At 33.7% G+C, this 140107-nt stretch overlaps 26 protein-coding genes, 1 non-coding gene and 1 pseudogene across 28 annotated transcripts in view; 18 read left to right on the top strand and 10 right to left on the bottom strand.

The window, feature by feature from the left end:
* LOC128392164 (F-box/LRR-repeat protein 7-like) overlaps window positions 1–1353 on the top strand; it is a 3468-nt gene extending 2115 nt beyond the window's left edge. The window contains exons 3-5 of the mRNA XM_053352143.1: window positions 1–402; window positions 475–844; window positions 933–1353. The exon at window positions 1–402 is cut by the window's left edge and continues 132 nt beyond it. Of these exons, the coding sequence (XP_053208118.1) occupies window positions 1–402; window positions 475–844; window positions 933–1284 (1124 nt within the window). The 3' untranslated portion in view covers window positions 1285–1353. The remainder of the gene's footprint in view (window positions 403–474; window positions 845–932) is intronic.
* A 1013-nt stretch (window positions 1354–2366) lies between these two features.
* On the bottom strand, window positions 2367–20611 carry LOC128392193 (chromodomain-helicase-DNA-binding protein 7-like). Its single transcript, XM_053352177.1, is given in 16 exon segments — window positions 2367–3259; window positions 3261–4361; window positions 4443–4568; window positions 4654–4848; window positions 4937–5768; window positions 5770–5929; window positions 5962–8367; window positions 8370–11332; window positions 11434–12625; window positions 12628–12902; window positions 12904–13509; window positions 13511–15824; window positions 16273–18450; window positions 18743–18904; window positions 19005–19333; window positions 20444–20611. Coding segments are annotated over 15 exon segments (14877 nt in total). The 5' UTR covers window positions 19045–19333; window positions 20444–20611; the 3' UTR covers window positions 2367–2932.
* A 161-nt stretch (window positions 20612–20772) lies between these two features.
* Window positions 20773–24035, top strand: LOC128392179 (HUWE1-associated protein modifying stress responses-like). The gene is made up of 3 exons (XM_053352159.1): window positions 20773–21459; window positions 22340–22849; window positions 23124–24035. Exons 1-3 carry the CDS (start codon window positions 21243–21245, stop codon window positions 23405–23407), a joined length of 1011 nt encoding a protein of 336 aa, XP_053208134.1. The 5' UTR covers window positions 20773–21242; the 3' UTR covers window positions 23408–24035.
* Window positions 24036–24638: 603 nt separating this feature from the next.
* LOC128392175 (uncharacterized) lies at window positions 24639–26317 on the top strand. The gene has a single exon (XM_053352156.1). The coding sequence runs from the start codon at window positions 25053–25055 to the stop codon at window positions 26076–26078; it is 1026 nt and encodes a 341-aa protein (XP_053208131.1). The 5' UTR covers window positions 24639–25052; the 3' UTR covers window positions 26079–26317.
* A 1112-nt stretch (window positions 26318–27429) lies between these two features.
* Window positions 27430–28580, bottom strand: LOC128392183 (uncharacterized). The gene has a single exon (XM_053352167.1). It carries the CDS (start codon window positions 28445–28447, stop codon window positions 27668–27670), a length of 780 nt encoding a protein of 259 aa, XP_053208142.1. The 5' UTR covers window positions 28448–28580; the 3' UTR covers window positions 27430–27667.
* A 29-nt stretch (window positions 28581–28609) lies between these two features.
* LOC128392173 (glycosylated lysosomal membrane protein B-like) lies at window positions 28610–30366 on the top strand. The gene is made up of 2 exons (XM_053352154.1): window positions 28610–29561; window positions 29714–30366. The coding sequence occupies exons 1-2, from the start codon at window positions 28731–28733 to the stop codon at window positions 30179–30181; spliced, it is 1299 nt and encodes a 432-aa protein (XP_053208129.1). The 5' UTR covers window positions 28610–28730; the 3' UTR covers window positions 30182–30366.
* A 125-nt stretch (window positions 30367–30491) lies between these two features.
* Window positions 30492–32905, top strand: LOC128392167 (cyclin-L2-like). Of its 2 annotated transcripts, XM_053352145.1 has the most exons (3): window positions 30492–30632; window positions 30847–31624; window positions 31865–32905. In XM_053352145.1, the coding sequence occupies exons 2-3, from the start codon at window positions 30905–30907 to the stop codon at window positions 32564–32566; spliced, it is 1422 nt and encodes a 473-aa protein (XP_053208120.1). In that variant the 5' UTR covers window positions 30492–30632; window positions 30847–30904; the 3' UTR covers window positions 32567–32905. The 2 variants fall into 2 exon arrangements, with proteins under 2 accessions (XP_053208120.1, XP_053208121.1); XM_053352146.1 differs by lacking the exon at window positions 30492–30632 and having other exon boundaries at window positions 30732–31624.
* On the top strand, window positions 32570–34531 carry LOC128392189 (uncharacterized). The gene is made up of 2 exons (XM_053352173.1): window positions 32570–32707; window positions 33518–34531. Exon 2 carries the CDS (start codon window positions 33602–33604, stop codon window positions 34208–34210), a length of 609 nt encoding a protein of 202 aa, XP_053208148.1. The 5' UTR covers window positions 32570–32707; window positions 33518–33601; the 3' UTR covers window positions 34211–34531.
* A 34-nt stretch (window positions 34532–34565) lies between these two features.
* On the top strand, window positions 34566–37263 carry LOC128392163 (nuclear pore complex protein DDB_G0274915-like). The gene is made up of 3 exons (XM_053352142.1): window positions 34566–34809; window positions 34984–35183; window positions 35458–37263. The coding sequence occupies exons 1-3, from the start codon at window positions 34711–34713 to the stop codon at window positions 37037–37039; spliced, it is 1881 nt and encodes a 626-aa protein (XP_053208117.1). The 5' UTR covers window positions 34566–34710; the 3' UTR covers window positions 37040–37263.
* Window positions 37264–38826: 1563 nt separating this feature from the next.
* On the top strand, window positions 38827–42266 carry LOC128392194 (tyrosine-protein kinase Abl-like). The gene is made up of 2 exons (XM_053352178.1): window positions 38827–41344; window positions 41434–42266. Exons 1-2 carry the CDS (start codon window positions 39562–39564, stop codon window positions 41991–41993), a joined length of 2343 nt encoding a protein of 780 aa, XP_053208153.1. The 5' UTR covers window positions 38827–39561; the 3' UTR covers window positions 41994–42266.
* A 1285-nt stretch (window positions 42267–43551) lies between these two features.
* LOC128392170 (hyccin 2-like) lies at window positions 43552–45363 on the top strand. The gene is given in 5 exon segments (XM_053352151.1): window positions 43552–43881; window positions 43961–44463; window positions 44544–44621; window positions 44623–44824; window positions 44907–45363. Coding segments are annotated over 5 exon segments (1311 nt in total). The 5' UTR covers window positions 43552–43653; the 3' UTR covers window positions 45207–45363.
* A 492-nt stretch (window positions 45364–45855) lies between these two features.
* On the top strand, window positions 45856–48018 carry LOC128392195 (deoxynucleotidyltransferase terminal-interacting protein 1-like; annotated as a pseudogene).
* Window positions 48019–49590: 1572 nt separating this feature from the next.
* On the top strand, window positions 49591–68918 carry LOC128392159 (chromodomain-helicase-DNA-binding protein 7-like). Its single transcript, XM_053352139.1, is given in 10 exon segments — window positions 49591–49745; window positions 50884–51209; window positions 51322–51483; window positions 51783–53957; window positions 54423–58815; window positions 58921–61205; window positions 61208–65316; window positions 65405–65617; window positions 65684–65809; window positions 65890–68918. Coding segments are annotated over 9 exon segments (14937 nt in total). The 5' UTR covers window positions 49591–49745; window positions 50884–51169; the 3' UTR covers window positions 67324–68918.
* Window positions 68919–69018: 100 nt separating this feature from the next.
* LOC128392160 (E3 ubiquitin-protein ligase CBL-B-like) lies at window positions 69019–81772 on the bottom strand. Its single transcript, XM_053352140.1, has 11 exons — window positions 80808–81772; window positions 80077–80398; window positions 77227–77373; window positions 77021–77152; window positions 76232–76369; window positions 75509–75728; window positions 74721–74876; window positions 71502–71576; window positions 69873–71322; window positions 69650–69803; window positions 69019–69575 (listed from the first exon to the last, which is right to left on the bottom strand). Exons 1-11 carry the CDS (start codon window positions 81625–81627, stop codon window positions 69353–69355), a joined length of 3837 nt encoding a protein of 1278 aa, XP_053208115.1. The 5' UTR covers window positions 81628–81772; the 3' UTR covers window positions 69019–69352.
* Window positions 81773–81774: 2 nt separating this feature from the next.
* Window positions 81775–83591, top strand: LOC128392165 (CDP-diacylglycerol--glycerol-3-phosphate 3-phosphatidyltransferase, mitochondrial-like). The gene is made up of 2 exons (XM_053352144.1): window positions 81775–82074; window positions 82146–83591. The coding sequence occupies exons 1-2, from the start codon at window positions 81859–81861 to the stop codon at window positions 83403–83405; spliced, it is 1476 nt and encodes a 491-aa protein (XP_053208119.1). The 5' UTR covers window positions 81775–81858; the 3' UTR covers window positions 83406–83591.
* A 999-nt stretch (window positions 83592–84590) lies between these two features.
* Window positions 84591–85984, top strand: LOC128392186 (protein CNPPD1-like). Its single transcript, XM_053352169.1, has 2 exons — window positions 84591–85088; window positions 85480–85984. The coding sequence occupies exons 1-2, from the start codon at window positions 84822–84824 to the stop codon at window positions 85876–85878; spliced, it is 666 nt and encodes a 221-aa protein (XP_053208144.1). The 5' UTR covers window positions 84591–84821; the 3' UTR covers window positions 85879–85984.
* Window positions 85985–96215: 10231 nt separating this feature from the next.
* LOC128392188 (max-interacting protein 1-like) lies at window positions 96216–97907 on the top strand. The gene is made up of 2 exons (XM_053352171.1): window positions 96216–96924; window positions 97192–97907. The coding sequence occupies exons 1-2, from the start codon at window positions 96864–96866 to the stop codon at window positions 97758–97760; spliced, it is 630 nt and encodes a 209-aa protein (XP_053208146.1). The 5' UTR covers window positions 96216–96863; the 3' UTR covers window positions 97761–97907.
* A 1045-nt stretch (window positions 97908–98952) lies between these two features.
* LOC128392172 (RNA-binding protein NOB1-like) lies at window positions 98953–100437 on the bottom strand. Its single transcript, XM_053352153.1, has one exon. The coding sequence runs from the start codon at window positions 100307–100309 to the stop codon at window positions 99005–99007; it is 1305 nt and encodes a 434-aa protein (XP_053208128.1). The 5' UTR covers window positions 100310–100437; the 3' UTR covers window positions 98953–99004.
* A 150-nt stretch (window positions 100438–100587) lies between these two features.
* LOC128392180 (electrogenic aspartate/glutamate antiporter SLC25A13, mitochondrial-like) lies at window positions 100588–102637 on the top strand. The gene is made up of 4 exons (XM_053352161.1): window positions 100588–101333; window positions 101505–101645; window positions 101706–101841; window positions 101939–102637. The coding sequence occupies exons 1-4, from the start codon at window positions 100908–100910 to the stop codon at window positions 102193–102195; spliced, it is 960 nt and encodes a 319-aa protein (XP_053208136.1). The 5' UTR covers window positions 100588–100907; the 3' UTR covers window positions 102196–102637.
* Window positions 102476–103513, bottom strand: LOC128392190 (p53 and DNA damage-regulated protein 1-like). Its single transcript, XM_053352174.1, has 4 exons — window positions 103360–103513; window positions 103114–103270; window positions 102915–103012; window positions 102476–102840 (listed from the first exon to the last, which is right to left on the bottom strand). Exons 2-4 carry the CDS (start codon window positions 103260–103262, stop codon window positions 102668–102670), a joined length of 420 nt encoding a protein of 139 aa, XP_053208149.1. The 5' UTR covers window positions 103263–103270; window positions 103360–103513; the 3' UTR covers window positions 102476–102667.
* A 22-nt stretch (window positions 103514–103535) lies between these two features.
* LOC128392171 (RNA-binding protein NOB1-like) lies at window positions 103536–105030 on the top strand. The gene is given in 2 exon segments (XM_053352152.1): window positions 103536–104319; window positions 104321–105030. Coding segments are annotated over 2 exon segments (1308 nt in total). The 5' UTR covers window positions 103536–103669; the 3' UTR covers window positions 104979–105030.
* Window positions 105031–105198: 168 nt separating this feature from the next.
* On the bottom strand, window positions 105199–106972 carry LOC128392182 (palmitoyltransferase ZDHHC3-like). The gene is given in 4 exon segments (XM_053352166.1): window positions 105199–105649; window positions 105652–105825; window positions 105959–106213; window positions 106586–106972. Coding segments are annotated over 4 exon segments (846 nt in total). The 5' UTR covers window positions 106869–106972; the 3' UTR covers window positions 105199–105515.
* Window positions 106968–108021, top strand: LOC128392191 (p53 and DNA damage-regulated protein 1-like). The gene is made up of 4 exons (XM_053352175.1): window positions 106968–107191; window positions 107281–107437; window positions 107575–107672; window positions 107745–108021. The coding sequence occupies exons 2-4, from the start codon at window positions 107289–107291 to the stop codon at window positions 107915–107917; spliced, it is 420 nt and encodes a 139-aa protein (XP_053208150.1). The 5' UTR covers window positions 106968–107191; window positions 107281–107288; the 3' UTR covers window positions 107918–108021.
* On the bottom strand, window positions 107948–109185 carry LOC128392187 (28 kDa heat- and acid-stable phosphoprotein-like). The gene is made up of 2 exons (XM_053352170.1): window positions 109038–109185; window positions 107948–108800 (listed from the first exon to the last, which is right to left on the bottom strand). The coding sequence occupies exons 1-2, from the start codon at window positions 109039–109041 to the stop codon at window positions 108166–108168; spliced, it is 639 nt and encodes a 212-aa protein (XP_053208145.1). The 5' UTR covers window positions 109042–109185; the 3' UTR covers window positions 107948–108165.
* Window positions 109186–109286: 101 nt separating this feature from the next.
* On the bottom strand, window positions 109287–109405 carry LOC128392758 (5S ribosomal RNA). The gene has a single exon (XR_008326034.1). It is a non-coding gene; the product is annotated as a 5S ribosomal RNA (ribosomal RNA).
* Window positions 109406–127933: 18528 nt separating this feature from the next.
* On the bottom strand, window positions 127934–128569 carry LOC128392192 (40S ribosomal protein S21-like). The gene is made up of 2 exons (XM_053352176.1): window positions 128398–128569; window positions 127934–128264 (listed from the first exon to the last, which is right to left on the bottom strand). Exons 1-2 carry the CDS (start codon window positions 128445–128447, stop codon window positions 128063–128065), a joined length of 252 nt encoding a protein of 83 aa, XP_053208151.1. The 5' UTR covers window positions 128448–128569; the 3' UTR covers window positions 127934–128062.
* Window positions 128570–129048: 479 nt separating this feature from the next.
* Window positions 129049–136335, bottom strand: LOC128392515 (nuclear pore glycoprotein p62-like). The gene is made up of 5 exons (XM_053352541.1): window positions 136213–136335; window positions 134516–134809; window positions 131871–132205; window positions 130268–130299; window positions 129049–130127 (listed from the first exon to the last, which is right to left on the bottom strand). The coding sequence occupies exons 1-5, from the start codon at window positions 136286–136288 to the stop codon at window positions 129293–129295; spliced, it is 1572 nt and encodes a 523-aa protein (XP_053208516.1). The 5' UTR covers window positions 136289–136335; the 3' UTR covers window positions 129049–129292.
* On the top strand, window positions 131426–132687 carry LOC128392184 (zinc finger CCCH domain-containing protein 18-like). Its single transcript, XM_053352168.1, has 2 exons — window positions 131426–131704; window positions 131866–132687. Exons 1-2 carry the CDS (start codon window positions 131699–131701, stop codon window positions 132616–132618), a joined length of 759 nt encoding a protein of 252 aa, XP_053208143.1. The 5' UTR covers window positions 131426–131698; the 3' UTR covers window positions 132619–132687.
* Window positions 136336–140107: the final 3772 nt, after the last annotated feature.

The following is a 140107-nucleotide window of genomic DNA, read 5'->3' as shown; positions in this document are numbered from 1 at the left end:
TCAATGATCTTCACTCATTTCCAACTAAATTGAAGACAATGTGTATCTGTTTGTCGGAGGTCATTTTCATGGAGGGTTTTATGAGAAAGATTTACAATTTCATCAATGGACTTGAAGTGTTACACTTGATTGGTACTTACGAGAAGGCAGTTGAAGAGGAGGAAGAGGAAATTTACGAAGTGATCAACATCCACAAATTGAAAAGCGCTGTACCCAATTTACGAATTGTCAATTTGTATGGAATCAATTTCGTTGATGATTCTCACGTTGAAGCTTTCAGTTCCAATTGTATTCAATTGGAGTGTCTTTCTCTTAATTTTTGTACCAAATTTACCGGATCAGTTTTGAAGCTTTTACTTCAACGATGTAAAAGGTTACAATGTCTTCTGATGCAACACACAGGTAAATCAATCTAAGAGAGTACTGATCATAATGAGAGTTAATTGTTTGGCTAAATTGTCAATTTGATATTAGGTTTGAAAAATGAACACGTTAAAGCCGTTGAATGGGAAAAAACAAATCTCCAAGAATTGGATATAACTGCTTGTGAATTATCAACTGATTGTTTGATTGATGTGTTGTCCAGAATTCAGGGTCTTCGCTATTTGGGCGCTGGACAACAAGATGGTTTCAATGACCTTGTTTTAGGTCAAATGATGGAAAGAGGAACAACTAAAAATTTGATCGCATTCGATGTTGATGGAAATACCAATTTATCGGAAGAGATATTACTTCAGTTCCTTAAGATTCAAGGTCAATATTTACGTGGACTCCAATTATCTGGGATTCCTCATCTAACTGAACAGTTCTGGACAACGGTCACTCCTTTAATCAAGAACATAAAGTATTAATTTATTGTTGAAATTTTCTTTTAATTTTTCGTTCAGCTGATGATTTACTTTGCTACCTTTTTTCTGTTTCGTTTTCTCCAGGATTCTGGTCATGGGAATGCCCGAAGGTTGTTGTCAAAAAGTACAATCAAAGGTCCACATTGATTCACTGATCGACGGGATCGCTAACAACTGTCCTAATCTGGAAAGGTACGAGGCCCGTTGGGACGCGGAGACGCTTAGGTTTTCAGATCGATCAAGCAAAGCGGTTGATGCGATTCGTTTGAAATGTCCTCGACTTCGGTGTTTGGTTCTAAGTGATGGAACTTATTTTGAACTAGTCAAGTCTAATTTTGAACGAGCCGATAGACCGACGGTTGTCCGATCGACTGTTAATTGTCGAGTTACTTGTGTTTATCTTCTTAATTATTATAAACAAATTATCTTCAATTGATTTACATGTACCCGAGATTGTAATTGTTAAGACAAAAATGGAGACATTAAATTTAAACACTAAGTGCAAGTTTTATTTTCAGTTTATAGTCACGGGATTTACAAGGGGATTAAGGGGATGAGAAAATTTGACAGTGGGTGTGGTAGTTGATTAAAGATGATGATTGGAGATTGTGACAGTTTCTTTTTCTTTTTTCATGTCTTCTTATTGTTGTTGCGTCATTTTTGTTTTCTTTTAGTTGTTGTTATGAAATACATTAGGCCCAATGGAACATTGTTTTTCTTGGTAGAAGTGGTCAAGAGATTTGTATTTATACATCAATTGCTGGTGGATTGGGACGGGGACAGTTGGACAAATTATCATTGATTCTTGGGATGGACAAGGATTATTGCCGATCATTTGCCGCATCTTTTTGTTTGCGTCAGTTGAACGCAGACAAAGGGATGGAAATAAAAGAAAGAAGAAAAAAACAAGCAATATTATATATCAATCAGAGATAATTAATTAAACACGGCAATAGAAAAGGTTCGAGGTGAGGGAAGAAATAAAAATGTCCAGCAAATGGTAAATTGGGGCTTTTCAATTGTTGCTTTTTGGGTTCTAAAGATGTTGATGTTGTTGTCGATGAAAATGATGATGAAGATGAGGATGAGGATGATGATGATGATGATGGTGGTGGTGGTGGTGATACTGGATAAAATGAGAAATGACAGATGATTATGCAAATGAGAATATTTTTCCATGATAATGAGGATGATAAATATGAGGATGAAGATGCTGATCGAGACATAATGTTAGTTAACAATTGGATTAGTTGACGATTGGTCCTTATCTTCAATCTAACAATTGATCAACACATCATTAATGTCCGATGTTCATTAAATTTGATATTGGATGGTCAGAATATAATAATAATGGTGTCATGCTTTTGGAGAGTAATAAGAAGAGGGCAGAGAGAAAGAGGAAATGATGAGGATGATTATGATTATGATCATGTGGTGAGAGAGCGATTTACAACAGCAGCGATGATCGAAATGGAGATAATGTTACAACTTAAAAAAGGTCGAGTTAAGAACTTTCAGTAGAATTGAATTTAACATAATTAGGCAAAAAGGTTTGAAAGAATCAATTTTTCATCTTTTCTTAGCAAAAAGACTGTACAAATGAAACATTATCTATCTTTCGTTTCTTTTGCTTCAGATTATTTCGCAAATGTCCAATATAACAGATGATTTAAATATGAATGAGATTACAGGTTGGGATGTGTTATGGTTAAGAGATGCAATCAAATGGTCGATCCTGAAACACTAAGATAAAAATTGTTATGAACAAGAGGAAAGGGCAAAGATAAACGATGATTAAGTTGATTTTGGTTTTTGAGCAGCTCTGGTTGTTTACCCAAGTAATAATAATAATATTCGAGTTCACTAGCAATTAGTTAATTGTTAAACAAGTTAAAGTTGTCGAGAGGAGATTAAGATATTGTCCAGCCTTTTAAATGCTGAATTCGCCTTCAATGGTAATCATGATGATCAGAGAGTCGATAAAAAAAGCATTTGTTGCTCACAATGAAAATTATCACAGATTTTTGTTTACAAATTATCACCTCCGTTTGTTAATCTAATCAAATATCTGGAAGCTTTTGCTTTCACTTTTTCCCTTTATTCACAGTCGGTGGTGATTTCATGCTCGACGCCGAAGATGTTGACCGCCGTTGTTTCCCTCTTCTATTGGCACCATCGTGATCTGCTCCCGAGTCCATGTCGGTGTCAGTGTCAAGGTTTTCATGCATATCTTCAAGTTCCCCGTTCAAATCATCTTCATCGTCTTCTTGTCCCATCAGAGATTTCAGACTTTCGTCATCAGAGTCTCCGAGACCCGAGACTCCGCTCATGGAGGGAGCCATTGACGATCCGCCGGTGGGCACATTAGGTGTTGATATGCTGGATGATGAAGTGGATGCAGTGGGTAAAGGGAGGAGGTGGACTCTTCATGGACAACGAGGGTGATGCAGAAGCTTTTGAGTGTTTGGATGACGACGATGAAGGTGCTTTTACATTGGCTGATGAGTTTGAACTGTTTTTAGATCTGGAGTGGCCGGAAGAAGAGGATGTCCCGCTTTTGGAAGCATGTGATGAAGAGGTTGAAGCAGATGTTGTTGTTGAGGTAGATGCGGTTGTGCCTAATCCTGGCATGTTACCTAATCCGTTCATAAGTCCTGATTGCGCCGCTAAAGATGCGAAATGAGGGGAACTCATTGGGATGTTCCCGAGTCCGAGGGAATTGTAATATGGAAAGAGGTAGGGAAATGATCGATACGCATTGGATAAATCATTCAAATTCAAACTCGGATTTAGTCCCAAGTTTGCATTCGGATTTTGGCTCTGACTTTGGTTCTGATTCTGATTTTTGGAACTTGAGCTTTTACTACTTTTATGACTGCTACTTGATTTCTCGGAGCCACCGCCACTTTTACCCTTCTCTTGACTGCTCGATCCTCGGTCCGACTTTTTACCTTCATTTCCCCCAAAGTCACCAATGGACATCGGATTGAAACCAGATCCCAAACCAGGGAAATTGAGACCGGAAAGACCAAGTAATGAACTCGTTAGTCCCATGTTTGAAAGTCCAGGGTATGGGAAAAGCATTTGCGATGCATTGGCAGCTGAACTGGTGGAAGATGTTGCGGTCGATGAAGTTGAGACACTGTTATTATTACGGGAACTTGAGGAAGATTGACTCGGATTAGTTGCCGCTGCGGCTGCCGACATGTAACTATTTGGATCCATCAACAACTTTTGGAAAGCATAGCTGTTTAGTAAATTAGGGTTGATATTAAATGGAGCTAATGATGAAGGCGGGAATCCAAAACTAGAACTAGTTGATGGTGTATTTGTTGATGATGCAGATGCAGAACTTGATGCTGCTTGATTGGCCAATAGAGAGGCGGCTGTTGCTCTTCGTGGACTAACACCCGAATCACTGTGTTTAGATCTACTACTTTCTCCAGCCTTTCGGTCACTTGTTCGTGTTCGAATTGTTGGAGGAGGTGGATCTCTAGGTGCTTGTTGTGAAGACTGAAAGATAATTCAAATTGCACATGAAAATTTAGTAAAATTGAGATAAATCAACAAAAGGGATGAGTAAAAGTGACTTACCATTGCTTTGAGAGCTGGAAGGTTTTCTCTGAGTAGAGCGGCCCATTTAGGGTCCATTTCGTACATTGGATTCTTTTTTAGGAAAACAGGTAATTCTTTTAGTGTTGGAGCTTTTGATCCAGTGAGCTGAAGAAAAATAAACGATATTTGTTAGATACAAAGTCAATGATAAAAGATAAAAATACGAAAATAAAATCGAAAAATATCTTACCTTCTTTCCGTTTAATTTATTTATCAATGGTATATGTTCATCTCCAGTTAAGTTTTGTAAGTTTGGTAAGGATGAAGAATGAGATGATGGAGGTGGTGGTTGTGGAAGAGATTGTACTTTGGGTTGAGAAGGAGCTTCGGTCTTGGAGCGACGAGAGCTTCGTTTTTTACTATCGGGTAACTCTAATAATTGAGTCTATGGAAAAATAAAGTCAAATGATAATTAGTTAGTGCGAATAAAATATTAAAATGAGAAAGATTTAAAGCAATAGAAATTGACTTACATTTGCTGATAATGGTGAAGGTCCAACTAAATCTAAAAGTGCTGCTGCAGGAGCAAATGCTGGATTGGACATTAATTCAGGATGATCAACAAGGAATTTCTTCAATTGCTGAGTTGTATCATTATTGAAACTTTTATCCATTTTGGATGACATTCCCTTTCCTAAATTACCAGCGATATCAGCTGATACTGATTGTTGGTGGTGATGTTGACGAGAAGATGAAGAGGAAGATGAAGACGATTCTCTATGTCCAGAACGAGGGGGATTGACTTTCGGTGGTGGGAAGTTTGTCTTTTCTGGAGGTTTCATTGATAAGTCTCGAGTAAGAGATGCAGATAAAGCTGATGATGATCGAGATGAGGAATGAGCGGCGGGTGGAGTTCGAGTTCGATCTTTTGGTGTAGATGATCGAGTTTCTACTTTATCCAATTCAGATCTTGCCCTCATGTCCCGAGGTGATGGTGTTGTTGGTTTACTCTCAGGCACAGGATCATCTTGTTTCTCTTGCATCATTTTCTTTCTTTGTAATAAATTATTAGCAAGATCATCAATTCGTCTTCCAGTACGTTTACCTGTTTGTCCCTTTTTACCGAAAGTGGGTGATGTTAAACATGGATCATCATCTTTACAATCTTTCTTTACTGGACCACTAAGGTCAAGTACCGATGAAAGAGACACTGGTGTTGATGATCGTTTAACAACCTTATCAGGAGCTGCTAAAGGTTTAGATCCTGGACTCATGTGTTGCATTCCAGGAACAGGCTTAGTGAATCGCAGGTCAACGGTGTCCAGATTTGGTATTCGTTTGGTGTTGGAAACTGAGTGAGCAGGGAGGAGCTCCCAAAGATTTGCTCGAAGACGATTTATTTGGAAGATCGGAAATGGGTGGTGCAAGAGGTGTTTTAATCGATGATGATGAAGCGAATGGATGAACTACAGTTGGAAGATGATGGTGAGAATGTGAGTGAGAGTGAGAGTGAGAATGAGATTTACTTCGACCCTCTGAACCATGAGATCGATTCATCAAAGAGATGAACCTTTATCCTCATTAACAAGTTCATTTCGGAAGTTTTGAAGTGACATTGAAAACAATGGTGGCAACAGAGGAGGAGTATTGATCATGGAGCTCATATTGGGAGTCATGTTTTTCTTTGAGGATTGAATATTATTGTCCGATTGTTGTAGTAAATTTCTTAGTTTAGCTCTTTCCGGATGTTCCATTTCATAGCGACCTCTTCGTCGTCTACCTCGAGATCGAAGTCGCCCTCCGGCATCAATCATACCAGAAGCATTAGCGACATCAAACATAAATGGATCAGGTGAAGGTGAAACTGACTCATGTCGAGGTGTATTGTCGGGTGTTTGTTGTGGAGTTGCCTCTCTACTCATACTGGAAATGCTCACAGGAGATGCCGCTCTCGGTGAACTATCGGCAGTCGCAATACTTGGTGTTGAAGGTACAGTTGCAAGAGCTGTGAATAGAGCTTGTTTAGCGAAAGGCCAATCGTTTTTATCGACGCAGTGACAAATTTGTTCCAATCGAACAATTAACACTCGTTCTTTTGGCCATCGAATGAAACCTCGACTTGCGAAATTGTCAGTCGATTGGTTGAAGAAAGAAGCATCGTTTTCTAAAATGCTGCCTGAATTGACCAATGGAGCCTTCGAGTCCATTTGCGACACTTCCTTCTTGATAATCGTGATCTCCATTTGGGTGTTTCGAGCTACAACTCTTTCTGATTTTCTTTTACCTTCTTCTTTTGATGGAGATTCTTCGGCAATCTTTTCTTTCAATTCTTCGACCACTTTAACGATCTCATTCGATCTTTCGATGGATTTTTCATCATCTTCTTCGATCTTACTTTCTCTTATTTCCTCTTCTTCTTCTTCTTTCTTGGATTCTTGTTGTTCTTGTTTTTCTTCCTCGGATTCACCAGTTGATTGTTTTCCATTTTCTTCATCATCCTTGTTTTCTTTTTCAGTCTTTTCTTCTTCTTCTTCTACTTGTTCTTGTTCTTTTTCTTCAATTTGATCCATTTTTTCAACTTCACTTGGAGACTTTTCTTTGTCCTTTTCTTGTTCAACAGTTTCATCAGTTTCTTTGATTTCATCAACTGATTTCTCTGTTTCCATAGGTACTTCGTCTTCTTTAGTTTTATCTTCAGAAGATTCTTTATCAGCTGTTGACTCCTCACTTATTTTATCGATGATCTTTGAAGATTCATCTTCAGTTTCTTCAACTGACTTTTCTTCTTCGGGTAGAACAGTTTCTTCGTTGGTTTCATCCTTAGTTTTCTTTTCTTTGTCTTCTTCTTCTTCAGCTACGACTTTTTCTTCTTCGTTGTTTTCATCAGTTGTTTTATCAACTGTTTCTGACTCTTGCTCAACTTTTTCTTCGACTGAGGTTTCGTCTTTATCTTCGGTACTTGGTGTTTCTTTAGGATCTTTTTCTTCATTCTCTGACGCTGAAGTTTCTTTTTCTTCCTTTTCAGGATCTTTTACACTTTCGTCTTTATCTAAGCTCATATCAGTCACTTCTTTTTCTTCTTCGTTGACTTTTTCTTCCTTTTCGTCATCAATTTCTTTGGTAGGTGTTTTGTCATTTGGCTCTTCAATCTTATCAACTTCCATCGATTCAACTTCGGTTGACTCTTTTTCTTTAGTTTCAGAGTCTTTAGATTCTTCCACCAAGTCATTGGTTGTTTCTCTTTCTTTGTTGTCAACTTCTCCTTCTTCTTCTTTCACTTCAGCTGCGGTGATTTTCTCATCTGATGCTGTTTCTTCAACAACAGACTTTTCGGTGGTTAAATTGATCTCTGTTTCCTTCTCGATCTCTTCGATTTTCAGTTGTTCCTCTTGCTTTTCAACCTTGGTTTCTTTAACCTTTGGCTTCGCTTCAATCTTGTTGATTTCAAGTGTTGTATCTCTTCTGGATTCAACTTTAGTCTTTGCCTCTGCTTCATCATTACGGAAGATTTTCATAAATGATAACTCAGGATCGTTCATCAAATTGATATCCAAACGATTGAGACCATATTTAGCAGCACCAACAAGAAGGTCTTTATCATGTCGACCACAAATCCACCAATCAGGAAGATCAATTGACATTTGACACAAGTTAAGTCTCTCATCGAGTTCGGGATGAGGTAAAATCTCTTCGCGAATTTTACAAAGAAGCTCAATTCGAGCAAGAGCTCGACTTGCCTTATCCTCTGAAATTGGATCAACGAGGTAGTTGTAGTTTTCCTCTTCGTCTGTAAGAGGACGACCGGTGACCTTTTTACACATGGCAAAGAAAGACTTGTAATACTCGGTAAGAGATTCATCTGATTTCTTGTCCAATTTGGACATGAGTCGAAAACGAGACCAATCATATTGACCAGTCTCTTTGTTGTAATCGACACCATAGGAGATGATAGTTCGATAAAATCAGAGTCATCTTTCTTGGACCATCTTCTCTGAGCCACTTCTCGTCTCTTCTCTTGCAAAACAGCAGCACTGCGTTCGAGTCGCTCTTGCTTCTTCACGTTACGTTGATAGGCCGAGATGAGATTTCGGAATCTCTTGTTAAGGTCAGAAGACGATGGGAAAGGATTGACCATTTCTCCAGAAATACTCGACTCTTTCGCTTTAAGCTCTTCATTCACTCCCGACTCATTGACAGAAACACCTTCAGGAGCTTCTGTTTCATCTTCTTCCTCTTTGTTGATATCGTCCGATGTTAATTCAGCCATCAAAGCAGTTCCATCGGGTGGGCCACATCGACTCAAGAAACACAAGGCGGGATCTAGTCTCATTCGATTGTAACGATCGTAACCATGTTTAAATACTCCCATCAGAAGGGATTTATCAGCATCTTCATCCCACCAACCAGGTAATCCAGGGTAACCATCCCTACTTGGCGGAGAGAAAGGAGCTTCTCTACAAGAGATTCCCTTGCTGATTGGTTCACAAAGATCACCAAATATCTCGGTTTTCAAGTACCACAACAGTTTGAAACGAAGCAGAATTTTGTTACAAATTTTACTGATGTGACTTCGATAGTCTTCCGGCAACAAAAGATCGGGATTGAAAAAATCTTCTTTGGCCCATTCATAGACTGAAAAGGGATCCGAAGAGTCAATTGGTTGCACAATTTGCTGAACTACAGGAGGTGATTGTTGTTGTTGATTCTTTGATTTCTTTGATCTTCTTTTAGACCCACTTGGAGATGGTTCTTGATTCTCGTCTTCGGCCATTGTCGTTGACTTGTTACCTTTACCTTCTTCCATCTTGTAATCAGTTGGAGCGATTATTTCCCAATAAAAAGATGTTTCTTTCCTCTTATCATCTCCTCGCACATTTTGAAGACATTGTAACATTATCACTCTCGCGACATGTTCAACATCCTGTAAGGTGATGTGTCTCTTGAATATTCCCGTTTCAAGGTACTTGTCCCATCGACCCCAACCATAACAAAGTAAACCCTTTTCGACTTGGTAACATTCAGCTTTAGTCCAATTACCTGGAGCAAAGTCTTCCATGAATTCGTCGTCTCGTTCTCGTCCTCGTTTACCTTTCTTGAGTTTGAATTTGGTTCTTCCTCCACGAGTCCGATTCGAAACATTTTCTTCGTCTTCGTCACTCGAATCAGCATCAGAAATTTCCAACATTTGCTCATCTTGACCAAACCTTTTCGTTTGTGTTCTTCGTCTTGGTTCTTGGACAATTAAATCATTTTTACCGGTAATTTCTTCGACATCAAGCTGCGCTTTTTTGGCCCATTTTTCCCAAAAGTTTGGATCATCGATTTCGATATCCGATCGATTTTCAGAGGCAGCAAAAGTCGCTTTAGAGAAGGTACTTCCTTTCTCTTCGCTTTCCAATGTGATGATTTGCGTTCGTCGTTGTAAAATCTGGTCGATGTCTTCTTCGCAAAATTTATCTCCGGCATTGTCATCATCCATTATCGCTCCATAAGCTCCTTTTCGGAGTAAATCTTCAACGTCACTTTTGGATAGTCCATTTTCACTCACCGTTGCATTACTGTTCATTGATTGTAAAACAGCTCGATCCAAGCCGAGTTTTAATGAGGCCTTGTCAAACATTTCTCTCTCGTAAGTGTTGCGACAAATTAGTCGATACACTTTAACCATTTTCGATTGACCGATTCGATGACAACGAGCTTGAGCCTGCAAATCGTTTTGTGGATTCCAATCAGAGTCAAAGATTATCACAGTATCAGCAGCGGTCAAGTTGATACCCAAACCACCAGCTCGAGTACAAAGCAGGAAAACAAATCGATCAGAACCTGGTTTCGAGAATCTGTCGATTGCTGCTTGTCTCATGTTACCTCGAACTCGTCCATCGATCCGTTCAAATGGATACTTGTTCTGAACCAAATAGTCTTCCAAAATGTCCAGACAACGGACCATTTGGGAGAAGATGAGAACTCGATGTCCATCAGCTTTCAGACGAGGCAACAGTTTGTCAATAAGCACAAGTTTACCTGAGGCATGAACAAGAGCATCGAGTAAAAGTGACGATGAGTCCGGTTTACTTTGTCTGTATTCAGAAATTATTGATTCTTCTGCTCCATTGATGAGATAAGGATGAATACAACACTTTCTCAATTCCATCATGGTGTTCATTAGATTGGGAATATTTTGTTTGCTGTTTCCTTTGGTCAAGAATTGGAAATTTCTTTCCAAAATAGCTCGATAGTATTTCTTTTGGACATTGGTCAGTTCCACTTCGATGATGGTCTCTTCTTTGGGAGCCAAACTCTTCTCTACGTCTTCTTTCAATCGACGTAACATCATCGGTTTAAGAAGAGCTTTCAGTTTATCGACTTGATCTTCCGTCTTGAGATCACCAAATTCAGCGATAAACAATTCCGAAGATGCAAATTGACTTGGTTCCAAGAAGTTCAGTAGACTGAATAGTTCTTCAACGTTGTTCTGTAAGGGAGTTCCAGTTAAGAGAACTCGATGTTCCATATTTAAGAGTCGCAAACCTTCAAGAAGTTTACAGTTTCGGTTCTTGAGACGATGAGCTTCGTCGATGATACAAGCTCTCCAATGAATTTCTCGAAGTTCCAAACAATCAGTTAGAACCACTTCGAAGGTTGTGATCATCACTTGGAATTTGAAGAAACCTTCATATCTTTCACCGTTTTCCTTTTTGTAGTACATTTCATATTCTTGTAACATGTTTCGACTCGCAGAACTGCCATGATAAGTGATCACATTAAGATCGGTCCAGGTTTCAAATTCTCGTTGCCAATTACCAATCGTTGAAAGAGGCACGATTATTAAGAAAGGTCCAGTTATCCCGAATCGGAACATTTCGGACACAAAAGATATCGACTGAATGGTTTTACCAAGACCCATTTCATCAGCGAGAATACAATTACGTCTAAGCAAAGAGAAACAAACATGACAAACATTAATTAGAAATGAAAGTAAACATTAGCAATTACTCAGTATCATCATTATGATTGTGAAATTATGACTTACCCATTATGCCAACAAAACATCAACCAATTGACTCCTTCTAATTGATATTCTCGTAAAGTGTTGCCTGATTTGTAGACAGGAGAAGAATCTAATTTCTTCCATTCATTGGCCTTTGGTCTCTTCTTTGGTTTCCATTTATCTTTTGGTGGTGGACTTTTGAACTTCCAGAAATGAGCGATTTTCAATGGATCCAAATCATCCTCTAGTTCCCAAGTACTTTCTTCATAAGGTAACGCTCTCCATTTAACTAAATAATGACGAACTATTCTTTTCTTCAGAACTTTCTTTGTGCGTTTAACAATCACAGGCTTCGATTCCACTTCAGAAGAAGCTTCAGTCTTTTCTTCGTCTTTCACTTCTTCGTTTGATTTATTTTCGTCTGATTCCAATTTAGACTCTTCAGTGACATCTTTCTTTTCGTCATTTTCTCCATCGACCGAATCCATTTTGTTCTTTCCATTTCCATTTTCATCATCTTTGACATCTTTACTATCTTTCGATGGCTCTTCGAGATTCTCGAGTATTTCTGATTCGTCCTTTTCTTTGATTGAACTTTCACCATCTTTATCTTTGCAATCTTTCATTTCGATGTCTTCGTCTTTCTCCTCAACAGAAGTTGCATCAACTTTAGTCTCTGATTCTGATGATTGTTTCTCACTCTCATCAGTTTCAGAATTCACTTCAGTCTTTTGATCTTCATCTGACTTATTATCACCGTCGATTTTAGATGATAATTCATCAGCTTCTGGCATAATTTCTACAGGAGCGATCGTCACTTCGGTGTCAATGGTTGTTTCAGATTTATGAACTTTGTTCGCATCTTCACCTTCTTTCAATTGATCACCTTCACTCTTTTCACTCATTAAAACTGGAACAATTTCCACTTTGGTATCATCTCGGGAATCTTCATCATCTTCACCGATTTCAACCTCTTCTTCGATGGTTTCTTCGATCTCTTGTACATCCAGGATTCGATCAACTTCAGTATAATCAGGATTAAATGGTTCATCGTCCAAAAAGTTTATGTCGATTTCACTTTCTTTCTTTTGTTTCCATCGCTTAATCTTCTGGTTCACTCTTTTATCTCCCATTTCCAGTTCTTCTTCAGTTCTCCATTCACAATGGAGATAAGATAAATTCTTGTATTTGACATAATACTCTTCGATTTTGATCTTTGTCCTTCGGCAATTTGTTCTTCTCCATCTTCTGCCTCGATTTCCCGCTCGCCCATTCGCGAGGCCATGATCTTATCCACGACCATCGTATCTTCGGCGATTTTGGTCACTTGAACATGAGAATCTAAAACTTTCTTCTCGCCACTTGCCCCTTCGCCTTTTTCAGCGCTGTTTGAATCTTCCTCTGACAGATCAAGATCAATATCATCCGTGTACTTTTGTCGCTTAGTATTACGAGCTGATCGGCGTTTGAGTGAGTCGGCCAAAGGATCTTCGATTGGAGATGGTGGTGAGTCTTTCAATGTCCGAAGCATCAGATGACCCCAGTCGCTTTCGCTTCTTTGATTTACCAAATTTAAGCGCAAGTTTCGGTAACTTTTTCTTACTCTTACCAGATCCATCTTTCAGTTTGGGCTTCGCTCTGCTGGGTCGCTTTTTCTTGCCTTTTGATTTACTTGCTGAACCATCGGTGGTATTTAAAGTTGTATCACCGTCGATCGTTGTATCTTCAGGTAGTCCCTCACCTCCTTCTCCGATCATTTCCGAGGGAAGAGTCGTATCTTCGGCTGGGTATTCCAGGGGAATTTCCTCTTCGACCACTTTCTTCTTGACTCTCTTTTTCTTCTTCTTTTTCGTCTTCTCTGGCTCCCCTTCTCCTCCTTCTCCACCTCCCTCACCTACTTCGCCCATTTCTCCACCTTCTACAGCTGTATCTTCACTTTTAACTACGTTTTCATCTTTCTTTTTTCTCTTGCGTTTCTTTTTCTTGTTTTCTTGACCATCTTCCGAGAAAAAAGTCTGATGTCCACCCTCACTCATGAATGGACCCTCGTCAAAAGGAACCGTGTCTTTCAGCTCTTTGGCTTTGCGTTTCTTTGCCTTTCTTTTGACGGGAGTACTTGGGAGTCTGTTCTTCATTAAACTCCATCTTACTGATAACTACACCATCGTCACATGTATTGTCAGATAGTGTGGTGGGTAATTCTGGAGGAGGTGGAAGAAGTTGAGGCACTTCAACTGGCGGAGGAGGAGTTGAAGTTTGATTTGGAAAATTTTGCCCCAATGATGATACAACTTCATTGGATAAAAAATCCTCTGATTGAGTTGATTGTTGTGCTTGTGATAGTAACTGTGGTGTCGCTCCTTGAAGAGGGGGAGGCGGAAGCGGTGGTAGTGGTTGAAAAGAAGACTCAACTTGCGAGTGTTCAATTCCATGTCCATCCAACGCTTGTGCTTCGGGTTGTACCTCAGTTTGATTAATGTTTCCAGGTTGAGTAAGAGAATTGTCATCTCCTGTTATACCATAAAAGTTATCACTTGTTAAACTAGGATCACGAAAAATATTTAAATTGTCATTTGTCTCTCCCGTCTGACCATCGTTACTTGTTGTGCTTGCAATTGTCTCCGATGAAGATGATTGATTAATGTTTTCATCGTGAACACTTTTGGTGAAACTGTTTTCGGGCTGAATTTCTGAGGACAAACCACCAAGTTGGTCCGTTTGCTCTTCACTTGACTCTAAACTTGCATCTTCTTGTTTTTGTTGTTGTTGTTGCTCACGCGGTTGGTGTTGTTGTTGTTGAGGAGGAGGGAGAAGATGTGATTGCTGTTGCATCGAGTCAGTGTGTTCACTTATTGGTTGTGATGGTAACGATGATTGAGGAGGTGGAGGTGGTGGTGGTGGTGGATGAGAGGGATGAGAAGGATGAACAGGTTGTTGTTGATTAAGTTGAGAGTCATAAGGAATTGAACTTTCTGGTGGCATCGGCTTATAAGCCGACGGATCGTTTCCCGGAATCCTTGAAGGATCATGAGATGGCGGTGGTGGATACATCATTTCACTTGGAATATCTGGACGAGACTGAAAATCGGGGGGAGGCAATTGACCAAGACTATCCATTTGTCCATACATATCAGATCCTTGAGGACCCAAACCATGCGAGGGATGAGGTGGTAATGATGATGGCGGTGGTGGAGGTGGATAAGACATTGGTCCTCCTCCTCCTCCACCCATATTACTTGGGTCAATTGGCATTTGACCACCAGGACCTTGTGTTGGATATGAATACATGTCACCTGGATTACTTCCCATTGAATAAGATCCATCATAATTTGGTGTCATTGGACCGGACATCATTGAAGGTGATGCTCCCATACGAGATTCAGGAGAGCTTCTTGCTCCCCTTCCTCTGCCCCTTGAACCCGCTCCTTTCGGTGCTCGAGGAGCTCGAGGTTTCTTTTCTTTCTTCGGCTCAGCTGGATCTTTCCTTGGACGACCTTTTCCTTTCTTTTTGGCTATTGGTGGCTCTTGGTCAAATGTATCTCCATAAGGATCATAAGGTTGAGATTGATTCATATCACTGTTACCTCCATATTCATTTTGATTCATTTGATTAGACATCATCGGTCCCATTCCTGGACCTTGATTATAATTTTGATTATACATCATTGAATCAGGACCCATGTAAGGCTGATTCATACTCGAGTCACTTGTCATATTCATATCATAACTTTGATTATATCCACTACCATAATCCCAATTTCCTTGTGATTGATTACCTCCAGGTTGATTAGAGTACATATTAGAACCATCAGACTGTTGTTGTTGTTGTTGCTGTTGTGAATGCTGATGTTGAGGTTGATGTTGAGACTGTTGTTGACTCATATTGTAACTCGATTCACTAGGACCTCCTGACATGTAGTTTGAATGATATTGTCCAGGATCCATTGACTGGACAGTCGACTGACCAGGACCAGGACCAGGAGCACTTAGATCATCTCGTGATGATCTCGATGTCAGTTCACTTGATGATGTATTCGTCTTGTCACTTCTATTATCACCACCAGCGTTGGCGGGACTTGTTAACACACTATAAATATTATTTGAATTAGATCCATCACTTTGTGCTTTTCCATTATCACTTTTACTTTCAGATCCACTGTCATCCTTGGTGATTTGTGGAGATCCATAAGACGAAGTCTTATTTGCATCAATGTTTCTAAAGTTAAATGGTGACATTGGTTGAGATTGCTGATTGGATCCTGGTGTTCGAGGAGACATGACATTCTTATTAACAAGATCTTGTTTTGGATTTGATTGACTTTGATAATTTGAATTATCAATGGAAGATGAATTTGATGAATATGCTTGATTATCGAACATTGAATATTGCTGTCCAGTCATTGAGCTTGAATTATTACTTGACGTTGTTGATGCTAAGGAGAGAAGAGAGAAGAAACAAAAAGAAAAGAAAGATAATGATAATGATAATAAGAAATAGAAATAGAAACAAATAAAATAAAGAAAGAGGGAGAGAGAAAGAGAAAATAAGGGTCTAATTATCAATAAAATGAACAAGACAAACTGAAGAATCGATTAAAAGTTATAACTTATTACGTAAATATCATCAATTATAATTTCCAGACTAATCAATAATTACTATTGTATTATTTAAACTCAAAGGTTGAATATTTTCACCTCACTTATCGACCAATTATAATAATTATTTTACAATGACGACATTTTGTTTATTAATCCCTGAATCTGGAAATGTTGAAATCTTGAAATCTAATTGATTAAATGTCATCACAAACCATGAATAACTAATTGACTAATAGAGCGCGAGTAGAAACAATTAAATCAATTGTCAAACAAGTGACTTACTTAATGATCGTGATAAACCAGGAGATGGAACCTCTTTACTTTGAGATGATTGTTGTTGTTGTTGTTGTTGATCAATTTGAGATGCTGGTGAATAAGGGACAGAAGAAGCCATTGGAGATTGAGTATTGGACATGGAGTTTGACCCTGGGCCAGTTGATGGTTGACCCGGAGTGGGTGGTGGTCTCCATGATGATGAATTACTCTGAGGGTATCCCGAGTTCCCTCCATAATAACCTCCTGGACCAGAAGAGGCTGAAGATGGGGATGGAAATCGAGGATACAAATTCGATGGTTGTTGTTGATCTGCTTTCTGTGAACCATGAATATTATTGTTGCTGCTTCCTGACATATAATAAGGATTGGAAGCGCTGTTGTTGGATGATGATGACGATGGTGTCGATGAGATTATTGAAGATATTGAGTTGATTTTATTACTGCTGTTTGCTGCTGTTGAAGATGATGAGGAGGATGAAGAAGAAGAGTTAAGGTGAGGCATGACCATTTGTTCCAATTGTTGAAGACTATTAATTGGTGTTGATTGATGTGAAGATAAGGGACCATGAGATGTGGATGAAGATGCAGATGATTGGGACTGTGGGACTTGTGAAGATGAAGATGATGATGATGACGATGCATTATGAGACGAAGATGAACCTGGTGGACCAGCTAATCCACTGGATTTTGAACTGTTACCAGGCGAAAGTCCTGGACCACTAGGACTTGTTAATGAACCCGAACTTGGATAACTGCTTGTTGGACCTGACGTTGAAATCGTAGTTGACCCTCGATCTGGTGTCCGTGATGTTGGCGGCATCGGTGACCCTGCAGGCGGTGTTGGTGTTGGTCGACGAGGTGACATACTAGTTAGAGATGCTGCACTGAACGGCGCTCGATACCCTGGACTATTGGGTCCAGTGTTGGGACCTCCTGTCGACCCAGAGCTCATTGTATAAGGTGAAAGCCGACTTGAAGTCTCACTATACCCCTGACTAACACTGTATCCTTGATATTGCTGTCCTGGGTAATTAACTGACCCTGGAGGGACACTACTACTACTAGAACCTGATGAACCAATCATTCCTCCACTTGTTGACCCGCTGCCACCACCACCACTTCCCGTTGGACCAGAACCAGGACCAGGACCAGGACCAGGGTAACCTAAAGATGTGTAATGAGAAGGTGGTCCTGGTTGAGATTGAGGTTGTCGAGGGCCACCATTGTTACCACTGGATGATGAGGATGATGTTGAGTTTCCTTGTGATGCACTTATATTTTGACTATAAGAAGATGTTAAATATGGTGATGGAGGTTCGGATGGAATGAAACTAGTCAATGAGGAACTTTGTGCTCCCACTCTTCCACTGCTAGTACTGTAATATGGTCTCGTGGGTTGAGCTTGTGACTGTGATTGTTGTTGTTGTTGTTGTTGCTGCTGCTGTTGTGATGACTGTTGTTGCTGTTGTTGTTGTTGTGTTGGAGGCTGATGAGGTTGCTTAGTTGGTTGCTGTGAATGCAATGAGCCATAATCACTGGCACCAGGCCCGAAAGGAGATGGAGGTGGTCCTTGCCCACTACGAGAACTACTTGTTTGTCCTGGAGGTCCGAGTGAAGATGGAGGTGGTGGACCCACTCCACTAGTGTTATAACCATAAGGAGGTCGCTGTTGCAAATGACTCATTCCTTGATTGTGCCATAATCTTGTACCAGGTCCTCCTGTTGGTATTGGTCCGTATGATGAAGGATAAGGTCCTGGATATGGACTCCCAGAACCTGGTCCTAGAATCGGTGACAACATCCTTTGATCATTATAACCACTCATTAGACCACGAGTTTGATAACTACTGGAACCAGGTAACGATGTTAAACTGGACTGAGGCACACCGATCCCTCCATTATGTTGGGACATTGGTCCAAGAGATGATGGACCACCAGGACCACTTCCCATTGGAACACCTGGATAACCACTACTAGGATGACCATAACGAGAATCATGCTGAGGATAGTGACCACTTCTCATGGCCGATTGTGAACTTGCTCCAGGAAAACCACTACTTGCATACTGATCATGAACTTTCATCGCATCACCGAGACCACCCAAAGGTACTGAACCTGGAGGCATAGGTAAAGGTGCACCAAAAGGGGGCAAAGATCTTTGAGGTAGCCCATGACCACGAGCACCTGAGAGAATAAAGGGAAAAGTGAAAAGTGAAAAGGAGAAAGTAAAAAATAAAAAATGAATTAAAAATCCCTCGCAAAGTTGACAGAAAACATTTCATTGGATATTTGTTTCTATTTCTATTCTTTGATCCATCAAATGAATGACAGTTGAATATAAATTGAAACCAATTAAATGGATAATAAGCTTTTGTTCTATAGTACAAAAATTCCATTGTAATCCATTCATTTCGTCTAATAGACAAACTCAATAGTCACTCAAATGGTGACATTTAAGAAACAGAAAGAAACTCACCATGTGGAGGAATCATTCCATAACCAGGACTACCTCCGATGGCACTTGACGACATCATTGCGGCCATTGCCGCGTTATTTGGTCCAGGGGGTTGCTCCATGTTCGGGCCTCCGGGATTATTATTTGATGGGTTACCAGTTGGCGCATAACCTGGATGGTATCCTAGAGAATGCAACACATTATTAGATTGTTTTAATCATCATCATAATCATCATCATTATGATATAACAATTGATTGCAACCAATCAGATAATCTACTTACCAAAACCATCACCAAGTAATTGGTAATCGCCCATTGACATAGGGAAATCAATACCTTCAGTTTGATAAACAACTCAACCAGCATACAAACATTTTACACAATAAGACCGGCAATGTAAACATTAGATATTTCACCTTAAATTATCAACTGTTTTTCTTTAAGAACCATGTATCCAATTAAATTATGATAATTAAATTGACAATTTACAATTTACCACAATTTACATTTGATTTGATACCATAAATAATAATAATAATAATAGTAATGATGGTTGAGAATGTAGTGATGTATTAAAAATTGGTAATGCAATAATAACTTGTTCCTTAAGCCTGTAGACAGAAAAACAGAAAGATGGAGAGTGTGTGAGAGAGAGAAACAAAAATTTAGAAAGAGAATGAAGAAAGAGATGCAGAAAGATAGGAAAAGAAAGGAAAAAGAAGAGAGAGAGAGAGAGAAGTGAGAGTAATGAGAAGAGACAAAAACTAAACAATTAATGGGGTTGCCATTCAGTAATATTAATGGAAGATAATGAAGTGAGAATAAGATAGCGAAAAGAGAATTTAAAGAAAATTAGAAAGGAAAAAAGAAAGAGAGATCACAGGAAAGGGAAAGATCAGTGATCCTAAAAATCATTAGCTCCTCCTGTCTAACCACATCTTTCAAATGGACAGAAAGAATTGTAAGCTTAATAATCTAATATGAAAATTTGATTTCTCATAAAATGATAAATTTATTTGCAACAATCATCGATTTGGTTAGCCATCAATTAACTAATTCTTAATGGAAAATAGTTACAAAAAAAGCAACAGAATTTTGCTTCATCTCATTTTGTTCAACTATTCCTTTCCAATTTTACTTACGAAAAACTATAAAAACTATAAAATGGCTTCTAATTATCTCACCGTTGGAAGAGAGAGAGAGAGATGGATAAATGATATGAATATAGAAACTATTCCAGCTCAAAGAGAAAAGAATAAAAACAAATTCTAATAGTAAAAATTAACTGAAAGGTAAGAAGAAGAAAAAAGAACCAACACATTCAGTGTGTGTGTTTAAGTGAAAACATACAAGAGGAGAGAGAAAAAAAAAGAGAATTGCAAACAAAGTTGCCGGTAGATATAATTGAGAGAAGAAAACCTTCATTGATTTTAACCAAAGAAATAGAATTTAACCATATTTAAAATAGAAAAAGAAAATTATTCGGATTAGAAATTGACAAATTCTAATCATATCTTCATCATAATTTTCTCATCTTTTTTCTTATTCCTCTTATTCTTCACCTCTCACTCTCTCCCCTTTACACAACATACACACTTTCAACTCCTCCTCAAGCAAAAAGAGAAAAAGAGAGAGAAAGAGAGAGAGAAAGCAGACAGATGAAGAGAAAAAGGAGAGAAGAAAAAAAAAGAGGAATCATAGAGAAGGAAAACAAAACTTACCTTTTTAAATGTTAACCGAGTAATTGGATTAATCCGATATAAATAATATCAAGTTGTTTACACAATAGAAACACAATGAGATACAATTAAACAATATAATTAATTTAAATTAATTGTCAAAGTAAAATTATCTACAAATTAATAATCTACCAAAGATAAATAATCATGAAAAGGATCAAATCAATCTGAACCTTTTTCCCTCTATCGGTGTAAAGACTAACCAATGGCCATTTTTTCCAAGAAGGTAACGCCATCTGGTGGAAAAGAATTTCCAATTCAAGAACCGGTTGAATTGGAAAAGAAAATTGCTTTTTCTATTTTCATATTTTCCATAATTTCTAATTAATTATTTCCAATCGAATCGATTAAATAGTTGTTTTTTCGTCAATAATTAAGTTCTTTTTGTGGAGAGTGACGAACAAGTTGTTTCTTAAATTGTGATCTTGAAAAAAGAAGTGAGATTTTAATTGTTATTTAAAGAAAATAAAAATTCTACCAACATTGTGACCGCCACCTTAAGCTCCACCTGTGAACAATTAAGTTAACTCATTTTCTGGGATCATTTCAGTGCCTTGTCGGACCTCTAGATGTCTCTAAGCGAGTGGAAATGTCTAAATCAATGTTTAGGTTTTTGTTGAATAGTCACAGTTTTTTTTGAGTCTTCATCTTTTTGGTTAATCATTTTATTCTGGTTTTCATTTTGTTTTATTATTTAATTTATTTCAAATCGCTTATTCTTCTCATTATTTGTTCAAATTTCGTTTATTCTGTAAAAATATATATATATAAAAATCTACAAATGGACCAGATAGATGGTAATTATGAGGAATTTGAAGATTCAGCTTCTCTAGGTCCTCTCAATGAAGGTATTTACAATAGCCTGGAAGAGGAAAGCCATCACTCGGATAATTGTGACTATGAGGAGAAGCATTTTAATCATGAAAAAGATTTGCTTTCTCATAAATTGTGGACATCATTTCAAAATGCTGCCTGCTCAGTTGCCCAATTGTACAAAGGTAATTAATTATTTTCCAACACACATTATGGTATCCACACTGTTTTTCTATTCCATTTTTTTCTATTCTATTCTCTTCTTCCTCTTTTGACTCTTTCCTTTTCCAGTTTGTTGTTATTGTTTTTTACCTTCTCTAAGTCTCTCTTTTTTTTTCTTAGGTCTCTTTCTTTTTCTCCAATAATTTTTATTAGCCATCTTTCATATTTCCATTCAATTCACCTTGATTATTTAATGGAAAATCATCTTCACACAAGCCTTTTCTTATATAAATATATTCATCTCTTTCTATATTTTCATGTGTTTAGATAATAGAGAAACAAGAGAATAGAAAAATTATTTCTTCTCCTCTCTCTTTCTCAATTTGACTTTGAATTTTTAAACCAAATATGTCATGTATATAGTTAACTTGAAATGATGGCCTTGAGTGAATTAGGTGCTACCAGATCAACTCTCTGTATCTTTTATTTATCATTATTATTATTATGTATGTGGTAAGTTGACTGCAAGTTCCGCTTTTCTAGGCAAGCCTCTTACCATTTACATTTCTCTTTTTCTCTTACTTTTCTCTTTCTATTTTTTTCTATTGGCCTCTGATTCTTGAATTACTTGTATACACTTTCCTTTATTTTCTTCATTTGATAACATGTTGATATTTTGCTTTTTTTCTGGTTCAAACAAAATGTCTCTTTGTTTCTACACTTACTTTTCTCTCTCTTTCTCTATCTATTTGACGAGTGGTGGTTATAGGCTTACTTGATGAATTTGATTTCTTTTCTATTTACACTCCATTCTTATTATTTTTGTTTAAAGATGCACATTATCATTAATTTTCTCTTTCTTCCTTCTTGTTATCTCTGTTAATCACTTTTGGACACAAACAGATAGAGAAAGTGGCCTTACATACTGGATACCATTTCAAAATGCAGCAACAAATGTTACCTCATTATATAAAGAATGTATTGAATCAATTAGACGTAATGCTGATATCTATCTTCAAATGGGTATTAAAAAAAGAAATGCTGAGCTACTAGCATGGGCTAAAAAGAGGAAACGTTTCATTCGACGTGATGATTTAATTGGTTTTCTTAAAGGAGAAATAACTAATATAGATCAGCATCACACTAACAATTACCATCACCATCAACATTTTCACTATGCTCACCATAGAGATGGATCATGGAATAAATTACACAGACCTTCACCTACCACCGTGATGATTGAAACAAGCCCAAGTACAACACCCGGTTTTCGAACTCCTTCTTCCCAAACATTAACTAACTGTAATACGATTAATGCTAGTGTTAATAATCTAACTCTTTCTTTTGAGACCGATGATGCTAACCCAGAAGAAGGTGATCTCCAGACTTTTAGGGAAGCACTTGCTATTTCCGGTAAGTAATAGACAACCAATAGACTTCATTTCCTGATAACACATACACACAAAGAAAAAGCAATCAATTTGATCTTGGGTCAGATTAATTGCCTAGAGATTCATTTAATGAATTTTTATTGTAGCTTTTTTAAGACCTTTTTTTGCAAACATTACTTATCCTATGTGTGTATGTGTATGTGATCATATATTTATCTATATAAATCTCTCTCTCTAACCTTGATTGTTTATTGAATCATGCTAATCACAGTTTTCTTTTCTATCTCTTTAACCAGTTGCTGGACTTCGTAACAGTCAACAATCAGCTATAGGTCCCGTTGATTATATTAATACGTCAACAAATCGTCGGAACAGCCAGACCAAGACTACTACCACCACCACCACCACTACTACCACCACCCTCCTTTCCACACCCAATTTGGAAGCAGCTTCAGCGACCGAATTGAGTGAATTTATTTCTAATGAATACTCACGTCATGTTGAATCGCGAAAAAGAGTCAACCCATCCCAAGATGTCACCATGGATTCACCAACCCATAAACGGTCACGATTACTTTGATCAATTGAGGGGGGACAATGAGAGAAAAGAACAAAAAATCTGAGGAAATAAAAGCAAAAAAGAGAAAAACAATCTAAATGGTTGGATGAAAATCTGCATCAACCAAAATATTAATTCTACACATCAGAGAAAAGATGAAAACAACTCTAATCGAAGTGTATACAATATCCAAACAGATCGAATATCCGGATGATTTATTATTATTATTATTATTGTCGAATAAAATAATTAAATGGCCAATTGATTAAAATCTTAAAATTGGCCAAAGAAGGAAGGAGAAGAAAAAAACGCAGAGAATAACAAATCAACTTGGAGAATCTATGTCAACCTCTTGAAGAAAGAGAGCAAATATAAAATCCATTTACCTTTGTTCTCAAACAGAGTAAATTTGCTTCTTCCAAGAGATAATCTAAATCACAAAGCCATTTACTGAATTTTTTGTTTGTAATAATCAACTAATTGTACTCCATCAAAGGAATGAAAAAACAAATCGAAATCAATTTACATACAAATCCAAAACAAATCACAAGTTTTTATTGTCATATTAAAAAAAAGCAAATTGTAAGACAAAAATTATAGATCCATGTCAATCATTTTTGTAAATACACCGAATTAGTATCAAAACTAATTAACGTAAATTTGATCTAAATTTTAATTCTAATTGTGACCAAAAAAAATGAATCCGAAAGAGTCGATAGTCTGTTTGAAGAATCAACAACAATTAACATTGACAGCCCAATGAACAGAATATATTAATTGTTGCCTTGGTGATTAGTTAACTAATCAAATGTCTCAATTAATCTAATTAGCTGATCTGAAATAACTTGATTAACAATCACCGGTTTACAATTGAGTTGATGATTTTGGTTGAAAATTGAGATTTAATTTGAGAGAAAAAGGAAAACCTTGGAAATTGATTTACCAAAAAAAAAGTAAATCATCAACCTTAATTGTAATAAGAAGGACAATTAAAATAATATTAAACCAATTACAGTGATTAAATCAGCGAATCTTATCTTAACTATTAATAGAAAAGATCAAGTTGTATTAAGAAATCAATGATAATGATATAAGAATCTTTTTCCTCAATTGATCAATTGGAAAAAAGAAAAACAAAATTAACCAACAATCAAATTCATTGATTCAATTTTTTCATCTCTTTTCCTTTAACATGAATGTCTAACTGTTGTTAATTGTTGTAAAAAGCTCTTATTAACTACATTTAAATGTTAAATTGTCTCTGATAGAGATTGATTATCTTGATTAATCATTTTAATTCTTAACCAACAGATGATCCACTTTTTTTCTTGTCTATTTCGTTTTATCTTCTCTGTCTTTTTTTCTCGTCATTTTTTTTCTCACATCAACTTCTCCCTCACATACAAACTCTCTCACTCTCACTCACTATCTGTTTAAATATTATTCTGATTAACGGGTTTACCTTAATCATCATCATCAACTCAATCATTTTATTGAGTTACAGTTAAACCATCAATGTCAACAACAATCATTGTTAAGTGATATCAACCATCATCAACAATTAGAATCTTAAATTGTTACAAACAAACGAAAACAACTTAATTGTTTTTTATTTCTCTCATTGTTGTTAATTGTTACCACGTTAATTAAAACGTTTTCTTTCAAAATGAATCTAGTAGGAAGTGGATTTTGGAAGACTTTTAATTTTAAATCAATGAAAAACTCGAAAAGTTCAACTGTTAAATCAACTACAACCACCGATGATACAATTGCAGTGATTAAGAAGGAATATAAAAAAGCCTCGAAAGACAATTGTAAATCAAGTGAACAATTAAAATCTCCTTTATTGAAGACATTCAAGTCTAATAATAAACATGGTTCGTTTCGTGAGTCTACCAAAGGAGGTGGAAAAGGAGTGGGAGTGGGTAAGGTTATGATCCACGGTGGGAATAATCAAATTGGTGGTTCCAAAATCATCTCGACTCCTCCGCCTCCCTCATCATCATCATCTTTGTCAAAATGCAATCGTGATTCATTTACTATGGTTACAAATTTACGTCGAGCTGCTTCAGTCCCATTGATGATTAATCCTTCTCGTAATAACAATTTGATCAATCAAAAGAATGTGAAACAATTAGTTAATTCAACGGCCACAGTGTCAACAGTTAATCAACTTGATAATACTGAAACAATGTTCCAATATTTTGATACCAATCGAAGTGGTTATATTAGTGAAGATGAATTAATTGAAATGATGGGTTCACTTGGTGAACCCATTGACCGAATTGAAGCTAAATTAATGATTAAAGAAGCTGATGTTAATCATGATGGTAAAATTGATTATCCTGAATTCAGGAATTTAATTAATCGTTTACCTCTCATCTTTAGTTCATCAAGTTCAATGTCACTTCGAGAAGCATTTAACATCTTTGATAAAGACGCCGATGGTTATGTTAATATGGAAGAAGTTAAATTAATTGCGACCTCAATTGGAATTGATTTAAGTGATAAAAGTATTGATTTTATTAGAAATCAATTGCAACAATCAACTGCCTCTTCATCATCATCACTATCATCGCCATCACCATCACCATCATCATCTAAACCCAATAGTAAAAATAATCTAAGTGATAATGTGAAAATTAACTTTGACCAATTGAAGAAATTTTTTGATTCAATTGGTAAAAAGTAATTGAAAGATAATTAATTGGATTAATTAACAAAACCAAAGACATTTACCTATCTCTCTTTGTTTATCTTTAATCATCGTCTTCAACTGACAATCAACAAATCAACGAAATCGTCAACATCATTATCATCATCATTGGAATGATTATTTTTCTTTCTATCTCTTCCTGTTATTCATTTTCTAAATCATGTTAATCAACCTCTTCAATGATCAATAGTTAATTATAATTACAATATATTATCATGATCATTTTTAGTGTCACAGTTTCCTCAACATCAACACAACAAGAAGAAAAAAAATCAACTAATTACAACAATTAAACGAGTTAACTTTTCCTCTATGATTGATTGAGATATCGATAAATCAACCACTGATTCAGTTTGAAAGCAAATGAAAACAACAACAACAACAATTAACAATAAAATGATTAAAATACAATGAAAGTAAAAATAGAAAACCAAATTTACTGGAAAACATTAAAATTACAAGAAAATCAATGATTTTCATTGGACCACAAGTGAATCAGTAAATCGTTATGACCACAATTAGGAAGATCCATCAAGCTAATTTAATAGCCAAAGGAAATCCTTTGTAAATATATTCATCATTAACACAATTAGCACCAATTAAACTCCCTAATCACATCTCTCTCTCTCTCTAATCATCGAGTCTTTTGTTTACCTTTATTTTTCCTTCCACTTAAATTGTTACCTTAATAACTTTGTATCATTTGTTATTAGAACTAATTGCAATTTCGAATATCCTTAATAACGAATCATTTTCTCTAATTTTCTAAATTCGTGTATTTCTTCATTATGTAATCATCTTTTTCTCTTCCTTATCTTCATCGTTCTCATCATAATCATCATATTGATTTCCCTTGATCTCGATTAATTTTATCTAACTTCTTGTTTGTGCCTTTATCTGGTTTCCTTTTATTGATATTGATGGGAATTTACAGAAGACGAAGAGGATAATCATTATCTTGTTGATAATGATGATTATGATGAAGATGAGGAGGATGATGAAGACGAAGAGGACGAAGGACGATTAAAAAACTAAGCAATAATAACGATCATATCAGCGATCTTCAATTATCTATTAATAGATCAACTTGTCTTTAGAAATCATTGATTTATTATATTTACAAGAAGCTTTTTTCCTCAATTGATCAAAATTACGATTAATTGATTTAAAATTATTATATTTTCCTCTCTTTCAATGGTCACAATTTATGTATATTATGATATAATATTAAATTACTCAACTGCTTAATTGTTATCAAGGAAAATTTCACTCCAAATGTTAACGTTGATCAAATTTTCTTACAAATTAAAAGATTATGATTGATAAATGAAATAAACCAAAGTAGAAAATAATTTTTATTTTTCATTCCATTTTTCTGATGATTTATGGTTAATTATTGTAATTGTTTCATTTAGATTGAAATTGTTATTGATTTTAGAAAGAAATTACAAAAATAAACGGAACAATTTAGGTTCGCTTAGTTAATTTTTTGCCATTGTGGTTAAATTTAATTTTGATCTGTGGATTTTATCAATTGAATGATTTTCATGTTGAGATGTTTAAGATTAATTGGATGGAGTAATTTTCTTAAGGTAACTATTGAATCCTCGCTGTTTGAATTGCAGCAATTTAGCCAATGGATCCTCCGATTTCAAGATTCCGCTTCCGACAATTATAATATCCGCTCCTCGGTTGATAACTGCTTCTTCTGGTGACACGTATTGTTGTCCCAAAGCACCACAATTAACATCGATATTCACACCAGGAGTGAACTGAATGAAACCAGGATCATTGGTAACAGGTGATTGACTAATGAAACCTGAGACAAAATTGGGAAATTTATCACCAATTTGACGACAATTTTCAATCTCATCCAATGAGCTTCCTTTGGATGACATTTTCGCGATCAACAAACAACCTCTTGGATCACCAGACGAATTGACACCTTTCATCAAAGCCTCAATCGCTCCAGGTCCAGAGATAACATGAGCAGTAATTAAATCAGCCCAATCTTGAATTCTAAAAATGCCTCCAACGTATAATTGTTGATTAGTTGAACCAATGTCGGCAAACTTAAAATCTTCAAATACAAGGAACGAGTGTTTCTCTTTCAATCTTCCAATACCCTCAGTAAATTGTTGATAATCAAAGTCTTCAATAATGCACACGTGTAATTTAAGAGCCACAATATGAGGTCCAAATCGATCGGCAATGTCCAGAATATCAGCTGATCGAGTCAAATCAACGGCCAAGCAAAGGTTTGACTTTTTAACTCGCATCAATTGTAACAAACACTTGTTGACCTTATTCATTGTTTTACTAATCCGACTCTCGAAATCCATCATCTGGAGCTTGATGAACTTATTTCAATGAAAACGATTGCAATTAACTTAGTAAACAGTAAAAATTAAATTACGATTTAAATGATTTGAAAGTCAATCAACAGACAACAACAACAACATCAACATGGTTTCCCTGTTGCTTAGTAACTTGTTGATTGATGATAATCAGTTTGTTTACATTTCGTCTTAACAATTAACTAAACAACGCCTCTTGTTAAAAGGTTTCAATTGTCAATTAATTTCACCAATAATCTCCATTGATGATAGTTAATTAGTTATTCTAATCATGGTTCAATTAAATGTTCTCAAATTTTCCAATTTCTATTATAATCATTACTTTATTTTTCTTTCATCTTTGGTTTCACTTTTTTCTTTCACTTTTTCTTCATCTTCAGTCTCATCATCTTACTCTTCTCTCTCATATGATCCATTATCTTCATCGTCATCATCATTGTCTTCATCTTTGACATCATCTTCTTCAAATGGTTGGAATCTAAGTACAACAATCAATCCAAATTGTGATGATTATCAGTCTTGCACCAGACTAACCAGTAAACCCGATGTGATTTATACCCAATCAAGTGATGCAAAAAATTCAATTCACTTTATCACCTCAACTTTGGGAGGTTTTCCTGGTTTATTAATTACCCGAACCGAATCACCTGAGGCCTTGAAAATTAATTGGGACTCATTATTAGGCGATTGTAAAGGAAGCTTTGATTTCTCTGTTCTTCCTCAAGATTCAATTGGTATTCTGTTGTTGAGCTTTTTTGATTTTGACCATAAAGATATTCACTGGACACTGGGAAATAATTCACACGCTAATTGTGACTCATCAAAATGCTCATTTAATTATAACGCTGATTCTATTGAAAAGAATGAAATCATTTCCATTGGTCTTAATATCGCCAATGTCCAATCTTCATTCAAGGATTTCCCTCATCTCCAATTCACACCCTCGTCTATGCACATCGATCTTGAAATGTTCAATTTGGATAAAAGTCGAATTGGTCCACAGGCTGGAGGAATTAAATTGTTAATTGTTACATCGGGAAAAATTTTCACCGAGAAACTTGATCAAAGTATCGACGATGAACATTCACCGGGCATATTTACGGTAATCAGCTAATCTAATTGTTCCCTTAAACTGTTATTCAAGATTAGTTTGTTTTTCCAATCGATTATTATTATTTTATCGATTATGATAATTTTAAAATGACTCATGGATGATTAATTGATTTTCTTTCTTTTGTTTTAATTGTATCATAGAAAAGGAGTTTCATTTTCTCGAAGCAAAATTCAACTTCGTCAACTTCGTATATTCAATGGAAACCAATTGCCTACAAATCAAAAGAACGAGTTATGTCCAAAACTTTGGCAATCGATTCATCAACTTTAACTCAAACTGATTTACCGAAATTTAATTTACCTCTTTATTGTTTCTATCAACAATCAACTGTTGATCTTTCGGTTAACTTGTTGAATGTCTCATTTATTGAAGACTCTGATTCCTCGGATCAAAAGATTGACCTCATCGCTTGGACTCTTGTTTTTGGCCTTAATTCACCAGCTGAAGATAAATTATCTTTATTTATACAATTAATGATATTCGTTGGTGTTGGATTGTCATTAATTGTCATGTTTATCAGTTTAACTTACGTAGCAATCAAAAAATGGCAAAAGTCCAGAGCTCAAAGAGAATCTGGTCTAATTAATGAAGTTTTTCTCGATTATTGAGTGAGAAAAATCACCAATTAAACAAGTGATCAAATTTAATCTACTACAATCAAATTAATTACTAATCAATGAAAACAAATTTTCCTTCCGAACCCCAAGCAAAACCAAACAAACGATAAAATAGGATTTCGTACAATTTTAATTAAAGACTACTAAATATTTTTAATAAAGATTTTCCAATCATATTAATCGACAATCTAATTATAACAATTTAAAGTTGATTCCAAATTGAATAATCAAAAAACCCGAGAATCTCAAATAGTTAAATTCTCTGTCAAGAGATGGCGCCTGTTTCGAGGAAAATATCGGCGCCATGATGAGTGAAAATAATTTCAATTCCATTTATTTAATCAATTAACCAAGATAGAAATTTAATTTAAATTAATTAACAGTTGTGATTAACGATATTAATTTACCTGTGAATAAATAATTGTATTTGATTGGAGAAAAGGTAAGTCTGATGGTGAAAAGAATTTGAAATTTTCTATTGTTACTCAATTCGCTGTAAAGATAAGTGAAAATAGACAAAAATTGAAAAGCTATTTTCAGTTGATTGAAATTTTCTCTTTGACCAAATTTTTTTCTGTTTATAATTAATTAGTTAATTTAATTGTATCTAATCTTTTTTCTTACAATTTTTTTGATGTATTCTTACTGTGTTTTAGGCTCACGACTGTTAAATACTATAAATCTCCTCAAATCTACATCTGTAACTTTAACAAAATGGATCCCAATCAACAGCAATCACAACAACAACAACCACCACCACCAACACCAACACTACCACAATCTCAACAATCACAACCTCCATTGAACATAATTATCAGTCTAGAAAATTGTATTCTACCGGAATCTAAATTCACCTGTACACCATCATCTTTAGACGGTTTAGACTCACAATATGAATACGAATTAAGAATATTGGGAACGGAATTAGTTCAAACCTCTGGTATACTTTTAAAATTACCTCAAGTGGCCATGGCCACGGGACAAGTATTATTTCAACGTTTTTATTATTCTAAATCTTTCGTGAGGCATAAAATGGAAATGACTGCCATGGCGTGTATATTATTGGCCTCAAAGATTGAAGAAGCACCAAGACGAATACGTGATGTTGTAAATGTTTTTAACCACATGAGACAAGTAAGAGCTGGTTTAACACCTCAACCAATTCTACTGGATCAAAACTATATTAATTTAAAAGCTAAAATTATTAGAGCGGAGAGACAATTGCTCAAAGAATTGGGCTTCTGTGTTCACGTTAAACATCCTCATAAGTTTATTGTTACTTTACTTCAAGTACTAGATTTAAAAGGTAATAAACAGCTCATGCAAACCTCCTGGAACTATATGAACGATAGCCTGAGGACAGATGTATTTCTAAGGTGGTTACCCGAGACCATAGCATGTGCTTGTATCTATTTAAGTGCTAATCTATTGCGAGTAAGTATCATTTTCCCATTTTCTTTCCAATTTACCTTAGCACGTGGATTTACAATTGGAATTGTTTCATCCTCATCAATTCCAGTCACTCCTTGTTGCTAGATTAATCTGCTCATTGTAACTCCTTCCTATTTCCGTAATTAGGGAGATTTAAAATGTATCTACATTTTTCTTCAAATTCTCTTATATTTGATGACTAATTTTTTCTTTTTTTACATTTTTTCTTTCCTTATTTAATAGATTCCTTTACCATCAAATCCAGCTTGGTATGAGTTATTTGATGCATCAGAAGCTGATCTAGAGTCCATATGTACAACTATTCTTAAACTTTATACCCAAAAGAAACCAGATCAAGCTAAACTCGAGGGAATTGTTGATTCTTTACGTAAACAATGGGAAAATTCACAAAAAACTATTGAAAAGAAAAATGAACCAGGAGGTAGTGGAACATTAGGAGATATTAAAAATGGAGAAATTGAAAATTCTGAGACAATTCGTGATGATGAGAAAACAAATGAACCCGATTTACAAGTAACAACAAATAGTCCAAAAGCCAATAAGGATGTTTTTGAACGTCTCAAGAAAAGGTCACCTTCTTATGAATCTTCATCATCGCCAAAACATGAGGTTAATAAGGATCGATCAACTCTTAAAACTCGTGATAATATTTCAAGGTACCGTGATTCTTATGACAATTCAAAAAGTCGCCGATCACCTTCCCGAGATAATAACACCAATTCTCACAGTAAAAGTTACTCCAGGTCAAAAGAACGAAGTAAAGATTATGATGAGTTTAAATCTCATAAGAAACATAAAGAAGATAAAGATTATTATTATAGTAGCAGTAAAGATCATTATTCAAGTAAAGAATCGAAATACTATGTTAAAGAAAAAAGTCGAAAACATAGTCGCCATTCTAATCGAGATCGTGATGCCCATTGATGACAATTAACATCCAAGAAGAAAACAACAACAAAAATATCAAAAGCGAGAAAGCGAGAAAGAGATAATGTTTATATGTATAAAAAAACCAAAATTATCAGAGACAAAAATACACAACGTAAAGAAAATTATATATCAATTGTAAGTAAAATAATTTTGTACGTAAACAAACAAAAAATTGTCATCTTTTCCATTGATTAATTTTCACCCCAACAAAATTTTCCTTAAAAATCAACTGAAAGTAGCAAGAAAAAGGAGATTTATAATTAACTGTGAATAGACTCAATTCATTGTAATCAGAAAATATGAAGAAATCAATCCAAATGTTACTCTAAATGATTATCGGTTAATTTTAACTCTTTTTTTTTGGTTAAACGTTAAATTATGATTAAGTCTATTAATATAATGACAAACCAAAGGGCGATAAACTTTGTCCATTTTGGGTCATTCAATTTTACGAAAAAAAAAAACAAACGAAAACCACTAAATCATCATTAGAAATGACCATAAAAATAAAACCTATTAAGAGAGAGAATTAATTTCTTCATAATGAAATTAATTAAAAATGATTTTTGTTTCAATATTGTGAAGATAAATTTCTCTCTTGATTGTAACTCTATCGACGGGGTGGAAATGGATTCTTTTTTGGGTATGACCTGGGAGAAGGGAATAACCAGATTCCGTTATTTCTGTTGAATTTTCTCTCTCTCATCAGGCTTATCATCTTTATCATCATTACCCTCCTTTGTTAGTTGAATGTTCATAAGACCAGTTTTCAGGTCACAAATAGGTTGATAACTATCATCGTCATCAATGTTTAGGTTCACAGTTTCATCTTGTTACAAAAGCAAATAAGTTGTGATAATCATTGGAAATCTTTATCAAAAATGTACGTGTAACAATTAAACATTTTTTAATTAGTTTCTTGTTTCTTGTTTTCTTCTCCTTTAGATTTAATTGTTTACTTCTTTTCTCTTCAGCTTCTTCCTGGAATCAGTTTTTTTTTTCAATCGTGGAAAAGGTTAATCAACACAAATGATCGGACGAATTGCCTTTTGCTCTTTGGTTCTTTGCAGCCTCCAATGGTCACAATTAGCTGATTCATTAGCTGTTAGAATAACTCATAAAGTTAAATTCGATGTCTCAATTGGAGGTCGTCAAGCAGGAACCATAACCTTAGGATTATTTGGTGACGTTGCACCGAAAACGGTTAAAAATTTTGTGACCTTTGCTGGTAGAGGACACAATGGTTATGGTTATCGAGGAAGCATTTTCCACCGAGTGATCGCCAATTTTATGATACAGGGTGGAGATGTTACCAATCATGATGGAACCGGAGGTTTATCAATCTATGGACAAACTTTCCCAGATGAAAATTTCCTCGTTCAACACAAAGAACCCGGTATGTTATCGATGGCCAATGCAGGTAAAGACACCAACGGAAGTCAATTCTTCATCACCACGGTACCTGCTCGTTGGTTAGATAACAAACACACTGTTTTCGGTAAAGTGATCGCTGGAATGGACGTAGTTCGAGCAATTGAACGTCTACAAACCAAAGAAAACGATATTCCAGTACAAGCAGTTATCATTGAGAACTCAGTTGTTGAAGAGGTTAACCAATTCATCAATTTACGCCAATGATAAAGCTGATTATTTTCTTTTATTCAATCAACCCAAATCACAATCAATCAAATTATTCCACAAACAATTAATCTATTAATTTGCTATTCTCAATCAATTGAACAACAAAAGTCGAAAAAAAAATTAAAATCACAACCAGAGAAACTCAAAAGAAAACGTGATCACAAATTGTCAAAACTAATTGTTAAATTGTCTATTTTTTTAATTGTAATTTAAATTTTCTTCATGGACAAAGCTATTTAAAGCTAATTGTCTTTTCTTTTCCAATTAATAAATTGTCCCAATCGAGAGCCCATGTTGGATGTGGCGCCTTTTTCTATATCTTTTTGTTGTTCATTCATTTGTTTCCTTTCAATTGGGTCAAGTCACATTGTGAATACAATTTGTTTATCTTTTTGTATACAATTTTTTTGCTCTTTCTCTCGTTTTTTTTATAATTAATTTAATTAATTAACTAATAACCTTCCTGTTGATTGGATGGTGAATAAGTGATAACTGTTATGACGACTCCAATTTTGAATCAATCTAAGTCTGACAACAATGGTGACCAGAAACAAAAGTACCGAAGCTTAAAGAAAAGACTTAAGGTTTTGATTTATGTAAGTGTTTTTGTTATTTTTTTCTTGTGTTGATTTAATTGTTTTCGAATAATTTGTTGTTAATGACAAATTTTCGATTTGACAAAATTTAAATAATTGTGTTTCCCTTTGAGTTTTGTGGTTCTTTTTCATTGGTGTGTCTCTTTTGCTTTTTTATGTTTTCTCTTTTTAAAGGAAAATGAGTGTTTTCAAGAAGAACTGAGAAAATGTCAAAAGGAACTGATTGCTATCAAATGTGATGAATATTTTCTACTGGATAAATTATTGAAATATGAAGATATTCAATCAACTTCTTCCTCTGACTCAGATGCTACAGATTACTCAGAATCTGAGATTGATGTTAAACCCTTGAAGCCAAAGTCTACAGCCAAAAGGTTTGTTTTCCCGGTATTTTTTTCCTTTGTTATTGTCTCATAAGATGATGGCTTAAATTGATTTTTCTCATGCTAAACGATGATTAGCTTCGTTGTTGGTAAAATCTTTGATAATTTCAATCATTTTTATCATTCAATTTCAAAACTCTGCTAAATTAATGACAATTTAATGGTTACCCTTTAGTCTCAGAAAAATTTTCTTTTTTAGATTTTTATCCTATAATATATTGTATCTAATATTTTTTTTTCTATTCTTTTGTTCATTTGACTACAGATTAAAGACAAATAATGGAAGTATCTCTCAAAACACTGAATCTACTCCATCGCCTGGTGGCCCCTTGAAACGCAAGAAAACCAAAAGTAAAGGAACAATTCCCATTGCATCGCAAAAATCGTTGATTACTTATGGAGCTTCTCATCGTAATAAAGATGGAATCAGTCGTGGTAAGAAAGCCAATGAAAGCGAATCAACTTCATCAACATCTTCCACTGTTACTCCAGAAACACCTATGGTTGTTACACAAATGATTCCAACAACCACCCAAACTGTTACAGGTCCATCATCATCCTCCTCATCATCATCATCAGGATTTTTGAATATCAATTCATTGGTACCAAATTTGTCTGTTCCCGTCTCCATAGGCAATAGTTTTTACATTGCCACCACTCCATCTACTCCATGTACCACAGTACCAACTAAATCATCCGCTACATGTAATCAATCATCTCTACTTATGGCAGAATCGATAACATCTTCAACAACCGGACCAACAGCAAGTCTTTTAAGGCCAAACTTAAAAGTAACTACAACACCATCATCGTCAATTTCATCTACAACAGCAAATTCAATGCTCAAATTTGCACCATTAATTCAAACAACCAAATTACCATCAATTTTATCTGCATCTAAGTCATCAGGATTATCTTTATCTGTACCATTGAAACCTTCATCTTCACCAATGTCAACTGGTAATTTAAAATTTTCCACAAAATCAGCAACAGCTACAAAACTATCCACACCAACGTCATCATTACACACACAACAACAACAACAACAACAACCACTACCATCATTATCATTATCATCGCCATCATCATCAACAGTATCAACCTCTACAACAATACCAGTTTCAACTGGGACAATTAGTACAATACCATTCACTTGTAAACTGGAATCAAAATCAATAAGTCAAACAAGTAAATCGACAAACCAATTAACCGAATCTACTAAAACAGTTGTAGCCACCAAACCAACGATGTCACCAATGGTAACCTGTAAAACAGAATCAATGCCTTTAATCCGCACAGCTAAAATCCCATCTATTTTATTAATCTCCTCGACATCGGCATCTTCATCTTTACCATCGACATTAACTGTAGCTAAAACAGCAAATTCCAAGACAACAACTTCAACATTTACGCTTCAAACGGAATCAAAATCTTCGATACGAACGTCAAATAAAACTCCATCCATTTTACTCGCATCCAAGATTTCGGGATCATCCTCATCTTCATCCTCATCTTCATTGTCTCTACCAATATCATCTTCTTTCTCAACCATTACAACCTTAGCTCCAACAACAACAAAGGTTTCTTCATCTTTATCATCAACAACATCAACCACGACTACACCAAAATCTGAATCAAATTTAACTTCAGGCTGGTATTTATTGACCCAACCAATAAACACTTCTGAAAGTCCATCCATTTTATCAACACAAGAGGCTACAAACGGAGGTCATTTTACACTTGAAGAGATTGAGAGACACTTTGAATCACGACCAATTCAATCATCACTTTTATTACCTGAGAAAACACCATTAACTTTACCAAGTGAATTATTTAGTAATGATTAACTTAATCAACAATCAATCTCTTTTTCTTTGTTTATCTCTCTTTCTCTCTCTCTCTCTCTCTCTCTCTTTTCTCACTCATAAAGGACAAGACGGAAAAAATCTATTTGTAATTGTAAAAGCTACATTTATTATCGTGTAAAACTTATAGTAAATATGTGATATATTAATTATTCGTCTTTCAATTTCTATATTCTATCAATAAAAACAAAATTAATTAAAACGAATTTATCATGCGCCCGAGGCTAATGTTTCAAACATTGAACTTCAATGATTGAACTCAATTTGGATATGGAGACCATTTCGGACTCTCAACTAGTCTTTCAGTTTATTTAGTTTCTCAACAATGGAATCGATTTTAATTTATTCATTTTTTCCGAGATTGATTGTCCCAATCGTCCCTCCAATAGTTTCGTGTATCTTTGAAGTGTGTAAGACAATCAGCTATTGCTCTATTCTAAGGAAAAACATGATTAAAAGAGAAAACAAAAATTCTCAAACAAATTGTCTAATTTGAGTATTTATATTAGTTTAATTAGTTTAATTTGTTCATCATATCAGTTGTCAGTTTAATTGACACATCACAACTTACAGATCGCATCAAACTGTCCATTGATGAACCAAATTTCTGCAGCAAATATGAAATTCATTCTTCATTTGATAAATAAATCTTCTGAAACCATCATTCAAAAAAATAATCACAAGAAATTTAGATTTTTTTAATCCAAAATTGCGATTCACGAAAATCTCATCAGAATTTTTCACGAATTTGAAATTGTAAATTCTAATTGTTTACTCACTAGATGGCGATGGAAAAGCTTCAATTTGATTGATCGTTTCTCTTACAATCCGATAGGCGAATCTCATCTGGACTGTTTGGAGAAATCATTTTTCTTAATTAATTGTAATTCTTTTTGTATTGTTTTTTAATCGTTAATCAACAATTTAATTTAATCTCCAACTAATATACTAATTGATTGTATGGTCAACATCAGGATAGGTAAGTTAACTTCTTTTTTACTATGTTCGTTTATTCTTAAAGATATTTATTCTCTGTCTTATTTTTTTTCTTTCCTTTCACTGTTGAGATTTTCTTTTCCTTTTCTCTCTGTGATATTTATGGGAGTGAATTTATGTCTGATTATTGTTAAAATGTTCAACTAATCATTTCATGTCTATCGTTGAATGATGTTGATTAGATTGTTCATCTTGTAGATAATTATCAATAATATTCTCTCTTTGATAAAATTATTCTTTTCTCTTTTCCCTATTGAAGTGACAGTTTGTTGATCTATTTGATTCTCTTTTTGTTGACATTTTGATTTTCACCTATTCTCTCATTTATATCTCTTTCTTTTTCTGAATTCTAATTCAATATTTGATATTTGTTCTCTCTCTCTCTCTCTCTCCTTCTTGCATCATCTCATGTTTATATTTAATTCTTTCCTTGTACAATTTTGATTAATTAGTTGAGTTGAGAAAAAGTATCTTGATGTTCCAATGATATAATCACTTGTTTACCAAATGAAACTTAACGAGCCATTACCGATGATGAATCTCCAATCTTCATACTACTTGTCATGACTGGTTCATCATAAATCTTATTTTCCTCTCTTACTCAATCCATTCTAATTGGATAATTAGTTAGATTAATTGATAGTTTTTGGTCTGTCTGTCAGATTTCAAAATTTCCCCTAATCAGCATGAGAGAGAGATTAACTTTTTAATATATTATTTTCATTTTCTTTTTTTAATTTAAAGTTACCGCAGTCAAATCTCTCTCTCTTTTTTTGCCTGTTCTTTTTTTCAGTCCAGGGCTCAGACTAAATTACAATTATACACATCAAGCAACGCAAACTCTCAACTCTATCAGTGATTCAGTGTATTCCCACCTCAAAATCCCTCACTTTGGGTCATATTGTCTTCTCTTAAATCCAATATCATATATGTGATTGAACAAAAATGCTCCATCAAGAGTCGATATAAATTTCATTTAGTCAAATAATTTCAACAGTCGAAACATCAATTTTTCTCTCCCTAATCACATTGAAACATATTCTCAATGTTTACTTTTTTTCTGTGTTGTGATTTGCTTATTTAAAAGACACACATTTAGGGTGTGTTTATATTTTTGTTGTTATTTTGCTGTTTGTCGGTTATATGTTTTCACTTGATGTTAATAAACCAACTTCATGATACCCTTTTCAGTGATTCTTGTTTTTGTTAATTATAATTAACTTGTCTCCCACGTCACCATCAATTTAATTTAAATTATATATTTAGTATTATTCTTTTCGTTTTTAACTTTATCCTTTTTTCTTCCTCCTTTTTTATTCATCTATTTTACTTATTCTCTTCTAATTTTATATATAAATATTATTCTCTATTTTCTATCTCATATCTTTTTTACAACACTTCCTTTTTTATATTTTCTCCCCTTTCTCTGTCTCTCTGTGTGTGTTTTCCTTTTCCTCTCTATTCTGGTTTTCTTTCTTGTTCTTTCATCTTATTTTACTTTTATTTCCATGAAGATAGAGGGTTCAATTCAGAGCCGACCTCTTCCTGATATTCCTGGTACCAGAGAAGATAATCCATCCATCTTATCATCATTGGTCGGTCTTACTAACATGGGTAGTTCATCAATCTCATTTCATTCCTATCACCAGCGATTGTCAAAGGAAAGTTTAAATCAAAGTCCAGTTGAAGAAGAAGACGATCCACAACTTTTTGTTGCTCTCTATGAATTCCAATCAGGAGGAGAATATCAATTATCTGTTTTAAAAGGTGAACAAATTCGTGTTCTCTCATATAATCGGACTGGCGAATGGTGTGAAGCTCAATCTCGTTCTGGTAAAATTGGCTGGGTACCGGCTAATTATATTACCCCAATCCATGGACTTGATAAACATCCATGGTACCATGGGCAAATTATACGATCGTCAGCTGAATGTCTTTTATCATCTGGAATTAATGGTTCTTTTCTTGTCCGTGAAAGTGAAAGTTCACCTGGACAAAGGTCAATATCATTAAGATATGAGGGTAGAGTTTACCATTATCGTATTAATGAAGATAATGAGGGTAAAGTTTATGTTTCAGCTAAATGTCGTTTTAATACTCTTGCCGAGCTTGTTCATCATCACAGTATGCATGCTGACGGGTTAATTACCATGTTACTTTATCCTGCACCCAAACGAGGTGATTCACATTCATCATCTTCATCTTCACCCAAATCAGATGAATGGGAAATTGACCGTACAGACATTGTAATGAAACATAAACTTGGAGGTGGACAATATGGTGATGTTTATGAGGCTTCATGGAAAAGGTATAATATGACAGTGGCCGTGAAAACATTGAAAGAAGACACCATGGCATTGGAAGATTTCCTGGAAGAAGCTGCCATCATGAAAGAAATGAAACATCCCAATTTAGTTCAACTATTGGGTGTTTGTACTCGAGAACCACCATTTTATATAATTACCGAATTTATGACAAGAGGTAATCTACTTGATTATCTGCGAAACTGTAACCGGGAAGAAGTTAATTCAGTTGTTATAATTTTCATGGCAACTCAAATAGCAACGGCAATGGAATATCTTGAATCTCGTAGTTTTATTCATAGAGATTTAGCCGCTCGAAATTGTTTGGTTGGTGAAAATCATTTAGTCAAAGTTGCTGATTTTGGTCTTGCAAGGCTCATGAGGGATGACACTTATACCGCTCATGCTGGAGCAAAGTTCCCTATCAAATGGACAGCCCCTGAAGGTCTTGCTTATAATAAATTCTCGACCAAATCAGATGTTTGGGCTTTTGGTATTCTTTTATGGGAGATATTTACTTATGGGATTCCACCTTATCCTGGTGTTGAGCTTGCAAATGTTTATCATATGCTGGAATCAGGATATAGAATGGAATGTCCAACAGGCTGTCCAGCGGAAATTTTCGACACCATGAGCCAATGTTGGCAATGGGAAGCCGAGGATAGGCCAACTTTTCAAGAGATTAGAGAAACTTTAGTAAATATGATACAAATTTCCCGTGAATCACCACCAACCCAAACTCAACATCACCTTCAACCAATTTTAGCCAATAGTAAATTACAAAATGTTGCCAAGGCGAGTCAAAAACTTTCTGGTAGCACACCAAATTTACACTCACTTACCGATGGTCAAGGATCTCAACCTAAATGGCATGCAATGAATATTAACATAGGCTCCAATGAAGCTATAATCACTACTAAGTCAACCATTGTTCAACTTAGACGAGGTGTAACCAATGGTACTCTTTCAAAAAAACCACCCTCATCAGGTAGACCAACACCCAATACAACAACAACAACAACAACTACAGCCAATATCCCACTTCATCCATCAGCCAAATCATCATCTTCAGAAGAGGAAGTAATAATCTACTCTTACAGGCCAGTTCTCGACATCCAATTAGAAAATTGAAACAAGCTCCTGTTCCACCCAAAAGAACAAGCTCTTTTCGTGATTCAACTCACTTACCCGATCTTCCAATTCCAGGGTCAACAATGAAACCTCCCACCCTGGAAGATGAAAAAATTCTCAAAGGTGCTAGGGAAACAATGGTTAAAGTAATGGAATCAATATCCAAAGAAACTCCATCCTATGATTTATCCCAAGTAACAATATCAACTCGTAATCAAGATAATCTTCCAGTTCGAACAGCTAAATTAAATAGGAAACCCAAAGTACCACCTATCGCTCCAAAGCCAACAAATAAAACAACACAAAATCAACATCTACCATTACCACCGCCGCCACCACCAACTCAATCCTCCTTCACTGTTGACTCTATCCCACCTTCAAACACCTCAAGTGATAGTGATAACAATAAAGACCCTGCCAAAGAAAATGAATCAAATTCAAGACGAAAAGTGCAAATACCTGCCGTTTTTCAGGTTGGCACACTGAAAAGAACAGTTGCCAGGTAACTTTAAATAGTAAATATTTCTAAATAATTAAATTGTTAAATTATTAATCAACTTCCAAACCAACACACACAAGCAAACTGAAACTCAATCAACTTACAACAACATCAACAAGCAAATAATAGTCCCTTATTTGTATATCCAATCAACGGAAATATGAAATTGAGAGAAAGAAAAATGATTTTCTTTTTTTAACCTTCCCTCTTTCTACAATTTTCAAATTGTTAATTAATTAGAGGTCATAATTACTGATAAATTAGCCAATTCTTCAACAAATTTGTCTCTCTTTCTCTCTTCTTTTAATGTGACAATTTGTTAATCACCATCGTCATTTTTTTTCTGGTCAACATTAAACTGTGGTCAATGAAGTTGATAAGTTGGTCAAGCAAGGACTCGGCTTTTGGATTTCAAGTTTCGTAGTGAAAAAAAAATTATGATTAAGATGAGGTTAGTTGATTTTTGTTTACGCAATTTCAATTTACTAATTGTTTCCAATTTTTTCTCTTAATTTAGACTGGTTGTCACATTCTACAATTATGGTTGATCAAATGTGCCAAATTAATTCATGTTAAGAAGCTGGTTAAAAGTGGATTAACCAGATAATCTGAGTTACCACCTAAATTAAACTAATTACCTGGAAAATGAATTGATGGTCTTCTAAAAGTAAAATTTTGACAATTGGACAAATTCACATCACAATAACAACAACAACAACAATAATTGACAGAAAAGGGCAATTGATTATTATGCTCACATCATCAAGATTATCACATTGAGAAGGGGAAATAACAACAACTGATTACCGGAAACAAGAAAAAAACCAACAATTAAATTACTCGACTCACATACAAGTGTGAATGTGAAAATTAAATGTAGATTAAAAAAATATTGTCCTAAATTGTATTTAATCATACAATTGTTACGTTTTCTACCTTGATTGTAATTGTTAATATCTGACCAAAGAAAAGCTAATTAAGCAAAAATAATAATAAAGTCTGTAAAAAAAAACAATAATAAATTAAATTACTAATTTAAAGTGACAATAAATTCTTAGTTGAATAGACTTAATTGATATTAAAAATTTTCTGTCCCAAACAATTAACAAAAATTCATTCGATATGAACAATTACAGATGATTAATTTTCACCTTCGCGATCAAATACATCATTTACGAAATGTAAGTTACAATTTAAAATTCCCCCGTTTAATTGTTACCTGATTTTCATTTGATTGCTTAATCAATAATAATAAGTTGTGAGTCATAACCGTGATTTAAATAATTTCACCACAATAAAGGGTTAGTGATGTGCGATTGATAGATTTTCCAATAATCGATTGTGACGCAAATTCTTCATCAAAATCGATGATCTTCGATTTCTGTCGAATAAAAAAAGACACAGGAAAAGAAAGAGAATCAGAAAGAGGAAACAGTTCGATGGGAGGGGAAGTTACGATGGAAAAAGAAAGAGAAAAGAAAGAGACTGAAAATCGATTTTTGGTTCGCAATCAGCGACATCGAAATTTCCTGCGATCATTGATGATAATCGTTAATTTGATGATCGAAAGCAACAACAACCGTTAGTTATTAAACGTTCAACTGTCAACCAAGTCACCTTGTCCTCCTGTATCATAGTTGTTTGTTAATTGTGATTAACCTAATTCAATGGCTTCGTTACTTGTCAAATCATCAACAGGTAAACAACGATCACCAATTAAAACGAAAGACAGTGTTGAGATAGTCCAAGAATGGGACAGTCAATTTGATAAACAATGGAACAGCATGAAAGATGATTTAGTTCAACTAAATCAATTAGCTGATAAGTTAATTGAGAACAAGGAATTGGAAAATGCTGTTTACACCGTTCTAGATGATTTCAAGATCAGTGAGAAGGTAAGATTTGATTTGATTGGTAATCGTTTTCTTGTCTGAAAATAATCAAATTTGTTTTTCTCTCTATTTTCCTGAATAGCTTTTGGAAAGTATTTGTAAATGGATTTACGCTTACAGGTCAAGTAAATGTGAGAAATTACATCAATATGTACTTAATTATGTTCCAAGTTTAATGTGCCTTCTATTACAATCGAGTGTAATTCCCACCGAGGGAAGGAAAAAGTACAAATGTGTCGAGGCGAGTTTACTAAATATCTATAATAAGGAGATTGTCGATGAAGAGGGAAAACCGAAAAAAGTGACCATGAGAATTCCCGATCTGAGTAAACCATCAATCTATCACAATACACCTTTGAGTACTTCGTCACCGGGACCTGCTAATCTCACCGAACAGACTTTGAAATTTTTGGAAACTTCGTTACCCGATAAGCCGATTCCAACTTTTGGACCTTACGAACAGGTTGAAAGGTTACATGCAAGTAACCGAAGTAAAACAATGACCGTTCTGGTTCGAGTTTATTATCAAAATTTAAATTATGTTAGTAAAAATTCATGGAAGGTCATGTGTAGGGTCGCATTGAAGTGAGTCCTCTTTTTTTTGTACCTGCGATTTTCATGTTTCACTTATTTTGTGCTAACGAAATGTTTTGTTTTTTTTCCAGATTGTTGAAAATGAGTGGACCAAGATCACCCTCTGAACAAGCTCATGCCCTTTCCGTTGCTAAAGCGGCCGTGGCAGCAGAAAACACCTTCAGGCGTAATGACACTTAATGAAATGTTCGGTGTTGGTTTGGCTCGAATTCAATTGGAAAGTCCTTGGTTCGTTGAGGTGCTTCGTTGTGTCTATGTTTTCCTCTATAACGGAATAACTGACCTTGGTACGAAAGTATTACAGCAAATTCACAATCGAGCGGTCAAAGAGCTTTGGACTGATGTTTTGTTGGTCAGTACAAATTTTTGTTCGAAAATTTATTGAAAATGATGTTCAATTGATTATGTTTATTGTTTTTTTCTTTCATTTTCAGATTTCAAATGCTATGATTCATTCATTTAAAATTGACCCTAATCCAAATGCCGATACTGAACCCGATCTTTCAGGTAGTCGAAGTGATGTTCGATCGCCAATATCAACTATTCTTACTGCGACAGCTTCCAATAAAACGCCAACAACAGCGGCGACTTTTAAACCTTCAAAATTGCCTGAGGACATTCCGATCGTCGGTGGTCCAACTCCAGAATCTTCAACTGCCCCTGAATCCGATGAATCGAGAAGTGCAACTTTATCACCCGCTTCTCGACCAGCGTCTTCCATGAATAGAGATTAAATGAGCTTCATCAATTTAATTATTTCATAATCTCAATTGTCAAATAGTCTTTACAATCATAACAATTTTAACTGTTCTTTTATCAAGTGTTTTTTAATCAACTAACTTTTCTCAACTCAACTGATTAAAAAAATTTTTATTCTTTCAAAATAAACAACCAACACGAAATGTAACTTGTTTCATTGATCAATGTCCAATCCAATCGATTGGTAATTGATCATCTCAATCATCACTGAAAACTCTTAGTCGATTTACCAATTGATCAAAATTATCTCGAAAGATTTGATTGTTTAATCAGTTGCAGAAAATCACAGACTTAGTTCATTATTATTATTATAATTATCATTTAAATCAAACAATCAAAAAGTATCTCATCTCCTTTTGAACTTTTGCTGCTTCAATCAGTAAATCAAAATGATTTATTTTTCACTCATTAACTTAAATGCATTCAGGAATAAAGAAGAATGAAAGAAAAAATTCAAATTCTATTTGGAACATTAATTTCTTTTTTAATTCTAAATTAAATTTAGCTGAATTATTTTCTTCATTTTAAATTCTAAGGTTGAGTTTAAGGTTCGAGATTATTGATCTTTCCCTTTTCAATGTTCTCTTTCTTTTTTTCTTTCTTTTTCATTCTTTTCTATTACTCATCTGGATCAAGTGATTGTCAATATTATCCTTTTAAATTGTCGATTCTTTCACTTTTTGTGCTGATTACTTTTCTTTTTCTTCGTTAATTAAGTAAATTCTAGTAGATTAAAGTTCCAATTTTATGTCTATTAATCATTTCTTTCTTTGATTGGTTCATTTATCTTTGTTTGGTCAATTGTTTCTCTTTTGGTTTTCTCATGCAATCTCATTCTACCTGTTCTGTGTTGTTTTGTTTTCTTCTTGATTTGATTTTTGATTTATAATCTACTTTTGATTGTTTTTGCTAATCACTTAGTTGGATTAATGATCTACTTGAATATAAAATCGCATTTCAAAGGTTAAAAAAAGGATGGAAAGAAAAATGGAGACGAAGACCAATATAGATTCTTGTGAAGGAAATGGATCATCAACTTTACCTTTCTCTTCATGTTCATCATCATTTACAGCAACAAATTCCATTACCAGTATTACCACAGTTCCAACCTCAGCATCAGTGACAAACTGTAATACCTCAATTCCAAGTATTATTGTAAATTCAAGTTCTATTACTCATCCTGATTATAATTCATCAATTAATCGTGTAAATGATGGCCAATCTAACCCAAGTGAAGAGGATCTAAGGGAATGGACTAGAACATATCATATGAGAACTCTGAATTTACTCAATTTCCCCACCAATGCATCTTCAAATCGAGTTAGCTATCGTAGTGTTATGAATAGAGCTCGAATTGGTATTGTTACAGGCGCTGCGAAATCGCTTAATGTACTTAGACAAGCTCTTCAGAACAGTATCAATAACGAGATAAACACTATTCTACAAAATATATTGAAAGATACTTTAGACCTTCAATGACTAATATTAAGAAAAATTTCGGTGCTAATTCAGGTAATTCATCCAAACCAACTCATATGAGAATCAACCATTGAAATTTCTTCCTACAACTTGATTAGATTTCAAAGTTCAATATTGATTATCTTTTGTATGTATTTCTTACATGGATCTTTGTTTTCTCATTTTCTTTAGTTTCGGAACAACATCTTCAAGCTGCTTGTCGAGAAATTCTTGAGGAAGCTAAAAAAATGTACATTGGTAGTGCATTAAATGCTTGTAGTCCTCTAAATGGTGAATTAATTGAAAACGGATCAGATTATGAGAATAATGTTACAGCTCCGGTTACAAAGAAACGTCATCATGGTGATAAACGTCAATCTCACCCGCAAATCGCTTCAATTTTAGACTGTGAATCAGATTCAGAAAGTAATTCACAACATCATCTTCGTCCGCCTCCAATTAAACGGAAAAAATTGAAAGGTTCATCTGGGGTTGGAAAGGCTCGATCATCGGGTTTCGCCAATAGATTACACTTTAAAGGTAATTCTGGTTTCGATATTAGAGAGAGGGACCTCGATGGGAATCAAATAGGTTAACCACTGAGACTAAATTTGTACTTGGATCAAAGGCCAACAAAGCTTTAGGTTTTGGTGCTACTCGAGGTCGTTTATATACCAAACACGCTGATCTTTTCCGTTATATTGGCGATCATGATGATAAACATTGGCTCCATGAACATGGGTTAATGCCACCGGCTGGAGGTAAAGCTTACCTGATAATTAAAGAAGATATTGAGAATCTATTAGAATCAGATGAATACCGAGGTGCACCCGGAGTCGACGGTAATTCCATGGGCTGTGGATTCACTGTACCAGAGGCAATGATCCTGAAAATGAGACGAACCATGGACGCGATGAAAAACGAAAGTGAAATGATGAGATCGTTGAATGAAGCTCGTAAACCTCATGTTATACCTCGAGTAACAATAGAACCCGAGCCAATTGGTGAAAATTGTGATGTCTCATCAGATGTGGCGAGTAACAATTCCAATGCTGGAGGTTTAGATGATTATGAGGTGGAAAATGAAAGTCGTGAACCCTCACCAGTCGTTCATCTTGATTATTTAAACTCAACTGTTGGTGTTTCATCAGCTAATGGATCACCTTTTTCATCCCTTTTACCAACCGATTTAAGTCCTAATCCTGAAATGTTAATCTCTCAACTACCCACTGACCTCAGTTTAACGTGAATTATTTAATGAAAACAAAACATTTATCATCTTATTTTCTAATTTAAATGATTTAATAAAATCGACAATTTAACTCTCAATTGGATGTGGCGCCTTTTTCCAACTTGTCAGATCTTTGGAAGAGCAAAAAAAGTAAACAAAACTTGAAACATTTCGGAAGCTTTTCAATCAATTGTTTCACTGATTTTCCATTGAATAAATTATCTTATTGGTAATTTATTTCTCTTCTCACAACAATTAGAACCACCAACATTCGAGCAGATTCTTAATTGTGAGCTTTCTGTTGATCAGAAGAGAAATTAACTGATTGAATCTTGTCCGTTTCTTTGCATCTCATTTTTTTTTGTTCCAATTTCTTGAAGATAAATTTTCTATTCTAATTGTTTTTTTTTATTCGATTTATATTATTATTTTTAATTGTTCTTTGTGTTTGTTTATATGTAAAGATGGATTCTCGTGAACAAATGAATGCGACGATTCAATCAACTCTTCAATGGATTATCACCAATTACAATGTGAATGAAGAATCAATAGGAAAAAGTAAAAAGCTTCTTCATGGTTTAATTAATCAACTAGATGATCCTAAATTATCAATTCAAAGATTGTACCTGATTTATTCAATTTGTGAACAATTGGGTGATGATGAGGATAAAGCTGTTAATTTTTTAGCCACATTGTTTCCAGTTCCATTGAGAAAAAATCTTGCCTCTTTCATTGGACAAATGGTTTCACTGGCAATTGGCCTTAATAGTAAATCACTTCTCACAGCTTCAACAATTTACTTGGATAAAGAGCAAATTAAATTAAGTGATTACGATATTAAACAATTACCATTAAATCTGGCGGAAAGTAGTCCATCTTTTGCTGCTGTTCTAATTGACAAAGGTTTCTTCAATTCTAATCAAAGTTCAACCACATCAAATTCACCGGAAAAGAAAATGATCTCAACCCATTTACTTACTAGATGGTTAATATCTCTAAATGAATGTAACAATCAAAAGATCATCTTTAATGGTCAACCTTTAATACGCTATTCACTTGTTGGTCAAGGGAAAGGAAATTCTGATTTACATTTTCACATTTTAGAATCAATTGAAAATAAGAAACTTCAACAATTATCAACACCATTTGTCATCGATATTGCAACTCTATTATCTAAACGTGGAGATGATGATTTAATTTCTAAATTTGCTCATGTATTAATTATCGGAGTTCAAAATGGTATTTGTAATGCACTTTCGTCTAATCAAATGCGTAACAAATTGATTGCTCTATTTCCAAACAATTTACTAATCAAAGCTTTGGTCAATATGAAGATTAAATAATCATGGACACAATCAAATCATCCAATCAAATTCAAACCTTTCACAATTGACACCATCTCAAGACAATCGATTATTTCACCTAATTGTTTCAACTACATGCATATTCATCATTTTTCTTTATTCTATTAATAATTCATTTGTTTAAATATTAATAATTAAAAAAAAATAATTGAATAGAAATTGTTATCACAATGAACATTTCGATTGATTGAATTTCTTTTCCAATAGATGGCGTTAGTTGTTATTCTTTTTTTCTTATTATTGGTTCGTCTTTACACCGATAGAGGGAAAACTGAGAATTGTATTGAGTTTATATTTTTTTTTCTGGATTTAATTTCTAGGAATTGTAAGATAATTTTACTTTGACAATTAATTTAAATTAATTATATTGTTTAATTGTATCTCATTGTGTTTCTATTGTGTAAACAACTTGATATTATTTATATCGGATTAATCCAATTACTCGGTTAACATTTAAAAAGGTAAGTTTTGTTTTCCTTTTCTATGATTCCTCTTTTTTCTTCTCTCCTTTTCTCTTCATCTGTCTGCTCTCTCTCTCTCTCTCGCTCTCTCTTTTCTCTTTTGCTTGAGGAGGAGTTGAAAGTGTGTATGTTGTGTAAAGGGGAGAGTGAGAGGTGAAGAATAAGAGGAATAAGAAAAAAGATGAGAAAATTATGATGAAGATATGATTAGAATTTGTCAATTTTCTAGATGGAACAAATTTTTCTATTCTAATTTTGGTTAAATTTTGTTCGTTAAATCAATGACAGTTTTTGGTTAACATTCTACCGGCAACCAACTTGTTTTCTTTATCATTTTCCTTTCTCTCTCTTTCTCTCTTTTTCTAGTGAGATTTTTACCTTCACATTGAAACGGTTTGGGTTCCCTTTTGATACTATTTTCTCTAGAGTTAATATCTTTGTTTACTATTGCATTTGTACCTTTTTTTTCTCACATAAAATCATCTTCATCTTGGTAGACAATTTTGTTATGTTTAAAATGAATTTCTGCTCATTGAATAGTGAGAACAACTAATAGAAGCCATTTTATGATTTTCTCCAATTTCAAGATAGATAAGAGAGTCTGTTAGAGAATTTAGTGAGCCAAAATATTTACTCATTTTCTTATTTTTCCCCTTCTTTATCTAGATCATATATTCAACTAATTATCGGCTAATAACTTGTTAATGATAAAGAAATTTCTATTTTTTTTTTGGAGAATTGAAATTACATAATAGTCTATTCAGCCTTCCGATATTCATTTGAAAGATTTCATTGTGGTTAGACAGGAGGAGCTAATGAATTTGGGATCACTGATCTTTTCCTTTCCTGTGCTTGCTCTCTCTCTTTCTTTCTCTTTCTGCTTTTTTCAAATTCTCACTCTTCTCTTTCTATCTTTCTTATTCTCTCTCTTATATTCACCTATCTTCCATTATTATTGCTGAATGGCAGCCCCATTAATTGTTTGGTTTTTTGTCTCTTCTCATTACTCTCACTTCTCTCTCTCTCTCTTCTTTTTCCTTTCTTTTCCTATCTTTCTGCATCTCTTTCTTCATTCTCTTTCTAAATTTTTGTTTCTCTCTCTCACACACTCTCCATCTTTCTGTTTTTCTGTCTACAGGCTTAAGGAACAAGTTATTATTGCATTACCAATTTTTAATACATCACTACATTCTCAACCATCATTACTATTATTATTATTATTTATGGTATCAAATCAAATGTAAATTGTGGTAAATTGTAAATTGTCAATTTAATTATCATAATTTAATTGGATACATGGTTCTTAAAGAAAAACAGTTGATAATTTAAGGTGAAATATCTAATGTTTACATTGCCGGTCTTATTGTGTAAAATGTTTGTATGCTGGTTGAGTTGTTTATCAAACTGAAGGTATTGATTTCCCTATGTCAATGGGCGATTACCAATTACTTGGTGATGGTTTTGGTAAGTAGATTATCTGATTGGTTGCAATCAATTGTTATATGATAATGATGATGATTATGAGAATGATTATGAGAATGATTAAAACAATCTAATAATGTGTTGCATTCTCTAGGATACCATCCAGGTTATGCGCCAACTGGTAACCCATCAAATAATAATCCCGGAGGCCCGAACATGGAGCAACCCCCTGGACCAAATAACGCGGCAATGGCCGCAATGATGTCGTCAAGTGCCATCGGAGGTAGTCCTGGTTATGGAATGATTCCTCCACATGGTGAGTTTCTTTCTGTTTCTTAAATGTCACCATTTGAGTGACTATTGAGTTTGTCTATTAGATGAAATGAATGGATTACAATGGAATTTTTGTACTATAGAACAAAAGCTTATTATCCATTTAATTGGTTTCAATTTATATTCAACTGTCAGTCATTTGATGGATCAAAGAATAGAAATAGAAACAAATATCCAATGAAATGTTTTCTGTCAACTTTGCGAGGGATTTTTAATTCATTTTTTATTTTTTACTTTCTCCTTTTCACTTTTCACTTTTCACTTTTCACTTTATTCTCTCAGGTGCTCGTGGTCATGGGCTACCTCAAAGATCTTTGCCCCCTTTTGGTGCACCTTTACCTATGCCTCCAGGTTCAGTACCTTTGGGTGGTCTCGGTGATGCGATGAAAGTTCATGATCAGTATGCAAGTAGTGGTTTTCCTGGAGCAAGTTCACAATCGGCCATGAGAAGTGGTCACTATCCTCAGCATGATTCTCGTTATGGTCATCCTAGTAGTGGTTATCCAGGTGTTCCAATGGGAAGTGGTCCTGGTGGTCCATCATCTCTTGGACCAATGTCCCAACATAATGGAGGGATCGGTGTGCCTCAGTCCAGTTTAACATCGTTACCTGGTTCCAGTAGTTATCAAACTCGTGGTCTAATGAGTGGTTATAATGATCAAAGGATGTTGTCACCGATTCTAGGACCAGGTTCTGGGAGTCCATATCCAGGACCTTATCCTTCATCATACGGACCAATACCAACAGGAGGACCTGGTACAAGATTATGGCACAATCAAGGAATGAGTCATTTGCAACAGCGACCTCCTTATGGTTATAACACTAGTGGAGTGGGTCCACCACCTCCATCTTCACTCGGACCTCCAGGACAAACAAGTAGTTCTCGTAGTGGGCAAGGACCACCTCCATCTCCTTTCGGGCCTGGTGCCAGTGATTATGGCTCATTGCATTCACAGCAACCAACTAAGCAACCTCATCAGCCTCCAACACAACAACAACAACAGCAACAACAGTCATCACAACAGCAGCAGCAACAACAACAACAACAACAATCACAGTCACAAGCTCAACCCACGAGACCATATTACAGTACTAGCAGTGGAAGAGTGGGAGCACAAAGTTCCTCATTGACTAGTTTCATTCCATCCGAACCTCCATCACCATATTTAACATCTTCTTATAGTCAAAATATAAGTGCATCACAAGGAAACTCAACATCATCCTCATCATCCAGTGGTAACAATGGTGGCCCTCGACAACCTCAATCTCAACCAGGACCACCTTCTCATTACACATCTTTAGGTTACCCTGGTCCTGGTCCTGGTCCTGGTTCTGGTCCAACGGGAAGTGGTGGTGGTGGCAGCGGGTCAACAAGTGGAGGAATGATTGGTTCATCAGGTTCTAGTAGTAGTAGTGTCCCTCCAGGGTCAGTTAATTACCCAGGACAGCAATATCAAGGATACAGTGTTAGTCAGGGGTATAGTGAGACTTCAAGTCGGCTTTCACCTTATACAATGAGCTCTGGGTCGACAGGAGGTCCCAACACTGGACCCAATAGTCCAGGGTATCGAGCGCCGTTCAGTGCAGCATCTCTAACTAGTATGTCACCTCGTCGACCAACACCAACACCGCCTGCAGGGTCACCGATGCCGCCAACATCACGGACACCAGATCGAGGGTCAACTACGATTTCAACGTCAGGTCCAACAAGCAGTTATCCAAGTTCGGGTTCATTAACAAGTCCTAGTGGTCCAGGACTTTCGCCTGGTAACAGTTCAAAATCCAGTGGATTAGCTGGTCCACCAGGTTCATCTTCGTCTCATAATGCATCGTCATCATCATCATCTTCATCTTCACAAGTCCCACAGTCCCAATCATCTGCATCTTCATCCACATCTCATGGTCCCTTATCTTCACATCAATCAACACCAATTAATAGTCTTCAACAATTGGAACAAATGGTCATGCCTCACCTTAACTCTTCTTCTTCATCCTCCTCATCATCTTCAACAGCAGCAAACAGCAGTAATAAAATCAACTCAATATCTTCAATAATCTCATCGACACCATCGTCATCATCATCCAACAACAGCGCTTCCAATCCTTATTATATGTCAGGAAGCAGCAACAATAATATTCATGGTTCACAGAAAGCAGATCAACAACAACCATCGAATTTGTATCCTCGATTTCCATCCCCATCTTCAGCCTCTTCTGGTCCAGGAGGTTATTATGGAGGGAACTCGGGATACCCTCAGAGTAATTCATCATCATGGAGACCACCACCCACTCCGGGTCAACCATCAACTGGCCCAGGGTCAAACTCCATGTCCAATACTCAATCTCCAATGGCTTCTTCTGTCCCTTATTCACCAGCATCTCAAATTGATCAACAACAACAACAACAATCATCTCAAAGTAAAGAGGTTCCATCTCCTGGTTTATCACGATCATTAAGTAAGTCACTTGTTTGACAATTGATTTAATTGTTTCTACTCGCGCTCTATTAGTCAATTAGTTATTCATGGTTTGTGATGACATTTAATCAATTAGATTTCAAGATTTCAACATTTCCAGATTCCGAGATTAATAAACAAAATGTCGTCATTGTAAAATGATTATTATAATTGGTCGATAAGTGAGGTGAAAATATTCAACCTTTGAGTTTAAATAATACAATAGTAATTATTGATTAGTCTGGAAATTATAATTGATGATATTTACGTAATAAGTTATAACTTTTAATCGATTCTTCAGTTTGTCTTGTTCATTTTATTGATAATTAGATCCTTATTTTCTCTTTTTCTTTCTTTCTTTCTTTCGATCTTTCTTTCTTTCTTTATTTTATTTGTTTCTATTTCTATTTCTTATTATCATTATCATTATCTTTTTCTTTTTGTTTCTTCTCTCTTCTCTCCTTAGCATCAACAACGTCAAGTAATAATTCAAGCTCAATGACTGGACAGCAATATTCAATGTTCGATAATCAAGCATATTCATCAAATTCATCTTCCATTGATAATTCAAATTATCAAAGTCAATCAAATCCAAAACAAGATCTTGTTAATAAGAATGTCATGTCTCCTCGAACACCAGGATCCAATCAGCAATCTCAACCAATGTCACCATTTAACTTTAGAAACATTGATGCAAATAAGACTTCGTCTTATGGATCTCCACAAATCACCAAGGATGACAGTGGATCTGAAAGTAAAAGTGATAATGGAAAAGCACAAAGTGATGGATCTAATTCAAATAATATTTATAGTGTGTTAACAAGTCCCGCCAACGCTGGTGGTGATAATAGGAGTGACAAGACGAATACATCATCAAGTGAACTGACATCGAGATCATCCCGAGATGATCTAAGTGCTCCTGGTCCTGGTCCTGGTCAGTCGACTGTCCAGTCAATGGATCCTGGACAATATCATTCAAACTACATGTCAGGAGGTCCTAGTGAATCGAGTTACAATATGAGTCAACAACAGTCTCAACATCAACCTCAACATCAGCATTCACAACAACAACAACAACAACAACAACAACAACAGTCTGATGGTTCTAATATGTACTCTAATCAACCTGGAGGTAACCCATCACAAGGAAATTGGGATTATGGTAGTGGATATAATCAAAGTTATGATATGAATATGACAAGTGACTCGAGTATGAATCAGCCTTACATGGGTCCTGATTCAATGATGTATAATCAAAATTACAATCAAGGTCCAGGAATGGGACCGATGATGTCTAATCAAATGAATCAAAATGAATATGGAGGTAACAGTGATATGAATCAATCTCAACCTTATGATCCTTATGGAGATACATTTGACCAAGAGCCACCAATAGCCAAAAAGAAAGGAAAAGGTCGTCCAAGGAAAGATCCAGCTGAGCCGAAGAAAGAAAAGAAACCTCGAGCTCCTCGAGCACCGAAAGGAGCGGGTTCAAGGGGCAGAGGAAGGGGAGCAAGAAGCTCTCCTGAATCTCGTATGGGAGCATCACCTTCAATGATGTCCGGTCCAATGACACCAAATTATGATGGATCTTATTCAATGGGAAGTAATCCAGGTGACATGTATTCATATCCAACACAAGGTCCTGGAGGTCAAATGCCAATTGACCCAAGTATGGGTGGAGGAGGAGGACCAATGTCTTATCCACCTCCACCACCTCCATCATCATTACCACCTCATCCCTCGCATGGTTTGGGTCCTCAAGGATCTGATATGTATGGACAAATGGATAGTCTTGGTCAATTGCCTCCCCCCGATTTTCAGTCTCGTCCAGATATTCCAAGTGAAATGATGTATCCACCACCGCCATCTCATGATCCTTCAAGGATTCCGGGAAACGATCCGTCGGCTTATAAGCCGATGCCACCAGAAAGTTCAATTCCTTATGACTCTCAACTTAATCAACAACAACCTGTTCATCCTTCTCATCCCTCTCATCCACCACCGCCACCACCTCCACCTCCTCAATCATCGTTACCATCACAACCAATAAGTGAACACACTGACTCGATGCAACAGCAATCACATCTTCTCCCTCCTCCTCCTCAACAACAACACCAACCGCGTGAGCAACAACAACAACAAAAACAAGAAGATGCAAGTTTAGAGTCAAGTGAAGAGCAAACTGACCAACTTGGCGGTTTGTCCTCAGAAATTCAGCCCGAAAACAGTTTCACCAAAAGTGTTCACGATGAAAACATTAATCAATCATCTTCATCGGAGACAATTGCAAGCACAACAAGTAACGATGGTCAGACGGGAGAGACAAATGATAATTTAAATATTTTTCGTGATCCTAGTTTAACAAGTGATAACTTTTATGGTATAACTGGAGATGACAATTCTCTTACTCAACCTGGAAACATTAATCAAACTGAGGTACAACCCGAAGCACAAGCGTTGGATGGACATGGAATTGAACACTCGCAAGTTGAGTCTTCTTTTCAACCACTACCACCACTTCCGCCTCCTCCTCTTCAAGGAGCGACACCACAGTTACTATCACAAGCACAACAATCAACTCAATCAGAGGATTTTTTATCCAATGAAGTTGTATCATCATTGGGGCAAAATTTTCCAAATCAAACTTCAACTCCTCCTCCGCCAGTTGAAGTGCCTCAACTTCTTCCACCTCCTCCAGAATTACCCACCACACTATCTGACAATACATGTGACGATGGTGTAGTTATCAGTAAGATGGAGTTTAATGAAGAACAGACTCCCGCAAGTACTCCCGTCAAAAGAAAGGCAAAGAAACGCAAAGCCAAAGAGCTGAAAGACACGGTTCCTTTTGACGAGGGTCCATTCATGAGTGAGGGTGGACATCAGACTTTTTTCTCGGAAGATGGTCAAGAAAACAAGAAAAAGAAACGCAAGAGAAAAAAGAAAGATGAAAACGTAGTTAAAAGTGAAGATACAGCTGTAGAAGGTGGAGAAATGGGCGAAGTAGGTGAGGGAGGTGGAGAAGGAGGAGAAGGGGAGCCAGAGAAGACGAAAAAGAAGAAGAAAAAGAGAGTCAAGAAGAAAGTGGTCGAAGAGGAAATTCCTATAGAATACCCAGCCGAAGATACGACTCTTCCCTCGGAAATGATCGGAGAAGGAGGTGAGGGACAACCTGAAGATACAACGATCGACGGTGATACAACTTTAAATACTACCGATGGTTCAGCAAGTAAATCAAAAGGCAAGAAAAAGCGACCCAGCAGAGCGAAGCCCAAACTGAAAGATGGATCTGGTAAGAGTAAGAAAAAGTTACCGAAACTTGCGCTTAAATTTGGTAAATCAAAGAAGCGGAAGCGACTGGGGTCATCTGATGCTTCGGACATTGAAAAGACTCCACCACCATCTCCAATCGAAGATCCTTTGGCCGACTCACTCAAACGCCGATCAGCTCGTAATACTAAGCGACAAAAGTACACGGATGATATTGATCTTGATCTGTCAGAGGAAGATTCAAACAGCGCTGAAAAAGGCGAAGGGGCAAGTGGCGAGAAGAAAGTTTTAGATTCCAATGTTCAAGTGACCAAAATCGCCGAAGATACGATGGTCGTGGATAAGATCATGGCCTCGCGAATGGGCGAGCGGGAAATCGAGGCAGAAGATGGAGAAGAACAAATTGCCGAAGGACAAAAGATCAAAATCGAAGAGTATTATGTCAAATACAAGAATTTATCTTATCTCCATTGTGAATGGAGAACTGAAGAAGAACTGGAAATGGGAGATAAAAGAGTGAACCAGAAGATTAAGCGATGGAAACAAAAGAAAGAAAGTGAAATCGACATAAACTTTTTGGACGATGAACCATTTAATCCTGATTATACTGAAGTTGATCGAATCCTGGATGTACAAGAGATCGAAGAAACCATCGAAGAAGAGGTTGAAATCGGTGAAGATGATGAAGATTCCCGAGATGATACCAAAGTGGAAATTGTTCCAGTTTTAATGAGTGAAAAGAGTGAAGGTGATCAATTGAAAGAAGGTGAAGATGCGAACAAAGTTCATAAATCTGAAACAACCATTGACACCGAAGTGACGATCGCTCCTGTAGAAATTATGCCAGAAGCTGATGAATTATCATCTAAAATCGACGGTGATAATAAGTCAGATGAAGATCAAAAGACTGAAGTGAATTCTGAAACTGATGAGAGTGAGAAACAATCATCAGAATCAGAGACTAAAGTTGATACAACTTCTGTTGAGGAGAAAGACGAAGACATCGAAATGAAAGATTGCAAAGATAAAGATGGTGAAAGTTCAATCAAAGAAAAGGACGAATCAGAAATACTCGAGAATCTCGAAGAGCCATCGAAAGATAGTAAAGATGTCAAAGATGATGAAAATGGAAAGAACAAAATGGATTCGGTCGATGGAGAAACTGACGAAAAGAAAGATGTCACTGAAGAGTCTAAATTGGAATCAGACGAAAATAAATCAAACGAAGAAGTGAAAGACGAAGAAAAGACTGAAGCTTCTTCTGAAGTGGAATCGAAACCTGTGATTGTTAAACGCACAAAGAAAGTTCTGAAGAAAAGAATAGTTCGTCATTATTTAGTTAAATGGAGAGCGTTACCTTATGAAGAAAGTACTTGGGAACTAGAGGATGATTTGGATCCATTGAAAATCGCTCATTTCTGGAAGTTCAAAAGTCCACCACCAAAAGATAAATGGAAACCAAAGAAGAGACCAAAGGCCAATGAATGGAAGAAATTAGATTCTTCTCCTGTCTACAAATCAGGCAACACTTTACGAGAATATCAATTAGAAGGAGTCAATTGGTTGATGTTTTGTTGGCATAATGGGTAAGTCATAATTTCTCATAATGATGATACTGAGTAATTGCTAATGTTTACTTTCATTTCTAATTTTCTAATTAATGTTTTTCATATTTGTTTCTCTTTGCTTAGACGTAATTGTATTCTTGCTGATGAAATGGGTCTTGGTAAAACCATTCAGTCGATTTCTTTTGTGTCTGAAATGTTCCGATTCGGGATAACTGGACCTTTCTTAATAATCGTGCCTCTTTCAACGATTGGTAATTGGCAACGAGAATTTGAAACCTGGACCGATCTTAATGTGATCACTTATCATGGCAGTTCCGCGAGTCGAAACATGTTACAAGAATATGAAATGTACTACAAAAAGGAAAACGGTGAAAGATATGAAGGTTTCTTCAAATTCCAAGTGATGATCACAACCTTCGAAGTGGTTCTAACTGATTGTTTGGAACTTCGGGAAATTCATTGGAGAGCTTGTATCATCGACGAAGCTCATCGTCTCAAGAACCGAAACTGTAAACTTCTTGAAGGTTTGCGACTCTTAAATATGGAACATCGAGTTCTCTTAACTGGAACTCCTTTACAGAACAATGTTGAAGAACTGTTCAGTCTACTGAACTTCTTGGAACCAAGTCAATTCGCATCTTCGGAATTGTTTATCGCTGAATTTGGTGATCTCAAGACGGAAGATCAAGTCGACAAACTGAAAGCTCTTCTTAAACCGATGATGTTACGTCGATTGAAAGAAGACGTAGAGAAGAGTTTGGCTCCCAAAGAAGAGACCATTATCGAAGTGGAACTGACCAATGTCCAAAAGAAATACTATCGAGCTATTTTGGAAAGAAATTTCCAATTCTTGACCAAAGGAAACAGCAAACAAAATATTCCCAATCTAATGAACACCATGATGGAATTGAGAAAGTGTTGTATTCATCCTTATCTCATCAATGGAGCAGAAGAATCAATAATTTCTGAATACAGACAAAGTAAACCGGACTCATCGTCACTTTTACTCGATGCTCTTGTTCATGCCTCAGGTAAACTTGTGCTTATTGACAAACTGTTGCCTCGTCTGAAAGCTGATGGACATCGAGTTCTCATCTTCTCCCAAATGGTCCGTTGTCTGGACATTTTGGAAGACTATTTGGTTCAGAACAAGTATCCATTTGAACGGATCGATGGACGAGTTCGAGGTAACATGAGACAAGCAGCAATCGACAGATTCTCGAAACCAGGTTCTGATCGATTTGTTTTCCTGCTTTGTACTCGAGCTGGTGGTTTGGGTATCAACTTGACCGCTGCTGATACTGTGATAATCTTTGACTCTGATTGGAATCCACAAAACGATTTGCAAGCTCAAGCTCGTTGTCATCGAATCGGTCAATCGAAAATGGTTAAAGTGTATCGACTAATTTGTCGCAACACTTACGAGAGAGAAATGTTTGACAAGGCCTCATTAAAACTCGGCTTGGATCGAGCTGTTTTACAATCAATGAACAGCAATGCAACGGTGAGTGAAAATGGACTATCCAAAAGTGACGTTGAAGATTTACTCCGAAAAGGAGCTTATGGAGCGATAATGGATGATGACAATGCCGGAGATAAATTTTGCGAAGAAGACATCGACCAGATTTTACAACGACGAACGCAAATCATCACATTGGAAAGCGAAGAGAAAGGAAGTACCTTCTCTAAAGCGACTTTTGCTGCCTCTGAAAATCGATCGGATATCGAAATCGATGATCCAAACTTTTGGGAAAAATGGGCCAAAAAAGCGCAGCTTGATGTCGAAGAAATTACCGGTAAAAATGATTTAATTGTCCAAGAACCAAGACGAAGAACACAAACAAAAAGGTTTGGTCAAGATGAACAAATGTTGGAAATTTCTGATGCCGATTCGAGTGACGAAGACGAAGAAAATGTTTCGAATCGGACTCGTGGAGGAAGAACCAAATTCAAACTCAAGAAAGGTAAACGAGGACGAGAACGAGACGACGAATTCATGGAAGACTTTGCTCCAGGTAATTGGACTAAAGCTGAATGTTACCAAGTCGAAAAGGGTTTACTTTGTTATGGTTGGGGTCGATGGGACAAGTACCTTGAAACGGGAATATTCAAGAGACACATCACCTTACAGGATGTTGAACATGTCGCGAGAGTGATAATGTTACAATGTCTTCAAAATGTGCGAGGAGATGATAAGAGGAAAGAAACATCTTTTTATTGGGAAATAATCGCTCCAACTGATTACAAGATGGAAGAAGGTAAAGGTAACAAGTCAACGACAATGGCCGAAGACGAGAATCAAGAACCATCTCCAAGTGGGTCTAAAAGAAGATCAAAGAAATCAAAGAATCAACAACAACAATCACCTCCTGTAGTTCAGCAAATTGTGCAACCAATTGACTCTTCGGATCCTTTTCAATCTATGAATGGGCCAAAGAAGATTTTTTCAATCCCGATCTTTTGTTGCCGGAAGACTATCGAAGTCACATCAGTAAAATTTGTAACAAAATTCTGCTTCGTTTCAAACTGTTGTGGTACTTGAAAACCGAGATATTTGGTGATCTTTGTGAACCAATCAGCAAGGAATCTCTTGTAGAAGCTCCTTTCTCTCCGCCAAGTAGGGATGGTTACCCTGGATTACCTGGTTGGTGGGATGAAGATGCTGATAAATCCCTTTTGATGGGAGTATTTAAACATGGTTACGATCGTTACAATCGAATGAGACTAGATCCCGCCTTGTGTTTCTTGAGTCGATGCGGCCCACCCGATGGAACTGCTTTGATGGCTGAATTAACATCGGACGATATCAACAAAGAGGAAGAAGATGAAACAGAAGCTCCTGAAGGTGTTTCTGTCAATGAGTCGGGAGTGAATGAAGAGCTTAAAGCGAAAGAGTCAAGTATTTCTGGAGAAATGGTCAATCCTTTCCCATCGTCTTCTGACCTTAACAAGAGATTCCGAAATCTCATCTCGGCCTATCAACGTAACGTGAAGAAGCAAGAGCGACTCGAACGCAGTGCTGCTGTTTTGCAAGAGAAGAGACGAGAAGTGGCTCAGAGAAGATGGTCCAAGAAAGATGACTCTGATTTCTATCGAACTATCATCTCCTATGGTGTCGATTACAACAAAGAGACTGGTCAATATGATTGGTCTCGTTTTCGACTCATGTCCAAATTGGACAAGAAATCAGATGAATCTCTTACCGAGTATTACAAGTCTTTCTTTGCCATGTGTAAAAAGGTCACCGGTCGTCCTCTTACAGACGAAGAGGAAAACTACAACTACCTCGTTGATCCAATTTCAGAGGATAAGGCAAGTCGAGCTCTTGCTCGAATTGAGCTTCTTTGTAAAATTCGCGAAGAGATTTTACCTCATCCCGAACTTGATGAGAGACTTAACTTGTGTCAAATGTCAATTGATCTTCCTGATTGGTGGATTTGTGGTCGACATGATAAAGACCTTCTTGTTGGTGCTGCTAAATATGGTCTCAATCGTTTGGATATCAATTTGATGAACGATCCTGAGTTATCATTTATGAAAATCTTCCGTAATGATGAAGCAGAGGCAAAGACTAAAGTTGAATCCAGAAGAGATACAACACTTGAAATCAACAAGATTGAAGCGAAGCCAAAGGTTAAAGAAGCCAAGGTTGAAAAGCAAGAGGAACAACTGAAAATCGAAGAGATCGAGAAGGAAACAGAGATCAATTTAACCACCGAAAAGTCTGTTGTTGAAGAAACAGCAACAGATGAGAAGATCACTCCAGCTGAAGTGAAAGAAGAAGGAGAAGGAGAAGTTGACAACAAAGAAAGAGAAACAACCAATGACTTGGTGGAAGAATCTAAAGACTCTGAAACTAAAGAAAAAGAGTCAACCGAAGCTGAATCGATGGAAGTTGATAAGATTGAAGAACCAAATGACAAAACACCTACCAAAGAAATCGATGACGAAAAGGAAGAAAAAGAAGAAGAAAAAGAAGTGACTGATATGAGCTTAGATAAAGACGAAAGTGCAAAAGATCCTGAAAAGGAAGAAAAAGAAACTTCAGCGTCAGAGAATGAAGAAAAAGATCCTAAAGAGACACCAAGTACTGAAGATAAGGACGAAACCTCAGTCGAAGAAAAAGCTGAGCAAGAGTCAGAAACAGTTGATAAAACAACTGATGATGAAAAGAAAGAAGAAGAGAAAGTTTCAGCTGAAGAAGAAGAAGACAAAGAAAAGAAAACTAAGGACGAAACCAACGAAGAAACTGTTCTACCCGGAGAAGAAAAGTCAGTTGAAGAAACTGAAGATGAATCTTCAAAGATCATCGATAAAATAAGTGAGGAGTCAACAGCTGATAAAGAATCTTCTGAAGATAAAACTAAAGAAGATGAAGTCCCTATGGAAACAGAGAAATCAGTTGACGAAATCAAAGAAACTGATGAAACTGTTGAACAAGAAAAGGACAAAGAAAAGTCTCCAAGTGAAGTTGAAAAAATGGATCAAATTGAAGAAAAAGACCAAGAAAAAGTAGAAGAAGAAGAAGAAGAAAAGACTGAAAAAGAAAACAAGGATGATAATGAAGAAAATGGAAAACAATCAACTGTGGAATCCGAGGAAGAAAAACAAGAACAACAAGAATCCAAGAAAGAAGAAGAAGAAGAGGAAATAAGAGAAAGTAAGATCGAAGAAGATGATGAAAAATCCATCGAAAGATCGAATGAGATCGTTAAAGTGGTCGAAGAATTGAAAGAAAAGATTGCCGAAGAATCTCCATCAAAAGAAGAAGGTAAAAGAAAATCAGAAAGAGTTGTAGCTCGAAACACCCAAATGGAGATCACGATTATCAAGAAGGAAGTGTCGCAAATGGACTCGAAGGCTCCATTGGTCAATTCAGGCAGCATTTTAGAAAACGATGCTTCTTTCTTCAACCAATCGACTGACAATTTCGCAAGTCGAGGTTTCATTCGATGGCCAAAAGAACGAGTGTTAATTGTTCGATTGGAACAAATTTGTCACTGCGTCGATAAAAACGATTGGCCTTTCGCTAAACAAGCTCTATTCACAGCTCTTGCAACTGTACCTTCAACACCAAGTATTGCGACTGCCGATAGTTCACCGAGAGCGGCATCTCCTGTGAGCATTTCCAGTATGAGTAGAGAGGCAACTCCACAACAAACACCCGACAATACACCTCGACATGAGTCAGTTTCACCTTCACCTGATCCATTTATGTTTGATGTCGCTAATGCTTCTGGTATGATTGATGCCGGAGGGCGACTTCGATCTCGAGGTAGACGACGAAGAGGTCGCTATGAAATGGAACATCCGGAAAGAGCTAAACTAAGAAATTTACTACAACAATCGGACAATAATATTCAATCCTCAAAGAAAAACATGACTCCCAATATGAGCTCCATGATCAATACTCCTCCTCTGTTGCCACCATTGTTTTCAATGTCACTTCAAAACTTCCGAAATGAACTTGTTAATGAGGATAAAGGTTCATCTCTTTTGATGAATCGATCTCATGGTTCAGAGGGTCGAAGTAAATCTCATTCTCACTCTCACTCTCACTCACATTCTCACCATCATCTTCCAACTGTAGTTCATCCATTCGCTTCATCATCATCGATTAAAACACCTCTTGCACCACCCATTTCCGATCTTCCAAATAAATCGTCTTCGAGCAAATCTTTGGGAGCTCCTCCCGCTGCTCACTCAGTTTCCAACACCAAACGAATACCAAATCTGGACACCGTTGACCTGCGATTCACTAAGCCTGTTCCTGGAATGCAACACATGAGTCCAGGATCTAAACCTTTAGCAGCTCCTGATAAGGTTGTTAAACGATCATCAACACCAGTGTCTCTTTCATCGGTACTTGACCTTAGTGGTCCAGTAAAGAAAGATTGTAAAGATGATGATCCATGTTTAACATCACCCACTTTCGGTAAAAAGGGACAAACAGGTAAACGTACTGGAAGACGAATTGATGATCTTGCTAATAATTTATTACAAAGAAAGAAAATGATGCAAGAGAAACAAGATGATCCTGTGCCTGAGAGTAAACCAACAACACCATCACCTCGGGACATGAGGGCAAGATCTGAATTGGATAAAGTAGAAACTCGATCATCTACACCAAAAGATCGAACTCGAACTCCACCCGCCGCTCATTCCTCATCTCGATCATCATCAGCTTTATCTGCATCTCTTACTCGAGACTTATCAATGAAACCTCCAGAAAAGACAAACTTCCCACCACCGAAAGTCAATCCTCCTCGTTCTGGACATAGAGAATCATCTTCATCTTCCTCTTCATCCTCTCGTCAACATCACCACCAACAATCAGTATCAGCTGATATCGCTGGTAATTTAGGAAAGGGAAGCTCATCTAAAATGGATAAAGCTTTTAAGGAAGATGCTGTACAACAATTAAAGAAAATCCTTGCTGAAAATCCCGAGTTAATGAACAATCCAACCTTTGCCTCCGCCGCTGCAATATTATCTGGAGCATCGCCTTTAGCTGCAAATGTAAGTTAACTTCCACTTATAATCAAAACAAACTACCATTAGTTTACTCGTTGTTTTCACTCATTAATTTTTCATCTTCACTTTATAGACTCAGTTGTTGGAGTTACCAGATAGTAAAAAACGAAGCTCTCGCCGTTCTAAGCCCGATAATACACCCCAACAATCACTACCGAAAGTGCAGCCGATTCAACAACCTCCTCCAGCTTCATCCTCATCTTCTCATTCTTCATCTCTGCCAAACTTACAAAATTTGACTGGAGAAGAACACATACCATTGATAAACAAACTAAATGGAAAGAAGGTACGTAATTAATGTTTTTCCATATTTATATTTGATTAATAATCATCATTATTCTTTTGGATTTAGCTCACTGGATCAAAAGCTCCAACTCTCAAAAAATTACCTGATTTTCTAAAAAAGAATCCAATGTATGAAATGGACCCTAAATGGGCCGCTCTACTCAGAGAAAACCTTCCAGCTCTCAAAGCAATGGTAAGTCACTTTACTCATCCCTTTTGTTGATTTATCTCAATTTTACTAAATTTTCATGTGCAATTTGAATTATCTTTCAGTCTTCACAACAAGCACCTAGAGATCCACCTCCTCCAACAATTCGAACTCGAACAAGTGACCGAAAGGCTGGAGAAAGTAGTAGATCTAAACACAGTGATTCGGGTGTTAGTCCACGAAGAGCAACAGCCGCCTCTCTATTGGCCAATCAAGCAGCATCAAGTTCTGCATCTGCATCATCAACAAATACACCATCAACTAGTTCTAGTTTTGGATTCCCGCCTTCATCATTAGCTCCATTTAATATCAACCCTAATTTACTAAACAGCTATGCTTTCCAAAAGTTGTTGATGGATCCAAATAGTTACATGTCGGCAGCCGCAGCGGCAACTAATCCCAGTCAATCTTCCTCAAGTTCCCGTAATAATAACAGTGTCTCAACTTCATCGACCGCAACATCTTCCACCAGTTCAGCTGCCAATGCATCGCAAATGCTTTTCCCATACCCTGGACTTTCAAACATGGGACTAACGAGTTCATTACTTGGTCTTTCCGGTCTCAATTTCCCTGGTTTGGGATCTGGTTTCAATCCGATGTCCATTGGTGACTTTGGGGGAAATGAAGGTAAAAAGACGGACCGAGGATCGAGCAGTCAAGAGAAGGGTAAAAGTGGCGGTGGCTCCGAGAAATCAAGTAGCAGTCATAAAAGTAGTAAAAGCTCAAGTTCCAAAAATCAGAATCAGAACCAAAGTCAGAGCCAAAATCCGAATGCAAACTTGGGACTAAATCCGAGTTTGAATTTGAATGATTTATCCAATGCGTATCGATCATTTCCCTACCTCTTTCCATATTACAATTCCCTCGGACTCGGGAACATCCCAATGAGTTCCCCTCATTTCGCATCTTTAGCGGCGCAATCAGGACTTATGAACGGATTAGGTAACATGCCAGGATTAGGCACAACCGCATCTACCTCAACAACAACAACATCTGCTTCAACCTCTTCATCACATGCTTCCAAAAGCGGGATATCCTCTTCTTCCGGCCACTCCAGATCTAAAAACAGTTCAAACTCATCAGCCAATGTAAAAGCACCTTCATCGTCGTCATCCAAACACTCAAAAGCTTCTGCATCACCCTCGTTGTCCATGAAGAGTCCACCTCCTCCCACTTTACCCACTGCATCCACTTCATCATCCAGCATATCAACACCTAATGTGCCCACCGGCGGATCGTCAATGGCTCCCTCCATGAGCGGAGTCTCGGGTCTCGGAGACTCTGATGACGAAAGTCTGAAATCTCTGATGGGACAAGAAGACGATGAAGATGATTTGAACGGTGAACTTGAAGATATGCATGAAAACCTTGACACTGACACCGACATGGACTCGGGAGCAGATCACGATGGTGCCAATAGAAGAGGGAAACAACGGCGGTCAACATCTTCGGCGTCGAGCATGAAATCACCACCGACTGTGAATAAAGGGAAAAAGTGAAAGCAAAAGCTTCCAGATATTTGATTAGATTAACAAACGGAGGTGATAATTTGTAAACAAAATCTGTGATAATTTTCATTGTGAGCAACAAATGCTTTTTTTATCGACTCTCTGATCATCATGATTACCATTGAAGGCGAATTCAGCATTTAAAAGGCTGGACAATATCTTAATCTCCTCACGACAACTTTAACTTGTTTAACAATTAACTAATTGCTAGTGAACTCGAATATTATTATTATTACTTGGGTAAACAACCAGAGCTGCTCAAAAACCAAAATCAACTTAATCATCGTTTATCTTTGCCCTTTCCTCTTGTTCATAACAATTTTTATCTTAGTGTTTCAGGATCGACCATTTGATTGCATCTCTTAACCATAACACATCCCAACCTGTAATCTCATTCATATTTAAATCATCTGTTATATTGGACATTTGCGAAATAATCTAAAGCAAAAGAAACGAAAGATAGATAATGTTTCATTTGTACAGTCTTTTTGCTAAGAAAAGATGAAAAATTGATTCTTTCAAACCTTTTTGCCTAATTATGTTAAATTCAATTCTACTGAAAGTTCTTAACTCGACCTTTTTTAAGTTGTAACATTATCTCCACTTCGATCATCGCTGCTGTTGTAAATCGCTCTCTCACCACATGATCATAATCATAATCATCCTCATCATTTCCTCTTCCTCTCTGCCCTCTTCTTATTACTCTCCAAAAGCATGACACCATTATTATTATATTCTGACCATCCAATATCAAATTTAATGAACATCGGACATTAATGATGTGTTGATCAATTGTTAGATTGAAGATAAGGACCAATCGTCAACTAATCCAATTGTTAACTAACATTATGTCTCGATCAGCATCTTCATCCTCATATTTATCATCCTCATTATCATGGAAAAATATTCTCATTTGCATAATCATCTGTCATTTCTCATTTTATCCAGTATCACCACCACCATCATCATCACCATCATCATCATCCTCATCCTCATCATCATTTTCATCGACAACAACATCAACATCTTTAGAACCCAAAAAGCAACAATTGAAAAGCCCCAATTTACCATTTGCTGGACATTTTTATTTCTTCCCTCACCTCGAACCTTTTCTATTGCCGTGTTTAATTAATTATCTCTGATTGATATATAATATTGCTTGTTTTTTTCTTCTTTCTTTTATTTCCATCCCTTTGTCTGCGTTCAACTGACGCAAACAAAAAGATGCGGCAAATGATCGGCAATAATCCTTGTCCATCCCAAGAATCAATGATAATTTGTCCAACTGTCCCCGTCCCAATCCACCAGCAATTGATGTATAAATACAAATCTCTTGACCACTTCTACCAAGAAAAACAATGTTCCATTGGGCCTAATGTATTTCATAACAACAACTAAAAGAAAACAAAAATGACGCAACAACAATAAGAAGACATGAAAAAAGAAAAAGAAACTGTCACAATCTCCAATCATCATCTTTAATCAACTACCACACCCACTGTCAAATTTTCTCATCCCCTTAATCCCCTTGTAAATCCCGTGACTATAAACTGAAAATAAAACTTGCACTTAGTGTTTAAAAAGAAGACGAAGTTCAATTCATTAAATATGAACAACTAATTGTTCACCGTAAACTGATTAAATGTTCACACGAATAGACACATTTAGATTAGTTAATTATTTCGGTAAATAATTAAAATGAATTTTAATTGCAAGAAAAATTTTGATTCAATTAATGATATCGAATGGGAGATTTTCTTTCAGAAAGAAAATCAATTAATCACAATAATAGAATTGAAATGAAATTGTGTCGTCGATTGAGAAAGTTTGTGAGAGAGAGAGAGAGAGTTAATTGTTCTGTAATTTATATGAGTGTAAATCGTGTAAATTTGCAAATTGTGAGATAATTAATTATCTCTAATGAGTAAATAAATTAAATTGTATGTTGGCTGTTTGATTGAATTTCTTTGGTGTTGAAAAGTTTGTTTTTTCTTGAGTTCTAGTTAATTGTTTGGTTTAATTATTTGCGTTTGGAAGCAAATTCGTGAAGTATTTCCCTCGCCATTTCGAGATTATTTTTCGCGATTCCAAGCGCTCGAATGACCGATTGGTTCGAATAACCTTCGCTGGTCAGTATTGCGATATAGTCCATTTGTAGATTCTCATAACTCGCTCGAGCTTCGTTCTCCTTGTTTTCTGATAAACTAATTCCAAGTGGGTATTTGGCAGAAGTTGATTTGGACCTAGAGAAAAGTTTTCCAAGAGAAAAACAGAATTAGAAAAACAAATTGTCAACAATTAGAATTGATCATTTTACTTTTTAACTGAATGTGTTAATGATGTTGTTGCATTCGTAAGTGATGAGGATGAAGATGAAGGTGTAATCGAGTGTAAATTAGTCACACTCGAAGATGATGTCGATGTTAATGATTGAACTCGAAGTAAATCTTTGGAGGTCCTTTCGTTTGTTCCTGTTAAATTAATCAGAGAAAAGCAAATGATTAGTTGATTGTGTTTCCATTTGAACAATTACAATTTACCTCTAAAACCAGTGTTAGCATAATTTGGTTCATCGGTTGTGGTTAAATTAACTGGAAGATCATCACATTTAACTGATGTTGTTGGTACTGAAGATGAGGATGATGATAATGATGAAGATGATGACTGATTTGCTAATGATTTAGAGATCAATGGAGTTAAATCAAATAAATTGATTTCTGATGTTGATTGTGTTGGATTATTGTGTTGCTGTTGTAATTGTTGTTGTAATTGAATTGAATGATTAGATGTTAATCTATGAAGGTGAGGGTGATGATGATCATCGTGTAAATTGTTGAATAGATTTTTAGAATTGGCAGAATTTGAATTGATTAGTGATTGTTGTAAATTAATTGCTGACGATGATGAAGATGTTGTTGGTTTAGGTGATTTAACCCGATCAATTAAAGGACCAACTGGACTAATTGAAGTAGTTGATTGATTGCTAGAAGTTGATTCATCGAGATTAAGTAAAAGTTTTGATGATGATAAAGATGATGATTGTTGTCCAGTAGATGATAAATTAAATCTCGTTAAATTGTTGTTAGTTGACGAAATTGTTGTTGACATTGATCCAGTAATTGGACTTATAAGTGGACCCAATATTGATCCTCCGGTCAAACCAAGAGTTGAAGGTGATGCAGTTGAGGGCAGGGAAGATGCGGATGATACGGATGAAGATGAGGATGATAAGGAAGATGATGATGAAGGTAAACAGGTTGTTGGTCTACCAGGGGATCGATATTGACCTTCTCCTTGATGATGGAGTTTATTTGATTTACTGTTATTTCGGGAAAGTGGATTGGGTAAAGTTGATTCTGTTCTGAGTGAAATTAAATTGCCAGTTAAAGTGGAGGCGGAGGTTGAGGCTGAGGTGGTGGTTGAAGTTGAGGTACATGAAGAAGAGGAAGAAATTGATGAGGAAATGTTATTTCCGCTTCCATTTGATAAAAGTATTAAATTGGAATCAATTAGATTTCCAGTTAATGATGATGACGATGAGCCAATATTGTTAACCTGTTGTTTACCGGAACCGGATAAGTTACTTGAAATTAAAGGTGATGATTGAGATAAAAGTAGTAATGAAGAGTTGATTGTTGTTGATGATGAGGATTTTTGGGTTGAATTTGATGTTAGATTGAGATGATTATGATGATGATGTAAAGGCGATGATGTTGGTGATTGACTAGGAGTATTTGTTGGTGAGATACGTCGAGGTGGGATTGGTGGTGGAATCGATGATGAGCCAGAAGCCATTGTTGTTAATTGTGCTCCTTGGGATGAAGATGAAGAGGTGGAAGATGAAGTTGCTGTTATCAATGGGGAATCACCGGTTGGTGTTGACAATTGATTCGTTAGGCTACAAGCGATTAAAAGAGGACTCATATCAGCTGGTTTACGACGGTGAGTCTTTGGCGATTCTGATGGCGAATTGATTGGCGATCGATCGGCCTGGAACAATTAACAGAACAAACAAATTAATACAAAAAAAATTCGCAAATTCGACCAACAATTTATAAGATATTTTCTCTCGCTTTATTTGTTTAAGTAAATTGCCCTAATTGTTGATTCTTAATAAATTACTCATCAAATTAATAAACAATCAATCAATCAACGATTAAATTACTCACTTTATTGGTTTTTTCATTTAATCGGTTACAAGGCTCAGAAAGTGTTTGTAATGATGAAATCCAAGCATTCGGATCCTTTAATTGTTGAGAAAATAGAAAAGTATTTCATTTAATTGTAGATAATTAGAGAGAACAATTAAAAAGGGTTAATCATGGTTTTTTTAATCAACTATAATTAAGGCAAATTTTAATAAACCAAAACTGCCAAAAGCATAAATCATCATCTCATCATCAACATGAAACTATTAATTATTATTATTGTATTTAAATTGATCTTGTAATCAGCTAGAATTTAAATTATTAATGTTATTATCATAATCATCTGGATGATGTAATTAACTGAGGAAAACAATCAAATATAATTAAAATGATAGGTTGGTCAATTATAAGAAAATTATTATTCCTATGGACAGAGACAAAAGTTTGATTAAAATATAATCGTAAGGTAATAATTAACTAAAACACTATGTGGCCATTACAATTAACTACTTTGTCAAACAATTTACTCGTCAACTAACCAGATAATTAAACATAGAGACACAAATACACATAATCGATGAGAATACAAGTTAATCAGGTTAATTAGTGGGAGAGAAAAAAAAAAGATTTGTTAATTTTCCAGGTCAATAATGATTCTGTTTAACTGATCAACAAATTATTGGAGTTTGCTAAAAATAGACAACATTTAACGACTATAATAATAATTATAACTAAATTAACTTTAAATTGTGAGTTTGCTTTTAATTGTTTATCAACTAGAAGCCAAAGTCTCTCAATGATTTAAAAATAAGTAAAAATTGGAGAGAAACAAGCAAATAGTAAATAAGTGATGCAACAATTGATTAAACAACAACAATTAAATTGGAAAATTGCAAGTGGGAGAAAGAGGAAAATGATTATCACAATCAAAGATTATATAATAGGAGTACAATTAAGAGATGAAACAAATGTGAAATAATTAGTTGATTATATTTCAATGTTTGTTGTTGAAAGAATTGAGTTGATTTTAATCAACGATAAATATTAACTCATGATTTAGTTTGTCATTCGTGTTTAATTGTTGTTTTAATTTGTTGCTGATTTAATAGGCGGTGGTGGGAAAGTGACTACATGTTTCATTCATATTTAATCATTGCAATTAACGGGGAATTTACTTTATTAGTATTGTAAATGTAAAGATATAATAGAGTTGACTTATTAATGTAATATTTATATTCTTGTTTTGGATCTCATAAGTTTCAACTTATTCAATTATTACAATTATTGCATAAATCAAGAGGATGAGGATGAGGAGGTGATGGTGATGAGGGCTGAGGAAAAGGATGGAGATGAAGATGGAGATGGAGATGGAGATGGAGATGGAGATGGAGATGGAGATGGAGATGGGTGTCAAGAGATGGTGTATTTTTTGTTACAAAGGCACCAGACAAACAAACAATTCAAACAAACAAAAAACAGGCACAGTTGATTCAACAAGCTTTTCATATAAATAATATAGATTGATAGAGAGGAAAAGGAAGAGAGCAATTTATGAGTTTATAATTAAATAAATGATGAAGTTGTTGTTGTTGGTGGCGGTGATGATGATGATTGTGTGGCTTTGTGTAAATTGCCTTTAAAAATTAGATATATTGAGTCTCCAAAACAAAATTTTTGTTCTTGACCAAGCAAAGAGATTTTGACAATTCGGTGGTAACTTTACAATTTAGTTTATCAAGCAAAGATGAGAGAGAGATGATTATAACATTATCAAGAATTTATACTAATACGAATTGCAAAGAGCCTACTGACAATTCTAGGATGTGATCATGAGGATTTGAGGGCAAAAGGATAGGAAATTTGATAATTTTTCTTATGATTCTCTTTCTTATTGAGAAAAGATGAATAAATTTCATCGGGAGAGTTTGATGTAACTTTTGAGGTGAGAAAAAAATGAGTGAGCTGATATTTGGTTGATGATTAGGTCAAGATAATTTTTCTATGTCCAGTGAGATAGATCCAATGGTTTATAATAAAGTCTGAGATGTGTGAATGGGAAAGACAGAGAGATGGAGAGAGAGAGAGATGCAAAATGTTGAAAGAGCCATGGGTCAGTTCAATAGAGGAATAGAGGAGAGAGTGAGAGTGAGTTGATTAAGTGTAATTTTTGCATGAACAAAAAGGACAACAAGCGATTGTGGCAATTGGAAAGCGGCAACAATTAGCAGCGGTGGTTATTCAATAGCAGCACCATATAAATTTTGTAATCATTATGAGTGTTTGTGTGTGTGTATCTGGTTGTAATTATCACAATAATCAATCAATAGTAATGATACTTATAGTTAATGATTATCATTAACAACAAATAATAGAATGTTAAATGTGGTCAGGTCAAAATTTTCTCTCTTTCATTTTCTTTTCTCTTTTTTTATCAATAAGATTTCATGGGTTTTGAGTAGCATGAGATTTTACGATTTACCATTCCGTCCTTAAATTTATAAACAATCGGGAGGCGCACACAGGAAGACAATCATGATGATGATGATGATGATGATGATGATCAAGATGATGCAGGAATAAAAGCAATACAATTACAACCAGAGATTGAACATATTAAAATAATTGGGAAAGAGAAGAAAAAAAAAGAGAAAAAAAATAAAATAAAATCATAAAATAATCTAAAGAAGCCAAAGATGAATGAAAAAAAAGTAATCATAAAATAGTAAATAATAAAATCATATTATGTATACACACTCATGTTTTTGCACACTAAAGGGTGGGGCAAGTGATTGATGCATTTAGTTATTAATGGGGAGTGGGATCAATTTACAGGTAAAAAAATAATATCATGTTATTATCATGGTGATGTTAATTTCAGTTGATTCTTTTGTTTCTTTTCACCATGAACACAATCAAATGCTAATGCACTTTCTTGATTTGTTATTTTCTCATCTCAGATTAGAAATATAATTCAAGTTATGGGGATTAAGAGTTTAGATTAATCATTCAATTGATTAGTTAAGGTTGCTTTTGTTAATTGTTTTGATGGTTAACAGTCGTACAGATTAAATTTATGTGAGTGTGTCAATGTGAATTAGATTAAAGGTTAAATGGTTTTAAGGAAGACAATTTAAATTGTATTGTTTTCTTTTTTTTTCCTGATCCTTAATTGTGATGTTAAGATTTTAATTTCTTCATTATTCCAATTATCCTTTAATGATTAAGGTATTAATTGCTTACCTCAAAGTTTTCATCTTCTTCAATATCAACTAGATTTTGATCACGGGCGGATTCCTTGGAGGCTGATCGAGGATTAGGATCAAATGGATCAACCACAATAAGCTCAGTTCCTTTAATTTCAGCTCGACAGAATGGACATCCTTGTCCCTCAGAATCCTGAAGAAATCAAGGTTAACAATTAAATTAAATTTAGTAACAGAAGAAGAAGAAGAAAACAAAACTTATCAAAGTGTAAAGTTATCAAAATCTATCCAAATGGTTAACATTAGGATAAGGTTAATGGATTTCCTTGAATAATACATGTCAATGATCATTACTAAACAATATTTAAGCTACAATTAAAATTGATTGTTCCATCAAATTATCATTATATTGCTACTAACATGATTGTTACAAGGTAGAAAGAAAATGTCAATTGAAATATTAGCAAATTGATGGAAGGAAAAAAAGTGAAATGTTGATTCCCTCACACTCTAATTGCTCATTGAGATTCAGTGAAAGGTAAATAATCAGTTGTAGTAGTTAGAAAATATTAATGAGTTGAATTTTGACAACATTATAATTGAATTAGTTACATTCAATCATCATCATCATCACTGTGGTGTAACAATTTAACCAGTAAATTAAAAGCTCATAGAGATTGTGCTCATCTCATTGATTGTGAATAATTAAGGGACAAAGAAAGTTACATGTTTCACTTTTTTTCCGACTACAATTAACTCTCTCAACCAAATAGATTCGCTATATCATTGATAACTCTCTCTATCTTTTTGTGGCGAAATTTTTACCTGCCAGGATGTTAGACAAGGTGTACACAATAAATGGCCACAAGGTTCTATCCGAATGTCCTTGTTATTTTCAGCGCAAATTTTACACAATTGAAAAGTTGATCCCATTTCACAATAGAGTTCATATTGTTCCTGAGTAACTCGGATGTGATCTTCCGGAGTGGCTTGAACGGCCCAACTTAAATCAGGATTAACGTTCCTACCATCAGGATAAAGGTAACTGTAAACATAAAAGGTAATCAACAATTAGTTGAATTAATAAAATCAAACACGATAAACAATATGAAAAATATAAAAAACCATCATCACAATGAAGATATGAAAATTCAACCAACATTATTTTGCAGAATCAAAGTTTTGTATACAAATTGATTTCCGTTAAAATTATGTCACAATTAAAAGTCTTATGCTAATTTATCTTGATTCTAATTTACCTTTTCTGTTAATCAATATTATCACCATATAGTAATAATGATTGTTGTTGCTTAATCATCAAAAAGATCAGTTAAAATTTCAAGGTTTCTCCATATTATCAAAGCTACAACATTATTCTGAATGTAAATCCTACTCATTCAGTCAACAATAAAAAAGCTCAACTTGATGACCATGGAAATGTTAGTCATAAGATAAAATTGGAATTGTTTTCTACTCGATTTAATTGTTTTTTAGTAATTAACAATTCGTTGTTATTTCATGGTGATGGTGATTATAATTAAGACTTACAATCCTTCTCGATAGCCGTCTAGTAATGCTTGACAAAGTGACTTATTCTGAGGAATGGTTTGTAATATGTTTCCCTCCGGTGTTACATATCCAATGGCCCATTGTCCCAATCGAGTACAACTGAGCCGAAAAACGTAACTGTAATAAAAATGGGGAAAAAATCAGTTAAATATAAGAAAACATTTGAAAATTGATTGATTGTCACAAAAAGTTATCATAACCTTGATAAGTGCATAAAACTTTATTGTAAATTGTTCACACTGATTCAAAATATAAGAGCAGATGAATAAACATCTATTAGCTAAATTAGATTGTTGAAAATGAACAATTTACTTGATTAATAAAAAGTGTAAAGAGAAAACAAGAAATTCTGGCAAATTGAATTTTTCATGGTAAAGAGCATGAGAGAGAGAGAGAGAGAGAGAGAAAGCTAAATCGTTATCATGAATTCAAGAGGTAAATTGAATTAATTAATCACACGAAACAAAATGATGATATTTAATTTTCAATAGCCTAAGGCAGGTCAAGGTTAATGATCAGTGATAATTATAGTAATTGTATAATCAACTAATGTAAATAATTACAAAGTTTTCATACTAATAGTTAAATTATGGTGATCATCATGACGAGGGGTGGGGTGGGGTAAAAGTTAATTGAATAATAAATAAATGGTGAAACTGTTTGCAAAAAAAAGCGTCACCGGAAGGAGGAAGAGTGAGTGAGTAAGTGAGAGCAAAGAGGATGGAGAGTGATCATCAAGATGATGAGGATGATGATGATGATGCTTACCTCCCGGGTTTGTTGATGTATTTTTGAAGTCGGGCCTTGACTTCATCGTAGGTTAAAAAAGCAACATATCCAGGATGGGTGACAGCTAAGATTTGCCAATTGCGAAGAAGAGTCGACCAAGGTTGAAATAATCTGTTAATTGTTACAAAAGGAAACAAACTCAATTAATCTCTTGAATATGAATATCTCTTCAATTGTAAATCTACCTGGTGAACACATCAAATTCAAAATTAGATATGTAGTCATTGCAAGTTAAATCGATGGTTGATTTAAGAGCCATAGCCTCTAATCCTGAACCAATCGGATGCTCTTGGTGTAAAGTTTGACGGAAAATCCTCCATGGGACAATTGTCCTAAATATTAGGGAAAGAAACAAAGTAATAAATTACAATTAAATAAATAGAAACAATTAGTATAAGGCCTTAATTTACACGAATATCTATCATTATATTTTCTGTTCTCAATGTAAAAACAAGACATCATCGATATAGAGAAATCTTAACAGTTGAGAAAGAGCAAAAAAAACTTAAAAGATGAGGAAAAAGGATGAGGATGAAGATGCTGAGGCTAATTATCTTAGAATGATTATTTGTTTAACAACTGTAACTCTTTTACTTTCTATGGTAAAAACAGATACCAGAGAAAAAAAATATTCGAAAAAATCGGTTTGTTCTTATTACAGAGAGAGAGAGAGAGAGAGTGAGAAGGTATTAACAAGAATATCGCCGGAAATAAGCACTCTATGATATCCAAAGGCTCCCTAATGTCTTAAGAAAAGAGGATGTTGATACAGAAGAAAAGAAAGATGAGAGAGAACGAGAGAGAAGACAAATATGGGAGAAATATCTTTGAAAGATTTAAATAATATGTACGTTAAAATGTCAATGAGAAAATGAGAAGCAAATAAGATACGGAAATGTGATAAAAAAAGACGAAGAGAGAGAGAGAGAGAGAAAGTGTGAAAATTGTAAGATGAAAAGTGGGAGGCAGTAGAGTGAGTAAGTGAGAGAGCAAAGATCAACGGAAGTGAAAAAATGTCTAAATGGTAAAAATTGTAAAAAAAAGTAATTAAGATAACATTGAATGGAGAGATAAATTGTTGATCAATGAAAACAAATCCTCTTGAGGGATTAAGGTATGTAAAACTTTTGATTGCTAGATTAGTTTCTGATTAGAGTATCGGTAATGACGTTTGTTAATCAGTTTGACCGTTGATTGTTGCTGTTTGACCGGATAAACATTGATTGTGAAAGAGATGATTATGATTGTGATCGGGATGGAGGTGAAAGTAATCAATGTGTTACGCTATTAAAAAGGTAAATTAGTTGGGATGTTGTTGATTTTTCGGTAAACCTTTTCAATGGTTGTTATTATCATTCTAATTGTTAATTGTGAATTTATTGGTAAACCTGAATAATCATGATAATCATCAGTGAAAGTGAGGTAACAATTATTTATGAATAATTGATTGTCAAAATCAAAATCAATCAAGGAAATTAATTAATTAAAATTGAATAATCATCGATAGTTGAATAATGTAAATTAATTAAGCTAATTGAACTAATTCGTATTGATTGTTGATATAATGTAATTAAATTGTAAATAAATAATTTAATGGAGATTTTGATTAATTAGACAAAATCAATTTTTTTTCTTCAAATTAAATTAAATATTTACCCACCATGTAAATGAGTTTTGATTGCTGATAATTAACGGATTGATTTAAATATCATACGAACAATTAGGAAAAACAATGGAGCGAGAAATAAGATAATCATTATAAATTGAGGTAATTAACAATTGTAAAGTGAAATGTGATTACCAGTGCGAGTAAATTAATTAGTAAATGGAACAACAATTAAATTATCGAGAAGTGATTTGATTAATTTCAATGATAATAATCAACTTTTACTGTCAATTGATAATGAAAGTTAATTTTCTAGGACATTGTCATTAACAGTAGAGTAAAAATGAAAAGAAAACGTTAATTGTGAGTAATTAAACTTGATTTCAGGTTTAATTATCAAATCAAATCAATTGAAACGGTCAAATTGTAAGGTATATTAGAGATAATTGTAACTATCATCAATCAACAAATTATGATTAATCAAAATCTCTCATTGATGACACAGATAAAATGATTTGATTTCTTTTCATTTTTTTTTTCGCAACTCTTTCCAACTCCTACTTTTTCCTCCTCCATCATCTTAACTATCCAATGATGATGATGATGATGACGATCATGTTGATATTGATGATTAAAGTGATGAGAGAAAATGAGATCGAATGATGATCTTTCAATCATCAATGTCAATTATTACGTTTGTATATAAACATTTCTCGTTTTTTTTTCTCTTCCTTCAAAAAACTTTGAGACTCTATTTTTTCAACCAAAGATTAACATCTCAAGGTTTTAACTGTCAGATTTAATTGTTACCTTTGCAGAAAAAATAATATCTAATGTGTATAAAGAGTAAAAGATTAAATTTCTCAAGAAAAAAAAACTAACAATTAGTGATCAATAGTAATCATGAAATGTTTAACCCTGTTTTTGATTTTTCTCATGTTAAACCAGCTCATCATCACCATGGTAAACCAGAAGAGCAATGAATGAATAGTAGAGAGAGATGATGATGATGATGATGGGGAGGAGGAAGTAATTGATGACAAATCAATAGAATGGACCGTTGGCTGATGAGAAAAACTTAATATCTTTTTTTGATTGGGTTTAAATCAACGTATTAGTGTAACTGGTTAATCTAAAGAGGTTAAATGAGATTAAGACAGTAAGAGATAAATAGGAAAATAAAAAAAAATCAAGAACGTGGTTTAAAACTTATTATTATGATTTGTCTTATTGTTCAAGATCTTTCAAACGAAACAAGGACGATTAATTTACTCTTATTATTATTGAAGTTATATTGTTGATGATGAAAAATTTTCAACGATTTACTGATAACTATCATGTCTCATATAAATGATATACTAATAGATGATCAATTGTCAATAATTGGATGATTATTATTAAAATGATTAGTTTTCGATTGGTCTCTTACCTATCACCGAAATGATTTTTCCAAAATTCAGCAGCATCTGATTTGGTTATTCGATAAGTTGACCCGGCGAAAACTCCATCGGGAAAGATTGTCTTTAATTCAGATAACATGTGACTAAATACTAAACTTTGTTTAGTTAAATTTCGACGACAAGGTCCAGTTTCGTCGTACATTTTTTCCTTTCCTTCTTTGAAAAGACGAATGGTTTCTTTGCACTTCTTATTAAGATTATCAATGTATACACGAAAATATTCATTCTCATTAAGATAGTTCATCCGATCCTCATATTTATTATAAATTAACCTAAGATGTTGGTAAGTGTCTGTAGATGGCAAAGAAAGAGAGAGAGAGAGAGAAGATAAATAAAGTATTAAGAGTAATCAAATCAATGTAATAATGGAAATTAAAAAAAAAGCTAAATTGGGTAAGAGAAATGTTAATTAGTAGTAAAAGAGGAAACATGAAACCAACATGAATGGAATGATGATGATGATGGTGATGAAATAGGACACAGAACACAAAATTCATGGGAAAATGATGAGATGAACAGAGGAATAATAATGAGATTCATTGATTAGAGAGCAAAAAATAGGAATGAGAGAAAATAACTGATAGATTTAAGAGAAAATGTTTACACAATTGTGAAATGATTGGAATTATTTTCTCAATTCTTTTTTTTTTCATCTCTTGTTTTAAAATGAAAATGAATCACAAGAGAATATGATAGATACCTGGAAGTATGTCCAATATAAATGGAGGTGAATTTTTGAGAATAATTTTCGGATTATTACACAATTTTACAACCTTGTTCATTAATTTCCATGTTTTCTCAACGGTTCTTTTGTCTATAACCAATTTGGGTGATGGTGAAATAGCCTCCGAAAAGGCTCCCTGAATTTTATTCAGTAGTGAGGTTATACCAGGCATTCCATGGACAGAGTAATTGGTTGTCTTTAAACTTGTCTCAGTCGAACCAACGTTTCCTCCGGTTGACAGGGAAGTTGAACTGTTGTTACCTATGTTGATTGCCGTGTTGATTGATGTTAAATTAACGCTTGTTGTTGGAACAATTGAAAAATTTGATCCACTAGCAACTGATCCACTATTAATATTACTTATACTGGTTGTAGTTATTGAAGATGATGATGAAGAAGATGCTGAGGATGATGATGATGATGTTAATATTGATGTGGAAGAGGCAGTAGATATTAATGAGTGTTGGGATGTTGTTGGTTGTATATGATTACTGTTGTTATTGTTGTTTATATTCAAACCAATTGTTGAGAGTAATGGGTTAATAATTGAAGAAGATGATGATGATGTTGATGGAGAAAAGGAAGAAAAAGAAGAGGAGGAGAAGATAGGGTGAGATGTTGATGTTGTTGTTGTTGTTGAAGTAGAAATAGTGGTTGAAGAAGATGAAGAGAACTGATTATTTTGATGGTGATTAGAATTTGGAAAAGGAAGATTTGATGTAGATGATGGACTAATTGAAGTTGAATGAGTATTGGTTAATCCAAATTGATTTGATTGGTGTCCACCAGATAACATAATTGTCAACTGATCATTGAATTAAATCAGTGAAATTAATGAAATCAAGTCTATAATTTTGTTTCATTCGTTTAAATCTCATCTCCGCCAGATGGCGACTTTTAATTAGAATTTTAAACCGAATAAGTGGCGACATCTCGTGTTTTTCGTAATAATTTTTATTTAATCAGATGTTTTTTTTTAATTTTCTTGTTGATTTTTTGGTTTAACTGTTAATTAAAAGATAAATAAATGACGACAATTAAATTTGTTAACCGACATTGTAATTATTTTTTCAAATTACGTATACTGACAATGCATCCATGTCATCAACATAATCAAATTGTCGGTCTAAAACAATTGGTCAACTGTTATAATAAAAACGGTGGTCGGTTAATTTGTTTTCCTGTTGAAAGTGATTCTATTGAAGTGATTAAAGATCCTAAATCTTTTCATAATAAATTAAAGGTAAATTGTTATTAATTATTGTGTTGAAGAATTTAAAAATTATTCTAATTTCTCTTTTATTCTATTTGTAGAGATCAATTAATTCTAGTTCAAAGAGAATTGTTTTGTCTTCTCTTTACCTTGGAACTGGTCGTTTGGAGAAAGAGTTGATTAATATTCTTAAGAAAAGATTACAGTTGATTAGTGATTTACGTGTTAATATTTTGGTTGATTATAATCGAGGACAAAGATTAAATCAACATGATGATCCAAAATCTTCTAGTAAAGGTTTACTTCAAGATTTGGTTAATCGGGCAAACATTTATTTCTTCCTGTCACCGGCATTTTGTTCATATTTTCATCGACATTTAACTTTACCTTTACAATTTGTTAATGAATGTATTTCATTGCAACACATTAAGTGTTACATTTTTGATGATAATTTAATCATCTCTGGTGCCAATTTAAGTGCTGACTATTTTACTAATCGTCAAGATCGTTATATTTATGTACATAATTGTCCAGAACTTTGTAATTACCTGGAATCTGTTGTTAACCTGATTGGAAGAGTTGGTTTTAAATTGACTGTTAATGGTCAATTAACTACCGATTCAAGTGATTCTTTTAATCCATTTGATAGAGAAAAGTTTATCAAAACATTTAAAGATAATTTAACTCAAATTCAGTCAAAGTATTTAAAGTTAGATGAATTTTCAGTTACTAAAGTTTCCGGAGAAACTTTGATTGTTCCTACAATTCAAATGAAATATCTCCAAGTTACCGAAGATTTTGATCTAACCTCAACTCTTTTCAATTTGGCTCGTCATTCATCTCGAGTTAATCATCTGGTTAGTGGATATTTTAATCTAACAAAGGATTATATTGATCATTTAACCCAATTAAATGTATCCACTCGTCTTAATGTCTTAGCAGCATCAGAGGAAGTTAATGGTTTCTACAAAGCGAATGGATTTAAATATTTGATTCCAAAAATTTACACCGACAAATCGAAACATTTTCTCGAGATAATCAAACAAACATCGGCCAATATTCAATTCTACACATATTCCAGACCGAATTGGACCTTTCATGCCAAAGGATTTTGGACTTACCTAGATGACGATTCTTATGTTACCTCAATTGGTTCATCTAATTACGGTTATCGTTCAGTTGAAAGAGATCTGGAGATGCAATTTCTAATTGTCACCAAAGATTCAACTTTAATTGATAAATTAGAAAAGGAAAGGAAACAATTATGGAAATTTGCTTCTCCCATTTTAGATCATAACAATTTACCACCAATCTCATTAGGAACTAAATTAATCTCTTCCATATTTGGTAGCTATTTTTGATCAGTTGTTAATAATTAACATCAACAAATTATCTCGTAATAGTTATTAATTTGTATCCTGTTTTAATTGTAACTTGTTAAATACTTTCTCTTTTTTTGATAGTCAGTTGATATTATGTGATCTCGATGAATAATTACCTTTGATTGTAACAATCAAGCAATAAATGGTTTACGTTCATCATAATAATCATCATCATCAGTTTCCATTGTTGTTGACACTTCATTGATTAATTTAGTCCGATTTTTAGCTGATTCCTTTTTCTGGTCTTTTAATTGTTGTAATTTATTCTGTAAATTTATCCTTTTCTTAATGAATTTAACTTTAGCATAATTAACACTCGCCGTTGAATAAATTTTTGATACTCGATAACAAAACGAAATCAATACAAATGACAAAATACCGATTATTATGATCACCATGATTAAATTATCTGATTGGAAGGTTAAATAATTGTTAAATAAGTTTTTAATCCACTCGATTGTTGGATCAGTCCAGAGATTTGATATTGGTGGAGGTTTAATAATATTATATTCATTTTCACCGCAACGATAATTACCAAAGTCCCGATATTCATTAACTTGAAAGATGATTAAATCTGGACCATCGATTAACATATAATCATTATTAACAATTAAAGATTTATTATCTTTAAACCATTCGATTGTAAGATCTTCAGAGAATTTACAATTAAACGTTAGCATATTAATTCAATTGTTAATTTAGAAACAGATTCTATTGGGATAATAATTAACTCTTTAGTTGCTTAAGTTTTATTTATCACAATTGGTTAGAAAATTAACTAATTTAAGGTCGAGAATTTCAATAAATTTGATAGCCGTTAACTTAAAAGAAAATCTAGTAATTATAATTCAATATCAAGCAATTAATGATCATCTAGTTAATAGTCAAACAATTAAATCTACTGGTTGATTAACGTTTAATCCCAAGGATAAGAAAAAGTTGATTGGTTATTTTTTACAAATTTTCTGTTAAAAATCAACAATAGTGTATGTTTACTTTGATCCATTAATTGATCGACAATTAAATGTTATTCACCCTTTTAATCAACAATTAATTGTAAAGAAATAGAAATAATTAAATGTTGTATTTCCCTCCATTCTTAAGCCCCGCCCTTTTTTCTCATTTCCCTCTTTCTTTTTTCTCTTTCTTTTTCTTTCTAAATTTGGTAAACATTTTAATCATCATCACATTAGAATTGGTTTTTAATTGTTGTTTCCCTTGATTAATTTATCTTTGTTATTTTTTGTTCTTCATTCTCTAATTTCAACTGTTTATCTACCTGCTCTGTTGTAGTATTAATTGATTCTATTGATTGTTCGGCCTATTTTCTTATTCCCTAGCAAAGGTCTCACTCTGTTTGGCTTTTTTTGTGTCTCTATAAATTAAACACTCAACATGACGAAAGGTGCAAGTAAAATTGAGGTTAAATCTATTCCGTTTACGGAGGAATCGTTTAAGATGTTCAAAAAAGCCATGAGGAATTCATGTACACCTAAAGCCCTGGAGGTATTTGATTTTGACTATGCCTTTAAATTAACCAAAAAGGCTAAAGTATCACCTTACGCCTTCATGTTATCGTTAATATACATTGAAAGAGCCCGACAACAGTCACCCGATTATTTTAGGAAAGTCTCACCTTGTGACCTTTTCCTGGTTTCATTGGTAAGTCTTTTGTTTTATCGTTCAAATGTTTCCATATAATATGATCATCATTCATGATCGTCTCTCTGTTTCCAATATTCATTTCCATCTTGTTTTCATTTACCTCTCTCTCTCTCTCTCTCTCTCTCTTACTCATTCAAGTTTTTCCTTTGTTTACTTCGTAATACGATAGTCCCATGAGTTTGTGTATCATGGGATTTCTCCGCTTTCATGAACAACTCTTTGTGTTTGTTTCTTTTCTTTCTTTCTTTGTTGCTCTTGTTCTTCCCTTCCCCTAACAACTCGTTCAAGTGTTACTTTATTATACATGAATTAATAATTCTTTTTTCTATTCTTCTATTTCTATGATACATGTAATATAATGGCTGATTCTTTGTTTATGTTTCTCAAGATGGCGGCATCCAAGGTATTAATTGATGAAGGAGAAGATGAAGAAATAAGAAATGACCGATGGGCCACCATTGCACAATTAAAATTACGTTATATCAATCAATTGGAACGTGAATTTCTATCAGCTATTGATTGGAATCTATTTGTTCATCAACAAGTTTTCTTTGAAACTTTGGTTAACATTATGATCACCGTTATTAGAAATGAATGTAGAAAACGCTGTTGGAACGGGTTAACGTATAATGAGATGCAAGTACTACTTGAATACGATGAGAAATTTAAACAAGTCTGTCTTATGGTTTACCAATATATGGTTAAAGTGATGCTGGTCTTTTCCTTAACATATTCAGCTATAATTCTGAGTGTTTTATCTGCTGATCAGAATACTTTAACAAAGTGATCAGTTCCTGTATCTTTCGTTCTCGTCCCGTTGTAATTTTGTCTCATGGATAAACCAAATTAACCATTTTGCTGTTTAACATTATTAACAAGCTATTTCCAGTAAATTGCTGAACCATTGGTCTTATGATTTCATTAAGGTAAGACTCGAGATATGTCCATCAGCTCAACTTAATTGTGTTTGTTTAAATTAGATTAGGTTATTATTAAGGGTCACTATTGACAAAGAAAGGCCCGGAGGGCCTGAGATAATCAAACTGCCAAACAATTGATATAATGTTAGCTGTCAACACCAAATCAACTCCATCTCCCACTAATAGCTTTTATTTCATTGTTAAATGTGGACCAACTTGTACCCGCTTATGCCCGTGAAGTGTCAAATAATCTTAGATTGTTGAATTAATTGTCAAGTTAATTAAATGAACTCATTTTCTTTAAAAGCCGCGAATTGTGAAACACAAAACAATCAACTAAAAGTATAAAAGTTGAGCTGATTGACATACATCTTGAGTCTTACCTCCTTACACTAGACATAAAAGATATTCGGTAATTAAAAGTTTAATCGGTTATGTGTTTTCACGCAACAAGAAAACAAAAACCAAGAGAAACCAAATTCAATCACCAAAAAGTAAATCATTCTAATTCTAGTTGGATATCCAAAGGAAAGAGAATGTGTGATTTGAACATCATCTAATTTGGTAATCATTAAAAAAGAGAAAACTAAAAAACAACAAATTCGGTTTGAAAAGTAAACCAGGTATCAACTCGTACAAATATCCGAGTATTTTGATACTTTAGGTTGAAACATTTGAGGACAACATTATCAATGAAAACACGAGTTAGTGATGGGCGATCATCGAATCTCTGATCGATCGAAAAGATTGATCGATCTTCGATGATGTTGTTTCCCATTGATTTTTAAAAAGAAAAAAATTTCGCGCCACCAAATGCGAAAGAGAATTATTGTTGTTACTGTTTCCCTTTCTTTTTTGTCTGTCTGCGACGATCGATCTTTTCCCAAAAGTGATCGATCAATTTGTGCTCCAAAAAGATCGATGGAGATCGAGTCATTTACTCGGTGCATCACTATGACTCTCTCGCCATGACTCTCTCGCCATGATGATGAAGGAGGAAATTAATTGAAATTAAATAATCGTGAATAAATAAATAATAAGTTCCTTGTCCTTTTACTATAAGTGTAACTTAATCCCCTGTGTTAACACGGTTACTCTCAATATACTCACTCATCTCTAAACCTTAGAAAAACAGAGTCAACCACACCCATTATTCATCATACCCCAACAACGGTTGATATCCCCTTGTTTATACCTTGGTCAGCAAACACTGGTTATGTCCTCCTTAGCTGTGGCAAATAAAGTTAAGGCTCCGATGGTGATACAACGCTCTATAATCATCGTCAAAATGAAACAAAAAAGCTCTTTTCGAATAAAATCACTCATAAAACAAAGAATTACCTTTGATAACGAAATGAAGCTTCTCTTTGGTCGTGAATGTGTCAAAATCCTTTTGAAAAAAGAATTCGTTCCAACAATATTTACACAGCTTGAAGCTCATAAAGACTGGACCATTGAGACACCATTACCTTATCTACCGATGATCAAATTTATTACCTTACTAGCTGACATCAACAAAGACAGATCAATCAAAACCCAACTGGAAGAAGAGAATGAGATAGAAGTTCACGAAATATTCAACATATACAAAGAGGACAACAAGATAGTAATAATCATAAAACTCAAATCATCTGATCTAGGAAGGTTAAAAAGCCTTGGAGGTACAATTAAACTTTACGACAGAGAATACAGCTTCACTGATTTCTTTAACATAAGAAGATGTCACATCTGTTTCAGTTATCTTCATTATAGCAACAATTGTAAGCAAGATATACACTGTGCAAAGTGTAGTGAACGTCATCACGAGAAACGTTGCAATAAAAAACATGAGAGATTCAGGTGGAGGTGCTCGTCCTGTTTCCTTTATGGTCACTCCGCCTATTTTTATTACTGTGAAAACTATCAACGACGATTAGCGAATTATCTTGAGAAAATGGAACACCGATATGATGAGATTATGGTGGAAGAACAACAACTGGTCTAGATATAAAAGCAAATCCTTTTGAATGAACTGTCAGTTATGAATTGTACCTAGTGAACTGTTGTTCTGAAACAAACATACTTTAAATTAAACTTCTCCTTAAGTCACTTGTACCTAACACATCGAATTAACGGCTTGTGATTAATTGTCCTTATTATTGATATTTATTATTGTGATTATTTGATTTATGATTTCTCTCTTATCATTCCTAATTCTGACTCCATCTTACAGCTACAAGTATATCAAGTGAGCTCTACTATCGTGTACACTGCCCCTCAAAATAAATGGCTCCAGCTAAAAAATCCAAGAAGACCAATGAAGTAACGGAAGAACCTGAAATTTTTGCCTCAGAGGATGAAATTGACGAGAATACAGTTATTAAGTACTTGGATGAGATCTGCAATGGACAGGATATAAAAGAATGCCATTCGATAATCCAGAGTAAACTGTCTCAAGAGGAGATTGACAATTTTGTGACTATATTACTCAACTCGAGCAGCACCAACAATGCTGAAAAGAAGAAGATCGACGAGTATCTGAACGTTATGATATCCCCACTTCAGAGGAAACAAAGTCAAAGAGAAAAGTTTGACAACAACACGACAATATCACAAGAAGGGAAAAAGAAACTAGAGCTCAACATCAGATACGACAACATTTGGAAAATTCCTGAATATTGGTTGAAAGTTGATGAACTAGAACTGAACCCGATTGTGATAATACAACCCGTTCAGCATTTAAACTCTACAACTCAATCACATGTAACTGGCCTGACCGTAAGAGACAATGTGAGAAAAATTATAACTGAATCAGAACAAAACTTTGACATAATTAATGCTGAAGCAACGAAATCTGCTTGCAAAATTACGGTTACAAATATTCAAAAAAGAGACATCTTCATCCAACTCTTTGAATCTGAACTTCAGAAAATCAACAAGGCATCTCTCTTCAAAGTACTCATACCAACGCTTTCCAATCCGGTGGTGTCTATGGATATTGGTCTGGAACAAAAAGTGGATGAGAATTGGATAGACAAGGTCAAAAAATGGAATAATTGGGATGATGAGATCAAATTATTATATAAAGAAGAGAGAAATAGGTTCACTCGAGTGAGTGTACAAATTACATCAAGAATTAGATCGACACTTGATGAACACAGATCGAGAGGCCTGATTAGCATAGGTTGGAAGAAAATCAAGATCTATGACAGTCTAGACTTCAATCTATGTTTTCAATGCTCGCGCTGGGGTCACAAGACCTCATTATGCAAATCCTTAATATGCTGTCCAATTTGCTCCAAACATCATAAGTTGAATGATTGTACAAATAAAGATGAAGTGAGACTACACAAATGTCAACCTTGTGGAGGCAGAACTGGTCACTCGGCCCTCAGTAGAGATTGTCCGGAATTTATAAGACAGATTAAGATGGCGCTCACCAGAGTCAATCACACGTACACTTTTCTCTTTCTTCGCCATCTTGAAAAGAAATAATCGTATGACTTATATGAGTCATAGAGGGAGCCATTAACTTATCATCATCGTCTCTCTATAAGAAGAACAACAAACAATATAGAAACCAGTTGCCAACCCAAAATTCTCCTACTACTCCTCTTTTTCTAAAATTTTTGACATTGAAAATTGTATCAAATTGACCAAAACATTAAAATTAATACAACAATAATTTATAATCTTGTGTACTCTTTTCACTTCTATAACTTAAGTTCTATTGTGTGATGTCAGCATCGTTGTTAAAGGCCTTTGGCTACAATGAAAGACGAATCAATCTCTCAACCCCAAAGGAATATATAATGAAAGCGGAAAAAGCTGGAATCGGAAAAGTAATGGTTCCTAATCATCTGGCTGAACGGATTGTCCCAAAGACAAGTCAAGTGATGGACTGGATAAGAGAACCTGGTCTAGCAGTGATCTACTTCTTCATCGAAAAAAATGCTGGTGTACATCCGGGGATCTTTAGTAAACTCTTGATGAAATACAATCAATGGGATGAATCGGAAATTAAAGGTATAAGGGTGACGGACTATACCATTGATTGCTATCGGGTTGAAATCAGATTACTGATGACAACCAGAAACGCCCTAGCCAAAAGAACTGGACTGTCCGTAAGGTTTCATGAGAAATCATATAGAGCCCTGGACATGGATGGCATCAATCGTGACAAATTACTATCGACAAATGATCTAAGCGTAGAGTTAAACAGATTGAGAAATAAAGAAGGTTTTGAGACCATAATCTGCTTCTCGGAAAAGAACTTGGAGATCATTCCGAAGCAGATTAGGAGGTTGATAAGAGAAGAGCAGATTAAAAAGGGTTATCTCTCTTCTCTTCGTCTTTCCCTCTCACTCGACTAATTAAGAAGATTAACATCAGGGGGCCGTCTTTAAGATTCACTCTTTAAGAAGATCGCAAACAGCATTAGTCTTGAGAAGAGAACTCATTCTCTAAATAATCTTCAATTCTCCCTGATTTTAATTTTTCATACCCTTTATCTTATCTTCTCCTTACCTTCTTCTTTAACTTATATATCTCAATTATCTACTGAAATCCTTCCTGACAGATAACTACAACGATTGTCTTTAAGTTGTTGTGCTAAATAATCAGTTGTTAAATAATTAGTGTCAAATCATTAACTGCCGCTGTGACTTGTGAAAATGGAATATGCTAATTCAATCTGTAGTGGTCGCCATGGCTTTAAAACTGGGAAACTTGGAAAGAGACTTGTATATGAAGTGGATGACTTTGTTCAGATCACTGAAATTAGATTGAAAAGTGACAATGCCCAATCGCTTGATATAATCGAGGAGAATATACAAGAATCAGAAGCCTTTCTTCTATATGTACCAACCACATTGAAGCGCTTTGGAAACTTTGTATCAGTTGATGTGTTCACAGAGAATAGATCAGACTTCAAACAAAGAATTCAATCTCTATGGTGGTGGCCTGATGATGCAAAGATGGAAATGGAGTCCGGTGAAGAGCCGAAGTATAAAATCTACACTGATAAAACCTTTGACAACAGTGAAGATGCAGCCTCATGGTTAATGCAGTCAGGCAGATCACCAAATTTGAAACTAGAAAACGTTTGTGTTGAGAGAATCATCAAAAACCCGGATGGTATGAATGGTGTTGTCTTTTCGTGCGATAATGATCGTGGTGAATTTTTTCGATATCACTGGGAGATTAATCTGGATGGTGAACTTCTTCTCATTGCTGATGATACTGGGATAGAACAATGTCCTCACTGTTGCTGTCATTATCGGTATGATGTTAATCATCTATGCTTAACCACACCAAAGTGTTCCTCCTGTAACAAAGTCAACTGCGACAAAGACAACAGAAGGGGCTATTGCAAAAACAAACCGCTGTGTGCTGACTGTACGATGCTTAATCAAGATCCAAGAGATCACCCCACAAATCATTATATTGATTGCTCAACTATACGTTTTATTAGGATGGTGATGTTGAAAAACAAAAACATTATATATGGAAATTTGCGACTACACTCATTTTCACACCCAATTAAAGGTCACTGCATCTACATATGCTAAAGGAAGTGAAGCCAATACAACTCATTAAGAAAACAGAAAATCAAAAGCTTCATTAATTTGTCAACAGCTAAAAGAGTTTGATCCTCTGAGCAATCCGTATGTACAATTCCGATTCCTATAAGCCTCAATAGTTACACCCACTGTCTAAACAATTTTCTTATTTCACTCTGTATCTCTCGATTCCTCTGAAATTTCATTACTATCATTCTCTTATGTCACTTAACTGTACGAATAACACAATTAATGGATAAAATAAATAAACGAATTAACGAAAAAAAAAAAAAAAATATCATTTTGTTGCTCTGTTGTTGTTCACATTCTTTACTTCATTTATTGAAATGGCCATGGGAAAAGTATAAAAAGAAAAGACAACTGAGGGGAAGTACAATAAGCTCATCCTTTTATTATCGGGATTATCTTACGAAAGAAAAATGGATAAGAATTAGGTCAAAATGAAAGGAAATACATCAATTTATGTCAATGATGATAGAATATGGTTTCTGAAAGCGAAAAGGGTAACACCGAAACACTAGTTTTCCTTTGAATGGTCAGAGATTGAACATGAACTGGCAATTTCGGTTGCTAACTGGTTACTCTCTCTCATTCTTTGATGGTCCTCACATGACGCAATCATCTTTTCGACGCCATCCTTGACCACCTTCTCCTTTACGAAAAGCCTGGAGGTTATGAAAACTTCATCAGCAATACTTTTCTTCATGAGAAGGAAGTCTTGAGTTGTGAACTCCATGATCTCCTCATCAATAAGATGACCATGAGAACTGATGTTTACCTCGTACCAATTTAGCACGTCCACCTCTGCACCACTCTGAATCATACCGGCATATGCCTTGAGCAGATCCTCCAAATTGGGATCTTGGGAATCCAACAGGCTCAAATGGAACTGTGAACATGCCGGATTACGTTGGGACCAGATACCAGCGAAACCTGAATAGCTACAATAAGAGCAAGGAACGGAGGTTTGTGGATGAGCTCGTGAATGCAAAATAACGAATTCCTTACTATCAGTATGACTGATCATGCATGAAAGATAGTTGGTGCGACAATAAACATACATCGCAGTATTATATCACAACAACTACAAAGGAATACTACAGTGAGTGTAAGATTGAAGAACACAAAGAACAATGATGATAATGTCAAAGATCAAGGCTCCTTATATATAGAGAATTTACCGAGAGCTGAGATGAGGCAATCACTAATACTCATTGCTATTTGACATGGAAAATAAAATAACTTTATGACTAAGAAATAAGAGCCTTACTTAGTTTTACTACTGGTTCAAAATGGACGGTTATAAATCCATTAATATAGACGTAGTCTTCTAATGGGTAGCTTAATTGGGATATAAAACCAAGAAAGCAAAAACAAGCTAAACAAAGGAAGTAGAAAAAGAAAAGATAAGAAAAGAGGAGTGGCAGAGAATAGTGAAGAACTTAGATATAGATTAGGTCATTAAGGGTACTCATTTCGATCTCTAATTAGACTCGGTGATACTTCTCTCGGGAATTCATAGTGTTTATTCATAGTTTTTAAAACAATGGATGTTAATATAAAGTTAATAAATATGAGAAGGAGAACCAATAATAATGGTTTGATTAATACCCTTGTTGGTGAAAAGTTCTTTGTGATAAGCTGCGAGGATCTTGACAACAAAGAGAGTCCAAGGGATATAAGAGGCGATGGAGTAAGGATAAGATGTCCGCCAGGCTGGGTCTCAAAAAGACAGGTGAACTTTGGTCGTATCATAGTGGGGGAATTTGCCAAAGGAAACTGTGTAATTAGAGTGATTGGAGCATACATCAGTCCAATGAATCAACTACACCTGACACATTTGAACGACATCATTGATCAGATAGTCGACAAAATCCCAACATTTATCATTGGAGATCTGAATATTGAGACTGAAATCTGGGTCGAAAAGCCCAGGAGAGTGGATCCGATTATTACGAGTAACCTAACGCGTTTAAAGGACTCTTTAATACTGAAAGGCTTTTATTCCACCATGCCGAAAAACAGGGAAGAAGGAACAACCAGACCTCCTGAAAAGAGTACGAATGGAAATGGCTCAGTTATTGATGTGATCCTTACGAACTCTGAATGTAGCATCAAAAAGGCAGAATTGGTGAAGATTCAATTTCTTGATCACTTGATGCTGAGCCTTGAGTGCATCATAAGGTACAAACCGATAAGAATGAGCAACAGTCTCCCCAAACAAGCGAGATACGTTAACAATTTTTTACCTGAGAACTTTGACTTGCTCTCTACACATGATAAGGTCTCGACAATCTTGAACTTAGCGAAAGCAATCAAGATGAAGACTGTAGCCACTGGTAATAGGAAAACGCGACGTCTCAAAAAAGCACTGAGAAGACAACATGATATAGAAAGAAAGGAAGAAATTAGAGTGAGATTGATACGGTACAACAGGAGAACGCTGGTTAAACCATGGAAATATGACATTAACACGCTTCATAAGATCATTAATGAAAAGAAGATTGCGAGTGTATTGAACAACCAGAGCAAGATAAACGAGAAGATGCTGCTAATACCATTCTTCAAATTAAAATTAAATGATAATGAAGAGAGAAGATTGTATACAAGCCTGGACGAAGAAGAAATCATGCATATTGAGGACACAAAATTCAACACATCATCTGGATGGGCAGATCCCTTTACAAAGACACGATGGAAAAGAATCTGGGAAAAAGGGAAAAAACAAATCATCAGAACGATAGATGAAATCTTCAGAGTAGGTGTAATACCTGAGCAGATGCTGATAAGCGGTGGAACATTGATACCAAAAACAAATGGCGAATTTAGAACGGTTAGAACCCAATCATTCCTTTCCAAAATTTTAGATGGCGTATTGATGATGAGACTGAAGAAATGGATAAAAAAGAATATGGCTGTGGATGAAACACTTCAATTCGCATACTTAGGGAAAAGGAGGGACGAGTTATTATTGAAAATTTATGAGAGAAGTGATGAATTCAAACTTATTCTTGCTCTGGATCTCAGTAAAGCCTTCGATAAAGTTAGTAGAGATGAAATGATCTTCAGAATGGAAGGAATGGATAGACAGACAAAGGAACTGATAAAACAATTTATCACAAATAGGAGAATTAGAACATTTCGCGATGGCAGAGTCACTGTGGAGAGAGACCCCGAGGGACTTCAGGGTTTTGGCCTTGGACCGTTATTATTCACGCTTGCGATGGATAGACCCCTGAGAATGCTCAATGGAACAAGAAAACACATGGTGTTGGCATATGCCGATGACATTGTCGTCCTGACCAATAACTATGAAGAATCGATTGGATTGATCAGACAATGCTTTGAAGGTATAAATCTGATGCTGAATGAAAGCAAAACAAAGAAGCTAACCCTAGCTTCAAACGAAAGGATATTGGGGTACGAAATAACCTTCAACAAATCAATTGATGTCCTGATATCGAGATTAAGCAATGGAATAAAACTTAATACTATGCATGCACAATTATTCCAACAACTAAACATCAGACAATTAAGAATCGTTTACTATGCTCACTTTGGACATTTGATGAAAAGGCTAGGCTTTGCCCCTTGGTATGAAAATAGACTGTACAAGTATAGAATGACAATGTTGAGAAGATTGGGAAGGAGAATCACGAGCGATTTCATGGCAAATGGAAGACGGTACAAAAATGCAATACTTGAAAATCTACACCGTCTCCCCAACCCCTTCGATTCTTACTTTACTGAGATGCTGATGTTGCTCTGGTGGCATGAAACTGAGGTTGAGAAATTTCCAGTAGTAAGCTGGGGTATGGATATTCTAGACCATTGGCGATGGGAAATAACACTTCAACACGAAGATAGGAACACATCCCAACCCCGAACTACCAAAAACATCTGGATAAGATACCTAGACAGAGACAGATGCTGCGGGCAAAGTACTGACTGGCACAAACACTTTGAGTTATACGGGGTGCACTCCAGCTTTGATTCAGAGAGGACATTGTTGACAGTGGTAAATGAACTTCATAGGGAAAATGATGAAGTGAAATACCAACTGAATTTGGAGTGGAAATTAAAAGGCTATAACTCAGAGGTTACCAGAAACAGAATAAAAGAGCTTGGATGGTCTGTGAGGCATCACAACGAAAATTCAGAAAATCACAAAATGTGTGATAATGAAAACGTGAAATCCATCAAGCTACCAATATGTAAGACTAGGAAACAAATTAAAACGATGATTCAAAATAGGTTAAGAGAAGAGGAGGATGAAGAATTCAAAAAACAAGTAAATGGTTTCACAAAAATGATCTTTGAGCGCAAACCAGAATTCCTGACAGCAGGTTACATGCCCTATCAGTTGACACTAATACAAGCGGTCAACTATATTGACAAAAATATAACGCATCTAATTCATGAATGTGATGAACAAATGGACATTAATCATCTGAAGAACTGTAAAAGTTATACACCTGTAAATGGATGGCAAATAAATAAAAACAACTGGAAGGAAATCAAAAAGGTGATACAAATAATGAAAAACAACATTAAAAACTGTTCGCAGAGGCTTTAAAAGCCGACTCTCAATGGGAGAGCCACACTCCGCTAGGATGTGGGAACAGCTGTTTAATCAGCAGAGCCGGAGGCTCTAAACGAAGAAGGCTTATGAAGAAACCTAAACAATAAACATCATCGTTTATATCACATTTTAATTTTCCCTTTTCCTTTTTTATTCATTAGAAGAAAATTTGTTTTCTCTTTTTCTTCTATTCTAATCTGTGTGTAAATTTTCTGGTCTTTTTAACCCACACCCGTTTTTTCCTCTCCCTCTCTTTTACCCACAATCTGGTTTACCTGTAAATTTGACGTTAATTTTTTTTCCTCTTTCATTTTTGCTCTTTCTTTTTCTTTCTTCATCTTCCTCTTTCTCATCTTCCTTTTTCCCCTTGTGTTAACATTGTATTACATATTCACAACACACACACACACACACATCACACGCAACACCAACAAGAATTTAAAATGAAGTTGATTTTATTTACATTTTAATTTTCTTTTCTCTCTATTTGGAATATATCATGTTGTTCTTCTTCCTCTTCTTCCTGTCCTTCTCATAATGACCGCTTGACCGTTTTAATTGCTCACCTTTTTTTCTTTTCTCTCTCCCTCACCTTTTAGCTATTCTGCCTCTTCATTTTCTCTCTTTTTCTCTCTTACCTCTCTCTCTCTCCTCTTTTTTTTTCTTGTATCTTTGTGTGTCTTGTGAGATCTTGATTAGAGGAGAAGCCATGAGCCTGGAGACACTTCTTGAAGCTGCCAGGTATTTGAGTAGAGTTGAACAAGATACAGGTAAGTCAATGGGATCAAATTCTCTTCTCTTTTTCTTCACTTCTCCTTTGCCCTCTCTTTTTTTTTCTCTTCCTTTTTCCAATCTCCTTCTTCTCCTCTTTGTCTCTTTTGTTTTGGTTCCATCATTTTCCTCTGTTTATTTTGTCCGTTGTTTTCTTTTTCTTTTTTGGCTAATTTTTCTTCTTCTCTTTTTTACATATTTGTGACTACGTGTGGATCTTCCCTTGTATCTTCATCTCTGTGCTGTGTGTTGTTTTGTGCTTGTAGTTTTATCATCGAGCCTTTCAAGCCAGTCTTCTACTCTCTCCTCGAGTCCAACAAGTACCAGTTCATCTTCTTATCGACGACGTGCTCTTTCCACTGGATCATCAACCAGCAGTTCGATTAAAGTTGGTAGAGGCTCTCGTACCTCACGAAATAGTGAATCAAGTCATGATGCTGATTCTGCAGCCTCCAATCGTCATCGTGAGATGCATAAAACTTCAGAGAAAAATCGTCGAGCCCAGTTGAGAGATTGTTTTGAACAGTTGAAAAAAGAACTGCCCCAACCTGAATATCGAGATCGTAAATCATCTCATATAAATATAATTAATTGTGCTCTAAGGTGTATACAAAATTTAAAGAAAAAAGAAGCAGAAAATGAGATTGAAATGGCTCGTCTTTCAAAGGCAAAGCTTCGCCATCAGAATACCATTTCCCAGTTAAGGCAGGATCTTAAATTAGGCAATTTAATTGATGAAGATGTTATTTTAAAAGATGCTACTGATGCTGCTATTGTTCCAGTTGTTGGTGCTTTTGAGGTAGTTGGTAATGGGATCAATGGATCAACATCATGAACACAAAACACAAACTGTTTGACAAGAAAATTTATAATGTTATTGATTGTTCTTTCATTGATTCTGTTTCCTTTTTGGATCACAATTAAACGAAAAAATTTTGGCTGGCTTTCTGGGAAAGATTTTCAAACTTTTGAGATACCAAAATTGATTGTGATTTAATTTCTTCTCTTCTGGCGGAAAATCTGGACAGCGAATCAGTAGCAACCTTTAAATTGAGAAAAGAGAAAATCAGAGAGAGAAAAAAAAACAAAAAATTGATCGAGAAAATAGAAAATTAGTCTATTAATCATTGATTGGAATACTCACAGTTAATTCAAAATTGAAGGCGCAAAATCTCTTGACAGGTAAGTTACCGTCTGAATAGAATTGTCAATTCTATAGTTAGGTAACAAGGATAATCAGGTTATCATCAGTCATAAGTATCAAATGATTAATTGGTCTCAAATGTTATCATTGTCTAGTCTCTCTCTTCCTCTCCAATGAAGGTTAATCAGTCACATCAAAAGGCTTAAAGGGAAGAACGAATTTATAAAATTTGTAAAGGTAAAAGTGTAAAAGTCGAGCTGATCTGAGTCACCGAAATAACTAAATGTTCCTTGATTTTCATTGAACTTTACGTAGTAGCAAATTAATAGCAATTTAAAACTCTTATTGTCATCCAGCCAATTGACTTGGAATACGAACATAAATTAATGAATTGCGAGTGTAAACACAACAATCGAGTGAATCTCTTCTCGGACCAGAAATTCAAATACCAACAACAAACAACTTTCGATTGGTACTAGTTATTCATCATGATAATTGTATTAATATGATATCAGCACAATCAATTGTATTATATTCATGTATCAATCAATCAGAGTATTCACCGAAATGAAACAATTTCATTAATCTGAATGACCAGAAAATCTGTTTAATCTACCGATTGGTACATTTTTTGTGTATTTAATTTCAAACTTAATTGCTTTCTCTATGTAATTGTAATCATAAAGTTGAGTAATTAACAACCTGATCCCAGTGATTGAAACTAAATTGTTGATGAAAAAATCGGTTACAAGTTTTGCTACTAAAATATTACTTTCTTTCAATTTCGATTGATTAAAATCAATTTTTCGACTTAAATTGAATTCAATTCCAATTAAAAACAATTGTAAAAGTTTCTTACCGACGCGAGAAAAGTCATTTGGGATAATTTATCAAAAACAATTTATTAATGATAATTAGATTTTTAGTTTTAAATTTTAGATTTTAGATTTTGATTTTTTACGATTTCCTGTCGCTGGACCAACTTCATTGGGATTCCGACGATTGTGTGAGGCCATTTTTTGTTTAGTAAATTTTGACGCTCGACTGTAAACATCATTGAGAGCAAATGGAGTTGATCTGATAACATAACCAGGATCGGAAAGAATTGAATTACAATTAAGAGCTTTTTTCTCCTCGAAAGTTAATTTAGATGGTCGATTTTGTGGTCTACGTTGATCTTCAAATAGAATCGGATCGTTGCCATGTTTACCTCCTTTCGGCATGGGTAGTGAATATTTGGTCCCTCGAGTGCTGATTTGTCGCTTGAAATTAATTTGAATCACTTTTTCTCCTTTCTCATTAACCACAACTGAGACTCTCTTCAAGGTTCCATGGTTACCACACGATGGACAAAACTTTTTGTCCATTTTGCAGGTCGTCTTATAACAAGCGTGACATCTCAGGATAAATTGTCGAGCTTGTTTGATAACCAACCCTCGGACCGAGGCCACTTTAAGGCCCATTTGAATTAAAACGTTTTGCATCGCAAAATCTGAGGTCATACAAGCGACTAGACATTTATCCTCTTCTAGGACCAAGTTTTTCATCGCCTCTTCAGCTGCAGCTAAATTGTTTGGTGTTATCCATGAATCGGGATCATCATCATCTTCATCATCATCATCTTCTTCGCTATCTTCATTGCCAGCTTCTCTTTCGTCATTTTGGTTTTCCAAGTTATTTTCGAGATTTTCACAATTTCCCTCGTTCTCATTTTCATCAATAATCACATTTTCATTGTCTCTTCTGTCACCATCTCCACTGATTTCATCTGATCCTTTAATGTTTCCTTTTTCTGTTTCAGTCTTTTCCTCATTTCCATTGTTCCCTTTCCTTGGATTAAAGAATCCAGGCAGTTTAATAGGTCCAACATTTTCCAAAGCTCTTGCATTATCTGTAACAATTATTTTCGGCTCCTTATTAAGATGATCATTTTTACCTCCATGAGCTTGTACATCCAGACCATAAGTGAGCGCGATTAATTTCAAATCAACAGGAGATAAACTCGCATAATCACCCGTTTTACGACTAAACTGTGAGACTATCTTGACATCTTCTGGATCTGGATCACGAAAATCAATCTGATAAGGTAAACGCGAAAGTCTTTCCTTTGTCTGTCGATCTTTAATCTCACCAATCACATCAACAAGTGTAACAACATTTTCAGTCAATTCATGGATATCGAATCCATTGATGAAACCAGATGAGTCCACAATCAACCATTTGAACTTTTTCTCCGTCATAATAATCAAAAAGTGAACATAACAAAAACCAATAAAACAAAACAACAATAACAGAGTCGGAAGACTTTAAACATGTGGTCAATTCATGGAAAGAACTAATCGATTACCGATTCCATTGATCGATTATCTGCATTTCTCGATTTTCTCTCGCAGTTTATTAAGCGATCAATCGATTTACTAGAAAATCTTTGGATAATCGAACAGTTGAAATCTCACTAGTCGACCATCTGATGAGATTCTCATCTAATTAACCACATTAGAAATTCTAATTGAGAGTTCCCTAGTTTTCTTATCGCGAGATGTCTCTGTTTATTTCTCAGGTGCGAATCAAGTGAGCCGAGCGAAAGCGGCTGATTCCTGGTGAATTTGAGTGGAAAAAAGGAAACAGCTTATGAGTCAAAGTTTTGGCTCAAGCCTTTAGTTTCAACTTGTGATTAAAACACTATCATAACATTCACAATGAATGATTCATTTTAGTGAAACGTTTCAAAGTATATTTAAATCTATCAATCTAATTGATTGAGTTGTTTATCTTTAATCTTGATTCTTAGTTCATCTTTAGAATTAATTTTAAAATCATTATTTTTCTTTAGAAATTATGATTGAAATGAAAACCAATGTCATCGAAACAGGGAAAATTCCTGATGCCTCTGAATATATTACCGAACGAAGTATTTTATTACAAGTTGCCGAATCTACGTACAGATTTTTCCTCGGGTCGATTGCTGGTGCAGCGGGTGCCACCGTTGTCTATCCAATCGATCTGGTTAAGACTCGAATGCAAAATCAACGAACTGGTCTCAGTAAAGCGGGTGAATTAATGTACAAGAATAGTTTTGATTGTGCTCGTAAAGTGATCACCAGGGAAGGTGTTTTTGGCCTTTATCGAGGATTAGCTCCACAATTGGTCGGTGTTTGTCCAGAAAAAGCAATTAAATTAACTGTGAACGATTTTGTCCGCGATAGATTAACATCAACCTCTGGTAGAATCACTTTACAATCGGAAATATTTGCCGGATGTTGTGTAAGTTTCTTTTTTCATCTTCTCTCGAATTATTTTCACCTTCATTTATCTCTTTCTCTTTCAATCTCGTGATTTTTATCTAATTGATTATAATGATTTCTATAATTTCAAGGTTAATTCAATATTATGGCTATTGCTCAATTTTTTTTTCTCTTTTCTATCAACTGTTAGGCTGGAGCTTCTCAAGTGATGTTCACTAATCCTTTGGAAATTGTTAAAATTCGTTTACAAACCGCTGGAGAAGTTCCAAATTCGACTAAACTTAGTGCTGGAACAGTTATCAGAGAACTTGGATTTAAAAATTTGTACAAAGTAAGGACGAATTAAACTCCAATATTCATTCTTGTTTTCAATCCATTTTTCGGTTTTCAGGGAGCTTCAGCTTGTTTTCTCAGAGATATTCCCTTTTCCGGAATCTATTTTCCCGTTTACGCTAATTGCAAGTTATACTTTGCTCCCGATGGACACAATTCACCAGGAACCTTATTGTTATCGGCCTGTATAGCAGGTAAAGTTGATACGATTAAGATTTTCTATTCATATTTACAAATTCTGTCATCAACTAATCAAACCAATCTCGCTGTTTGTCATTGTTTATTCATCAGGTGTACCGGCTGCTTATTTAGTTACTCCCGCTGATGTGATAAAAACTCGTCTTCAAGTGGCCGCTCGACAAGGACAGACAACCTACAGTGGCCTTTTTGACGCTGCGCGTAAAATCATGGCTGAAGAGGGATTCAGTGCTTTTTGGAAGGGTGGACTGGCCCGAGTATTTCGAAGTGCACCTCAATTCGGGTTTACTTTATTAACTTACGAAGTGCTACAAAGATTTTTCTTTATTGATTTTTCTGGTCGCTCATAAACGATAAACAAAGTTACTAAAAGATACCTTTCAAGGACAAGAATGTGCCTTATTAACCTGATTGAAGAATTTATCCAGACTAACGGAATTATTTTCGTATTATTATGATAAAATAAATAAAAATGGTCGTTGATTAAAGGTCGCTACCCGATCAGTTGCTGCTTCAGTCACGGTTGCAAGTAGTAGTAGCGGAGAAAAGGGAAAAGGTCGAAAAAAGTAAAACCAACACAAACAATTTTCCTCGTGATTCTCAGATTGATTATTTTGGTTTTCTTTTCTCTCTCTCTCTCTTTTTCCATTCATTAATCAATTGCAACATGTTCATTTCTCGAAAATTGTCTCAATCTTCTGAATTAACATGTCCATCATTCACTCAGTTAATATAATGTATTATTATATTGTCCACATTAAAGCGAAAACAAAACCATTTTTGCCATTGAAATTATCGTTTCAGTAGTAATTCAGTTAGTTATTATAAGACGACTTTCGGTAAAAGGTCACTTAGAGCTTGGACTTCTTTCGAATTGATTGGCTTCAATTTGAACGAATCATCAACAGGTTTATTTTCCAATCGCCTCAGTTCATCATAACTCTCCTTAATTGAGTCTCGAAGTCCGTTGATCGTCTCATCCAGATGAACTTGATCTAACAAAAGAAACAAAGAAACAGAGACAATTAAAAATAGTCGAAACAATAATTAAAATAGTAGATCAACTTACCTTTTTCAATGATATGTTTCCCTTTTTCTGTAAGTGTTTGAACAAACATGTTACCGAAACAGAGCCAAACCTTTTTCTGGTCCTTTTTTTGTATCATCCTAGTGGACAAATAAGTGGACAAATAAGTGGACAAATTAACTCTAATCTACAGTATCTATTAATAGTGAATTAGATGAGATCATTGGAACAATTAACTAACCTTAAAGCTTCCCGATTTTTGTTCCTTCTCCGATCAAAATCCACAATCATCTCTTTGTCATTAACAATTGTTTCTCCGACCTTTTCGATACCTTCAAGTAATCGAATCGCTTTGTCCAAATCATTCGCTGGTTTTTCATCGACCGACATAATCAAAGCTGAAAAGTAATCAAATGATAACAAGAAATTAATTGAAGAATTAATCCATTTACAGATGAAATCAAAAAGTAAACAAAAGAAAACCAACCAATTAGAATGAGTTTTTTGACCAAATTAACTGAATAGTTGAGGAGGTGAAGTCAAGAGATGATAATTAGATAGAGAACTGAATCAATTGAAATGGAAAATCAATGGAAATAATGAAAATGAAATCGAGATGAAAATGAAGCGACGATCCGATGAAATGAAAAGAGAAAACTTGATGACACTTTGCACTTAGAATACTTTCCATTAATCGACCACATGTTCAGTTAAAGTCTTTCGACTGTTTTTGTTTACAATTGACTTTCTTTTCTCTTGTTTTCTTTATTTTTTGTTATGGTCACTTTTCGATTATTATGACGGAGAAAAAGTTCAAATGGTTAATTGTGGACTCATCTGGTTTCATCAATGGATTCGATATCCATGAATTGACTGAAAATGTTGTTACACTTGTTGATGTGATTGGTGAGATTAAAGATCGACAGACAAAGGAAAGACTTTCGCGTTTACCTTATCAGATTGATTTTCGTGATCCAGATCCAGAAGATGTCAAGATAGTTTCACAGTTTAGTCGTAAAACGGGTGATTATGCGAGTTTATCTCCTGTTGATTTGAAATTAATCGCGCTCACTTATGGTCTGGATGTACAAGCTCATGGAGGTAAAAATGATCATCTTAATAAGGAGCCGAAAATAATTGTTACAGATAATAAAAGAGCTTTGGAAAATGTTGGACCTATTAAACTGCCTGGATTCTTTAATCCAAGGAAAGGGAACAATGGAAATGAGGAAAAGACTGAAATAGAAACAGAAAAAGGAAACACCAAAGGATCAGATGAAATCTGTGGAGATGATGACAGAAAAGACATTGAAAATGTGATTATTGATGAAAATGAGAACGAGGGAAATTGTGAAAATCTCGAAAATAACTTGGAAAACCAAAATGACGAAAGAGAAGACGACGATGAAGATAGCGAAGAAGAAGAAGATGATGATGATGATGATGATCGATTCATGGATAACACCAAACAATTTAGCTGCAGCTGAAGAGGCGATGAAAAACTTGGTCCTAGAAGAGGATAAATGTCTAGTCGCTTGTATGACCTCAGATTTTGCGATGCAAAACGTTTTAATTCAAATGGGCCTTAAAGTGGCCTCGGTCCGAGGGTTGGTGATAAAACAAGCTCGACAATTTATCCTAAGATGTCACGCTTGTTATAAGACGACCTGCAAAATGGACAAAAAGTTTTGTCCATCGTGTGGTAACCATGGAACCTTGAAGAGAGTCTCAGTTGTGGTTAATGAGAAAGGAGAAAAAGTGATTCAAATTAATTTCAAGCGACAAATCAGCACTCGAGGGACCAAATATTCACTACCGATGCCGAAAGGAGGTAAACATGGCAACGATCCGATTCTATTTGAAGATCAACGTAGACCACAAAATCGACCATCTAAATTAACTTTCGAGGAGAAAAAAGCTCTTAATTGTAATTCAATTCTTTCCGATCCTGGTTATGTTATTAGATCCACTCCATTTGCTCTCAATGATGTTTACAGTCGAGCGTCAAAATTTACTAAACAAAAAATGGCCTCACACAATCGTCGGAATCCCAATGAAGTTGGTCCAGCAACAGGAAATCGTAAAAAATCAAAATCTAAAATCTAAAATCTAAAACTAAAAATTTAATTATCATCAATAAATTGTTTTTGATAAATTATCTTAGATAACTTTTCTCGCGTCGGTAAGAAACTTTTACAATTGTTTTTAATTGGAATTGAATTCAATTTAAGTCGAAAAATTGATTTTAATCATTCGAAATTGAAAGAAAGTAATATTTTAGTAGCAAAACTTGTAACCGATTTTTTCATCAACAATTTAGTTTCAATCACTGGGATCAGATTGTTAATTACTCAACTTTATGATTACAATTACATAGAGAAAGCAATTAAGTTTGAAATTAAATAGACAAAAAATGTACCAATCGGTAGATTAAACAGATTTTCTGGTCATTCATATTAATGAAATTGTTTCATTTCGGTGAATACTCTGATTAATTGATACATGAATATAATACAATTGATTGTGCTGATATCATATTAATACAATTATCATGATGAATAACTAGTACCAATCGAAAGTTGTTGTTGTTGGTATTTGAATTTCTGGTTCGAGAAGAGATTCATTCGATGTTGATTATTACAATTAAACACTATAAGAAAAATTACTCTCCACTTTTCCACCGATTATCGGTTGAGTAAAAGGAGATAACCAGGTTATGCTGAAACCTTTACCGAAAACATCACGAAAACCTTTTAGTGACCTTTTCCTCCAAGTTTTGTTTTCTCTTTCAATGATTCGATTCCAGTTTCGTTGTTGTAAATACTTTGAATTTGTACTCCAAACATGATAAAAGTAAATATAGCAAATAGTAGTGCTTCAAACATAAGGCAAACCAAGAGGACGATCGTCATTGGATTAGGATTAACATGACCAACTTGTTTAGGTCCACATTCTGATTCCAAAGAGAGAAAAAGAAATAATCAAATCAAAATTAATCATATGAAAAACGTTAGAAAAGGTTATCCTATTTTCTATATCATCATGATATTATCATGTAATCAAGGCTAAGCTGAGTGATAACTTACGTTTCCAATCGGATTCAATGCATTTAACAAAATGAACAACGACAAGGAATAAGGCATGACAAGAGATTAGAGCGATATAGAATGTGAATAGAACAAAAAACTTTTGATTATTTAATCCAACACAATTGTTGACCCAAGGACAATGATGATCCATCTTCCTGATACAACGTTGACAAACTGAACAGTGATGAGCTCGTTCGGGTTTTATGCTGCAACATTTTTGACATTTGTACAAGACTTGACCTTCACTGAGACCTTTTGTAAAATAAGAGAGAGAGAGAGAGAGTGGGATAAGACAGTGTTACTCTCGATGATTATTAATCCATGAAATAGACAATCTATCGTGCGAAAGGCACCTCATCAATTGTTATCTTTCACAATCAGATGAAATTTTCACCAACAGCTGATTTTTTTACCACCAATGATTGAGTTTTCAGTTAACGGAAAAGACTCTTTAATCACTTGAAGAGTAATCAATTTGGTTTTTAGGTAAAAAAAGTTCCACTCAAACTAATTAAGACTCTTGTAAATTGACATTGTAAATGAAAGAATTAGCTATTTGTAGGGAGTCTCATTATCGGTGGATTTATACTGTACTAAATTAAATTAAATCGATTGGAAATTTACCTAGTGACTCAATTGCTTCTTTTGTTGCTGTTCCTCTGGGAACAGCTCCTGGATCGGTGAACATAGTCCTCAGGTGACTAGAAACAGCAAGAAAGGCAAGAACTTGAAAGATAAATAAATTGAGAAATTTATAGTAACTCTCTTCTTCTGGTAACAGGATATATCTCATGACGACAAATTCACCAAATACTATTAATAACCAGGTAAAAAAAGAACAAATGATTCCACAGACATCGCGAACAAACCATAATCCACCGAAGCAGCGATTGTGTTTGTCGATCATTTTTCATCACCATAATAATCGAAAAGTGACCATAACAAAAAATAAAGAAAACAAGAGAAAAGAAAGTCAATTGTAAACAAAAACAGTCAAAAGACTTTAACTGAACATGTGGTCGATTAATGGAAAGTATTCTAAGTGCAAAGTGTCATCAAGTTTTCTCTTTTCATTTCATCGGATCGTCGCTTCATTTTCATCTCGATTTCATTTTCATTATTTCCATTGATTTTCCATTTCAATTGATTCAGTTCTCTATCTAATTATCATCTCTTGACTTCACCTCCTCAACTATTCAGTTAATTTGGTCAAAAAACTCATTCTAATTGGTTGGTTTTCTTTTGTTTACTTTTTGATTTCATCTGCAAATGGATTAATTCTTCAATTAATTTCTTGTTATCATTTGATTACTTTTCAGCTTTGATTATGTCGGTTGATGAAAAACCAGCGAATGATTTGGACAAAGCGATTCGATTACTTGAAGATATCGAAAAGGTCGGAGAAACAATTGTTAATGACAAAGAGATGATTGTGGATTTTGATCGGAGAAGGAACAAAAATCGGGAAGCTTTAAGGTTAGTTAATTGTTCCAATGATCTCATCTAATTCACTATTAATAGATACTGTAGATTAGAGTTAATTTGTCCACTTATTTGTCCACTTATTTGTCCACTTATTTGTCCACTTATTTGTCCACTTATTTGTCCACTAGGATGATACAAAAAAAGGACCAGAAAAAGGTTTGGCTCTGTTTCGGTAACATGTTTGTTCAAACACTTACAGAAAAAGGGAAACATATCATTGAAAAAGGTAAGTTGGTACTATTTTAATTATTGTTTCGACTATTTTTAATTGTTTCTGTTTCTTTGTTTCTTTTATTAGACCAAGTTCATCTGGATGAGACGATCAACGGACTTCGAGACTCAATTAAAGAGAGTTATGATGAACTGAGGCGATTGGAAAATAAACCTGTTGATGATTCGTTCAAATTGAAGCCAATCAATTCGAAAGAAGTCCAAGCTCTAAGTGACCTTTTACCGAAAGTCGTCTTATAATAACTAACTGAATTACTACTGAAACGATAATTTCAATGGCAAAAATGGTTTTGTTTTCGCTTTAATGTGGACAATATAATAATACATTATATTAACTGAGTGAATGATGGACATGTTAATTCAGAAGATTGAGACAATTTTCGAGAAATGAACATGTTGCAATTGATTAATGAATGGAAAGAGAGAGAGAGAAAAGAAAACCAAAATAATCAATCTGAGAATCACGAGGAAAATTGTTTGTGTTGGTTTTACTTTTTTCGACCTTTTCCCTTTTCTCCGCTACTACTACTTGCAACCGTGACTGAAGCAGCAACTGATCGGGTAGCGACCTTTTTATCAGCGGCAGCCTTTGTTTTGGCCTCTTCCTTTAATCGTTTTTCATCTTCCCTTTTTTTAGCGGCTTCTTCCCTCTGTTTTTTAATCACAGCTAATCGAGCCAAATCTTCACGAGCTTGTTCAGTTTTACCTTCCATTGTTAGTTTGGCATAATGTTCACGGGCTAATTGTTTCTCAAGCTCTTCACGTTCTCGTCTTGACAATTCAACCTTAGCATTTACCAGATTGTCCAACTCTTTCTTAGATGGTTTTTTAACAGCTCGATTTGGATTATTAACTTCAATCAAAGGTTCAACCGCCTTGTTAGCATCACCACTTCCATCGGCTTCTCCACTTCCACCTGCTCGAGCTACTACACCAGGGGCTTCTTCCTCCTCACTTGATGTCTCTTCTTCCTCCTCACTGTCATCTTCATCTTCAGAGCTACTCTCAATTTCACCTCGACGTTTTCTCCATTCCCTTTCCTTTTCTTCCTTTTCCTGTTTAGCAACCATATCTTGAGGATTGGTGAATTGACGACGGCCTCCCTTATGTGCTTTTCCTTTACCTTCAAATACCCAATGAAAAAGATAAAACAAATAAAGACAAAGAAAAACAGATGAAAATAAAGATCATTAACAGGTGAAAAAAGGTAAAACCATAAAAAAGAAACAAAAAAAGCAACATGGGAGAACAAAAAATTCATTAATTAAATACTCAGAGAGAGAGAGAGAAAGAGAAAAAATAAAATGAAAATATTACAAAGAAAGAACAAGACAATCACAATGGAAGAAAGAAAACTTACCCATGATTAACAATGACACTGAAAAAAATTTAATTTGATAAGTTTAAACAATTAAATGGATTAAATTAATTTATGGAAAAAAATGTCAGAGACAATAGATCAAAGAAATAGAAATAAATTAGAAAAATAAACAATTTTAGAAACAATAATAGAAATTGTACCAGAGATTCTCTAGCGGAGAAAATAAACAGAAGCAAAATCTCCAACCAGATGGCGCCTCAGACATTCTCAGGAAAGAGAAGCAAAAAGTGTCTACAACACCGGGGGTTCCCAAGTGGTCTCCCTCCCAAGTACTAACCCGGCCCGAAGCTGCTTAACTTCGGAGATCGGACGGGATCCGGTGCTTTCAGCTTGGTATGGTCGTAGACAAAAGTAATGTTACCAAATACTTATTTAAATGGCATTAAAAACGAACTAATTTCAACTCAGTTCTACTCGATTATCTGTCCTTCGATCATTATTATTACTCGAGAGGAATTTAAATTTAATTTCCAGTTAAAAGATTAATCACAATTTAGATTTACTTCTCGCAGTTGTTTAGGTTGATTTATTTGTTTGTTCAACTGAATATTAAATGATGGAAAAATGTTTAATTTTGATTAATTGAAATGAAAACAAACTTGAAAGTAATCAAGATCATCAGTTAATTTTAGAGATGGAAACTTGGAGTTTAATTGTTGATAAATATTTTATTGTTTACATGTTATGTTAATCAATCTCCTTTTTTTTATTGGCTGAATGTAAAAGCAATTAGTTAATTGTGGATTGTGGATTGAGTTGATTAAAGTGATATTTTGAGTTTTTGAATGAGGGAAAGTTTTCCAAGTTTCATTTGGATTGATAATGTTTACAATTTGATGATGATTTTGTTTTGACAATTTGAACAAGTGATTAATTAATTAGAATTAATTTTCTTTTCTTCGATTAAATTACAATTAATATATAATTCAACTTCTCATTTGGATGAAAAATGTTTTTGTAAGGGATAAGAAGTCGAGGATTAGGAAGAGGAGGAAAAGGAAGTGGAAGTTAAAGTAGGAAGAGGAAGTAGATCTCATCATACTTGCATCACTCCAATGGTCATGACCCGTCGAGACCGATAATCAATTTGTAACAATTTAAGGAGAATCAAATTAATCTCCAAAAACTGTAAATTGCTCGTTAATTGTTAATCTTTTCACTTTTCATTATTGAGATTACATGAGGTTATAAATTAATTGCTAATCACATTGATATTGAACATTAGCTGATTAATTGTTCTGATATTAACTGTTTGACTTTTAAAAGGTGGAAATAGCAATTAGATTATTACATTGATAATTAGGGTTAATTGTTAGTATAAAAAAAGGGATATTCATGATAGAGATAGAAACATGATTGGTTAGTTTTGGGAAATATAATCAAAAATTGCAATTAATTAATTAGTAGTTACAATTTGCTTTTTTTCATTGATTATTGCAAAACCTGCAATTGGCAAACTATTTGTTGGTGATTAACATGATTAATTTTAAATTGTCTTACTCACATTTGTTACCTGTTCAGATTGAATTAAAAATATACAATTTTAATGTTCCCCAATCAATTGATTGATCATCCTTAAGATGTAAAGCAATTAAACTAAAAACATTGACCACAATTTGATTGCTGAATCACAATTTTTTAAATATTGGAATCAGTTATTACTAAATTAATATTATTATCATTGTGATTAAATTAAATTAAACACTTATTATATAGTATGTTCAATGAATGATTAGAAAGTATCAAAGTTACTCAGATGATTAATTGTTTTGTAAAACTTGATTATCATTCATTTCAGGAGATTTCAATCAAACTTATACCACTGTTATTGTTAATCACTTTTCACCGTCAGGGTTATACCGCAATTGGTTAATAAATTGTTTACTAATTGAGGAATTTAAATTTTTGGACGTTTGTTAATTGTGACTTTTAAGTCCACAATATAACCGATGGTTCTTGACGATGTTCTTGAGTCTCACATTGGACCATGTTACTATTTAGATCGACGACAAATACACTTTCCGATGATGTTATTGCTCCGATTGATGATATTCTGGAAACGGCCATTGATCTATGTGATCTAAATTGTTAACAATTAAGAGTAAAGTTTTTAGAAAATATTGTTAGACCAATAATGTCATAGAAAGTATCAAAAAAATTGAATAGTTTATTTCGATTAGTTTAATTACCCTTTAGAAGGACGACCGATACCACTGATTAATTCAACTCTTCCATCAATTAGAGATAAATAGAGTAAATCTTCACGATTAATTGTTCCTGATGCTAGAAGAGCGTCATAGTTTCCATTCTTCCAAACGAAATCGCAATTTACGATTGAAAGAGTAGTTCGAACATCGTAGAGAAACTCTAGACCTGATTGGAGAAAATAATAAAATAATAAAGTTAATTGATTAGTTGAAAGAATCAATCATCGATTAATTAAGAAACTTACCACTTGATGTTACTTTTTGGACAATAATTGTTGTTGATACTGGACTAGTACTTGATGAATTGTGAAATATGTTGACCAAGAATTGATGATTTGGTGATATAAATGAATGATGAGCTTTGATGTGAGCATTATAACTTATTATTGAATCAGTTAATTGATCCAAAATTAATTGACCATTCAATTGATGAGTAACTGGAGTTTGACATTGTAATATGGTTAAACCATAATCAGTAAAAACAGCGTTAATTGGTTGACAATCAGCGAGATTAATTGTTTTTACATAGCGAAATTGTTCCATGTCAATTTTAATTAAAGTCCTTTCATCCCAATGGGTAACATATGCAAATCTATAGACAATAAATGAATAAGAAGATAAATTGATATAAAATTTGAGTTTTCTTAAAATCGTAAACAAACCAAATCAATTTACCTTGAATTGCCGTGTGAATTGTGTATTTCAACCGTTGATGGTTGAGGTATGAAAAGATTATAAACTAAATCAAAATGACCATCAATCGGTTGAAGGTGGATAACATTATGATTTCGGCCTGATTGGGTTATTCGGATTATTTGGACAGTTTTCCTATTGTGTCGTTGTTGATCTCGAGAGATTGAATCCCAGCCAAAGTTTTCAGGTTCAGAATTTTCACCATTAGAATTAATAATTTTACCCCCGAGTAAATCGTCTGAATAAAAACCAAATAGAAAATCAAATATCAATATAATCGTGAAATAATAATAATAATAATAATTTTTACCTGTTCCAGAATTAAGAATCCAAATGCGATCTTCAACTTCTCCTCGAACCAGCCAAAGATGATTAGGTCTTGGGTCAGTTCCAATAACATGGACAACGTTTAATTGTTGCGTATGGAAAACAATGATACGATTAAGATCTGGTTGACCAATATAAACCTTTGAATTGGAAATTATCGCATTTTCAGACCAAGAACAAGGGTCACCCCGAAGAGCCTGAGATCCACACAAAGGTAATCCATTAAGGGGAATAGTATCTCGAGCATCCATTTCATGAAGTAAACCTGAACATCCTTCGGTGAAAACACTCACTCCACTGCTATGGAAAACCCAAAGTTTTTGTTTATATTTAACAGCGGGTGAAGGGCCAACAGGTTCATCCTAGAAAATTAAATTAGAGCAAAGAAAAGTCAAATTTAAAGAATACATATTACATGAGATATCACATTTAAACAATAATCTTATTAAAATTTGAATGATAAATGATTCTAAGGTGAAAATAATTATATATATATTTTCCATGTAAATATATTATTATGATTGAATATTCAAAGATGAAGGGATAATATTAATACTTATATATTATCACCATGATCTACATCTAAATGATGATGATTATTATTTGACTAATGATATTTTCCGTTATTAACATATTATAATCTATTGGAAATGTTCATCTCATTAAATATTACAATCTCTATGTAATATCCATGGTGTATATTACATGTAGATGATGATATGTAATAGTTATTTTAATAATACATGGGTGATAATGATGATGATAATTTCATCAATTCTGTCAGAATTATTTTTCTCTCTCTTCGTTATAATTTATTCATTTATAAATCAAAGGCTGAACGATAGTAGAAATAGTTCTGGAAGTGTTTATGAATATCATTACAGAATCTATTCTTTTTTTTGTTCATTTCTCAGCTATTATTATTATCATCTTTTTGATTCAGCTTCATCATTAATCTTTTCTTGTGAGAGTTTATTATTATTCAAGAATTTCAATTTCAATAAAACGAGAAAGATAGGGAAAAATCAATTCTTTGAGAGATGAATGAAAACTGGACATTTTACCTGAACGAGAAGTGAACTTATATCTTGACCAAGAGCGGCATCACCTCGATTGGTAACTCGGCAAGAATAAGCCCCAGTATCTGATCGTACTAATTGGGACATAGTTAATCGTGTTCGATTTTGTGTTAAACTGGTTCGTTCATTGGGCTCCATTATTTCATTATTTTTGTACCAAGAAATTTCCAATTCCTCGTCTAAGCTTTCATATTGACAATCGATTGATGATTTACCACCTACTGCAGACCATTGGAAGTGTGGAGTTACTTCAACAATCGGTGGAACTGATTAACAATTAGATCAAAAGGAAAGAGGAGGGAAAATTAGTACTTAGTATTTCGAGTAGTTAAAATCGTTCTCATTATATACAGAAGTCGATTATCATCAACAATATAATCATATCAATGGAATATTGTATTTCGAAAGCATTAACATGCAGAGAGAGAGAGAGAGAGAGAGAGAGAGAGAGAGAGATGAAAGAAAATATATAAATGCGGAAATGATGATAATGATAAAGAAAAGTGATCAAGTTAATAATGAGAATCAGGTGAATTAAGGTAAGGAAATGGACGAATTGAGAATCAGTTAAAAACAATGAGAAGATGATAAATGTAAAGGCTTACCAATTACATGGAGAATATGGATTTGCTTGATAATGGGATTGTTTTCAGCAGAACAAGTATAATTCCCGGATAATGGAACCTGGACATTGGTCAGATATAACGAACCATCGCTGAAAACCTATAAGAATATACGGAAAGAGGATGAGAGAGAAAAAGAAAGACTCAATTAGCTAATATAAAATAAGAGAATAACATTAATATAAGATGAACATTGGAATAGATATAATATCTTATTTATTTTTTTCTTCTCTTTATCATCTTTATCTTCTTTCAGATATTGAGAAAAAGAGCAATTTCCTTCTCGAATTGTTCAACGTGACACTTGGACAATTTGGTTGTTGGTTAACAATTTGACAAGAAATCAAAGTTAACGGTGATAAAGGTTAAGCTTCAATGAGTTTTCCTTTTATTATCTCAACATTTTGAATTCGCATCTTTCGTAGCATCTTCATCTCTTTATTTCTGCAACTCTCTCTCTCTCTCTCTCTCTTCCAATTAAATTGACCAAAGAAGATGAAGAAAAAAAAATTACATGATATTTATATAGAATCATCATTATTATCTCTCATGTTGATTCGTTTTTTTGTCTCTGTCTTCTACTCTTTCTTTTGGACCATCAAAACTCACGGTTCGTTTAATTTTGATGCTTTTTTCGATTGATAATCTTATTAACTGGACAATGGTCATCATCATCTTCATCACACTTTTATATAATATTATCACATTAGCGTTAAATAATATTATCTAATTTGTTCCAATGAAAATACAATAGGAAATGTTAATGTTATTTCCTAAGCAATTGAATGATTTAACCTAAATTTTCATTAGCTAATCAATCTATTACATGAATACAATCAATAGTTAACAATCCGGATTAATTAGTTTTCTATCTAATCAACTTTTGGACAGGTACAATATACAATTTAATCACTTTCTCCTATTTATTGTGTTGTTACAATGATGTAAACAACAATAATGAATTATAAACCATTTTAATTGTGATGAAGATTGATTAACTAGCCAATGGAGGTGGTATAATTGTATTATAATGTTCAACCGTTATAAATTGTAATACACATGTAGTGTATTTATATTAATGATAATAATTTGATACCTTGACATTTGCCAGGGATAAAGTATTTAGATCAACATTGTGTCGATGCCATTTGATTACAGGTTGCTGAGGATTACCAACAATATCACATCGGATTTCAACATTATCTCCCATATGAGCCTGAATTGTATTAACTGCCAATGATTGGTCCAAAGTAACCATTGTAATTGCTGTGGATATAAGATGAGAAAATAATACATTAATAATATGAAACGATATATATTCATGAGAATCAGAAATAGACACTAAATGGATACACCACAAAGAGAAAGCCATGTTGGAGTTATAGTTATTGCATGATAATCGTAATAATAATGATAAAAATGTAATCTAATTTCCGGAATTAGATTTAATGTTACTCATTAACTGATTTCCTCTCACTTTCACAAATAATTAACCCGTTGTTGGAATATGTATGAAAATTGGTTAAAACAACAGTTAACTATTACCATGTGAGTGATGGTAAATTGTTAATATGATAAAAATCAAGGCTGATTTTTGAAACAAGATAACATTTTCTGTATATGGATGTGGATGTGTTAATTATGGATAAAGAGATAGAGTTGGTGAGAATGTGAGAGAGAAAATGTTTTTAGTGAGAATATAATTTAACACAATGGGTTAATGATGTTCATCAGATTTTGGCTTCTCCATTTTCACGGTTTAAGTAACACACATTAGCAAATTTCCATGTATTTACACACAATTTGATTACGTTCATGTAACTTACTGAATAAATTGTTGAATGCTGTTTGAAATTCATTAAAGTCAAGAAAATCATCTTGGTTTTTATCCTCATGTTGTAGTAGATCAGTTAGGATACAAGGTGAGTTATCACCGGGCTGTCAAGACAAGAAGCAAAAAAGAAGAAGAGAATAGAAAAAAAAAATTATTTTTAGAAAAACTCATATTAATAACAGACGAACAGATTATCAAGGTACAGAACAATTAAGGTAAGAAAACAATTATAATTGTTATATGAATATGTTAATATATTACTTACCCGATAGAAAGCAGATTTACGCCATAGTTCATTAATATTAATGGAACCATCATTATTTTCATCTAGTTGAGTAAACAAAAGTGAGGCATCATTTCCAGCTATTAAAAAGAAGAGAATGAAAAAGAAGAGAAAACCAATTAGCAAATTGAACAATTAATCAACAATAATCAATGAAAATTGAAAACAAAACCAATTTAGAGATACAATTAGTTGTGAAAATAAAAGAGAAACTCAAACAATTAACTAATTATCATCTTCCCTCCAAAAGGTAAACAAATCATTTCAACTCTTTTCTAATATTGACCCAACCCCTTTTTCCACTTTTGGAGCGATTTTCAATTTGCAATCGAAATTTAAACTTTTTCATTTTCGATTGGAATCGAATTTTTTTTTTGCTAATTTCCAACGGTTAATATAAGAAGGAGAAAATAAAGATACGAAAATATTAGTTTAATCAAAATGAAATAAATCCAAGTGAAAAAAAGGAAGAAAATATATTCACCGGAATCTTTTCTTTTTCTATCCTTTTTTTTCCTCATCATTTCCTTTTCCTTTTTTCCACCAACCGCCAACATCATCTACTCTTCTTCCTCTCTTACAACGATTTTTCACTCTCTCACTCTCTTTCTCTCTTACAGAAAACACAATAATAATAATAATAATAATACAATAACATTGAACAAGGAAATATATGAAACTGGGAATTCAAAGTTATCCAATAAATGGAATCATTTATCATGATGAAACTTTTTTTCTTCAACAAAATCATGATGATATTTTTGTTGCTTGAAAAAAAAAGATGATAATAATTCAGAAGGATGAAGATAATGAAGATGATAAAAAACTTAATCATCTTCAATCCATTGACCTTAATATTTACAACCACAAATTGTGAAACCAGAAAAGTTAAATAATCATAATGATTATTGATGATAATCAAAAAAATCGATTTTTTTTCTATTGCTAATCATTTGTGTTCATTTTCAATTTAAATTAACATCATAATGATCAGATTTAGTTCATTTTCTCAAATATAAATCATTTAAATTGTTGACAATTTATCATCAATGGTTTTCTCAAATCAAACAATTTAAATTTTACCAAATCAAATATCAAAAAGGATCAAAGTTTTTTTCATTGTTTACATTTGGTTTTTCATTTGAAATTAATTGTTGATTGTTAGTAACTCATTTTACTGATTAGTTTAAATACCAAATTGCTAATTGATCGATTAAGGTTAATCATTGTATTTACTAATTGATTTTAATCATGTTGTTGATTCTGTTTTACTTCAATCAACTTGTTTGACTATCGATTGGTTTGTAATTAAACTGAATTGTAAATTAGTTTAGGTTGGTGATTAGTTGAACAATCAATAAACAAGTGATCACATTTGATGCTAATTTGATATCACAATTAAGTTGCAACTCAATTTATTGATTGTATCGTCAGTCTAATTGTCACTTTGACATCATCTTAATGTACAATTACAATCAATTAATCCTTAATTGTAATCAAGATGATAATTGTCAATGAGTCCATCAATTTTTCTTAATCAAGTTTACCAATCAAACGTAAATGACACAACAATTAAACAATCAATGAATCAATTTCATTAATAGCTTATTTTAATTACTACTCGATCATATTGATTATTTAAATGATAATCATTAGGATGATAATCAAATTGTTTGAATGAAATGTTAATATTTGGATAAAAAAAGCTCAAGTGATTTAAATTGTTTCCACTATTGAATTTGAATATATTGAATTTCATCATTTTCTTTTTGATTGTTCCATTGAATATTCAAATTGAATTGTTCTGAAATTTTGTATCAAAACTAACAATTGAATGAGAATTCAAGAATCCCAATTGTCAATTCAATCATCACCTTAATCATAATCATAACAATCAAATTTAGATCATAAATCAAGCCAAGAGAAAGGTAAAGATTTCATTTTATTTACTTGATGATAATCAAAATAAACTTAAATTCAGTTTCATGTGAAAAGTTTGAAAAGTCAACAATCAATATTTTGATTAGTCAATAAAAAAAGAAATGAGCAATTTAAATGTTACGATAGTTTCGAGCTGAAAGCAATTAAATAAATCAAATCTCAACGAAAATAATTACCATACATATTGTATGAGAAAATGTTTCAGATTTAATCACTTTTTTTTTCAAAAAGGTTCAAGTAGTTAATCAAAAACAATTTTGATTGTTAACAACTGATTGTTACTATTTTAACCTAATGTTATAATCGTTGATGATGTTGAAAATTTGATCGTGATTATGATGATTATGAATCAATTTATTGAACAGAAACTTTTACTTTGTCTCATGTAATTTTCAATAGGATGATGATTGTCAACTTCAATGTAATGATATCTTTTCATGATCAAGTCTCAACTTTGAAGATGATAAAGATGATGAAGATGATGATCATCATCATTGTTAGAGTAGGTTAAGAGCTACTCTAAGGTAACACTTTGAGTGAACTGAGAGTATCTGTCAAGCTGAACATCAAAATCAATTTGTGTTTATTTAAGTTGATTGTGTCTTCTCGCAATCATTAGTCTCTACTAATAGTTGACAACAATCAGTAGATTGAAAAATTAATAAAGACAATTCAAAGTTCCTTCCAGAGTATGAAAAAAAAAACTCCAACAGTTTAACTGGTTGATTGGGATTCCAAAAATTTATCATTAAGATAATGAAGAAAAGGAAAAAATGTCTGAATAATTCATGTAGATGATTATTGAACATTTCAATTGTTGATTAACTTTTCTGAAGAAGGTTCTGAAGATTCTGAGGATTTCCAAAGTTCAGGTAACCTTAGATAACCTTGGAAAATGATATTCGATAAACATGAACATGAAGATGTTTCCTTGTCTCTCTCAGTCTCTCTATCCAATATCAGGGAATATGAAGTAAATAAATTACATCTATCACCAAACTGATGATATGAAGATCCCCATGTACTATTACATAATCATCTTGAAATCCAAGTAACTAAATGCTGATGAAAAATGAGAAAATGATGGTTATGATTGTCGTTAATGATCACAAGGTAATGTTACATATACGAGGAAAAGAGTTGATGAAAAATATATCCCATCCTATTAATAGTATAACTTTTAACCATCAATATCGATCCATCATCATCTTTAAAAAAAGGTTATCCTTATAATCAGTGTTGATCATCACCATCAGTTTTCAATGTTTGCTTTGTTTCAAATCTAATGTTGAAGTGAAAGAAACAAAAAAAACATGGTGGACAAAAATAACGGTAAACTTTAAGTGACCATGACCAATACAAATTAACAATTACCTTGTTAGAGATTTTTGTTTCCCTGTTTGTACAGTTATACAAGTTATCTCTGATTGTTAGGGTTCCACTGATGGTGATGATGAGAGTAATTTTCAAGAGAATCAGTTGAACAAATCGGACACAAGGTAAGTAAAAAAAACGATGATAAGCTTGACCATAACAGAGAGAAAGAAAAATATAAAGAGACCAGAAAATCGTAAAGGCAACATCGCCAAGAGAGAGAGAGAGAGAGAGAGAGAGAGAGAGGAAAAAGACAACAATTCCTTAGAGTTGGAATCATATATAATCAAATTATCATCTTTATCGTGGTCATCAGGTTGTGGTCAAGGAGTCAAAGAAAAAACAATAAGATGGCAAATAATCAGAATCAATGGAAGAACAGAAATCACAAAGAGAAACTGTAATTCCAATGGTTATTGTTTGTTATCTTTTTGCTTTCTCATCTTAAATTCTGTGACATAACCTGAGATTTAATTGTAACAAAATGAAGAGAACAGTTAAATCAATTGTTATCGAAATAATTTTTATACAATAACAATAAAACCGATGATTAAGACAAAATGACCAACACCAATTAGAACGAAGTGAAAATGTTGAATAGCACTTGGAACGAAATCAAAGAAAATAATAGGAAAATTGGACTGTTCTAATTGTCCGAACATTTTAATTAGTAAATTGTTGTGATTAATTTTAGATGTTTTCCCTTTCACTATGATTTCGTATGATTGTGAACATTTCGTGATTTCCTTAAGGACAAAAGTAAGTTTATTGTCACCGAATTTGCATATTCTTGTCAGCATTTCTATTCAAATTTTGTCACCTCTGTGAATATCTCTGTTTATTACTTTATATGAGTTTCTTTCATTGAGAAAATCATCTGACGATATAACTGTAAAAATAGTGTTATGATTGATTGATCACTAAGAGTTTTCTTGTGGTGGTTTCCTGAAAGGTTGTTCATTGGTCATGGTGATGATTGTTAAGATAAAAGGTAAGGAGAAAAAGTCATAATAATATTTCATCAAGAATATTTTTCTTTCCCTAATGTTTTCTTCTTGGACTTGTTTTTTTCCTCTCTATTTCGGTGATTCATTGGCTACTGGACACTGGTCACAATAACAGAAATAATGGATTAACATGTAGGCTTGATTATCGTAACAAATTCGTAACTCTAGCAAGTTAGAATGATACATATCTATGGATCAGAACTTTTCTCTTATTTTTTCATCTTCTTTCCATTCAATCATCTACTATATATTTCACATTCTTTGCATAGAGATAAACATATTCTTTATCATGGAAAGAGATTGGATATGAATTCATGGAAAACTGATAGAAATCATCATTAATCATAAGATTATCAAAGATTTTCTTCACTCACAATGGACATCGAGATGAGTAAAATGTAATAACCATAAGTATTGCAATATAAAGTTGAATATTCTGATGCTGAGGAAAAATTACTCAATAACTGAATATATGAGAAACGATGTATTATCATGAATGATTGTTCATCTGATCATTTATTGGAAAAAGCAAATCAACAATGTAACCCTTTTTTTATGGCTACAGTGTACATCTCATCAACAACTTGATCATTATCATGAATACAAAAAGTTCTGGTTGACCTGTTTTTTTATCATTCTCAACTGTTAACGTTTTGATTCATTGGATTATCATCAATGAAGTTCACTGTTACTTTTCCCCTTTTATTTTTCTCTTGCAATCATCTCAGTCACTCACTTACTTTCCATCCTCATCCCTTCAAGTCAAAGAATGTCATTTGCATGGAGAGAATCAAGAATTTCAAGAGCATGCAAGTAAATCTGAACAAGGAAGAGGATAAAAAGTTGAAGAACCAGAGGAGGAATGATGATGATGAAAAAGAAGACAAATCCAAAGAGAAATGATGTTGATTGTACTTTGAAGCATAAACACATATTCACTTCACTAATGATTCTTATATTTCATGAGAATATTCAAAGAACACTCTTATCAGCATGGAAAATTCTGCTCAGAGATACACTGAATTCTTATCGGAATCAATTGAACGGAAGATGACACAAGCAAAGAAAACAAGGAATTCAAGTAAATTATGGTTGACAATTTAATCCAGTTTTTCAGTTCAATTTAAATTGACAACTAAATTGAATCAGTGTCTCAACAACAAGTAAGTCAATCATAATATTAACCTTACAACATTGATTTCAATTAGTAATCAAATATTCAATGATGATCAATGATGATCAGTGAGCCTTAATTGCTGCAATTACATAAGGTTATCGACACCCAACTGATTGAATATTTAAAGACAATTAACTAATTTGAATATTAACTATTGGAAAACTAAATGGAGTGAAAATTATTTGATTTGAAAACAAAATCCCCTGAAACAAATTAAGTTTATCATCACAATAATCTGATTATTATTGAATTTGACAGGTTTTTGTATGGAAATAAATTAAATTCAGTTAATAATTATATTATCATTTTCCTGGTTATTATGAATGAATAATAGTCGAAATGATTAAATTAAATTAACAGAGGAAAAAATAACAGAATCAACTTTTTTTTTATTATCCATTATGATTACTTTTCAATGAGATCTTTTTTTCTCATCATTCTGAAATTATCATGAAAAGATTCAGAGTAATCATGATGAAAGAAAAATAATTTAATCCATTAATATTAACCATCTTCTTCTTGATTCTATTGATTAACTAACTAGAATTTCAATTATCTATTCTTACCTTAGTTGTTATTAATTGAATGTTTGTCAATTGGAATTACTTTTGATTTCTGTTGACTCATTTAATTGTGATTATGATCATTATTGTGTCACAATTTACTGATTACAATGTTTTCGTGTCAATCAATTGTTTGACAGTTTTCATGATTAAATTGTAAAATTTATTGATTGAATTTGTATTGTCAACTCTTGATTGCTCAGTTATAATTACATTTGATTCTGATTGTTTTCAACACTGTCAACACTGATTTAGTTTGCTATTTATAACAATCAAACAATATTTATGTAAATCAGTTGATAATTCAATAGTTTTTTTTTCACTCAAATGATTAAATTAAATTATAAAATCGTAACAAACTATCAACTCAATTTAATGATAATAAATTGTTGGCCTTAATTTGTACAATATTGATTATAATTTAAACTTGAATCAATTTCATTTAGCAAATTAATTAATTGAATTGAGTTATTTAATTGTTGCTTGATAATTTAATTTGTTGGTGGATTGTTGATTGTACCCTTGTTCATAATATCTCAACAATTAAGCTCTTGTTTGTTAAGTTCAATTGTCACTTGATTACAATTAACAATTTTATCAACATGATGAATGATATTCAATTGAATTAATAACCAAAAATAATCATTGAATTAAAGGTGATCATTAATCAATTTGATTACAATTGACTTTAAATCATGATGATGATAATTTAATCCGATAACCATGAAACTCAATCTAACCATTAATATCCAACAATTAGCATTAAAAATACAACAAATATGATTAATTAAGTTACTTTTAAAATCTAACATTAATGATAAATGATTATTAATATAAAGTGATTAATAAATCAACACAATCATCAAAACGTAATCAATGATAATATGATTACTAAGGTGATTATAATTGATTATTTTACATTTCCCGTTAACAATTTAGATTGTAAATCAACAACAACAACAACAACAATTAATTAATTTGTTACCATATTAAGATGAATTATATTTACAATAATTACCTTAATGATAACAATTTATTAATCACATTAATAGGAAACAGTACAAAAATGTTTTGTCGTATTGATTAATGTTGATGATTAACCTTAATTCAATTCAGAATTAGATTTAATCATCAGACTTGCTTATTATCAATCTAATAATATGTTTATACCTTTAATCATAATCATGATTATTATTAATTTCCACCGAGAATTAACTTAATTTACTTAATCATCACAACGACGGTATAAAAAATAAGCTTATTATCCAAACTCATGTAATTTAATTGTTGGTTTAATTGTTATTTCCAACAATTATAAATTACCTTTATCATTTTGATCCTCTTTTTTTTAATCACTATCATTGGAATCAGGAAATAACAATTAGTTGATTTAACCAATTACATCTCAATAATTGTGTTAATTTGTGATCTGAGAAAATAATAAAAAACTAATCAAACAATTTTGATAATCAAGACGAAAACAATTATTATCATCAATTAATTGTCTCAAAGAATCGTAACAATTAATTATGTCAACATTTCCCATTAAGATCTGAATCTCATGAAATCGTTATTATCATTATACTGAAGATAATTGGATAACTATTATCATGATTATTACTATTGAGAATTAGATTTCGATCTCTATTCAATTAGTATCTTATTGATTAAAGATGAATCATCATGATTAAGATGATAGATAATTAGTGTTGAACAATTAAAATCGATTGATATTAAAGTCTAATAACAATCATAATATAAACTGAACTAAAAGTAGGAAAATATTAATGAAAGTTTTTTTTTTCCTCAATTTTAATGTTCAGAATTAATTTTAATTTCAGTTTGAGTTGAATTTGTAGTAATTAATTGTCTACATGATTAAGTGAATGTTTATCATGAATAATTGATCAACCATCTAAATATTAGATTCTAATTGTCATTGTGATTAACTTTTCGTTTGGTGTTAATGGTTTTGGCTCAATGGTTGATCATTGTATCTTTCTTGCTTGGAGTTGATTGTAAACAGTAACAATTAAATGGATTCACAATTTAACAAGAAGATAATGGTTTGTGTATAATTCATCAAAGAAAAACACTGAAACTGATACGATTAAAAACTCATAGGAATGGAAACATGGGAATTTGTGGTTGGAGTGAAAGTTATCTTTTCTTTTGATATTCTTTTTCTGTTCTCGACAAGAATAGCAAATAAACTCTGCCACTGGGAAGAGATTTTAATTGTAATGTTGTGTTGATGATTACGAGAAGTAAATTGTTGGAGAAAAATTCGATGATGAAGAAAAAGGGGAAAACAAACAACATGGAAACACCATAATCATTAACAGAATTTGGATGGAAAAGCAAAAAGGATAAAATGAATTAAAAGAACAATTTAAAATTCCAATCATGATTTGAGAAAGTGAAAAGAGGAAGATGATTAACAAACCATTAACACTTTTAGAATGGAAAAGTGTTACAATTTAGAGGACAGGGAGAAGAACAATCAAAGTAAATCAATTGGAATCAATTCCAAGGAAAATTTTTCTATCAAAGAAAAAGGATAAACCTAAATTCTTATTAATATTAATACATTAGGATTTCCATTGATGGATCAAAGGTTTTGGAAAAGAAAAATGGAAAATTCTATTCAATTTGATTGGTAAATAGTCGAGAATTGATTTGATTGTTGCGACATTTAGGTGATCACAATAGAGGAAAAAAGTTTCATTCCCATCAGCTGATAATCGAGTGGTCATAGTTACTTAAGGTAAGAAATGACCAGAAGGGTTTTTGTTTGTTCGAGTGTTAAAATCTAATTGATTTCTACTAATAGCTAATAGTGGAAATAATTGATAAACTGTCATTCTAATCAAGAAATTTTCTAATCAATTGTATCTGTCATGTTAACATAAGTGAATTTCAATAAAAATCATCAAGTGGAATCACCAGAAATCTGAGGAACCGCAATGGGAGAAAGACTCTGATTTCATCATGAGATTTTCACGTTTCAACGACAATTTTTTTCTTCTTCAATATGGAAAATGATTCAACATGATTTTGTCACAATTCTAGTTTGAAAATGTTGACACAAAATGTGTATTCGCATTTTTGTCAGTCAATTGACACACAATTTTCATTCTATTTCTCCATAGTTAATTTCGTATCTACACTGAGAATTGTGGAAGAAATAAATTTCCAATATCTATATTTACTCCTCCTTTCTAATCAACATGGTTGTCATTGGAATCAGAACAAAATAACACCAAGAATTCAAGGAATAGGAATCATAAAGTTACAATTTTTTCTTCCCTTTGGTTACATTGTTTTTCCAATAACATTTTTCCAAACCCAATTTCCAACTCATCTTTTCTTGTTTCTCTCTCTCTCTCTCTCTCTCTCTTTTATAGCTTATCTTCATCCTCATCATTTTCTGATGATAACTCACATCATCTTCATCCTTCTCTCATCATATTTATCATCAACAAGAAACCAGCATCCAACTGTGAAAAAGCTTAAAGATGAAAACTGTAAAAGATCAATACTAATAATAAGTTTGATTCTTTCATTTTTTTTTCCTTTATCATCTTCATCCCTGTCGGATGATAATCACCATGATTCCAAACCAAAGATTTACGTTGTCTCGTTAATAAACTTGATCATCATCATCATCATCATCAACATCGACATCAATGCTTTGTGATGAGGGATGAAAATTTTACAACAAAAAAATATCTTCCAATATAAATGTTATATTTTTGCCAAACGAAATGTTAATACAACATATCAACTTGAATAATAAGTTTTTCGAGAGGAAAATTATCATTAAATTGATGATGATGATGAGAATTATATTATTATCATTATGATATCATTTCCTTTTAAATTGTTCACCTTAATGGTAACAATTTAAACTACAATAGGCAATGATAATATTTACATTTCCATTCAGTCTTAGTTTAATTTGTTAGGTTATTATTTTCAGGGAAATATTATTGATTAAATTGTCACTGTTGAGTTGATTGTTGGCATTTATTTTACTGACTCGCTGTTAATTTGATTATATACTCATGATAGTTAATACTCATTGGCAAGATTAATACAATCATATGGTTGGTAGATCAACTAGAAAATGTTTGATAATCATTTCAATTTGATTTGTTCAATGAAAATTTATTTTCAATTCAATTGTAACATCATGTTAATCAAATCATCTCATTGATCATTTGTATTGACTTGATTAGTTTTCATCGTCATAAATGAAGTGTATTCAATAAATATTAAGACGAAGCAACTACGAAAAATGAAAAATTAATCAACTCTAATCAGTTTCCATCGGATTAAACCTAATTAATGGATATTAATGAGAGTATAAATATCGTAACCGTTAATCTTAATTAGATTACTTTTTGTTGTTCTTGTATTAATCTTATTTATCTTTAATTTGTCTCCACAATAAATTTATATTAAATGATGATCATAATCAAGATTAATCAACCATTAAACAATTTGTTGACCGGATAAAGTGTTAATATTATAAGCAAATAAATTACAAAGATTAATCAGTCAACACTAATCCTAATCCCATGTTAACAAATCAACTAATTGTGAAAGTTAAACAACAATCAGATGAATAACAATCTATGATTATGGAAGACGTTTAATTAGCAATTAACTTACCTTTCTGAAATAATTGTTGCTTCATTAAATCATATTGTTTGGGTTCACAATCATCAACTGATGTTGACTCAATATTATTATTATCCTCATTTGGATCACATTGATCGGGATGAACTGGCCTCAGGGCAATTCCTTTGTCGCAAGAGGTTTTCCTTAGGTGACAATGAGAATCATATAATTTACCATCGGAACCACAAATTTTGTGTTTATGATTTGGACATTTTCGATTAGCATTGGAACAATTTACTTTGTGTACACGATGTTTGCACGAAATCAGATTAACCAAAATTAAAAGAAAAACCAATAGATTAATTAACTGCATCTTTCGAAAGAAACACAATCAATGGCGAAACACTTTTCGAGAGAAAAAGATGATAAAAAATAACAATAACAAAAGAAAATTCTAAATGGTGGATGACAAGAAGAGAGAGAGAATTGAAAATGGTTCTCTCTCTATGGTAAGTCAATGTTAGAACCAGAAAATCGAACTGAAATTCTCCATAGAAACTGAGTCGAAATCCAAGTTGACTCATTTTTTTTTGTTCTATTCACATTCTGATTGGATGGGAATCGATTGAAGCGCAAACTCTTAGTATTTGTGGGGGAATTTGATTGTTCACCTTTACCAAATTATCTTAATTGGTTCGTGAAATTAGTTTATTTTTTCTTCTTTTCAACTAATTGAATAGCTGAAAGAGTAATTCAAGTTAATCAACTAATTTCCATTTGAATGATGAGAGTTAATTTAGTTTTGATTGGAAAGAAAAACTCGCTGAAAGGTTGACAATTTTTACCGAATTCAATTGAATCCTAGTTTGGTTTTTCTTCACTCGCTTTTTGTTGATTAAAGATTAATTTTCTTGAGAAATTCTTGATTGTAGGAATAATTTTCTCAGTAATTAAGGTAAATTGTTCTATCTGTTAACCATTTGGGTCCTTGTTAGGATTATCCTGCCCTCTGTTACGAGCTTTTCTCATTAGAAAAAGGATTGGATTTTTTAAATTATTTTCTATTCTAATTGCGAGAAAATGTTTCATTTGATGAGTCTGAACACGTTTCGAAGTTTCGATCAATTAGTTTGGATAGTATTCCGGTTTTTAAGAATCAGCTTTTTTTTAGAATTCTCTTTATTGATTTAGGCTGTAGATTCAGTAACAATTGACATTGTTTGACGAAAGTAACGAAATGATACAGCTTAACCAAGAAAATTATTTTAAATTACACAGCTTTGGGTATTATTCCATCTCTTTTGGCCAACCTTAAAAGACAATCATCTGATTCTCCCATTCTTCTAAGATCTCCACAAATGGCATAAACGGAGCTTTGATTAGGGATCATTAAACCACTTTCATCAACCTTGGCAATATTAAGTTGGATGGAGGCATGATCCTTAGCATGGATAATCCTATTTGATGATGAACTAAAAACACCATAAGTCAATAAAATAGTCAAGAAAGAATAGAGAAAAAAGAATTCAATTAATCAATCAGATAGAAAAATGAAAATTTCCAACTCTCAACATGTTAGACTAAGAAAGAAATATCAACACTTACCATTTTCTTGGAATATAAAGATCAACACATTCTCCTTGATCGTTTTGCATTGTGACTAACAGAACAGATAATTTAACAAACTTACAAAGTTCAAATTATAATCAAACAAATCAACTAGAAATTAATTTAATTTCTTCAAAAGTTAAACTCAAAACAAGTAAAACTAAAAAATGGTAACTTCCGATTCCGGTAATTCGCAGAACTGCTCCACCTGATGGAGAAAAAAGAAACTAAGTCAACCGCGAGTTTCTATTTATTTTTTGTTCATTTTCTAAATTGGTTAATCTAAAAACTAATTAGAGAACAATTAAATACTAATAGCGATTTAATTTCTAGCATTGGTTGACTAAATTTTGATAGAATATCAAATGACTAATTGGAAAGAAAACAAAATTACAAGAAAACATCGATTTGAACTTCATTTTGTTCTTGAAAACAATTGAATCTAATTGTTCAAGTTGAAAGAAAATTTTGTTCTTATATGAAGACAATTAACTAATAATTAACTAGAAAAACAATTTGACAGTGAAAATTTGATTCTAAATGGATGACGATTGAATTACTAATTAGAGTTAAATTGTTATTCTAATTCTGGAAAGAAAAAAAAACTTCTGATGAGTCACTTGATTATAATTGGAGAGAAAAAATTGATTTAAAATGGAAAACATTTTAATCCTCTCAAAGCAATTGATTGGTGAAATTTGATGAGGAACAAACAATATTAATCAACTTTAAATCCAAGCAATTAGCAATCTTGATTAGGATTATATTTCTTTTCTTGATAAACCAGTAATTACATAACTGTTGATCAAATGAAATGCTGGATGAAAAAGGCTTTGCGTTTAATTTTGTTTCCCTAATTGTTTTTCTTATCCCTGTTGACTTTTGGGTTGTTTTAATTGTTTAAAGTTTTCCGAGAGTAATCAGGAAATTGAATGGTACCAAGTTGTTCATCTATGTGCTTCAGTAAAGTCATGTGAAGGTTCAAAATTTTACCAATGGAGGCAAGAGGATCATTAACATCTTTAATTGTGTTGGTGGCATTAAATTGTTCAATAACGGCTTGAATATCCAATGCAATTCCTTGTAAATCATTGTTAACTGATTCGATTGTATTGTAAAATCTATCCTTCTCAGAGATTCCTTCACCTTCCATGAGTTTAAACTTTTCAGCTTCCAAAGGTTTAATTAACTCTTCTAATTCAGTTTGTTGAGATTGAATAAAATCTATTTGATTGTTAATCTTGGTATTCTCTGATTTAAGTTGATCAAGTTTCTCATTAATTTGAGATAATTTGTTGGCATTATTGATCAAAATTGAATCCCAAACGTTAATATTTTCCGCTTGCTCGTGAAAATCATTCTCCAACCCAGTTAACTCATCTAACCATTTGTTTATCGTGTCCTCCAATTTGGCGAAGGTCATTTTTTGTGTACCCGTTGTAGGTTTTAATTGTGGTATTAAGGAGGAAACGGTTGTAGTTGGTGCAGTGGTTGATGTTTGAAGAGGAATAGTGAATGTAGATGAAGCAGTAGGTAAAGATGATGAGGCAATTGGTAGAGAGAAAGTGGCTGTTGTTGTTGGTGGTGCAGCTGAAGATGGAGTTGCTTGTGGAAAAGTGAAACTTGTTGTACTTGGAGTCGTCATATTACCAAGCGGTATAGTGAATGCCGACGGTGCAGCAGCAGTTGTTTGGGGTGTAGGATTAGCTAAAAATCCAGTGGCAGCCCTAAAATATCAGTTAATAAGAAATGAGAAAAAAAAATTCATCAAACACAAGATTCAAATTCAAATTACAGATAAAAAAAAACAAGACACAGAGAAACAAACACTTAATAACAATTGTATTCAAATAAAAATATAGTTTACCCTTTAAAGATATCAGTTGTATCTCCTTGCATCTTGATAAGTCCAATAAAATCAATTAATCAATCGAACAAAATAAACAATAAAACAACAATTAATTAAACAAATCACAATTCAAATGTTTACTGTTAAATTTGAAAATCGTTTTTCCAACAATGGACAACCGAACGCCCTCTGTTAGTTGGATTTCCAACTAAATATCGACCGGTAGATTTGATGGAATTAATTTAATCGAATCAGTTAATTGCCTTTAATTTTGTATTAATTGATTGTTTGATAATTTTCCTTGATTGGGAAACAATTAAGAAAAAGTTTGTCATATTTAGGTCCATAAAAGAATGAAGAAAATGATGAAAATATTAATAGATTAATGAAATAACACTTGTCTCAATTTTCAATTTTTCTTGATTTTTGTAACAATTAACTTTGATTACGTTTGTTATTTTTTTTCCTGTTTTGTATTGTAAAAACTGTTGTTGTCTAATTTTGATAAACTAAATCAGGAATTAATCAATTGAACTGTTGTTCCCAATCAATCAATCACAATAAAGATGAGATAAAATCTTTGGAGACCAAAAAAAAAGTCATCAATTTAATTGGTCTTATGAACATTAAAATTAATCATTAAAATGAAAAGATAACAAATTGTAAGATTAAAGTGAACAATTAATTGATTATTTAACAAGTAATTGATTGGGGAAAAAATGTAATAAATTGATGATTAAAACAATTAAACGGAAGAGAGATTATTGAAAATCGTGATTTAATAAATCGAGAGGGACATTGAATGATAAATCCAAATGAATGTTAATCATTATGATGATTAAGCTAATTAACTAATTGTTGGTTAATCTTTTTACTGATTAAGACTGAAGAAAGAAATTGTAGAAATCAACTAATCAGGACGAAAGAAGAAGAAATTTAATCGAAGGCTAAAAAGAAACGAACAGGTAGAAAATGACCTTTGGCTATCGAATTGATGATTCGATCGCAAGATCGACTTCCGTTTATTTCCTCCGCCTCCCAATTGTATCTTCACCCGTTACACATTTAAAGTCAACAAAATGACCAAACACTCATGATCTTGTACTGGTCAAGCCTAAAGTCATTTCTTTCTCCCCCTCGATAAGAAAACAGGAATTAGAACTTTTTTCTTTCATATTCGACCGGTCACTTAATAGTTTGATCTTGATCATTTGTTAACATTCACTTGGTCTGATAACTTTTTTTCTGCACTTGACATCGCAACAATTAACATTCTTCATAAAGTTAACATCTTCTTAATTGTGGTTCATCATAATTATCAGTGTTTTCTAGTAATGGTCAACATGATTTCTATTTAGTTATCAAATCAACTGGTCAATTACTTCAATCAATCGCAAACAATTTAGTCATAAATCACAACAGTGCAAAGATCAAAACTAAACCACAACAATGAAGGTAAAGTCAATTTATTTTCCTTAATCACAATTAGTAAACCATCAATAATTTACTATCTTTCATGGAACCAAAAGTCCCATCGAAAAGTTGATTAACCAATAATAACAATCTGATTTTATTTGTATTTCATTTTTTGCTTTCCCGATTCAACAAACAATTAGATTACCATAATTTTGGCTTTAATTGTTACAGTGTTACCTTTTAATGTTGACTCGGGTCTTAATGTAAAGGTAGGAGTTAAATTACCTTCGATAAATGTGAAGCTACCCAGCATTAAATTACCAACAATTAAGATCACAACCGTAATTAAACATAGTCGATCTAAGAAACCATTGAAAATTGCATTACCTGCGATTTCATTTGATGCTGAAGCGGAGAAGGAAAAAAGTGACGATTGGTGGGAACCAACACCCGAACCTTGGAGTGAACCGGAAACAGAATCAACGCCAACAGGTTGGGGCGATACTGACCCTTGGTCATCAACAACAAACGATGAGAAATCTGAACATGAACAAATAGATAAATGGTTAGCGGAGAAACGACGAAAACAATCAAATCAAGATTCTTCAGGCTGGAATGAAGTTAAGGAAGATTCTTGGTCAACAACCGATGACCATCGCCCATCAAGTAGAACCGCTTACTCGGACAATCAACATCAACATCAACAACAACAACAACCACATTATCCTGCAGATGGATATTCAAAAAGTGATCGTCCTCAACCCTATCCAGCTTATCCTTACCCACCATCAAATGGTTACTCTGGTTGGCCCACCGGTGGCTGGTCAGGGTGGGGATGGGGACACTGGCCAGCTTGGCCTTACTGGCCAGCGCCGCACTCAACAGCTTCAACAACAAAAGCTCCAATGACAAAGGAGGAAAAGAAAGAGGATCCACCAAAAGAAGACATTTAAATTTACCAACAATCAATTCAAAATTAAATCTCTTTGCAAATTGTAAATAAAATTTTCACCAACAATCAACCAGTAATCGACAATCAATTTATTATTATTGTCTTCTTGTTACAACTCTCTCTCTCTCTTCCTATTAAACCGATATCATTTCAAGATAATTATATTCACAATTAGGATAAACAAATTTGTATAAACTTGTTTTTTTTTGTTACTTGATTAACTGATTACAGAAACAAGTTAATAATCAAATTTGATTGCGATCATAAATGTTAACCAGAAAATTCAATGGTTTCCTGAAATTAATGAGAACGAAACTTGGATAGTTTGATTAGTGTCGATTTATTAATTTCCAGATAAATGAATCACTTCCGTTTCATGATAATCACAACTCATTAACTTCTCATACTGACCAATAGCCTGGGATGAAAATTATTTGTTATAAATTGTAAAATATTCTTGTAAACGTAAATTAATTGATTATTGATTATTAGGACTAAATTCAAACAATCAATTCAAAATTAAATCTCTACAAATTGTAAATAAAATTTTCACCAACAATCAACAAATCGACAATCAATTTATTATTATTGTCTTCTTGTTACAACTCTCTCTCCAATTAAACCGATATCATTTCAAGATAATTATATTCACAATTAGGATAAACAAATTTGTATAAACTTGTTTTTTTTTGTTACTTGATTAACTGATTACAGAAACAAGTTAATAATCAAATTTGATTGCGATCATAAATGTTAACCAGAAAATTCAATGGTTTCCTGAAATTAATGAGAACGAAACTTGGATAGTTTGATTAGTGTCGATTTATTAATTTCCAGATAAATGAATCACTTCCGTTTCATGATAATCACAACTCATTAACTTCTCATACTGACCAATAGCCTGAGGGGTCAACATTTTGTAGTAAATTTTTGTTTTTCAAATTTCAAAAAATTTGTCCAATTAATTTGGGATGAAAATTATTTGTTATAAATTGTAAAATATTCTAAGTGTAAACGTAACTAAATTAATTGATTATTAGGACTAAATTCAAACGAAAACAAATTAGAAAATTAATTTTTACCTTATGTCGCCATCTATTGGTAACGATTAACAAAAAGTAACAGTAAATTAAAAGCCGTTATTTGGTTTTGTTTTAATTTGATCTTGAAGTTATTTTATCTTGAAACAAAATAGATAAGATGTTGATTGTTAGGTGATGATTATATGATAATTGATTGATTTACAGGATTGATTATGTTTTTTGATGATACAGTTTTTGTTTTTTTATTGAAACGAAAGTCTAATAGTCAAAAGGAAAATTGAAAGGAAATCAGGAGATTGATAGTTAATTATTTGGTTAATTATTGTGTAGCATATTGAAGCATTGATGGTGATGATGCTAAATTAGCAGCAACTGCAGCTAAATTAGTTGTTAAATTGTGATGAGGAGTTGAATTGATTCGGGTTAACGCTGAGAAACCTTTATTATACCAATCGTCTGAATTTGAATTTGATCCAGTAATTGTTGTCGTTGATCCAGTTGACATAGTAAATTGTGATTGATTTGGTGACATTTGATAATTGTTGTTATTAGTGTTGTTGTTGTTTGGTGTTGAGTTATTATTGTTATTGTTGTTGTTGTTGTTGGTTGAGGCTGAAGATGAGGATGAAGTTGAATCTTTGAAACCATTGCCATTGATGATTAAATTGTTGGTGTTTGGCGAGAGGTTTGAATTTAAATTGTTAAAACAGAGGAACCAAGACCGACACTATTCCACCGATAACACCACCCACACACCACCCACCTCCAACTCCACCAACTCCACCTCACTCAACTCCAACAAGCACCAGTTAGATATTGATTGTGATTAGCTAAAGGATTGTAATGATTACGTTGATTGTGAATTGTGATGATTATGGTTGTGATTAAGTGAATGATTAAGGGAATGGTTAATGGAATGATTCAAATTCAAGTGATGACCATGATGATGACCACCATTTCCATTGCCACTTCCAGTGGATGATGATGAGGATGCTGATGATGGAGTGGAGGTTGTTGAGGTTGTTGTCGGTGTAATTGTTGTAGTTAATGATGAAGATGATGTTAAGGGTGATGATAATGATGAAGATGAAGATACAATTAATCCTGGTTCAACTTTTAATTTCTTGAATGCTCCTTCAACTGCTACACCTTTGAAAATGTAAACAATTAACAAAAAATTAAATCATTAATTTCACCCAATTCACAATTCACAATCAACAATCAACAAAACAACTACATCAATGAATAATTATCCTTTCTAATTGAATGTATATTGGCTACAATAATTTCAAGGTTAACTCAATAAATTGATCAACATTAACAATTAACTGCAACCAATTAAACCTAATGAAGGTTAATAAATTTAATTATCAAATTAACCTTTTAATTGAATTTGTAACACATAAAAGTTGAATAACCTACAAATTGATTTGAAACAAAACAATTAATTCATATTTATATTAATATCAGAATGATTATCATATAACCTGGACAAGTGTCGAAATCAATTGATTACAATTGAGTGATAGAAGATGAAAGAAAAATCAAATTGTAAAAGTTTGTGTCGAAAATTTATTCTCGAATTACAATTAGAACATAAATTTAGGTCCATTAGAACTTCGAACTTTTTCTTTGTCATATTCTAATGGCCTCGATCTTTCAACGGGGCTTCTCGATTATCATTTTGACAGAGAAATCGGGAGGTGGAAAATTTTTGTTAACAATACAATCAACTGATTAATGTTTCTGGTTCTATTATTGAAGATTAATATGTAAATTGTATTGTGATGAAGGTTTAATCTGAAGTAGATTTAATTTCATCCCTTAATCCAGTTCAACTTGTTGTGTAATCAGCAGAGTTGATACACTGGATGGGATTAGATTGTCAAAATAGTTCTGACACAATCACAATTAAGACTCTTAAATGTTTATTCAAGTCAAGTGATTGAATACAATTAAAATTGAGGATCAGAGTTTTAATTAAGATGTTTGGTTAATTAACGTGATTTACAATTTAAATTGTATCAATGTGAATTGCTATGAAATTGACTACTTGAGATCAACAATTTGTAACATTTTTCAATGGCAATTGAATTGTAATTAGGATTAATCAGATATCCTTTGGGTCATTTGATTGTGATTATAATCAATTTCTAACACATATTATGTGAATATATCTAGAAAATAAATCATGATAATCATCAATTCAATTCACTACTGTTGATTGTAATCACTGATTATTGATCACTTATTTTACCCTTGAGATTATAATCATTATGTTATCATTTAGTTGATCAGTTTCATGATCAATCTAATCAACACATTTGATCATCAGACATTGAAAAACTTGTCAATTGAAAAATAATAACAATTTTCATTGTTTACATAATCTCAATATTTTCATCATCAACATCATCATCTTCATCCTCATCCTCATCTTCATCTGATTACCCTCATCATAACAATTGAATCAAATTGACACAAAATGACAACCACAACAATCATTTCATTTTAATAATAATCATGAAAACTAGAAAATGTAAAAAACTTACCAAAAGTGTGATTAAGATGATGATTTAAATGATGAGCATGATGATTAAGCTCAATCGTTGTTGTAGAATCCATCATTTGAAACAATTTACTTGATTATGATTATGTTGATTGTGATTATGATTATGATGATGATCAGATGAGAAGGACAACAATTTAAATTAAATCACAATCAATATAATAATATAGTTAAAATAATAATAAAAATAAAATAATAATCTAAGTAAAAACAAAAAGGTAAAAAATATAATTGAGTTGACAAAACACAAAAAGTTAATGATATTATTAATGATTGTGATTAAGTTGATTAAATTGAATTAAATTGATTAGAGTGAGAGAGTTGGAGAGTTGGAGAGATGGAGAGAGACACAAACACATAGAGAATCAGTTAGAAAGAGGAAAGAGACTAAAAGAAAGAGATAAAGATGATAAAGATGATGAAGATGACGAAAATGAAGATGAAAATGAAGATAAAGATGAAGATTGAAAAAAAATTATTTTGATTTTTTGTTTAGTTTTTTATATTATTATTATTATCGTAGGTTAATTGATAACAATTTGATTAATTGTTATGTTAACTTGATTTGGTTTGAGTCCAATTGATGATGATGAGGCTCATTGGTTTCATTACTTTGCTTTCATCATTCACACAAAATAACAACAATAACAAAAGATGATGATGATCAATATGATGATAGAGTTTGTCTATTACCTTATAGGCAAAAAGTTAAAGAAAGAAAAGAAAGAGAGAACGATAAAAGTTCTAATCGAGTTCTAACAATTTTCTTTTTTTCCAAGTTCGATTCTCCTTTCTTGTTTCTCTCTCTTTTTCTTTCTTTCTTTTTCTCTTTCTCTTCAAGACTCAGCCTACTTTTTCCTACCATTGGTTAACTTACAAGAGACGAAGATGATGATCATCTTCATAGACAAGGGAAAGAGAAAAAGACAGAGAAGATAAGAAAGAAAAGAAAGAAAGATAAAAGAAAGAGATGATAAAATTCACTCCCACCAGCATTCCCATTGGATAATATTGAGATATCATTAAGATGACAATGAAAGAGAAGGCGAAAGAAAAATCAATAAAGATGAAGATGTTACTCATCTTCTTGTTCATCATCCTCATCACCAAATGAAGATAAACTCTGGTTCCTTGTAAGTAATATATTCTGGTTCCTCTGCATCATCTTCCTCAATGTCTAATCTACTTCATCATTATCATCATTTCATCATCTCTCACCCCACTTTCTCATCCTCATCCTCATCATCTTCATTATCGTATAGGTTTGAACCAGAACTTTTCATTATCTATAACAAAAAGTAACATTTATATTCAGAAAACTTGAAGAATCAGAATCAGATTCAATTTCAATGGAATCATGAATTTTTTTTATCCTCCAACATAAAAAATGATACATTTTGTTCATTCATTGATTTCATATCTTTTCATCAACTTATCACATTTGATAGAGATTAAAATTGATTCTGGATTAAGATTATCATCATATTTGATATGATGATGATTAAATTGTTATCAACAAATTATGATAAACATAAAATAATAACAATATCATTCTGGTGTCTAGACTTTTTTTTCACCTTGATAACTATTTTTTTCTTGTTCATTTAATTGTTTCATTCAGTTTTTCTGATCATTTCAAGTTAATTAAGTTTAGTTAATACAGAAAATGATGATAAAGTAAATTAAAAAAACTAAATCAGTTTATCAAGTTGATTATGAGAATTAAATTAATCCAATTGGCTGATAATCAATTGTAAACCATTTTCGCAACCATATGATTTACAATTTACTGCGACAATTTAATTAACGTTTTTCCAATGTCAAGCTAATCAACTTTGATTGTTTACTCAATCGATGAAACAATCAATCATCATAAGTTAATTTTTCTCCACAATTAAACAGTCGGTTGATTCATTTGTTTTTCGAAACTTTTTTCAAACTTTTAATTTCAGGAGAAAAAATCGAATTCAATCAATCACAACTTTCTGATTTCTCTTATTATTCCTAAGAATAATAGTAGAAAATAATCCAAAGGAATAAACTAGAGAAAGAAAAACTTTTTGTTCTTTCTTCGAATTTCGAATTCTTTCATTTTTTCTTTTCGATTTTTTTTGTTCGAAAAAGAAAAATAAAGATAAAGTTCTAAGTAGAGGTTTTTTTCCTCTTATTCTCCTCTGTACTTAGGTAGTACTCATCATCTCATGATGATGAGTCCAAGGAACATCTATAGGGAATGTTGATAATGTACTTTTGAGTTCGAAGGGGGAAAAGCTAATATATATCAAGAACGATCTTTGAATAATATAGAGAGAGAGAGAGTAAGAGAGAGACTGAGTATCTTTTATATAATTGACTTACTAAAGAAATGTTAATGGACTTTGGGCAGCATCATTCAGAGAACATCATCTCCATCTCCATCCTCATCTTCATCTTCTCTTCCTCTTGCTACTTCCATGTTTTACTATTAGTACTTTGCCGTCTTTCTTTTTTTCTCTTTTAGATTTTTTTCTTTCGTCCTCATCCTTATCCTCATTTTCCTCCTTCATTCTCCTCCTCTTATTATCTTCATCTTCTTCGTCTTTGTCTTTATTCTGAGAGCGATTCCTGTTCCTATTATCATTCAAATGTATTTTCTTTTTTTTTCTCTTCTTTCCTCTTTTACTTTTTTTTCTTGTTTTCTTTTCTTTTTCTTTCTCCATCCTCATACTTTCATCTCTCTTTCTCTATCAGATGCTGGTGATGTTTAAAACTTAGGTAGATGGTGAGAAGGAGGATGAAGAAAAAAGAAAGAGAAAAAATCATGAGCTGAATCAAAATGACAATGATCTTCATTTTCATTCTCATCTTCATCATCAACCATTTACTTTTTTTCATCATCAGAACTTTCACTCCAATGAAGATGATGATGTATCTTTATCATCTTCCTTTAACTCCATGATCATCATTTCTCTCTCTCTCTCTCTCTCTCTCTCTCCCTGGTATCATCAAGATAAAATATCTTACCTCGTGAATTGATTAACAGGTTAATGAATAACAATAATGATGAGAATCAATGATTTCAATTTTCTTTCATCTCTGTATCAAAATGCCCCCTCCACCCACTTTCATCAACTCTCTCTCTCTCTCTCTCTCTCTTACCTTGTTTCAATTGTTATTTAAGTGATGCTGTGTCCTAATCAATTGTTTAATCAACTTATAAAATCAAATATAAAACCTTTGATAATCAACTTGTTATCATAATCATCAATGGGACTTGTACCAAAGTAAATCCTTTTGAATATGAAAACTCTTGAGATGATAAAGCAAAAGGATGATGACATTTGATCACACTAGAAGAGGGAGAGAGGTGGAAGATGGGGTAGCATTAATGGACAATTGAATAGATGAGGATGATCAAGTGAGACAGAGACAAGATGATAATGATGATCAAGGAGTGAGTATGAGGATATAAAATGTACCAGTTCAGTATCTATACACTTGAAGCATCTGAATACTTTGAGTTAATTCATGTACACATTTTACCACATAACAATAATAACACCAGAAGAACATCATCTTCATCCTTGTCCTCAGCCTCTCCATCATCTTCATCTTCAACAATCAATTTATTTCATTTTCAATCCATAATCAAAACTACTAATAGATGACCTTTACTGATTATCGCAACACTATTGATATCATTTTATTATTACATTAATCCCAAAGACAATAACCATCAACATCCACATTCATCCTTCCTCATGATCATCTTCATCTTGAGAAATTCAATGAAACATCAGAATCAGAATCAGAATCAGAATCAATAATTACCAGATTACTAACTTTTGCCTTGTATTCATTGTATTTACATTGGAAAAGCATGTTACCCTAACACGCGT

Source organism: Panonychus citri, unplaced genomic scaffold (genome assembly GCF_014898815.1).
Source record: "Panonychus citri isolate SS breed McGregor unplaced genomic scaffold, ASM1489881v1 Contig00136, whole genome shotgun sequence".
Taxonomy (NCBI): domain Eukaryota; kingdom Metazoa; phylum Arthropoda; class Arachnida; order Trombidiformes; family Tetranychidae; genus Panonychus; species Panonychus citri.
This window is presented reverse-complemented; position numbering and strand designations above follow the sequence as displayed.

Coding starts and splice junctions, on each gene's coding strand:
- LOC128392179 (XM_053352159.1), top strand. CDS start 21,243: ATGGACCAGATAGATGGTAATTATGAGGAATTTGAAGATTCAGCTTCT. Junction 21,460..22,339: donor AGTTGCCCAATTGTACAAAG/GTAATTAATTAT, acceptor GGACACAAACAG/ATAGAGAAAGTGGCCTTACA. Junction 22,850..23,123: donor GGAAGCACTTGCTATTTCCG/GTAAGTAATAGA, acceptor CTCTTTAACCAG/TTGCTGGACTTCGTAACAGT.
- LOC128392175 (XM_053352156.1), top strand. CDS start 25,053: ATGAATCTAGTAGGAAGTGGATTTTGGAAGACTTTTAATTTTAAATCA.
- LOC128392183 (XM_053352167.1), bottom strand. CDS start 28,447: ATGATGGATTTCGAGAGTCGGATTAGTAAAACAATGAATAAGGTCAAC.
- LOC128392173 (XM_053352154.1), top strand. CDS start 28,731: ATGGTTCAATTAAATGTTCTCAAATTTTCCAATTTCTATTATAATCAT. Junction 29,562..29,713: donor ATTCACCGGGCATATTTACG/GTAATCAGCTAA, acceptor ATTGTATCATAG/AAAAGGAGTTTCATTTTCTC.
- LOC128392167 (XM_053352145.1), top strand. CDS start 30,905: ATGGATCCCAATCAACAGCAATCACAACAACAACAACCACCACCACCA. Junction 31,625..31,864: donor TAAGTGCTAATCTATTGCGA/GTAAGTATCATT, acceptor CTTATTTAATAG/ATTCCTTTACCATCAAATCC.
- LOC128392189 (XM_053352173.1), top strand. CDS start 33,602: ATGATCGGACGAATTGCCTTTTGCTCTTTGGTTCTTTGCAGCCTCCAA.
- LOC128392163 (XM_053352142.1), top strand. CDS start 34,711: ATGACGACTCCAATTTTGAATCAATCTAAGTCTGACAACAATGGTGAC. Junction 34,810..34,983: donor GACTTAAGGTTTTGATTTAT/GTAAGTGTTTTT, acceptor CTCTTTTTAAAG/GAAAATGAGTGTTTTCAAGA. Junction 35,184..35,457: donor CCAAAGTCTACAGCCAAAAG/GTTTGTTTTCCC, acceptor ATTTGACTACAG/ATTAAAGACAAATAATGGAA.
- LOC128392194 (XM_053352178.1), top strand. CDS start 39,562: ATGAAGATAGAGGGTTCAATTCAGAGCCGACCTCTTCCTGATATTCCT. Junction 41,345..41,433: donor AAAAAAACCACCCTCATCAG/GTAGACCAACAC, acceptor TCTTCAGAAGAG/GAAGTAATAATCTACTCTTA.
- LOC128392160 (XM_053352140.1), bottom strand. CDS start 81,627: ATGTTATCTGGTGGACACCAATCAAATCAATTTGGATTAACCAATACT. Junction 77,153..77,226: donor GAATTTGATGTGTTCACCAG/GTAGATTTACAA, acceptor AACAATTAACAG/ATTATTTCAACCTTGGTCGA. Junction 69,576..69,649: donor TTAACACATTCAGTTAAAAA/GTAAAATGATCA, acceptor ACTTTTCTCTAG/GTCCAAATCAACTTCTGCCA.
- LOC128392165 (XM_053352144.1), top strand. CDS start 81,859: ATGACGACAATTAAATTTGTTAACCGACATTGTAATTATTTTTTCAAA. Junction 82,075..82,145: donor CTTTTCATAATAAATTAAAG/GTAAATTGTTAT, acceptor TTCTATTTGTAG/AGATCAATTAATTCTAGTTC.
- LOC128392186 (XM_053352169.1), top strand. CDS start 84,822: ATGACGAAAGGTGCAAGTAAAATTGAGGTTAAATCTATTCCGTTTACG. Junction 85,089..85,479: donor ACCTTTTCCTGGTTTCATTG/GTAAGTCTTTTG, acceptor ATGTTTCTCAAG/ATGGCGGCATCCAAGGTATT.
- LOC128392188 (XM_053352171.1), top strand. CDS start 96,864: ATGAGCCTGGAGACACTTCTTGAAGCTGCCAGGTATTTGAGTAGAGTT. Junction 96,925..97,191: donor TAGAGTTGAACAAGATACAG/GTAAGTCAATGG, acceptor TTGTGCTTGTAG/TTTTATCATCGAGCCTTTCA.
- LOC128392172 (XM_053352153.1), bottom strand. CDS start 100,309: ATGACGGAGAAAAAGTTCAAATGGTTGATTGTGGACTCATCTGGTTTC.
- LOC128392180 (XM_053352161.1), top strand. CDS start 100,908: ATGATTGAAATGAAAACCAATGTCATCGAAACAGGGAAAATTCCTGAT. Junction 101,334..101,504: donor AAATATTTGCCGGATGTTGT/GTAAGTTTCTTT, acceptor ATCAACTGTTAG/GCTGGAGCTTCTCAAGTGAT. Junction 101,646..101,705: donor GATTTAAAAATTTGTACAAA/GTAAGGACGAAT, acceptor TTCGGTTTTCAG/GGAGCTTCAGCTTGTTTTCT.
- LOC128392190 (XM_053352174.1), bottom strand. CDS start 103,262: ATGTCGGTCGATGAAAAACCAGCGAATGATTTGGACAAAGCGATTCGA. Junction 103,013..103,113: donor AAAAATCGGGAAGCTTTAAG/GTTAGTTAATTG, acceptor TTTGTCCACTAG/GATGATACAAAAAAAGGACC. Junction 102,841..102,914: donor GAAACATATCATTGAAAAAG/GTAAGTTGATCT, acceptor TTCTTTTGTTAG/ATCAAGTTCATCTGGATGAG.
- LOC128392191 (XM_053352175.1), top strand. CDS start 107,289: ATGTCGGTTGATGAAAAACCAGCGAATGATTTGGACAAAGCGATTCGA. Junction 107,438..107,574: donor AAAAATCGGGAAGCTTTAAG/GTTAGTTAATTG, acceptor TTTGTCCACTAG/GATGATACAAAAAAAGGACC. Junction 107,673..107,744: donor GAAACATATCATTGAAAAAG/GTAAGTTGGTAC, acceptor TTCTTTTATTAG/ACCAAGTTCATCTGGATGAG.
- LOC128392192 (XM_053352176.1), bottom strand. CDS start 128,447: ATGCAAAACGATCAAGGAGAATGTGTTGATCTTTATATTCCAAGAAAA. Junction 128,265..128,397: donor CTTTATATTCCAAGAAAATG/GTAAGTGTTGAT, acceptor TGGTGTTTTTAG/TTCATCATCAAATAGGATTA.
- LOC128392515 (XM_053352541.1), bottom strand. CDS start 136,288: ATGATGGATTCTACAACAACGATTGAGCTTAATCATCATGCTCATCAT. Junction 132,206..134,515: donor TAATCATCACAATTCACAAT/CAACGTAATCAT, acceptor GTTCATGTTCAG/ATTTCTCATCGTTTGTTGTT. Junction 130,300..131,870: donor CAATTAAAGCCAAAATTATG/GTAATCTAATTG, acceptor GGACTTATCAAG/ATGCAAGGAGATACAACTGA.